General features: G+C 46.7%; 1 protein-coding gene across 1 annotated transcript; it reads left to right on the forward strand.

Moving 5' to 3' along the window:
* The first annotated feature begins 18,199 nt into the window (after nucleotides 1-18,199).
* On the forward strand, nucleotides 18,200-87,613 carry LOC138283037 (uncharacterized). Its single transcript, XM_069221169.1, has 2 exons — nucleotides 18,200-18,435; nucleotides 84,862-87,613. The coding sequence occupies exon 2, from the start codon at nucleotides 84,872-84,874 to the stop codon at nucleotides 86,033-86,035; it is 1,164 nt and encodes a 387-aa protein (XP_069077270.1). The 5' UTR covers nucleotides 18,200-18,435; nucleotides 84,862-84,871; the 3' UTR covers nucleotides 86,036-87,613.
* Nucleotides 87,614-144,179: the final 56,566 nt, after the last annotated feature.

The following is a 144,179-nucleotide window of genomic DNA, read 5'->3' on the forward strand; positions in this document are numbered from 1 at the left end:
AAAGCAGTCACGCCAACTTAGAGGCAACGTGTAAAGTATTTATGCAGCACACAAACAGTAATAAAGTGAAAACACAGCACAAGAAAATGGTATAATCTGATGTACTAAGGTGAAACACTTCCCCATGTAAAAGAAATGCACTTTTTGTATTTTCAAGAGGCTTTATCATATTTTTACATGATGATTCCTGTATGATTCACATGCCAAACATTTTCATGGCTTGACTTGTGCATGGGCTCTGAGAGCCACGTCAGACCCTTTGTTGGGCTCTAGCGCGGCTCTCAGTCTCAGCAGCGCTGTCTGTCATATGTTTCACAGGCAGGTCCAATATCCCCAATAGACTATTCATACTTTGAGTAGACAACGTCAACATTCCTCTGCAGGGCTTCCACATATGTATTGGACAGAACTAAAACTTATCTTCAGAAATGGCATCCTATTACTGGAAAGTACCTACAGTCCTAACGGTGGCTCAGTAGACCTGTGCACTTATTTTGAAGTGAGTAAGATCCACTCATCCTTTCATTCTATGAAGTTGAATACAGTGATTAGCAATGAATTGAATAACAGTAAACTTCTGCCAATAGCGCAAGAGACTCCTTGAGCTGAATGTGCACTTTACAGAGGCCACATTATACAACCCAATCAATCAATCAATCAATCATAGTATTTATAAAGCGCGCTATGTACCCGTCAGGGTTTCGAGGCGCTGAGGGGGGGGGGGGGCGAGCGCTGCTGGTTTAGCGGTCGAAGAGCCAGGTCTTGAGGAGCCTTCTGAATGCGAGGAGGTCCTGGGTCTGGCGAAGAGATGTGGGGAGAGAGTTCCAGGTCTTGGTGGCGAGGAAGGAGAAGGATCTGCCGCCGGATGTCTTGCGCTGGATTCGGGGTACGATGGCGAGGGCGAGGTTGGCGGATCGGAGTTGACGTGTTGGAGTGTAGAAGTTGAGTCTGGTGTTGAGGTAGGAGGGTCCGGTGTTGTGAAGTGCCTTGTGAGCGTGGGTCAGGAGTTTGAAGGTGATCCTCTTGTCTACCGGGAGCCAGTGGAGTTCCTTTAGGTGAGGGGAGATGTGACTTCGGCGGGGTATGTTGAGGATCAGTCGGGCGGAGGCATTTTGGATACGTTGGAGGCGTTTGATGTCTTTGGTTGGGATCCAATCCAATCCAATCTAATCCAATCTAATCCAACTCCATGCCTCAGTATAAGCGTCTTGATATCAGTGCCCCGATACCACCATTCCTGTTTCAGTGTCTCTTTTTACGCCTGGCGCTCTCTGTGCCTTGATGCCTACCTCACTGCTTCAGTATTCCAATGTCTTCATCCCTGTCTCACTGTTACAGAGGCAGTAGCCACAAGGCTGTTGTTCATGTCTCATTCTCTACACCACTGTCCCAGCGATAGGGTCACTATTGCAGTGTAAGTAATGCCCAAAACAATGTCATGCTAAAAGTGGTCCTGTGCCAACTTCGCTTGTGCCATGTCAATCCATGTGTCAGTACAGTGATAGAGTGCAAAACTGGGCCGGTGGTAAGGGGTGGTGAAACTCTATTCCATCAGCAGCCACAATCCTTGCCAGACTGAACCACAAAGAGTCACTAAATTATCCTGTGCTTAATCCCCTGGTATCTTGGAACAAAAGTGGTCAGGCTTAATTTAGAGGGAATCTGTAAAATATTTATGCAGCACTTAAACCATAATAAAATGATAACACAATGAAAGAAAAATACCGCACTGTGAGAAGGTAGCCTCTTTCTAGCCTTGTTACCCCCACTTTTGGCCTGTTTGTGAGTGTATGTCAGGGTGTTTGTCACTGTTTTCACTGTCTCACTGGGATCCTGATAGCCAGGCCTCAGTGCTCATAGTGAAAACACCATGTTTTCAGTATGGTTGTTATGTGTCACTGGGATCCTGCTAGTCAGGACCCCAGTGCTCATAGGTTTGTGGCCTATATGTATGTGTCACTGGGACCCTGTCACACAGGGCCCCAGTGCTCATAGGTGTGCATGTATATGTTCCCTGTGTGGTGCCTAACTGTCTCACTGAGGCTCTGCTAACCAGAACCTCAGTGGTTATGCTCTCTCATTACTTTTAAATTGTCACTAACAGGCTAGTGACCATTTTTACCAATTTACATTGGCTTACTGGAACACCCTTATAATTCCCTAGTATATGGTACTGAGGTACCCAGGGTATTGGGGTTCCAGGAGATCCCTATGGGCTGCAGCATTTCTTTTGCCACCCATAGGGAGCTCTGACAATTCTTACACAGGCCTGCCACTGCAGCCTGAGTGAAATAACGTCCACGTTATTTCACAGCCATTTTACACTGCACTTAAGTAACTTATAAGTCACCTATATGTCTAACCTTTACCTGGTAAAGGTTAGGTGCAAAGTTACTTAGTGTGAGGGCACCCTGGCACTAGCCAAGGTGCCCCCACATTGTTCAGAGCCAATTCACTGAACTTTGTGAGTGCGGGGACACCATTACACGCGTGCACTACATATAGGTCACTACCTATATGTAGCTTCACCATGGTAACTCCGAATATGGCCATGTAACATGTCTATGATCATGGAATTGCCCCCTCTATGCCATCCTGGCATTGTTGGTACAATTCCATGATCCCAGTGGTCTGTAGCACAGACCCTGGTACCGCCAGACTGCCCTTCCTGGGGTTTCTCTGCAGCTGCTGCTGCTGCCAACCCCTCAGACAGGCAGCTGCCCTCCTGGGGTCCAGCCAGGCCTGGCCCAGGATGGCAGAACAAAGAACTTCCTCTGAGAGAGGGTGTGACACCCTCTCCCTTTGGAAAATGGTGTGAAGGCAGGGGAGGAGTAGCCTCCCCCAGCCTCTGGAAATGCTTTGTTGGGCACAGATGTGCCCAATTCTGCATAAGCCAGTCTACACCGGTTCAGGGACCCCTTAGCCCCTGCTCTGGCGCGAAACTGGACAAAGGAAAGGGGAGTGACCACTCCCCTGACCTGCACCTCCCCTGGGAGGTGTCCAGAGCTCCTCCAGTGTGCTCCAGACCTCTGCCATCTTGGAAACAGAGGTGCTGCTGGCACACTGGACTGCTCTGAGTGGCCAGTGCCACCAGGTGACGTCAGAGACTCCTGCTGATAGGCTCCTTCAGGTGTTAGTAGCCTTTCCTCTCTCCTAGGTAGCCAAACCCTCTTTTTTGGCTATTTAGGGTCTCTGTCTCTGGGGAAACTTTAGATAACGAATGCATGAGCTCAGCCGAGTTCCTCTGCATCTCCCTCTTCACCTTCTGATAAGGAATCGACCGCTGACCGCGCTGGAAGGCTGCAAACCTGCAACATAGTAGCAAATACAACTACTGCAACTCTGTAACGCTGATCCTGCCGCCTTCTCGACTGTTTTCCTTCTTGTGCATGCTGTGGGGGTAGTCTGCCTCCTCTCTGCACCAGAAGCTCCGAAGAAATCTCCCGTGGGTCGACGGAATCTTCCCCCTGCAACCGCAGGCACCAAAAAGCTGCATTACCGGTCCCTTGGGTCTCCTCTCAGCACGACGAGCGAGGTCCCTCGAATCCAGCGACACCGTCCAAGTGACCCCCACAGTCCAGTGACTCTTCAGCCCAAGTTTGGTGGAGGTAAGTCCTTGCCTCACCTCGCTGGGCTGCATTGCTGGGAACCGCGACTTTGCAAGCTACTCCGGCCCCTGTGCACTTCCGGCGGAAATCCTTTGTGCACAGCCAAGCCTGGGTCCACGGCACTCTAACCTGCATTGCACGACTTTCTAAGTTGGTCTCCGGCGACGTGGGACTCCTTTGTGCAACTTCGGCGAGCACCGTTTCACGCATCCTCGTAGTGCCTGTTTCTGGCACTTCTCCGGGTGCTACCTGCTTCAGTGAGGGCTCTTTGTCTTGCTCGACGTCCCCTCTCTCTGCAGGTCCAATTTGCGACCTCCTGGTCCCTCCTGGGCCCCAGCAGCGTCCAAAAACACCAAATGCACGATTTGCGTGTAGCAAGGCTTGTTGGCGTCCATCCGGCGGGAAAACACTTCTGCACGACTCTCCAAGGCGTGGGGGATCCATCCTCCAAAGGGAAAGTCTCTAGCCCTTGTCGTTCCTGCAGTATTCACAGTTCTTCAGCCTAGTAAGAGCTTCTTTGCACCAACCGCTGGCATTTCTTGGGCATCTGCCCATCTCCGAGCTGCTTGTGACTTTTGGACTTGGTCCCCTTGTTCCACAGGTACCCTCAGTCAGGAATCCATCGTTGTTGCATTGCTGATTTGTGTTTTCCTTGCATTTTCCCTCTAACACGACTATTTTGTCCTTAGGGGAACTTTAGTGCACTTTGCACTCACTTTTCAGGGTCTTGGGGAGGGTTATTTTGCTAACTCTCACTATTTTCTAATAGTCCCAGCGACCCTCTACAAGGTCACATAGGTTTGGGGTCCATTCGTGGTTCGCATTCCACTTTTGGAGTATATGGTTTGTGTTGTCCCTATCCCTATGTTTCCCCATTGCATCCTATTGTAACTATACATTGTTTGCACTGTTTTCTAAGACTATACTGCATATTTTTGCTATTGTGTATATATATCTTGTGTATATTTCCTATCCTCTCACTGAGGGTACACTCTAAGATACTTTGGCATATTGTCATAAAAATAAAGTACCTTTATTTTTAGTATAACTGTGTATTGTGTTTTCTTATGATATTGTGCATATGACACTAAGTGGTACTGTAGTAGCTTCACACGTCTCCTAGTTCAGCCTGAGCTGCTTTGCTAAGCTACCATTATCTATCAGCCTAAGCTGCTAGACACCCTATACACTAATAAGGGATAACTGGGCCTGGTGCAAGGTGCAAGTACCCCTTGGTACTCACTACAAGCCAGTCCAGCCTCCTACATTGGTTGTGCAGCGGTGGGATAAGTGCTTTGAGACTACTTACCACTCTTGTCATTGTACTTTTCATAAGAGAAAAATATACAAAACAAGGTCAGTGTATATACACATAGCCAAAAAGTTTTGCATTTCCTCTTTTCACTCTTTTCTAAGTGCTGAAAAGTACTTCTAAACTTTCAAAAAGTTCTTAAAAGTTTAAAAAGTTTTTTTCTGTCTTTCCAAAAAGTTCTGAAAACTTTTTTCTCTTTATCTATCACTTTAACTCTCTCTAAAAAATGTCTGGCACAGGCCAAAAAGTTGAACTGTCCAAACTTGCATATGATCACCTTAGCTGGAAAGGAGCAAGGAGTCTCTGCATAGAGAGAGGTTTGAGTGTAGGGAAGAATCCTTCCTTAGAACTGTTAATTAATATGCTTAGAGTACAGGATAAGGCCATAAGTGCCCAATCTGTAGAAAAAGTAGCTAATGGTTCTCAATCTGATCCAGGGACTCCCCCAGGAAAAGGTTCAGGAAAGAAACTTCTCAGCCTGCCCATTACTAGACAGTCTAGCATAGTTGGTACAGAGGTTGAATCACATCATACTGATGATGTGCTCTCACATTATGCTGGTAGCCAAGCTGTTAGGGTGCCCTTTGTAAGGGACAGGTCTCCTTCTGTTCATTCCCATCATACCTCTGTATCTAGAAATGTCCCTCCCACCCACCCTGATGACAGCTTGTTAGAAAGGGAGCTCAATAGATTGAGAGTGGAACAAACCAGACTGAAGCTCAAGAAGCAACAGCTGGATTTGGATAGACAGTCTTTAGAAATAGAGAGGGAAAGACAGAAGATGGGTTTAGATACCCATGGTGGCAGCAGCAGTATTCCCCATAGTCATCCTGCAAAAGAGCATGATTCCAGGAATCTGCACAAGATAGTTCCCCCTTATAAGGAGGGGGATGACATTAACAAGTGGTTTGCTGCACTTGAGAGGGCCTGTGCTGTACAGGATGTCCCTCAAAAGCAGTGGGCTGCTATCCTATGGCTATCATTTAGTGGAAAAGGTAGGGATAGGCTCCTTACTGTGAAAGAAAATGATGCCAATAATTTCCAAGTTCTTAAGAATGCACTCCTGGATGGTTATGGCTTAACCACTGAACAGTACAGGATAAAGTTCAGAGAGACCAAAAAGGAGTCTTCACAAGACTGGGTTGATTTCATTGACCAGGCAGTGAAGGCCTTGGAGGGGTGGTTACATGGCAGTAAAGTTACTGATTATGACAGCCTGTATAACACAATCCTGAGAGAGCATATACTTAATAATTGTGTGTCTGATTTGTTGCACCAGTACCTGGTAGACTCTGATCTGACCTCTCCCCAAGAATTGGGAAAGAAGGCAGACAAATGGGTCAGAACAAGGGTGAACAGAAAAGTTCATACAGGGGGTGACAAAGATGGCATTAAGAAGAAAGATGGTGAAAAATCTCAAGATAAGCATGGGGATAAGGGTAAAACCAAAGATCCCACTTCAAATCTTAAACACTCTTCAGAGGGTGGGGATAAAACAAATTCTTCCTCTTCTTCCCAACCTGCACACATTAAAAAGCCTTGGTGCTTTGTGTGTAAAAACAGAGGCCATAGGCCAGGGGATAAGTCCTGTCCAGGTAAACCCCCTGAGCCTACCACCACTAATACATCAAGCTCTAGTGCCCCTAGCAGTAGTGGTACTAGTGGTGGGACTGCTGGCAACAGTCAAGCAAAGGGTGTAGTTGGGTTCACTTATGGGTCCATAGTGGAAACTGATGTAATCAGTCCCAAGACAGTTTCTGTCACACCTAGTGGCATTGGCCTTGCCACACTGGCTGCTTGTCCCCTTACAATGGATAAGTACAGGCAGACAGTTTCAATAAATGGTGTTGAGGCCTTGGCCTACAGGGACACAGGTGCCAGTTTCACTTTGGTGACTGAAAACCTAGTGCCCCCTGATCAACACATCATTGGACAACAGTATAAGATTATTGATGTCCATAACTCCACTAAGTTTCTTCCCTTAGCTATAATTCAGTTTAGTTGGGGTGGAGTTACTGGCCCTAAGCAGGTGGTGGTATCACCTAGCTTACCTGTAGACTGTCTCTTAGGTAATGACCTAGAGGCCTCAGGTTGGGCTGATGTAGAGTTTTATGCCCATGCAGCCATGCTGGGCATCCCTGAGGAATTGTTCCCTCTCATTTCAAGTGAAATGAAAAAGCAAAGGAGAGAAGGCCTGAAAACTCAGGATCCCTCTCCATCAACAGGTAAAAAGGGTATCACAGTATTCCCTAACCACCCTACCATTCAGGATACTATTCCTGTGGTGGGAGAAACCTCTCCTGGGGTGGCACCTGTTCCAAGGGAATCATCAGCTGGCAAAGCTAGACTCCCTGAGGTGGAAGTACCTCTCTGTGGGATAACTAACATTGGTGAGAAAAACAGCACCATTTTAGTTAACATGGAGCATCCCTCCAACCCTCCCAGAGAAACTTTAGTGCAGAAACCCTGCACTACCTCACAACAATTAGGACAGCATCCCTGCCCTAGTGTGGAGCTCATAGGACAGCATCCCTGCCCTGCTCCAACTCAAGAGAAACAGCATCCCTGTTCTCTCTTCCAGCCAGATGGACAAAGTTTTTGCCCAGCTATGGCTTTTCTGAGACAGCATCCCTGTCTGGCATTTCCATCACTACAAATAGGTTCAGTGGACAATTCCCACTGCTCTAAACTAAAACTTACTGATAGAAACTCTGAAAATACATCTTCACATTGTTGCTTAGCTAAAAAACTTCAAACAGGGTGGTTTACATCCCCACAGGGAAGTAACCATATAGTGGATGATAAAGGGAGTAACCAGTCTATTGCAGAGCTACTCTCTACTTATCACCACTTAGACAATAAAGTCTCAACTGGCCAAGGTTAGCCTTATTGTCCTTCGTTTGGGGGGGGGTTGTGTGAGAAGGTAGCCTCTTTCTAGCCTTGTTACCCCCACTTTTGGCCTGTTTGTGAGTGTATGTCAGGGTGTTTGTCACTGTTTTCACTGTCTCACTGGGATCCTGATAGCCAGGCCTCAGTGCTCATAGTGAAAACACCATGTTTTCAGTATGGTTGTTATGTGTCACTGGGATCCTGCTAGTCAGGACCCCAGTGCTCATAGGTTTGTGGCCTATATGTATGTGTCACTGGGACCCTGTCACACAGGGCCCCAGTGCTCATAGGTGTGCATGTATATGTTCCCTGTGTGGTGCCTAACTGTCTCACTGAGGCTCTGCTAACCAGAACCTCAGTGGTTATGCTCTCTCATTACTTTTAAATTGTCACTAACAGGCTAGTGACCATTTTTACCAATTTACATTGGCTTACTGGAACACCCTTATAATTCCCTAGTATATGGTACTGAGGTACCCAGGGTATTGGGGTTCCAGGAGATCCCTATGGGCTGCAGCATTTCTTTTGCCACCCATAGGGAGCTCTGACAATTCTTACACAGGCCTGCCACTGCAGCCTGAGTGAAATAACGTCCACGTTATTTCACAGCCATTTTACACTGCACTTAAGTAACTTATAAGTCACCTATATGTCTAACCTTTACCTGGTAAAGGTTAGGTGCAAAGTTACTTAGTGTGAGGGCACCCTGGCACTAGCCAAGGTGCCCCCACATTGTTCAGAGCCAATTCACTGAACTTTGTGAGTGCGGGGACACCATTACACGCGTGCACTACATATAGGTCACTACCTATATGTAGCTTCACCATGGTAACTCCAAATATGGCCATGTAACATGTCTATGATCATGGAATTGCCCCCTCTATGCCATCCTGGCATTGTTGGTACAATTCCATGATCCCAGTGGTCTGTAGCACAGACCCTGGTACTGCCAGACTGCCCTTCCTGGGGTTTCTCTGCAGCTGCTGCTGCTGCCAACCCCTCAGACAGGCAGCTGCCCTCCTGGGGTCCAGCCAGGCCTGGCCCAGGATGGCAGAACAAAGAACTTCCTCTGAGAGAGGGTGTGACACCCTCTCCCTTTGGAAAATGGTGTGAAGGCAGGGGAGGAGTAGCCTCCCCCAGCCTCTGGAAATGCTTTGTTGGGCACAGATGTGCCCAATTCTGCATAAGCCAGTCTACACCGGTTCAGGGACCCCTTAGCCCCTGCTCTGGCGCGAAACTGGACAAAGGAAAGGGGAGTGACCACTCCCCTGACCTGCACCTCCCCTGGGAGGTGTCCAGAGCTCCTCCAGTGTGCTCCAGACCTCTGCCATCTTGGAAACAGAGGTGCTGCTGGCACACTGGACTGCTCTGAGTGGCCAGTGCCACCAGGTGACGTCAGAGACTCCTGCTGATAGGCTCCTTCAGGTGTTAGTAGCCTTTCCTCTCTCCTAGGTAGCCAAACCCTCTTTTTTGGCTATTTAGGGTCTCTGTCTCTGGGGAAACTTTAGATAACGAATGCATGAGCTCAGCCGAGTTCCTCTGCATCTCCCTCTTCACCTTCTGATAAGGAATCGACCGCTGACCGCGCTGGAAGGCTGCAAACCTGCAACTTAGTAGCAAATACAACTACTGCAACTCTGTAACGCTGATCCTGTCGCCTTCTCGACTGTTTTCCTGCTTGTGCATGCTGTGGGGGTAGTCTGCCTCCTCTCTGCACCAGAAGCTCCGAAGAAATCTCCCGTGGGTCGACGGAATCTTCCCCCTGCAACCGCAGGCACCAAAAAGCTGCATTACCGGTCCATTGGGTCTCCTCTCAGCACGATGAGCGAGGTCCCTCGAATCCAGCGACACCGTCCAAGTGACCCCCACAGTCCAGTGACTCTTCAGCCCAAGTTTGGTGGAGGTAAGTCCTTGCCTCACCTCGCTGGGCTGCATTGCTGGGAACCGCGACTTTGCAAGCTACTCCGGCCCCTGTGCACTTCCGGTGGAAATCCTTTGTCCACAGCCAAGCCTGGGTCCACGGCACTCTAACCTGCATTGCACGACTTTCTAAGTTGGTCTCCGGCGACGTGGGACTCCTTTGTGCAACTTCGGCAAGCACCGTTTCACGCATCCTCGTAGTGCCTGTTTCTGGCACTTCTCCGGGTGCTACCTGCTTCAGTGAGGGCTCTTTGTCTTGCTCGACGTCCCCTCTCTCTGCAGGTCCAATTTGCGACCTCCTGGTCCCTCCTGGGCCCCAGCAGCGTCCAAAAACGCCAAACGCACGATTTGCGTGTAGCAAGGCTTGTTGGCGTCCATCCGGCGGGAAAACACTTCTGCACGACTCTCCAAGGCGTGTGGGATCCATCCTCCAAAGGGGAAGTCTCTAGCCCTTGTCGTTCCTGCAGTATTCACAGTTCTTCAGCCTAGTAAGAGCTTCTTTGCACCAACCGCTGGCATTTCTTGGGCATCTGCCCATCTCCGAGCTGCTTGTGACTTTTGGACTTGGTCCCCTTGTTCCACAGGTACCCTCAGTCAGGAATCCATCGTTGTTGCATTGCTGATTTGTGTTTTCCTTGCATTTTCCCTCTAACACGACTATCTTGTCCTTAGGGGAACTTTAGTGCACTTTGCACTCACTTTTCAGGGTCTTGGGGAGGGTTATTTTGCTAACTCTCACTATTTTCTAATAGTCCCAGCGACCCTCTACAAGGTCACATAGGTTTGGGGTCCATTCGTGGTTCGCATTCCACTTTTGGAGTATATGGTTTGTGTTGCCCCTATCCCCATGTTTCCCCATTGCATCCTATTGTAACTATACATTGTTTGCACTGTTTTCTAAGACTATACTGCATATTTTTGCTATTGTGTATATATATCTTGTGTATATTTCCTATCCTCTCACTGAGGGTACACTCTAAGATACTTTGGCATATTGTCATAAAAATAAAGTACCTTTATTTTTAGTATAACTGTGTATTGTGTTTTCTTATGATATTGTGCATATGACACTAAGTGGTACTGTAGTAGCTTCACACGTCTCCTAGTTCAGCCTGAGCTGCTTTGCTAAGCTACCATTATCTATCAGCCTAAGCTGCTAGACACCCTATACACTAATAAGGGATAACTGGGCCTGGTGCAAGGTGCAAGTACCCCTTGGTACTCACTACAAGCCAGTCCAGCCTCCTACATTGGTTGTGCAGCGGTGGGATAAGTGCTTTGAGACTACTTACCACTCTTGTCATTGTACTTTTCATAAGAGAAAAATATACAAAACAAGGTCAGTGTATATACACATAGCCAAAAAGTTTTGCATTTCCTCTTTTCACTCTTTTCTAAGTGCTGAAAAGTACTTCTAAACTTTCAAAAAGTTCTTAAAAGTTTAAAAAGTTTTTTTCTGTCTTTCCAAAAAGTTCTGAAAACTTTTTTCTCTTTATCTATCACTTTAACTCTCTCTAAAAAATGTCTGGCACAGGCCAAAAAGTTGAACTGTCCAAACTTGCATATGATCACCTTAGCTGGAAAGGAGCAAGGAGTCTCTGCATAGAGAGAGGTTTGAGTGTAGGGAAGAATCCTTCCTTAGAACTGTTAATTAATATGCTTAGAGTACAGGATAAGGCCATAAGTGCCCAATCTGTAGAAAAAGTAGCTAATGGTTCTCAATCTGATCCAGGGACTCCCCCAGGAAAAGGTTCAGGAAAGAAACTTCTCAGCCTGCCCATTACTAGACAGTCTAGCATAGTTGGTACAGAGGTTGAATCACATCATACTGATGATGTGCTCTCACATTATGCTGGTAGCCAAGCTGTTAGGGTGCCCTTTGTAAGGGACAGGTCTCCTTCTGTTCATTCCCATCATACCTCTGTATCTAGAAATGTCCCTCCCACCCACCCTGATGACAGCTTGTTAGAAAGGGAGCTCAATAGATTGAGAGTGGAACAAACCAGACTGAAGCTCAAGAAGCAACAGCTGGATTTGGATAGACAGTCTTTAGAAATAGAGAGGGAAAGACAGAAGATGGGTTTAGATACCCATGGTGGCAGCAGCAGTATTCCCCATAGTCATCCTGCAAAAGAGCATGATTCCAGGAATCTGCACAAGATAGTTCCCCCTTATAAGGAGGGGGATGACATTAACAAGTGGTTTGCTGCACTTGAGAGGGCCTGTGCTGTACAGGATGTCCCTCAAAAGCAGTGGGCTGCTATCCTATGGCTATCATTTAGTGGAAAAGGTAGGGATAGGCTCCTTACTGTGAAAGAAAATGATGCCAATAATTTCCAAGTTCTTAAGAATGCACTCCTGGATGGTTATGGCTTAACCACTGAACAGTACAGGATAAAGTTCAGAGAGACCAAAAAGGAGTCTTCACAAGACTGGGTTGATTTCATTGACCAGGCAGTGAAGGCCTTGGAGGGGTGGTTACATGGCAGTAAAGTTACTGATTATGACAGCCTGTATAACACAATCCTGAGAGAGCATATACTTAATAATTGTGTGTCTGATTTGTTGCACCAGTACCTGGTAGACTCTGATCTGACCTCTCCCCAAGAATTGGGAAAGAAGGCAGACAAATGGGTCAGAACAAGGGTGAACAGAAAAGTTCATACAGGGGGTGACAAAGATGGCATTAAGAAGAAAGATGGTGAAAAATCTCAAGATAAGCATGGGGATAAGGGTAAAACCAAAGATCCCACTTCAAATCTTAAACACTCTTCAGAGGGTGGGGATAAAACAAATTCTTCCTCTTCTTCCCAACCTGCACACATTAAAAAGCCTTGGTGCTTTGTGTGTAAAAACAGAGGCCATAGGCCAGGGGATAAGTCCTGTCCAGGTAAACCCCCTGAGCCTACCACCACTAATACATCAAGCTCTAGTGCCCCTAGCAGTAGTGGTACTAGTGGTGGGACTGCTGGCAACAGTCAAGCAAAGGGTGTAGTTGGGTTCACTTATGGGTCCATAGTGGAAACTGATGTAATCAGTCCCAAGACAGTTTCTGTCACACCTAGTGGCATTGGCCTTGCCACACTGGCTGCTTGTCCCCTTACAATGGATAAGTACAGGCAGACAGTTTCAATAAATGGTGTTGAGGCCTTGGCCTACAGGGACACAGGTGCCAGTTTCACTTTGGTGACTGAAAACCTAGTGCCCCCTGATCAACACATCATTGGACAACAGTATAAGATTATTGATGTCCATAACTCCACTAAGTTTCTTCCCTTAGCTATAATTCAGTTTAGTTGGGGCGGAGTTACTGGCCCTAAGCAGGTGGTGGTATCACCTAGCTTACCTGTAGACTGTCTCTTAGGTAATGACCTAGAGGCCTCAGGTTGGGCTGATGTAGAGTTTTATGCCCATGCAGCCATGCTGGGCATCCCTGAGGAATTGTTCCCTCTCATTTCAAGTGAAATGAAAAAGCAAAGGAGAGAAGGCCTGAAAACTCAGGATCCCTCTCCATCAACAGGTAAAAAGGGTATCACAGTATTCCCTAACCACCCTACCATTCAGGATACTATTCCTGTGGTGGGAGAAACCTCTCCTGGGGTGGCACCTGTTCCAAGGGAATCATCAGCTGGCAAAGCTAGACTCCCTGAGGTGGAAGTACCTCTCTGTGGGATAACTAACATTGGTGAGAAAAACAGCACCATTTTAGTTAACATGGAGCATCCCTCCAACCCTCCCAGAGAAACTTTAGTGCAGAAACCCTGCACTACCTCACAACACTTAGGACAGCATCCCTGCCCTAGTGTGGAGCTCATAGGACAGCATCCCTGCCCTGCTCCAACTCAAGAGAAACAGCATCCCTGTTCTCTCTTCCAGCCAGATGGACAAAGTTTTTGCCCAGCTATGGCTTTTCTGAGACAGCATCCCTGTCTGGCATTTCCATCACTACAAATAGGTTCAGTGGACAATTCCCACTGCTCTAAACTAAAACTTACTGATAGAAACTCTGAAAATACATCTTCACATTGTTGCTTAGCTAAAAAACTTCAAACAGGGTGGTTTACATCCCCACAGGGAAGTAACCATATAGTGGATGATAAAGGGAGTAACCAGTCTATTGCAGAGCTACTCTCTACTTATCACCACTTAGACAATAAAGTCTCAACTGGCCAAGGTTAGCCTTATTGTCCTTCGTTTGGGGGGGGGTTGTGTGAGAAGGTAGCCTCTTTCTAGCCTTGTTACCCCCACTTTTGGCCTGTTTGTGAGTGTATGTCAGGGTGTTTGTCACTGTTTTCACTGTCTCACTGGGATCCTGATAGCCAGGCCTCAGTGCTCATAGTGAAAACACCATGTTTTCAGTATGGTTGTTATGTGTCACTGGGATCCTGCTAGTCAGGACCCCAGTGCTCATAGGTTTGTGGCCTATATGTATGTGTCACTGGGACCCTGTCACACAGGGCCCCAGTGCTCATAGGTGTGCATGTATATGTTCCCTGTGTGGTGCCTAACTGTCTCACTGAGGCTCTGCTAACCAGAACCTCAGTGGTTATGCTCTCTCATTACTTTTAAATTGTCACTAACAGGCTAGTGACCATTTTTACCAATTTACATTGGCTTACTGGAACACCCTTATAATTCCCTAGTATATGGTACTGAGGTACCCAGGGTATTGGGGTTCCAGGAGATCCCTATGGGCTGCAGCATTTCTTTTGCCACCCATAGGGAGCTCTGACAATTCTTACACAGGCCTGCCACTGCAGCCTGAGTGAAATAACGTCCACGTTATTTCACAGCCATTTTACACTGCACTTAAGTAACTTATAAGTCACCTATATGTCTAACCTTTACCTGGTAAAGGTTAGGTGCAAAGTTACTTAGTGTGAGGGCACCCTGGCACTAGCCAAGGTGCCCCCACATTGTTCAGAGCCAATTCACTGAACTTTGTGAGTGCGGGGACACCATTACACGCGTGCACTACATATAGGTCACTACCTATATGTAGCTTCACCATGGTAACTCCGAATATGGCCATGTAACATGTCTTTGATCATGGAATTGCCCCCTCTATGCCATCCTGGCATTGTTGGTACAATTCCATGATCCCAGTGGTCTGTAGCACAGACCCTGGTACTGCCAGACTGCCCTTCCTGGGGTTTCTCTGCAGCTGCTGCTGCTGCCAACCCCTCAGACAGGCAGCTGCCCTCCTGGGGTCCAGCCAGGCCTGGCCCAGGATGGCAGAACAAAGAACTTCCTCTGAGAGAGGGTGTGACACCCTCTCCCTTTGGAAAATGGTGTGAAGGCAGGGGAGGAGTAGCCTCCCCCAGCCTCTGGAAATGCTTTGTTGGGCACAGATGTGCCCAATTCTGCATAAGCCAGTCTACACCGGTTCAGGGACCCCTTAGCCCCTGCTCTGGCGCGAAACTGGACAAAGGAAAGGGGAGTGACCACTCCCCTGACCTGCACCTCCCCTGGGAGGTGTCCAGAGCTCCTCCAGTGTGCTCCAGACCTCTGCCATCTTGGAAACAGAGGTGCTGCTGGCACACTGGACTGCTCTGAGTGGCCAGTGCCACCAGGTGACGTCAGAGACTCCTGCTGATAGGCTCCTTCAGGTGTTAGTAGCCTTTCCTCTCTCCTAGGTAGCCAAACCCTCTTTTTTGGCTATTTAGGGTCTCTGTCTCTGGGGAAACTTTAGATAACGAATGCATGAGCTCAGCCGAGTTCCTCTGCATCTCCCTCTTCACCTTCTGATAAGGAATCGACCGCTGACCGCGCTGGAAGGCTGCAAACCTGCAACATAGTAGCAAATACAACTACTGCAACTCTGTAACGCTGATCCTGCCGCCTTCTCGACTGTTTTCCTGCTTGTGCATGCTGTGGGGGTAGTCTGCCTCCTCTCTGCACCAGAAGCTCCGAAGAAATCTCCCGTGGGTCGACGGAATCTTCCCCCTGCAACCGCAGGCACCAAAAAGCTGCATTACCGGTCCCTTGGGTCTCCTCTCAGCACGACGAGCGAGGTCCCTCGAATCCAGCGACACCGTCCAAGTGACCCCCACAGTCCAGTGACTCTTCAGCCCAAGTTTGGTGGAGGTAAGTCCTTGCCTCACCTCGCTGGGCTGCATTGCTGGGAACCGCGACTTTGCAAGCTACTCCGGCCCCTGTGCACTTCCGGCGGAAATCCTTTGTGCACAGCCAAGCCTGGGTCCACGGCACTCTAACCTGCATTGCACGACTTTCTAAGTTGGTCTCCGGCGACGTGGGACTCCTTTGTGCAACTTCGGCGAGCACCGTTTCACGCATCTTTGTAGTGCCTGTTTCTGGCACTTCTCCGGGTGCTACCTGCTTCAGTGAGGGCTCTTTGTCTTGCTCGACGTCCCCTCTCTCTGCAGGTCCAATTTGCGACCTCCTGGTCCCTCCTGGGCCCCAGCAGCGTCCAAAAACGCCAAACGCACGATTTGCGTGTAGCAAGGATTGTTGGCGTCCATCCGGCGGGAAACACTTCTGCACGACTCTCCAAGGCGTGGGGGATCCATCCTCCAAAGGGGAAGTCTCTAGCCCTTGTCGTTCCTGCAGTATTCACAGTTCTTCAGCCTAGTAAGAGCTTCTTTGCACCAACCGCTGGCATTTCTTGGGCATCTGCCCATCTCCGAGCTGCTTGTGACTTTTGGACTTGGTCCCCTTGTTCCACATGTACCCTCAGTCAGGAATCCATCGTTGTTGCATTGCTGATTTGTGTTTTCCTTGCATTTTCCCTCTAACACGACTATTTTGTCCTTAGGGGAACTTTAGTGCACTTTGCACTCACTTTTCAGGGTCTTGGGGAGGGTTATTTTGCTAACTCTCACTATTTTCTAATAGTCCCAGCGACCCTCTACAAGGTCACATAGGTTTGGGGTCCATTCGTGGTTCGCATTCCACTTTTGGAGTATATGGTTTGTGTTGCCCCTATCCCTATGTTTCCCCATTGCATCCTATTGTAACTATACATTGTTTGCACTGTTTTCTAAGACTATACTGCATATTTTTGCTATTGTGTATATATATCTTGTGTATATTTCCTATCCTCTCACTGAGGGTACACTCTAAGATACTTTGGCATATTGTCATAAAAATAAAGTACCTTTATTTTTAGTATAACTGTGTATTGTGTTTTCTTATGATATTGTGCATATGACACTAAGTGGTACTGTAGTAGCTTCACACGTCTCCTAGTTCAGCCTGAGCTGCTTTGCTAAGCTACCATTATCTATCAGCCTAAGCTGCTAGACACCCTATACACTAATAAGGGATAACTGGGCCTGGTGCAAGGTGCAAGTACCCCTTGGTACTCACTACAAGCCAGTCCAGCCTCCTACACACACTACTGTAGAAAATTTGAGTAAATTGTAATAACCTATTTGACACCAACACAACAAAAATGAATAGAACAAGAGTTATGAATTTTCTAACTTTAAAGTGTAAAATAGCTCCTAAAATATCACAGCACCAACCATGGACATCTAGTCACGTGGGAGCAGAGCAGAGTCAAAAGTTAGGACTAACCATGATGGAGCATGGGTTGGACACACGAAGGACTTTAAAGACATTTTTAAAGAAAAAATGTCTGAGAAGGTAAAGTTCAGTGGGGCAAGGCAGCCAGTAGTGTTTGAGGAGGAGGTGGTGGTCTTGCCTGCGAGGAGTTGCTAAACAGGATGTGCTGCTTCAGAGAAGAATGTAGTGGGACCTGCTGCAAAGTCAGGCCGACTGGTGTTGCACTTTTCGTTCGAACAGGTAGGTCTCGGCTCTCAGAGCACTTTTGTCTGAAACGTTTCTAAGTCTCACGCTTTGAATTTGGGCTATCTGGGCACCTTTAGCACCATGTGGCGGCAATGCAAGGCGCCCTTGTGTCGTGGCACGAGCGCGCCTGCATTGGTGCCAGGAGGCCAGAAGTGCCAGAAGTGCACCATGCAGTTTGGTAAAAGTGGGGACCCAGCGCTGTAAGAGAGCAGAACTGTGTAATGTGGATAAGGTGCATGTCTGCCGTCTCCCTCCCATACAACGCCGTACAGCAGATGGCTTGCTGCGTTGCACTGCATGAAAGTTTAGCAAATCTGGGACCTGGTTACCCACAAAACAGAGCACACGGAAAAAAACAGGAAGGCCCTTCCCTGGAGTCGATAGAAGCCCACATTGCAGTCCACAGCATTAGTGTCCCCGTCCCAGCCCTGCTCACTGGGAGGGAAGCTGGAGGGTTTGAAGTGTTTGCTTCACAGAGCAGAATGCAGCAGGTCTGGCACTTTGACTGTTGCATGGTAATCATGCTTGAAATCGCTAAACGTGTATGTAATAAGGGGTTCACTTGGCCTTTCTGCCGCGCCTACTGTGAAGAGAGTTTAGGGGAACCAGAGTGCCTGGCCCTCGAGGGCTCCCGTAGCGGGCCCTGCTTCTGGACAGGCCGAGGCTCGCAGGGCCGGTGGGTTTGTGCAACAGTGAAAACGGAAGCCACTCCTTAGAGATTTCTGCTTTTTCTTGCCAAGTCAGGTGATATAGTTCACTAGAAGTTTGTTCAGCAGCTCCTAGCCCCAGACTACCCCAGGCCCCGCCGGAGAGAGACCTCTTCACACAGACCAGCTCTGCCCACTTCCACCCAGGCAGACCCCTCTCCACTCTGGGCCTGCCTCCACCCTGGGCCTGCCTCTCCCCCAGCTGTGGCCCTCCAGCTGCCTGCAGGTACCTTTTAAACTTTTCATTTTCTGCTGAGGAGCTTCTGCTAGTGTGAGCTTCAGGGCAGGGAGTTGGGTCGACATAGCTGCCAAGTGTTTGGATTGATTGTGTGTGGCATTTCCATGGCTTCAGTGTGCTATGATCAGGGCCACTAGAATTATGTGGCATGGGAGGGCCAAATAACGCGGCACCGTTAAGTAAATTATGCGGCAAGAAAAGCCAAATTATGCGGCACCATGCAGCAGATTTTGTGAAGCTATTACCTCATTATTTTGTCTTTTTGAAACTTGTTAGCGCTTTCTGGGGATTAGTTGCACTTTATTAGGACCATTTTAACACCTAACCATAAGAATAAGCTTCAGAAAGATGACCAGTCATCCTTTGCAAAGGGCCTTCCACTGTGCAGCAACCCATGTCGCTGCGTTTTCAGTAAGTTTTGAACCGTTTCAGCTAGAAACAAAAATATTTTGTTAAAATCTGCTGAATATGTGGCAAATGATGGAGTAGGTGGCAAATGCGTCAAATCTGCAATTATGCGAAAATCGCCGCACAATTGCACAATTCCAGTGGCCCTGGCTATGTTGCACCCCGCCACAGCGCATAGGTGGTTCTCATTTCAGTGCAAGATGCTACTGCGACGGACATTTGAAGTCGGGCTGCATCCCCTAGCTTTTGACACAGTATCCTGGGCATATTACCAACTATTTACGCAACACAACACAACTCTTGCTTGCAGTGTAACGTCCTGCTAGGTGTCACATGCATTCTCTTCACCTTGTGCACAGTGGTGTGAGGCCACGTGTTGTCAGTCTCGGCTCACTGGGACCTCCTGCCAGCCCCATCGAGTCTGTAGGACTGCGTATCTTCTGTCTTGGACCCCTTGCAGGTCCTGTCCTCTCGGTCGGACTGGGCATCTTCTTGCATGTGCGACATCCATCCTGTAGATGGCGCTGGAGGCAGGTCTGCTTTGATGGATCAGGTCAGCAGCCTCTTCCATACCTTTCTTCTTCTGCACAAGGCATTCAGGGTGCATCTCAGGATCGCTGTGAAAGACGGAAGCACAGGCCGACCTCCGGGAAGACCTCCGGGAAGAGTGCAGGAAGCACAGGCCGACCTCCGGGAAGAGTGCAGGAAGCACAGGCCGACCTCCGGGAAGACCTCCGGGAAGAGTGCAGGAAGCACAGGCCGACCTCCGGGAAGAGTGCAGGAAGCACAGGCCGACCTCCGGGAAGAGTGCAGGAAGCACAGGCCGACCTCTGGGAAGAGTGCAGGAACCACAGGCCGACCTCCGGGAAGAGTGCAGGAAGCACAGGCCGACCTCCGGGAAGAGTGCAGGAAGCACAGGCCGACCTCCGGGAAGAGTGCAGGAAGCACAGGCCGACCTCCGGGAAGAGTGCAGGAAGCACAGGCCGACCTCCGGGAAGAGTGCAGGAAGCACAGGCCGACCTCTGGGAAGAGTGCAGGAAGCACAGGCCGACCTCCGGGAAGAGTGCAGGAAGCACAGACCCACCGCTGGGAAGAGTGCAGGAAGCACAGGCCGACCTCCGGGAAGAGTGCAGGAAGCACAGGCCGACCTCCGGGAAGAGTGCAGGAAGCACAGGCCGACCTCCGGGAAGAGTGCAGGAAGCACAGGCCGACCTCCGGGAAGAGTGCAGGAAGCACAGGCCGACCTCCGGGAAGAGTGCAGGAAGCACAGGCCGACCTCCGGGAAGAGTGCAGGAAGCACAGGCCGACCTCCGGGAAGAGTGCAGGAAGCACAGGCCGACCTCTGGGAAGAGTGCAGGAAGCACAGGCCGACCTCCGGGAAGAGTGCAGGAAGCACAGGCCGACCTCCGGGAAGAGTGCAGGAAGCACAGGCCGACCTCTGGGAAGAGTGCAGGAAGCACAGGCCGACCTCCGGGAAGAGTGCAGGAAGCACAGACCCACCGCTGGGAAGAGTGCAGGAAGCACAGGCCGACCTCCGGGAAGAGTGCAGGAAGCACAGGCCGACCTCCGGGAAGACCTCCGTGAAGAGTGCAGGAAGCACAGGCCGACCTCTGGGAAGAGTGCAGGAAGCACAGGCCGACCTCCGGGAAGAGTGCAGGAAGCACAGGCCGACCTCCGGGAAGAGTGCAGGAAGCACAGGCCGACCTCCGGGAAGAGTGCAGGAAGCACAGGCCGACCTCCGGGAAGAGTGCAGGAAGCACAGGCCGACCTCCGGGAAGAGTGCAGGAAGCACAGGCCGACCTCCGGGAAGAGTGCAGGAAGCACAGGCCGACCTCTGGGAAGAGTGCAGGAAGCACAGGCCGACCTCCGGGAAGAGTGCAGGAAGCACAGACCCACCGCTGGGAAGAGTGCAGGAAGCACAGGCCGACCTCCGGGAAGAGTGCAGGAAGCACAGGCCGACCTCCGGGAAGACCTCCGTGAAGAGTGCAGGAAGCACAGGCCGACCTCTGGGAAGAGTGCAGGAAGCACAGGCCGACCTCCGGGAAGACCTCCGGGAAGAGTGCAGGAAGCACAGGCCGACCTCTGGGAAGAGTGCAGGAAGCACAGGCCGACCTCCGGGAAGAGTGCAGGAAGCACAGGCCGACCTCCGGGAAGAGTGCAGGAAGCACAGGCCGACCTCTGGGAAGAGTGCAGGAAGCACAGGCCGACCTCCGGGAAGAGTGCAGGAAGCACAGGCCGACCTCCGGGAAGAGTGCAGGAAGCACAGGCCGACCTCCGGGAAGAGTGCAGGAAGCACAGGCCGACCTCCGGGAAGAGTGCAGGAAGCACAGGCCGACCTCTGGGAAGAGTGCAGGAAGCACAGGCCGACCTCCGGGAAGAGTGCAGGAAGCACAGACCCACCGCTGGGAAGAGTGCAGGAAGCACAGGCCGACCTCCGGGAAGAGTGCAGGAAGCACAGGCCGACCTCCGGGAAGACCTCCGTGAAGAGTGCAGGAAGCACAGGCCGACCTCTGGGAAGAGTGCAGGAAGCACAGGCCGACCTCCGGGAAGAGTGCAGGAAGCACAGGCCGACCTCCGGGAAGAGTGCAGGAAGCACAGGCCGACCTCCGGGAAGAGTGCAGGAAGCACAGGCCGACCTCCGGGAAGAGTGCAGGAAGCACAGGCCGACCTCCGGGAAGAGTGCAGGAAGCACAGGCCGACCTCCGGGAAGAGTGCAGGAAGCACAGGCCGACCTCCGGGAAGAGTGCAGGAAGCACAGGCCGACCTCTGGGAAGAGTGCAGGAAGCACAGGCCGACCTCCGGGAAGAGTGCAGGAAGCACAGGCCGACCTCCGGGAAGAGTGCAGGAAGCACAGGCCGACCTCCGGGAAGAGTGCAGGAAGCACAGGCCGACCTCCGGGAAGAGTGCAGGAAGCACAAGCTGACCTCTGGGAAGAGTGCAGGAAGCACAGGCCGACCTCCGGGAAGAGTGCAGGAAGCACAGGCCGACCTCTGGGAAGTGGGCAGGAAGAACAGGCCGACCTGTGGGAAGTGCGCAGGAAGCACAGGCCGACCTGTGGGAAGTGCGCAGGAAGCACAGGCCGACCTGTGGGAAGTGCGCAGGAAGCACAGGCCGACCTGTGGGAAGTGCGCAGGAAACACAGGCTGACCTCCGGGAAGAGTGCAGGAAGCACAGGCCGACCTCTGGGAAGTGCGCAGGAAACACAGGCTGACCTCCGGGAAGAGTGCAGGAAGCACAAGCTGACCTCCGGGAAGAGTGCAGGAAGCACAAGCTGACCTCCGGGAAGAGTGCAGGAAGCACAAGCTGACCTCCGGGAAGAGTGCAGGAAGCACAGGCCAACCGGTGGGAAGAGTGCAGGAAGCACAAGCTGACCTCCGTGAAGAGTGCAGGAAGCACAAGCTGACCTCTGGGAAGAGTGCAGGAAGCACAGGCCGACCTCTGGGAAGTGCGCAGGAAACACAGGCTGACCTCCGGGAAGAGTGCAGGAAGCACAGGCCGACCTGTGGGAAGTGCGCAGGAAACACAGGCTGACCTCCGGGAAGAGTGCAGGAAGCACAGGCCAACCGCTGGGAAGAGTGCAGGAAGCACAGGCCTTTGTCTGGAGAGTACAGGGGGCACTGGCCGGCCTCTGGCGAGAATGTAGGAAGCACTGGCGGGCTCTGGGAGAGTACAGGAAACACCAGCCCGCCTCTGGAGAGTGTCAGGAGCTCAAGCTGGCCTCTGGGGAAAGTGCAGGAAGCACAGAACGGCCTCTCGTGAGAATGCAGGGTGCACAGGGTGGCCTCTAGAGAGGGAAGAAAGCACCCGCCAGCCTCTGGAGAGAGTACTGAAAGCACAGGCCAGCCTGAGGCAGGAGTCCAGGAAGGACAGGCTGGCCTCAGGCAGTAGTACAGGAAGGACAGGCTTGCCTCAGGCACGAGCCCAGGAAGGACAGGCTGGCCTCAGGCAGGGGTCCAGGAAGGACAGGCTGGCCTCAGGCACGAGCCCAGGAAGGACAGGCTGGCCTCAGGCACTAGCCCAGGAAGGACAGGTCGGCCTCAGGCAGGAGTACAGGAAGGACAGGCTGGCCTCAGACAGGAGTACAGGAAGGCCAGGCTGGCCTCAGACAGGAGTCCAGGAAGGACAGGCTGGCCTCAGGCACGAGCCCAGGAAGGTCAGGCTGGCCTCAGGCAGGGGTCCAGGAAGGACAGGCTGGCCTCAGGCACGAGCCCAGGAAGGACAGGCTGGCCTCAGGCACTAGCCCAGGAAGGACAGGTCGGCCTCAGGCAGGAGTACAGGAAGGACAGGCTGGCCTCATGCAGGGATCCAGGAAGGACAGGCTGGCCTCAGGCAGGGGTCCAGGAAGGACAGGCTGGCCTCAGGCACGAGCCCAGGAAGGACAGGCTGGCCTCAGGCACTAGCCCAGGAAGGACAGGCTGGCCTCATGCAGGGATCCAGGAAGGACAGGCTGGCCTCAGGCACGAGCCCAGGAAGGACAGGTCGGCCTCAGGCAGGAGTACAGGAAGGACAGGCTGGCCTCAGGCAGGAGTCCAGGAAGGACAGGCTGGCCTCAGGCACGAGCCCAGGAAGGACAGGCTGGCCTCAGGCACGAGCCCAGGAAGGACAGGCTGGCCTCATGCAGGGATCCAGGAAGGACAGGCTGGCCTCAGGCACGAGCCCAGGAAGGACAGGTCGGCCTCAGGCAGGAGTACAGGAAGGACAGGCTGGCCTCTTAGGAGAGTACTGGAAGCACAGGTCGGTGTCTATGGGGAGAGCACAGACTTGCTGCTGAGAATATAATAACCAGTACAGTGCGGCGGCGATGACGCCCTATTCACAGCTACAGACGTCCCACTACGTAAAGTGTGTGAAGTATTGTTGGCTTCTGATGATACTTCTAACCGCAGATGCTTCACCTTGTGAATACCCCCGGGCACCAGGCTGGAGCTGGAGATGTTTCTCATCCATTCGCTTGTGCCGGCAGGGGCTTTGTGTAGCTCCGGGTTGAGTCCGTCCAGCTCCGGAAGTGTAACCAGAGCCACAAACAGGCAAAACCCCTGCCCGCTGGTGTCAATCCTTTCTTTCTTTTGAAGCTCCCTTGATTTCTGTCACTAACACAAATTATTTCTTTCAAAATGTTTTCAGTGTGCAAGGGATATGTCTCCCTCTGAAATCATGCAATGACTGTGCCAGTATGAACCCTAATGTCATCTGCAACTACAAAGCCAAATGCAGTGTCATTGAACACTGTCACACAATGTGTAAGAACTGGTCTCCTTCAAAGGATGCGTTCCAGCTCTTGAGCTTGGTCTCAAGAGAGGTCTTCTTCCTACTCCAGATCTTCAGGTAAAACAAAGTCAAAGAAGCAGCACAAGGACTCAAAGCATGACTTCCTTTCTCGCCAGTCTCGTCAAGGAGTGTTGTGCAGAGATAAAGGTGCCTCCTGATCTGGGTCCCAGTGTGCCGCCGTGGAGGCAAGCCCTCAACTAATCCTGACCCAACCCAAATTCTTTGGTCAATCAGCTACACCACAGTAGGTCCAAGCCTTCAAATAGGCTAGTTTGCAGATCTTCAGAAGCTTAATGGTTCCCGTTGGTCCACCTCTGGCCCCCAAGGATCCCAAGAGGCCTCCAGTTGGTCTACTGCTTCCGGTGCCGTCCCCTATGCTGACTGTGCCTCTTGACCCTGCCTCTAGTTGGCCCCAACTTTTAAGCTTACACCCGTCCCGACTTGTCACCCGAAAACTAGATTCTTGAAGGTTTTTCACACTTTGATGCTGGCACCCACACCCCAGATGCCGGAGGAAGAACTGATTTTCCTTTCAGACTGGGAACCAAATCCACCACGACCTTGACCAAAGTCACCCCATCTGGATCTCAGATACAACCCAACCAGCCTCATCCAGAGTCGTATGGGAAACTACCACTGCACACAGGTTTTTCAGATGAACCACATAGCAATAAAGGGAACAATGATTTCCAATTTTTGTAGAAGAAAACCTTTTTCTGGACTAACATGATGCTAGTGGACCACACACATTTCCTGACACTGGTCTTAATTTGTCACCTGGACCATCTGCAGCTGATTGATTATCTTTTGCCATGGTTACTAGGAGGGCTGCGTAAGTCCTTGACCTCCAATTGCCATCATTCAAAGTGAAATCCAGTGTCTATATTCAGGGCCTGTACCCTGGCCAGAACTCATCAGAGCCACTCTACCTAGTCAATGAAGCTCTAACCTTAAAGGGTACTTGGGCAAAAGCCAAATCTTGTCTGCCTGTGAACAGGGAAATTGTTACAGGTCACAGACCCACTCCAGGGGATCCATCTGTTCTCCTCCAGCACCCCACCCCAGAGAGTCTTGTGGTGCAAGGTTCCACAAACAGACTGAACCCAAACTCCTTCCTAACTACACCCCTGAACAGAGAATCTATAGAGATCTGTGGCAAGTGGATAGTCTCCTCTGCTATTGTAGCCCACAGATCAGTGAATTTTAGTTTCCTCTCAGGATGTTACTTGCACAAGTTGTGGAACAAGGTAAGTGAGAGTTTACCTGCAGTCCCCGATGAGTTCTGTGCCAATCTGGCACGGATCGTATGAGATGGGTAAGATGCTGCAAAGTATGTCTCCAGGTCAGGGCTGGGCACAGCAGTCTTCTTTGGGCAGGGCAGTTAGTACCAGTGTGGTGCTTTAGCACCATGCTTTGAAGAAATCCACAGACTTTTTTGGGATGCCCAAGTGTTACTGATGGACATGCAGTTTGATGGAACCTGTCTTGTCGGAGGCAAAGTGGACTGGGCCCTTGCACACTTCAAAGGAAGCTCCCATGGCCTTTCCGTGCCCATGATGCAGCATCCCCAACAGTACCATCCACGTTGACACTTTGAAAGGGGCATCCAGCAGAGGCAACACAACACAGACCTCCCAGTCCTTTTAAAGTACAGGTCGGGTATCTGACCAACACAGTCCAGGCCCTCAGGGACAATGGATTACTCTTTCCTCATCCCCACAACTTTGTCCCCACTGCCACTACTAAACCCATTTAGTTTTACCTTGGTAGCACTTTGACACCCAGTTGGAGGCAGGACAACTTATTACCACCACAAGTGGCAAAGTATTTATCAAGGAGTTCAGCCTGGCCCATGTTCTGTCTGCCCTGGATCCAGGGGACTGGATGGTATCATTGAATTTGCTGGTAGTCTATTTTCACATCCCCGTCCTGCAGACAGCGTCATGTTAAGGATTTTGGGACCCGCGGCTAAGACATATTTTGGGGGTCCCTGTAAAGATGAAATGTAAACTTTATTACTCATTTCCTGCTAATTCAAACTGGCATCATGCCAAACAATACGTAATTATATGTTAAACTTTAACAGGGTCACACAAAACAGTTCAAATATGTCTTCCCTGAGACACCAAAAATACTCAAGATGACACTGGTTAGAGAGAGTGAGAGGTGCATATAGGCAAAGAGAGAGGTATAAAGGGTGACACAGAGCAGACAGAGGATTAATCAAGAGAATGTGGGGGCAGTTGCATCCTTGCACCCATGGCTTAAACCGTCTCTGCCGGTATTCCCACAGACACTACCTGCGGTTTCAGGTGGGCCACGAACATTGTCAGTTCTCTGTGCTTCACTTCGGCCTCACCAGTGCCCCTCGAGTAATCACAAAAGTGCAGATGGATCTGAAGTTAGACAATTATTACGATCAACAATTTGATAAATCCTATTAGCTGTCATTCGAGCTTCACTGTGCCAAGCTAAAAGTTTGCTCAAACTTGCACCTTCTTGGTATACTTGTTTACCTTAAACATGAATGAGAGTTTATTAATTATTTTTCCATAAAAAAAGTATAAGGCTTTATCTTAGCTTCTTCCCATTTTTGGAAATTACTGCAATTGTTTTCTAAATTTAGGTCATGTTCTGTTTGACAAGAGTGTTCTGCAGTAACTGGAATTTGTGTTATTGAGACTTTCTTCAGACATGAGGAAAAAGCAATAACTTCTCCACACATCATAGCCTTATATCTTTCCATATGTTCCCCCAAGAGGCAGTTCCTATATTCTCTAGAAATAAATGCTGTGTTCTGTCTTTCACTTTGTTTACAAATTGTATATGTGTAGTGAATATTCTATTCACTTTACAACCCCTAGAAAGATCAGGGCTTGGCTCCAAGGATACATTAATTTGAATAGCTGAATGATCAGAAACACTGTTTGGCATCATTTTGAGGGAGTGAAATTTAAGGTACAGCAGTTTAGGAAAGACCGCTAAGGCTGTAATCTGGACCACTGGAATTATGCGCAAGGGTGGGGCAAATTATGCAGCTGGGTTGAGTAAATTATGTGGTAAGAAAAGCCAAATTATGCGGCTCAATGCAGCACATTTTGTGATCATATTAATTCATTATTTTACCATTTTTAAACTTGTTAATAATGTCTGGGCATTGGTTGCACCCCATTAGGACCAGTTTGACACCCAAACATAGCAATAAGCAACAGAAAGGTGACCAGTCAAAGGGCCTTCGACTGAGCGGCAACACGTGTCGCTGTGTTTTTAGTAACTTTTGAACTGTTTCGGCTAGAAATTTGGTTAAAATCTGTAGATTATGTGGCGGATGATAAATTATGTCGCAAATGCAGAAAATGCATAAGTATGTGAAAAATGCTGCAGCCGCACAATTGTATAAGTCCAGTGGTCCTGCCTGTAGTTAAATCATGAATTGATTTTGGATCATCTTCTAGTGGACCACAGTATGCACCTTTGGTAACACCATCTTGCACTGTTTTAGTTTTTATAATGGTTCGCCCCAGTTATTTTTGATTTTAAAATTTCTACCCTTTTATGTGTTGCTGTAGCAGATGAGAAGGCTAATGGGACTGAAGGTTTTCAGAATTATTTTTTAGGTTGTGTTTTGGGGAAGGATGAATCTCTTGTAATAGAATAATCTAATTGTTCTGTTGAGAAAGCCATTTAAAAATGGATTTACTTTTCCTTGTATCATTCAGCCCATTTACATCTATTGATGTTAGTTTGAGATCAATCTTGCCATTTTAACAAGTTTGGCATTATGACAAAAAACGTATAAATTTGTCTTTAGACAAAAGGTTGATCCGGCAAATAAATACTGGTAACCTCCAAACCAAAGGTTTTCTCTCCCCAGCCCTGCTTTGTCATTCCCATCCACTGTGTGCCCCCACCAAGCCCCTTCCCAGTGAGTATCCGCCCTACCCTCACCAAAGAACACCCCCCCAATAGTGGTGTACTGACGTGCACCCAGAATTAAGCGGAGTGCGGTGTCCCTGCGATGCAGAGCCTAAGGGCCCCCATTAATTGTAACCAACAATATTACTAATGTATATTTCCTGTATAGAAATTCTTATTTACAGCTGGTGTGTAATGTGACCCTTCCATAATAAGAGCAGCTATGGTATGAAAACAAAAACATGATTATCCAAAAACAGACAGCTTATTTGATAATCAAACAATTGGCTGGCTGAAGCAGTATTGCCTGCGCTCCTGCAGATTTAAAAGCGCATATCATCTGTTTGAATGCTCTTTTTTCTTTCACCATCTTGTATGACTTTGTATTCATTTGGAATTTTAAACTCCTTCTGTTTTATAGAGGAGGTCAGTGTCTTTTTGTTTATTCTGTAATCGTCAAAGTTCACCAAAACATTCCTCGTTCTAGAGTCCATTGTTCTGGAAGAGAATAACACTCAAGGAGCTCTGTTAATCATTAAATCTTCTTGAGCCCCAGGTGTCACTTAGGTACGATTGAGACATTCTGTGGCTTCCAGAACTGAGGATTTCTTTCTCCCCCTGTTCTGGGATACTTACAAATCTCAGGTTATACCACCTTCACCTATTTTTATGATCTTCTGCTTGTACGGTAGGCAGAGCTATGTCTTTTGAGAAGAAGGGGGCCTGCTTTAGGATGCATCCCTGTGAATCCTCACCATCCAACACTCTCTTGTGTAGATCGACGACCTCGGTAGATAAGCCATCCATTTTCTTTCCCAGACCTTGTATCTGTGTTTCTGGTGTGGAGGCAAATGTTGGCTTTTCTTAAGTTCTTTAATCTCAGACATAATAGTCTGGAGCAGGTATTTCGTCCCTCCCACAGTTCTCAAATAGAGGGGGACCGACTCAGTTCTTGACCCTTAGCAGTTAACTGTACAAGGCCAGAGTTAGCAAAAATAGTGTTGTCCTTTGCATTTTTCAACAGTCTTGAGTTAAATCCAATACTTCCTGTTATATCAGCCGTTTTGGATCAAGATTAATTTACAATCAATCGTCATTACTGTAGCGGTCGTGGGTTCTAAAAGATTCTGCTGCTTGGCCGTGGCACCTTAAGTATAGTATCTATAGGTGAACATTGTTTATCTTTGATTGACCGGCCTGATGGTTCTGCTGCATCAACATTATGTAGTGAGGCAAGGGTCTCTTTGTGCTAGCCTCCATTTGAATGATCATTCTCTTTTGTCCCACTCTCTGAATCTGAAGGAGTAGTTATACCAGGAGTATAGGAAGTCATAACAGGGACTGAGTAACCCTCTTGCATCTGGATAGGATCTCCAGCTGGTGAGGTGATAGTTGTAGATGTTGTAAAACTCTCTCATCCCTTTGCTGCCTCTTGTCCAGTGGTGAGGATCATTTTAGATGTTTTATTCTTTTTAATTGGGTAGCCTGGCCTCTTCCTGGCTGTTCCTGGGCTCAATCTGACTTTGGCATTAGATGTTAACCTAGGGTTCAGTTTGTTTTGCTGGAACAAAGATCTGTCTGTAATTGTTTCCAGGCAATTCAGCAGATTGACCCACTCATGGCCCATTCAGAAGCTGAATTTTGCCCATTCATGTTTCTTTTTTAATGTTTGACATGTTCCTGCAGCGTGCCCTCTATGCCTACTGTCTTAATCGCATGAGAGCTGAAGGACAAGAACTTTGTTGCTGCAACAAATTCAAGGCTTTCTTTATTTCCTCACAAGGATGGTACACCCTCAATGCCAAATAAAAGGCTTGCCTCAGTTTAATGAGAAAAATGGCAGGAATTTCTTCCCTTAAGGAGATCCTTCAAAGAACCCAAGCGTGCATCTGCATATAACGTGTAAAATTCTCTACATTCTTTTTAGTTCAGGCAATTTGTTCCTGTTTGTTTTAAAGATTGTTTAGCAATAGTATAGACAGCTGTAAATCACTTTTAATGTCACTTGTTCACGTCTGTGCCCTTTTAACTTTGTCATGAAGTAGAAAAGCTATGGCCTGTTTTCATCATCCCATTTGCTTCCCCAGCTTAGACATGAAAATGCACGCTAGACCGGTAAAACACTGGCAAAGTGCAACTTACCCCTTGGTGATTGATGAAGAGTTAGCAGCAGATTTAGTAAAGGCTTGTGTTGCCTACGTCAAGCGAAGCAATGCAAGCCCTTGCATGGGATTTACTACGCCACCTTACGGGGCTTTGTGTGGTTAAATTGCTGCCTTGCATTACTCCACACTGAGAAGGCCTTCCAAGGATGGAGCCTGGGCGTTACCATGCACCCACACATGGATCCTAGATTTAGTATGGTCTGTAAACCTGGGATTGCATAAAAATTGCACAACTTACCAAGTGACGCGTAGTGAGGAGAAATATCTTTATTTCTTCTTTCCATGTGTGATGCATTTTGCAACACATATAGACATATAAAAATGCCTCTAAGGATTGTTTTTGTGCAGGAAAGTATGACTGTAATGCAAGTGCCCTCGCACGTATGGCACAAGGATGCCTGGGTTGGCTCTGTGCAGCAAAGAGTGCACCAGTGCAGTGAGAGAGCAGAAATGCTTCATATCTTATTCAATAGGCCAGAAATGTGTCAGATCTTAATAGATATGGCACATTTTTGTTCACACCCTGCCATGCAACACAGCTCAAGTTGTCTTGCTGATTTGTGTTGCATGACTTCTTAGTAAATGTGACCCAGTTTGTATCTCTGAAAGGTTGATAGGGCTGGGACAGAATCAATCATATGTCAAGGAATACTTAAATATATTTTTACGTAACGTTTCTTAGTCTGAGCCAGCCAACACCCCCCCTACAAAGGCAGCAAACTGTTATAAAACCTCTTTATTTTTATGTGCAATTTCAGATCATTCTCTTATGTGCTTCTTTCTATAACCCTATGAATCGCTGCTTACTTCTATTGCCTCAAATGCTTTAAATGAACCATGCCTTTTTGTAAATAATTCTTCGAAAGAAACTATAAGTCTCATGTATAATGGTGTTTTATTCCTATTGTTGTTGGCTATGTTGCTATCTCAGCATGCATTACAATGCACTGTATCCCCCAAACCTTCTTCAGGAAAAGCTATCTCCCTCCTAACTAGAAACCATCTTGTATTCTTCTTAGTGTTACTTGCCCACATTGTTTTAAAAAGCTCAATTGTTAGGCTTCCCTGATACCACGAAAGGTGAAAGATTGATCTTGTGAGAGTCAACCCTCAAGGTCACTAAATTAATCTGAACCCGACCCCCTGGTAGCTGTGGTTCAGAGCAGACAGGCTTAAATTCGGGAAAAGTGTGAACTATCATTCAATACCAAAACATTAAAAAAGTTAAAACTGTAAGCAATAAAAAACCCAAACTAAATAAAAAAAATAGAGTACATGTTAATAAATAATATGACAAGAAACCAACGAAAATTAAATATGGGAACCAGAGATATGAATTTGTAAAGATTTGAAGCAAAATAGCACCAAAAAGTGCCAGGCACTAATGAAAGTGGTAGACCGGGACCTAGGTGTAACTTAAGACCTGCTGCGATGGAGTGCAGGTCAGATACACCAACCGAATTGGATGGAAGTGTTATCTGGCGACTTAGTTTCAAAAGTGGAAGTCAAAATCCTTCAGGTGGTATCCAAAAATGTCTTCACAAAGTCAGATAAGCGTTGGTCAATGTTCCGCTGAAGCTGTTGGTTTTTGGCAGGAAAAGCTCAGAGCGGGAAAGTTCAAAATTTGTTCCCAAGGAGGTCCTCTCTCTGACTGATACTTCTGACACCTTTGCAGAGTCAAGATTTCTCTGTACGGACTTAGTGCCTTTTTCAGCCCTTGGAATCCTCCAGCGGGGCAAGATGCAGGCTGTATCTTATGGCGGTTTCCATGATGCCAGATGCCTTCTCACTGAGGACCGGCAAATCAGATTTATTCCTGCGGAGAACATCTGTCTGGGAGAAACCTTATTTCCTAGCTCAGCGATATTGCGCCTTAGGCAAACAGGCTGTAGTGATTTGTCCTGGTCGTTTAGAGGTGATGAAGTTCAATAATATTTTAAGCCTCAGATTTTCAGGGGTGGTAGGGGTAGTTCAGTGAGACACAACCAAAGTTCAAGACTCACTCCAGCAGCATCCACCATCAGGGTCCAATTAAAGTTCAGTTTGCATAGGCCATCTGGGCACCAGCGAAAAGGCCTGTTGCAGTGTCTTGTGTCTCTGCCACCACACAGGAAGTCAGCTAGCTGACCCTTGGAGTCCACTTCTTTGTCCTGAGTGCAAGAAGGAGCACTCTTGGTCACAGACAGAAGGTTTATTCCTCTTCTGTTCTTTCACAGGTCTAGAAAGTGTTCTGAAGTGGGCACCTGGGATGTCACATTTATGCCTCAAACTAGCTAATTGGTGATGATGACTTGTTGTCTCTCCCTAACCAATGGGGTAAAAGCTCCCAGGCTAATCCTACCCACTTTTGCAGCAGCTCCTGTTTACCCTACTGCAAAAAAGATGGGAAACCCTTCTCTCCGTGCACAGATCCTGTGTATCTACCCAGAGGTGTGACCAGGGTAATGGCAAGTCCTTTAATTTGTGGTCAAACTTAACCGGCTCTGGGGGCAGCTCTCCTCCCACTGGGTTTGGTGCCTGCCTGGCTGGGAGGGGAAATGCTGGGCCTTTTTTTCAGGTGTCAACATTTGCTTGCTACTGGGGAGACCCTTTGATGTAAATTATGGTGTGTCACGTTGGCTCTCATTGTACCAACTAGGCTGCTGGATTTGGGTGGGAGTATCCCCTGAATTGTGGGGAACTGAACTCGATCCCACCCCAAGTGACAACTGTTGGCCTAATCCGTTTCCAGCCAGCCAGCAACGCCACACCTATGCCCAAGAGCAGGGGTGGTTTGTGGCAGCCGGGCGGAGGGCATTGTGAACTCTCAGGGAAATGGTGGTGGATCAGATCTCTTCCTTTTCTCTCAGTTACATTCGTCTCACACATGCAAAGACAAACAGAAGCAGAGAATGGTTCAGTAAGATTATTGAATCAGCAGCGTCCTATATAAAACAACATGAACTGCAATAATTAGGATGATAAAACATACTTGAAGCAGAATGGTGACAATAAAAGTGTAACAAAAGAAAAGTCCCATCATAATGTCACTATACAAGATGTGTGATTCCTACCTACGCCACTAATGTTCTGTGTTAGAGCACAATAGGATAAGCCCTAATCTGCCCTTCAGGACCCCACGGGAAGACATCATCCCCCATACCTGAGTATGGCAGTAGTGGCAAAGCCTGTTGTCTATTGAGACACCCTCCCCATATAGGCCAGGGAACCGTCAGTCTCAGCAAGCAGCTGTAGAGAAGTCAGACATCATGTGATAGTGGTCATCTGGCTAGAACCTCCCTTTAAGGGGACGAAGAGATGTTTTTAAAATAAAACAGCTAGTGTTCTGAGAAAAGTGTCCCCATGTAAAAATTCATAAGTTTCTGTGAAATGTTAGAAATGCGGTGTACCACTCTGTGCCGGCAACCTTATCTTTTTGCAGCCTTGAACAAAGAACATAGTGAAAGAATGTTGTGCTAAGAAATGTAAATGCTTTCCTAAGTGAAAGAACAGCAAGATAATGGAAAATAAAACATCACCACAAATGTGATCGTTCTTAAAAGAATAAAATTGAATAAAATGAAATGTTACTAGGCTAAAGGACCAAGACAGCAGACCTAGTTGCTGAAATGACACGACCACAAACATCACTAAAATGGCTTCACTACTGGTGCTGGGTCCACACCAACTGGTCTTCCTGCCAGATGAACAAAACACATCCCTACACTGAAGCCTTTGTCTCTGCTCTGGAAGCAGTTTTCACAACTCATCAGTACCAATCCCTCATTGTGTTACTGCTAGATAGTTAATACAAATTAGCCTCCAGGAGCCTAAGACAGCGAAAAGCTAACTTTCTAAAAGTTACCTTTCATTGCTATTTATTAAAAATCCAACTTTACCATTGAATTGGGTTTTAAAAAAAATATTAAAAATAGTTGTTTAATCATTCTTCTAGCTGGTCCCTAACTGGAGAGAGCAAAATTAATATCTGGTATTGTTTCTCGGTGTTCCTGTATGGGCCAGGCAGGTTTCCTTCCAGTGAAAATAGGTTTTGGGTGCTAGTCACGCTAAAGAAGTTAACTTTTACATTTCTACATATCCTACTTTTAAATACTGTGTACCCTTCCTTGTGGGCTACAAGGCCTACATAGGAGTGACTTATTAAAATATACAAGGAAGGTTTTCTCCCGTCAAAAATGGTTATCTTGACATGTTGCATTGCAGGCTTTACACTGCAGCAGTCAAGCTACACCAGATAGGCCTGAAACCTCGTTTGCACTGCTCTGTAGCGGACACCACAATAAGTGCTGCAATTCACAAATGACATTTAACTTCCATGCTCTGTGTGCGCTTTATATGCCATAGGAAAAAAAAAAGTTTTTAACCATGTTTAGAGGGGAAGCACAGGCATTTTACTGCTGGTTAGTAGGAGTGCACAGAGCTCTAAAGCAAGCAAATTAGCAAAACAGATGCAGCAAATCTGGGGGCTATCATGCAAAAGATGGAGGTTTCCTACAATCATATCAATTGGCTCCCAACCCCTCATGTAATATATTGCACTGTGTTGCTTCCTAGCTAGGTTTGTGCTATATAACTATCAATACATACATAAATACCCACATGGGTTCCTGGCGAGATCACAACCAAGAAACGTGCAGAGCAACAATTGTGGAAACTGCCTCTATTGATGGTTTGTCACCATTAAAAACGTGTCTTTACTAGTTTTGTCAGAGAGACACAGGAGGAAAAACAGGACCTACAAGTGTATTGCTATCTTAGATTTCAATCACTACATTTCTCAAAAACACTTAATAGTTAAGGGTCTTGCCCACCTAAGCTAGGCATTACTGCAAAAGCATTGTTTTGTGTGTCCAGTCTTGTGAAGGGAGATTTTAGATACCTTATTCATTCTTGTAGGAGGCTGGACTGGCTTGTAGTGAGTACCAAGGGGTACTTGCACCTTGCACCAGGCCCAGTTATCCCTTATTAGTGTATAGGGTGTCTAGCAGCTTAGGCTGATAGATAATGGTAGCTTAGCAGAGCAGCTTAGGCTAAACTAGGAGACGTGTGAAGCTACTACAGTACCACTTAGTGTCATATGCACAATATCATAAGAAAACACAATACACAGTTATACTAAAAATAAAGGTACTTTATTTTTATGACAATATGCCAAAGTATCTTAGAGTGTACCCTCAGTGAGAGGATAGGAAATATACACAAGATATATATACACAATAGCAAAAATATGCAGTATAGTCTTAGAAAACAGTGCAAACAATGTATAGTTACAATAGGATGCAATGGGGACACATAGGGATAGGGGCAACACAAACCATATACTCCAAAAGTGGAATGCGAACCACGAATGGACCCCAAACCTATGTGACCTTGTAGAGGGTCGCTGGGACTATTAGAAAATAGTGAGAGTTAGAAAAATAACCCTCCCCAAGACCCTGAAAAGTGAGTGCAAAGTGCACTAAAGTTCCCCTAAGGACAAAATAGTCGTGTTAGAGGAATAATGCAGGAAAGACACAAACCAGCGATGCAACAACTGTGGATTTCCAATCTAGGGTACCTGTGGAACAAGGGGACCAAGTCCAAAAGTCACAAGCAAGTCGGAGATGGGCAGATGCCCAGGAAATGCCAGCTGCGGGTGCAAAGGAGCTTCGACTGGACAGAAGAAGCTGAGGTTTCTGCAGGAACGAAAAGGGCTAGAGACTTCCCCTTTGGTGGACGGATCCCTCTCACCTTGGAGAGTCGTGCAGAAGTATTTTCCCGCCGGAAGGACGCCAACAAGCCTTGCTACACGCAAATCGTGCGTTTGGCGTTTTTGGACGCTGCTGGGGCCCAGAAGGGACCAGGAGGTCGCAAATTGGACCTGAAGAGAGAGGGGACGTCGAGCAAGACAAAGAGCCCTCACTGAAGCAGGTCGCACCCGGAGAAGTGCCAGAAACAGGCACTACGAGGATGCGTGAAACGGTGCTCACCGAAGTTGCACAAAGGAGTCCCACGTCGCCGGAGACCAACTTAGAAAGTCGTGCAATGCAGGTTAGAGTGCCGTGGACCCAGGCTTGGCTGTGCACAAAGGATTTCCGCCGGAAGTGCACAGGGGCCGGAGTAGCTGCAAAGTCGCGGTTCCCAGCAATGCAGCCCAGCGAGGTGAGGCAAGGACTTACCTCCACCAAACTTGGGCTGAAGAGTCACTGGACTGTGGGGGTCACTTGGACAGCGTCGCTGGATTCGAGGGACCTCGCTCGTCGTGCTGAGAGGAGACCCAAGGGACCGGTAATGCAGCTTTTTGGTGCCTGCGGTTGCAGGGGGAAGATTCCGTCGACCCACGGGAGATTTCTTCGGAGCTTCTGGTGCAGAGAGGAGGCAGGCTACCCCCACAGCATGCACAAGCAGGAAAACAGTCGAGAAGGCGGCAGGATCAGCGTTACAGAGTTGCAGTAGTCGTCTTTGCTACTATGTTGCAGGTTTGCAGGCTTCCAGCGCGGTCAGCGGTCGTTTCCTTATCAGAAGGTGAAGAGAGAGATGCAGAGGAACTCGGCTGAGCTCATGCATTCGTTATCTAAAGTTTCCCCAGAGACAGAGACCCTAAATAGCCAGAAAAGAGGGTTTGGCTACCTAGGAGAGAGGAAAGGCTACTAACACCTGAAGGAGCCTATCAGCAGGAGTCTCTGACGTCACCTGGTGGCACTGGCCACTCAGAGCAGTCCAGTGTGCCAGCAGCGCCTCTGTTTCCAAGATGGCAGAGGTCTGGAGCACACTGGAGGAGCTCTGGACACCTCCCAGGGGAGGTGCAGGTCAGGGGAGTGGTCACTCCCCTTTCCTTTGTCCAGTTTCGCGCCAGAGCAGGGGCTAAGGGGTCCCTGAACCGGTGTAGACTGGCTTATGCAGAATTGGGCACATCTGTGCCCAACAAAGCATTTCCAGAGGCTGGGGGAGGCTACTCCTCCCCTGCCTTCACACCATTTTCCAAAGGGAGAGGGTGTCACACCCTCTCTCAGAGGAAGTTCTTTGTTCTGCCATCCTGGGCCAGGCCTGGCTGGACCCCAGGAGGGCAGCTGCCTGTCTGAGGGGTTGGCAGCAGCAGCAGCTGCAGTGAAACCCCAGGAAGGGCAGTCTGGCAGTACCAGGGTCTGTGCTACAGACCACTGGGATCATGGAATTGTACCAACAATGCCAGGATGGCCTAGAGGGGGCAATTCCATGATCATAGACATGTTACATGGCCATATTCGGAGTTACCATGGTGAAGCTACATATAGGTAGTGACCTATATGTAGTGCACGCGTGTAATGGTGTCCCCGCACTCACAAAGTTCAGTGAATTGGCTCTGAACAATGTGGGGGCACCTTGGCTAGTGCCAGGGTGCCCTCACACTAAGTAACTTTGCACCTAACCTTTACCAGGTAAAGGTTAGACATATAGGTGACTTATAAGTTACTTAAGTGCAGTGTAAAATGGCTGTGAAATAACGTGGACGTTATTTCACTCAGGCTGCAGTGGCAGGCCTGTGTAAGAATTGTCAGAGCTACCTATGGGTGGCAAAAGAAATGCTGCAGCCCATAGGGATCTCCTGGAATCCCAATACCCTGTGTACCTCAGTACCATATACTAGGGAATTATGAGGGTGTTCCAGTAAGCCAATGTAAATTGGTAAAAATGGTCACTAGCCTGTCAGTGACAATTTGAAAGTAATGAGAGAGCATAACCACTGAGGTTCTGGTTAGCAGAGCCTCAGTGAGACAGTTAGGCACCACACAGGGAACATATACATGCACACCTATGAGCACTGGGGCCCTGTGTGACAGGGTCCCAGTGACACATACATATAGGCCACAAACCTATGAGCACTGGGGTCCTGACCAGCAGGATCCCAGTGACACATAACAAACATACTGAAAACATAGTGTTTTCACTATGAGCACTGAGGCCTGGCTATCAGGATCCCAGTGAGACAGTGAAAACAGTGACAAACACCCTGACATACACTCACAAACAGGCCAAAAGTGGGGGTAACAAGGCTAGAAAGAGGCTACCTTCTCACACAACCCCCCCCCCAAACGAAGGACAATAAGGCTAACCTTGGCCAGTTGAGACTTTATTGTCTAAGTGGTGATAAGTAGAGAGTAGCTCTGCAATAGACTGGTTACTCCCTTTATCATCCACTATATGGTTACTTCCCTGTGGGGATGTAAACCACCCTGTTTGAAGTTTTTTAGCTAAGCAACAATGTGAAGATGTATTTTCAGAGTTTCTATCAGTAAGTTTTAGTTTAGAGCAGTGGGAATTGTCCACTGAACCTATTTGTAGTGATGGAAATGCCAGACAGGGATGCTGTCTCAGAAAAGCCATAGCTGGGCAAAAACTTTGTCCATCTGGCTGGAAGAGAGAACAGGGATGCTGTTTCTCTTGAGTTGGAGCAGGGCAGGGATGCTGTCCTATCAGCTCCACACTAGGGCAGGGATGCTGTCCTAAGTGTTGTGAGGCAGTGCAGAGTTTCTGCACTAAAGTTTCTCTGGGAGGGTTGGAGGGATGCTCCATGTTAACTAAAATTGTGCTCTTTTTCTCACCAATGTTAGTTATCCCACAGAGAGGTACTTCTACCTCAGGGAGTCCAGCTTTGCCAGCTGATGATTCCCTTGGAACAGGTGCCACCCCAGGAGAGGTTTCTCCCACCACAGGAATAGTATCCTGAATGGTAGGGTGGTTAGGGGATACTGTGATACCCTTTTTACCTGTTGATGGAGAGGGATCCTGAGTTTTCAGGCCTTCTCTCCTTTGCTTTTTCATTTCACTTGAAATGAGAGGGAACAATTCCTCAGGGATGCCCAGCATGGCTGCATGGGCATAAAACTCTACATCAGCCCAACCTGAGGCCTCTAGGTCATTACCTAAGAGACAGTCTACAGGTAAGCTAGGTGATACCACCACCTGCTTAGGGCCAGTAACTCCACCCCAACTAAACTGAATTATAGCTAAGGGAAGAAACTTAGTGGAGTTATGGACATCAATAATCTTATACTGTTGTCCAATGATGTGTTGTTCAGGAGGCACTAGGTTTTCAGTCACCAAAGTGAAACTGGCACCTGTGTCCCTGTAGGCCAAGGCCTCAACACCATTTATTGAAACTGTCTGCCTGTACTTATCCATTGTAAGGGGACAAGCAGCCAGTGTGGCAAGGCCAATGCCACTAGGTGTGACAGAAACTGTCTTGGGACTGATTACATCAGTTTCCACTATGGACCCATAAGTGAACCCAACTACACCCTTTGCTTGACTGTTGCCAGCAGTCCCACCACTAGTACCACTACTGCTAGGGGCACTAGAGCTTGATGTATTAGTGGTGGTAGGCTCAGGGGGTTTACCTGGACAGGACTTATCCCCTGGCCTATGGCCTCTATTTTTACACACAAAGCACCAAGGCTTTTTAATGTGTGCAGGTTGGGAAGAAGAGGAAGAATTTGTTTTATCCCCACCCTCTGAAGAGTGTTTAAGATTTGAAGTGGGATCTTTGGTTTTACCCTTATCCCCATGCTTATCTTGAGATTTTTCACCATCTTTCTTCTTATTGCCATCCTTGTCACCCCCTGTATGAACTTTGCTGTTCACCCTTGTTCTGACCCATTTGTCTGCCTTCTTTCCCAATTCTTGGGGAGAGGTCAGATCAGAGTCTACCAGGTACTGGTGCAACAAATCAGACACACAATTATTAAGTATATGCTCTCTCAGGATTGTGTTATACAGGCTTTCATAATCAGTAACTTTACTGCCATGTAACCACCCCTCCAAGGCCTTCACTGAATGGTCAATGAAATCAACCCAGTCTTGTGAAGACTCCTTTTTGGTCTCTCTGAACTTTATCCTGTATTGTTCAGTGGTTAAGCCATAACCATCCAGGAGTGCATTCTTAAGAACTGTAAAATTATTGGCATCATTTTCTTTCACAGTAAGGAGCCTATCCCTACCTTTTCCACTAAATGATAGCCGTAGGATAGCAGCCCACTGCCTTTGAGGGACATCCTGTACAACACAGGCCCTCTCAAGTGCAGCAAACCACTTGTTAATGTCATCCCCCTCCTTATAAGGGGGAACTATCTTGTGCAGATTCCTGGAATCATGCTCTTTTGCAGGATGACTATGGGGAATACTGCTGCTGCCACCATGGGTATCTAAACCCAACTTCTGTCTTTCCTTCTCTAATTCTAAAGACTGTCTATCCAAATCCAGCTGTTGCTTCTTGAGCTTCAGTCTGGTTTGTTCCACTCTCAATCTATTGAGCTCCCTTTCTAACAATCTGTCATCAGGGTGGGTGGGAGGGACATTTCTAGATACAGAGGTATGATGGGAATGAACAGAAGGAGACCTGTCCCTTACAGAGGGCACCCTAACAGCTTGGCTACCAGCATAATGTGAGAGCACACCATCAGTATGGTGTGATTCAACCTCTGTACCAACTATGCTAGACTGTCTAGTAATGGGCAGGCTGAGAAGTTTCTTTCCTGAACCTTTTCCTGGGGGAGTCCCTGGATCAGATTGAGAACCATTAGCTACTTTTTCACCAGATTGGGCACTTATGGCCTTATCCTGTACTCTAAGCATATTAATTAACAGTTCTAAGGAAGGATTCTTCCCTACACTCAAACCTTTCTCTATGCAGAGACTCCTTGCTCCTTTCCAGCTAAGGTGATCATATGCAATTTTGGACAGTTCAACATTTTGGCCTGTACCAGACATTTTTTAGAGAGAGTTAAAGTGATAGAAAAAGAGAAAAAAGTTTTCAGAACTTTTTGGAAAGACAGAAAAAAAACTTTTTAAACTTTTAAGAACTTTTTGAAAGTTTAGGAGTACTTTTCAGCACTTAGAAAAGAGTGAAAAGAGGAAATGCAAAACTTTTTGGCTATGTGTATATACACTGACCTTGTTTTGTATATTTTTCTCTCATGAAAAGTACAATGACAAGAGTGGTAAGTAGTCTCAAGCACTTATCCCACCACTGCACAACCAATGTAGGAGGCTGGACTGGCTTGTAATGAGTACCAAGGGGTACTTGCACCTTGCACCAGGCCCAGTTATCCCTTATTAGTGTATAGGGTGTCTAGCAGCTTAGGCTGATAGATAATGGTAGCTTAGCAGAGCAGCTTAGGCTGAACTAGGAGACGTGTGAAGCTACTACAGTACCACTTAGTGTCATATGCACAATATCATAAGAAAACACAATACACAGTTATACTAAAAATAAAGGTACTTTATTTTTATGACAATATGCCAAAGTATCTTAGAGTGTAGCCTCAGTGAGAGGGTAGGAAATATACACAAGATATATATACACAATAGCAAAAATATGCAGTATAGTCTTAGAAAACAGTGCAAACAATGTATAGTTACAATAGGATGCAATGGGGACACATAGGGATAGGGGCAACACAAACCATATACTCCAAAAGTGGAATGCGAACCACGAATGGACCCCAAACCTATGTGACCTTGTAGAGGGTCGCTGGGACTATTAGAAAATAGTGAGAGTTAGAAAAATAACCCTCCCCAAGACCCTGAAAAGTGAGTGCAAAGTGCACTAAAGTTCCCCTAAGGACAAAATAGTCGTGTTAGAGGAATAATGCAGGAAAGACACAAACCAGCGATGCAACAACTATGGATTTCCAATCTAGGGTACCTGTGGAACAAGGGGACCAAGTCCAAAAGTCACAAGCAAGTCGGAGATGGGCAGATGCCCAGGAAATGCCAGCTGCGGGTGCAAAGGAGCTTTGACTGGACAGAAGAAGCTGAGGTTTCTGCAGGAACGAAAAGGGCTAGAGACTTCCCCTTTGGTGGACGGATCCCACTTGCCGTGGAGAGTCGTGCAGAAGTGTTTTCCCGCCGGAAGGACGCCAACAAGCCTTGCTACATGCAAATCATGCGTTTGGCGTTTTTGGACGCTGCTGGGGCCCAGGAGGGACCAGGAGGTCGCAAATTGGACCTGAAGAGAGAGGGGACGTCGAGCAAGACAAACAGCCCTCACTGAATCAGGTCGCACCCGGAGAAGTGCCAGAAACAGGCACTACGAAGATGCCTGAAACGGTGCTCGCCGAAGTTGCACAAAGGAGTCCCACGTCGCCGGAGACCAACTTAGAAAGTCGTGCAATGCAGGTTAGAGTGCCGTGGACCCAGGCTTGGATGTGCACAAAGGATTTCCGCCGGAAGTGCACAGGGGCCGGAGTAGCTGCAAAGTCGCGGTTCCCAGCAATGCAGCCCAGCGAGGTGAGGCAAGAACTTACCTCCACCAAACTTGGGCTGAAGAGTCACTGAACTGTGGGGGTCACTTGAACAGCATCGCTGGATTCGAGGGACCTCGCTCGTTGTGCTGAGAGGAGACCCAAGGGACCGGTAATGCAGCTTTTTGGTGCCTGCGGTTGCAGGGGGAAGATTCCGTCGACCCACGGGAGACTTCTTCGGAGCTTCTGGTGCAGAGAGGAGGCAGGCTACCCCCACAGCATGCACAAGCAGGAAAACAGTCGAGAAGGCGGCAGGATCAGCGTTACAGAGTTGCAGTAGTCGTCTTTGCTACTATGTTGCAGGTTTGCAGGCTTCCAGCGCGGTCAGCGGTCGTTTCCTTATCAGAAGGTGAAGAGAGAGATGCAGAGGAACTCGGCTGACCTCATGCATTCGTTATCTAAAGTTTCCCCAGAGACAGAGACCCTAAATAGCCAGAAAAGAGGGTTTGGCTACCTAGGAGAGAGGAAAGGCTACTAACACCTGAAGGAGCCTATCAGCAGGAGTCTCTGACGTCACCTGGTGGCACTGGCCACTCAGAGCAGTCCAGTGTGCCAGCAGCGCCTCTGTTTCCAAGATGGCAGAGGTCTGGAGCACACTGGAGGAGCTCTGGACACCTCCCAGGGGAGGTGCAGGTCAGGGGAGTGGTCACTCCCCTTTCCTTTGTCCAGTTTCGCGCCAGAGCAGGGGCTAAGGGGTCCCTGAACCGGTGTAGACTGGCTTATGCAGAATTGGGCACATCTGTGCCCAACAAAGCATTTCCAGAGGCTGGGGGAGGCTACTCCTCCCCTGCCTTCACACCATTTTCCAAAGGGAGAGGGTGTCACACCCTCTCTCAGAGGAAGTTCTTTGTTCTGCCATCCTGGGCCAGGCCTGGCTGGACCCCAGGAGGGCAGCTGCCTGTCTGAGGGGTTGGCAGCAGCAGCAGCTGCAGTGAAACCCCAGGAAGGGCAGTCTGGCAGTACCAGGGTCTGTGCTACAGACCACTGGGATCATGGAATTGTACCAACAATGCCAGGATGGCATAGAGGGGGCAAATCCATGATCATAGACATGTTACATGGCCATATTCGGAGTTACCATGGTGAAGCTACATATAGGTAGTGACCTATATGTAGTGCACGCGTGTAAGGGTGTCCCCGCACTCACAAAGTTCAGTGAATTGGCTCTGAACAATGTGGAGGCACCTTGGCTAGTGCCAGGGTGCCCTCACACTAAGTAACTTTGCACCTAACCTTTACCAGGTAAAGGTTAGACATATAGGTGACTTATAAGTTACTTAAGTGCAGTGTAAAATGGCTGTGAAATAACGTGGACGTTATTTCACTCAGGCTGCAGTGGCAGGCCTGTGTAAGAATTGTCAGAGCTCCCTATGGGTGGCAAAAGAAATGCTGCAGCCCATAGGGATCTCCTGGAATCCCAATACCCTGGGTACCTCAGTACCATATACTAGGGAATTATAAGGGTGTTCCAGTAAGCCAATGTAAATTGGTAAAAATGGTCACTAGCCTGTCAGTGACAATTTGAAAGTAATGAGAGAGCATAACCACTGAGGTTCTGGTTAGCAGAGCCTCAGTGAGACAGTTAGGCACCACACAGGGAACATATACATGCACACCTATGAGCACTGGGGCCCTGTGTGACAGGGTCCCAGTGACACATACATATAGGCCACAAACCTATGAGCACTGGGGTCCTGACCAGCAGGATCCCAGTGACACATAACAAACATACTGAAAACATAGTGTTTTCACTATGAGCACTGAGGCCTGGCTATCAGGATCCCAGTGAGACAGTGAAAACAGTGACAAACACCCTGACATACACTCACAAACAGGCCAAAAGTGGGGGTAACAAGGCTAGAAAGAGGCTATCTTCTCACACAACCCCCCCCCAAACGAAGGACAATAAGGCTAACCTTGGCCAGTTGAGACTTTATTGTCTAAGTGGTGATAAGTAGAGAGTAGCTCTGCAATAGACTGGTTACTCCCTTTATCATCCACTATATGGTTACTTCCCTGTGGGGATGTAAACCACCCTGTTTGAAGTTTTTTAGCTAAGCAACAATGTGAAGATGTATTTTCAGAGTTTCTATCAGTAAGTTTTAGTTTAGAGCAGTGGGAATTGTCCACTGAACCTATCTGTAGTGATGGAAATGCCAGACGGGGATGCTGTCTCAGAAAAGCCATAGCTGGGCAAAAACTTTGTCCATTTGGCTGGAAGAGAGAACAGGGATGCTGTTTCTCTTGAGTTGGAGTAGGGCAGGGATGCTGTCCTATGAGCTCCACACTAGGGCAGGGATGCTGTCCTAAGTGTTGTGAGGTAGTGCAGGGTTTCTGCACTAAAGTTTCTCTGGGAGGGTTGGAGGGATGCTTCATGTTAACTAAAATGGTGCTGTTTTTCTCACCAATGTTAGTTATCCCACAGAGAGGTACTTCCACCTCAGGGAGTCCAGCTTTGCCAGCTGATGATTCCCTTGGAACAGGTGCCACCCCAGGAGAGGTTTCTCCCACCACAGGAATAGTATCCTGAATGGTAGGGTGGTTAGGGGATACTGTGATACCCTTTTTACCTGTTGATGGAGAGGGATCCTGAGTTTTCAGGCCTTCTCTCCTTTGCTTTTTCATTTCACTTGAAATGAGAGGGAACAATTCCTCAGGGATGCCCAGCATGGCTGCATGGGCATAAAACTCTACATCAGCCCAACCTGAGGCCTCTAGGTCATTACCTAAGAGACAGTCTACAGGTAAGCTAGGTGATACCACCACCTGCTTAGGGCCAGTAACTCCACCCCAACTAAACTGAATTATAGCTAAGGGAAGAAACTTAGTGGAGTTATGGACATCAATAATCTTATACTGTTGTCCAATGATGTGTTGTTCAGGAGGCACTAGGTTTTCAGTCACCAAAGTGAAACTGGCACCTGTGTCCCTGTAGGCCAAGGCCTCAGCACCATTTATTGAAACTGTCTGCCTGTACTTATCCATTGTAAGGGGACAAGCAGCCAGTGTGGCAAGGCCAATGCCACTAGGTGTGACAGAAACTGTCTTGGGACTGATTACATCAGTTTCCACTATGGACCCATAAGTGAACCCAACTACACCCTTTGCTTGACTGTTGCCAGCAGTCCCACCACTAGTACCACTACTGCTAGGGGCACTAGAGCTTGATGTATTAGTGGTGGTAGGCTCAGGGGGTTTACCTGGACAGGACTTATCCCCTGGCCTATGGCCTCTATTTTTACACACAAAGCACCAAGGCTTTTTAATGTGTGCAGGTTGGGAAGAAGAGGAAGAATTTGTTTTATCCCCACCCTCTGAAGAGTGTTTAAGATTTGAAGTGGGATCTTTGGTTTTACCCTTATCCCCATGCTTATCTTGAGATTTTTCACCATCTTTCTTCTTATTGCCATCCTTGTCACCCCCTGTATGAACTTTTCTGTTCACCCTTGTTCTGACCCATTTGTCTGCCTTCTTTCCCAATTCTTGGGGAGAGGTCAGATCAGAGTCTACCAGGTACTGGTGCAACAAATCAGACACACAATTATTAAGTATATGATCTCTCAGGATTGTGTTATACAGGCTTTCATAATCAGTAACTTTACTGCCATGTAACCACCCCTCCAAGGCCTTCACTGAATGGTCAATGAAATCAACCCAGTCTTGTGAAGACTCCTTTTTGGTCTCTCTGAACTTTATCCTGTACTGTTCAGTGGTTAAGCCATAACCATCCAGGAGTGCATTCTTCAGGACTTGGAAATTATTGGCATCATTTTCTTTCACTGTAAGGAGCCTATCCCTACCTTTTCCACTAAATGATAGCCATAGGATAGCAGCCCACTGCCTTTGAGGGACATCCTGTACAACACAGGCCCTCTCAAGTGCAGCAAACCACTTGTTAATGTCATCCCCCTCCTTATAAGGGGGAACTATCTTGTGCAGATTCCTGGAATCATGCTCTTTTGCAGGATGACTATGGGGAATACTGCTGCTGCCACCATGGGTATCTAAACCCAACTTCTGTCTTTCCTTCTCTAATTCAAAAGACTGTCTATCCAAATCCAGCTGTTGCTTTTTAAGCTTCAGTCTGGTTTGTTCCACCCTCAACTTATTGAGTTCCCTCTCTAACATTCTGTCATCAGGGTTGGTGGGAGGGACATTTCTAGAAACAGAGCTATGATGGGAATGAACAGAAGGAGACCTGTCCCTTACAGAAGCCAACTTAACAGCTTGGTTTACAGAAACATTACTACCAGTATGGTGAGAGTAAATGCTTTTGCTATGATGTGAGACAACACTATTTCTTTGGTGTGGCTCATCATCATTACCATCTATGCTAGATTGTCTAGTAATGGGCAGGCTAGAAAGTTTCTTTCCTGAATCTTTTCCTGGGGGAGTCCCTGAATCAGATTGGGAACTATTAGGTACTTTTTCAACAGATGGGCCACCTCTGGCCTTATCCTGTTCTCTAAGCATGTTAATTAACAGTTCCAAGGCAGGATTCTTCCCTACACTCAAACCTCTCTCTATACAGAGACTCCTTGCTCTTTTCCAGCTAAGGTTGTCATATGCAAGTTTGGACAGATCAACACTTTGGCCTGTGCCAGACATTTTTTAGAGAGAGTTAAAGTGATAGAGAAAGAGACAAAAGTTTTCAGAACTTTTTGGAAAGACAGAAAAAAAACTTTTTAAACTTTTAAGAACTTTTTGAAAGTTTAGGAGTACTTTTCAGCACTTAGAAAAGAGTGAAAAGAGGAAATGCAAAACTTTTTGGCTATGTGTATATACACTGACCTTGTTTTGTATATTTTTCTCTTATGAAAAGTACAATGACAAGAGTGGTAAGTAGTCTCAAGCACTTATCCCACCACTGCACAACCAATGTAGGAGGCTGGACTGGCTTGTAGTGAGTACCAAGGGGTACTTGCACCTTGCACCAGGCCCAGTTATCCCTTATTAGTGTATAGGGTGTCTAGCAGCTTAGGCTGATAGATAATGGTAGCTTAGCAGAGCAGCTCAGGCTGAACTAGGAGACGTGTGAAGCTACTACAGTACCACTTAGTGTCATATGCACAATATCATAAGAAAACACAATACACAGTTATACTAAAAATAAGGGTACTTTATTTTTATGACAATATGCCAAAGTATCTTAGAGTGTACCCTCAGTGAGAGGATAGGAAATATACACAAGATATATATACACAATAGCAAAAATATGCAGTATAGTCTTAGAAAACAGTGCAAACAATGTATAGTTACAATAGGATGCAATGGGGAAACATAGGGATAGGGGCAACACAAACCATATACTCCAGAAGTGGAATGCGAACCACGAATGGACCCCAAACCTATGTGACCTTGTAGAGGGTCGCTGGGACTATTAGAAAATAGTGAGAGTTAGAAAAATAACCCTCCCCAAGACCCTGAAAAGTGAGTGCAAAGTGCACTAAAGTTCCCCTAAGGACAAAATAGTCGTGTTAGAGGAATAATGCAGGAAAGACACAAACCAGCAATGCAACAACTGTGGATTTCCAATCTAGGGTACCTGTGGAACAAGGGGACCAAGTCCAAAAGTCACAAGCACGTCGGAGATGGGCAGATGCCCAGGAAATGCCAGCTGCGGGTGCAAAGAAGCTTCGACTGGACAGAAGAAGCTGAGATATCTGCAGGAACAAAAAGGGCTAGAGACTTCCCCTTTGGTGGAAAGATCCCTCTCGCCTTGGAGAGTCGTGCAGAAGTATTTTTCCGCCGGAAGGACGCCAACAAGCCTTGCTACACGCAAATCGTGCATTTGGTGTTTTTGGACGCTGCTGGGGCCCAGGAGGGACCAGGAGGTCGCAAATTGGACCTCAAGAGAGAAGGGACGTCGAGCAAGACAAAGAGCCCTCACTGAAGCAGGTAGCACCCGGAGAAGTGCCAGAAACAGGCACTACAAGGATGCGTGAAACGGTGCTCGCCGAAGTTGCACAAAGGAGTCCCACGTCGCCGGAGACCAACTTAGAAAGTCGTGCAATGCAGGTTAGAGTGCCGTGGACCCAGGCTTGGCTGTGCACAAAGGATTTCCGCCGGAAGTGCACAGGGGCCGGAGTAGCTGCAAAGTCGCGGTTCCCAGCAATGCAGCCCAGCGAGGTGAGGCAAGGACTTACCTCCACCAAACTTGGGCTGAAGAGTCACTGGACTGTGGGGGTCACTTGGACAGAGTCGCTGGATTCGAGGGACCTCGCTCGTCGTGCTGAGAGGAGACCCAAGGGACTGGTAATGCAGCTTTTTGGTGCCTGCGGTTGCAGGGGGAAGATTCCGTCGACCCACGGGAGATTTCTTCGGAGCTTCTGGTGCAGAGAGGAGGCAGGCTACCCCCACAGCATGCACAAGCAGGAAAACAGTCGAGAAGGCGGCAGGATCAGCGTTACAGAGTTGCAGTAGTCGTCTTTGCTACTATGTTGCAGGTTTGCAGGCTTCCAGCGCGGTCAGCGGTCGTTTCCTTATCAGAAGGTGAAGAGGGAGATGCAGAGGAACCCGGCTGAGCTCATGCATTCGTTATCTAAAGTTTCCCCAGAGACAGAGACCCTAAATAGCCAGAAAAGAGGGTTTGGCTACCCAGGAGAGAGGAAAGGCTACTAACACCTGAAGGAGCCTATCAGCAGGAGTCTCTGACGTCACCTGGTGGCACTGGCCACTCAGAGCAGTCCAGTGTGCCAGCAGCACCTCTGTTTCCAAGATGGCAGAGGTCTGGAGCACACTGGAGGAGCTCTGGACACCTCCCAGGGGAGGTGCAGGTCAGGGGAGTGGTCACTCCCCTTTCCTTTGTCCAGTTTCGCGCCAGAGCAGGGGCTAAGGGGTCCCTGAACCAGTGTAGACTGGCTTATGCAGAATTGGGCACATCTGTGCCCAAGAAAGCATTTCCAGAGGCTGGGGGAGGCTACTCCTCCCCTGCCTTCACACCATTTTCCAAAGGGAGAGGGTGTCACACCCTCTCTCAGAGGAAGTTCTTTGTTCTGCCATCCTGGGCCAGGCCTGGCTGGACCCCAGGAGGGCAGATGCCTGTCTGAGGGGTTGGCAGCAGCAGCAGCTGCAGTGAAACCCCAGGAAGGGCAGTTTGGCAGTACCAGGGTCTGTGCTACAGACCACTGGGATCATGGGATTGTGCCAACTATGCCAGGATGGCATAGAGGGGGCAATTCCATGATCATAGACATGTTACATGGCCATATTCGGAGTTACCATTGTGAAGCTACATATAGGTAGTGACCTATATGTAGTGCACGCGTGTAAGGGTGTCCCCGCACTCACAAAGTTCAGGGAATTGGCTCTGAACAATGTGGGGGCACCTTGGCTAGTGCCAGGGTGCCCTCACACTAAGTAACTTTGCACCTAACCTTTACCAGGTAAAGGTTAGACATATAGGTGACTTATAAGTTACTTAAGTGCAGTGTAAAATGGCTGTGAAATAACGTGGACGTTATTTCACTCAGGCTGCAGTGGCAGGCCTGTGTAAGAATTGTCAGAGCTCCCTATGGGTGGCAAAAGAAATGCTGCAGCCCATAGGGATCTCCTGGAACCCCAATACCCTGGGTACCTCAGTACCATATACTAGGGAATTATAAGGGTGTTCCAGTAAGCCAATGTAAATTGGTAAAATTGGTCACTAGCCTGTTAGTGACAATTTGAAAGTAATGAGAGAGCATAACCACTGAGGTTCTGGTTAGCAGAGCCTCAGTGAGACAGTTAGGCACCACACAGGGAACATATACATGCACACCTATGAGCACTGGGGCCCTGTGTGACAGGGTCGCAGTGACACATACATATAGGCCACAAACCTATGAGCACTGGGGTCCTGACCAGCAGGGTCCCAGTGACACATAACAACCATACTGAAAACATAGTGTTTTTACTATGAGCACTGGGGCCTAGCCATCAGGATCCCAGTGAGACAGTGAAAACAGTGACAAACATCCTGACATACACTCACAAACAGGCCAAAAGTGGGGGTAACAAGGCTAGAAAGAGGCTACCTTCTCACACTACTTATCACCACTTAGACAATAAAGTCTCAACTGGCCAAGGTTAGCCTTATTGTCCTTCGTTTGGGGGGGGGGGTGTTGTGTGAGAAAGTAGCCTCTTTCTAGCCTTGTTACCCCCACTTTTGGCCTGTTTGTGAGTGTATGTCAGGGTGTTTTCACTGTCTCACTGGGATCCTGCTAGCCAGGGCCCAGTGCTCATAGTGAAAACCCTATGTTTTCAGTATGTTTGTTATGTGTCACTGGGACCCTGCTAGTCAGGACCCCAGTGCTCATAAGTTTGTGGCCTATATGTGTGTGTTCCCTGTGTAGTGCCTAACTGTCTCACTGAGGCTCTGCTAACCAGAACCTCAGTGGTTATGCTCTCTCATTTCTTTCCAAATTGTCACTAACAGGCTAGTGACCATTTTTACCAATTTACATTGGCTTACTGGAACACCCTTATAATTCCCTAGTATATGGTACTGAGGTACCCAGGGTATTGGGGTTCCAGGAGATCCCTATGGGCTGCAGCATTTCTTTTGCCACCCATAGGGAGCTCTGACAATTCTTACACAGGCCTGCCACTGCAGCCTGAGTGAAATAACGTCCACGTTATTTCACAGCCATTTTACACTGCACTTAAGTAACTTATAAGTCACCTATATGTCTAACCTTTACCTGGTAAAGGTTAGGTGCAAAGTTACTTAGTGTGAGGGCACCCTGGCACTAGCCAAGGTGCCCCCACATTGTTCAGGGCCAATTCCCCGGACTTTGTGAGTGCAGGGACACCATTACACGCGTGCACTACATATATGTCACTACCTATATGTAGCTTCACCATGGTAACTCCGAATATGGCCATGTAACATGTCTATGATCTATAAATTGCCCCCTCTATACCATCCTGGCATAGTTGGCACAATCCCATGATCCCAGTGGTCTGTAGCACAGACCCTGGTACTGCCAAACTGCCTTTCCTGGGGTTTCACTGCAGCTGCTGCCAACCCCTCAGACAGGCATCTGCCCTCCTGGGGCCAGCCAGGCCTGGCCCAGGATGGCAGAACAAAGGACTTCCTCTGAGAGAGGGTGTTACACCCTCTCCCTTTGGAAAATGGGGTGAAGGCAGGGGAGGAGTAGCCTCCCCCAGCCTCTGGAAATGCTTTCTTGGGCACAGATGTGCCCAATTCTGCATAAGCCAGTCTACACCGGTTCAGGGGACCCCTTAGCCCTGCTCTGGTGCGAAACTGGACAAAGGAAAGGGGAGTGACCACTCCCCTGACCTGCACCTCCCCTGGGAGGTGTCCAGAGCTCCTCCAGTGTGCTCCAGACCTCTGCCATCTTGGAAACAGAGGTGCTGCTGGCACACTGGACTGCTCTGAGTGGCCAGTGCCACCAGGTGACGTCAGAGACTCCTTCTGATAGGCTCCTTCAGGTGTTAGTAGCCTATCCTCTCTCCTAGGTAGCCAAACCCTCTTTTCTGGCTATTTAGGGTCTCTGTCTCTGGGGAAACTTTAGATAACGAATGCAAGAGCTCATCCGAGTTCCTCTGCATCTCTCTCTTCACCTTCTGCCAAGGAATCGACTGCTGACCGCGCTGGAAGCCTGCAAAACTGCAACATAGTAGCAAAGACGACTACTGCAACTCTGTAACGCTGATCCTGCCACCTTCTCAACTGTTTTCCTGGTGGTGCATGCTGTGGGGGTAGCCTGCCTCCTCTCTGCACTAGAAGCTCCGAAGAAATCTCCCGTGGGTCGACGGAATCTTCCCCCTGCAACCGCAGGCACCAAAAAGCTGCATTACCGGTCCCTTGGGTCTCCTCTCAGCACGACGAGCGAGGTCCCTCGAATCCAGCAACTCTGTCCAAGTGACCCCCACAGTCCAGTGACTCTTCAGTCCAAGTTTGGTGGAGGTAAGTCCTTGCCTCACCTCGCTAGACTGCATTGCTGTGAACCGCGACTTTTGCAGCTACTCCGGCCTCCGTGCACTTCCGGCGGAAATCCTTTGTGCACAGTCCAGCCTGGGTCTACGGCACTCTAACCTGCATTGCACGACCTCCTAAGTTGTTCTCCGGCGACGTGGGACTTCTTTGTGCGACTTTGGGTGAGCACCGTTTCACGCATCCTTGTAGTGCCTGTTTCTGGCACTTCTCCGGGTGCTACCTGCTGCTAAGAGGGCTCCTTGTCTTGCTCGACGTCCCCTCTACTTCCTGGTCCAATTTGCGACCTCCTGGTCCCTCCTGGGCCACAGCAGCGTCCAAAAACGCTAACCGCACGATTTGCAGCTAGCAAGGCTTGTTGGCGTTCTTTCGGCAGCAAAGCACTTCTGCACGACTCTCCACGGCGAGAGGGATCCGTCCACCAAAGGGGAAGTCTCTAGCCCTTTTTGTTCCTGCAGAAACCTCAGCTTCTTCTGTCCAGTAGAAGCTTCTTTGCACCCACAGCTGGCATTTCCTGGGCATCTGCCCATCTCCGACTTGCTTGTGACTTTTGGACTTGGTCTCCTTGTTCCACAGGTACCCAAGATTGGAAATCCATCGTTGTTGCATTGTTGGTTTGTGTCTTTCCTGCATTATTCCTCTAACACAACTTCTTTGTCCTTAGGGGAACTTTAGTGCACTTTGCACTCACTTTTCAGGGTCTTGGGGAGGGTTATTTTTCTAACTCTCACTATTTTCTAATAGTCCCAGCGACCCTCTACAAGGTCACATAGGTTTGGGGTCCATTCGTGGTTCGCATTCCACTTTTGGAGTATATGGTTTGTGTTGCCCCTATCCCTATGTTTCCCCATTGCATCCTATTGTAACTATACATTGTTTGCACTGTTTTCTAAGACTATACTGCATATTTTTGCTATTGTGTACATATATCTTGTGTATATTTCCTATCCTCTCACTGAGGGTACACTCTAAGATACTTTGGCATATTGTCATAAAAATAAAGTACCTTTATTTTTAGTATAACTGTGTATTGTGTTTTCTTATGATATTGTGCATATGACACTAGGTGGTACTGTAGTAGCTTCACACGTCTCCTAGTTCAGCCTAAGCTGCTCTGCTAAGCTACCATTATCTATCAGCCTAAGCTGCTAGACACCCTATACACTAATAAGGGATGACTGGGCCTGGTGCAAGGTGCAAGTACCCCTTGGTACTCACTACAAGCCAGTCCAGCCTCCTACACCTAATGCTCCAATTTTTGAGGTAGCTGGTCGAGCAGTTAGGCTAATCCAGGGGATGTGTTTAGCATTTGATGTACTTACAATTTCAATCATGCACCACACACACTCAATGAATAACTCGAGACCAGAATTTATAAAAATAGTTCAGTTTATTATATAATTTGTAAGACCAAAATGGTTAGGATACGTTAAGTACTTTTTGAGTTATGATTTTTCAAAGTTTTAATAAAGTTAGTCTTTCTGTGCGTAATTACGCACCACAGGAATCAATGGAAGGGCACCTAGAAAAATGCATATTAAATTGCACAGGTGAGTTACCAGTCTCTTCTTTTGCAGGATGGTGGTGCTTCTGGGTCCTCTTGGACTGTTGAGGTTGCAAGGGGTTAGGGGCCCATGGCTCACAGCTGGTTCCATGATGCAGGGCTCAGGGCATCTGGATGCAGGGCGAGTTGTAGGTCTTGGAGGCTGTGTGCAATGGAACCCTTTGGAGCTGGAGGTAACTCTTCTTCCGGGGGCCTTGCAGGATGACGAGGGCGCTCTGGTGGGAGTTCCAGGGCGTTCCTGAAGTCCCTTGACTAGGGCTTTCTCCTGGTCCAGTTGCAGCTCTAGGTGAGCAGTTTTTGCTGTTGTCCAACGTGCACTGACCAGTACCTGGGGTATTGGTGCAGCTTGGCCACAGGAGGGCACAGTGCCACCAAAGTTTTCACACTTCTAGGGCTCATTGGAGGCCATCCTTGGAGTGCCATCGGGTCAGGCTGCAACTTCCAGTTGTGGAGATATCATCCGGTCAGTTAAGTGACCCTCACCGGTTTGCTGGTTCTTTGCAGGTTTCTTTGGTTTCTTGAGTGGTGCCTCCGCTCAGGAGTGAGATCTCGGGCTACTTGTGAAGCCTGGCGGTCCTCTAGGCCTTTTGAGGTCGGTCCAGTGGTCAGCTCCTTCGCAGTGGCGATTGTCAGGACTCTGGTGCAGCAAGCAGGGGTCTTGGAGCCTGTTCTGGTGCAGCAGTTCCTCTGTTCTTGTGCTGTCGGGTTCTTTGGAGCTGTCTTTTTTTCTTCCTGATGAATCTGATTTCTTGGCCAAGGGTAGCCCACTAAATACTGAATTTAGTGGGTGTTTTAGGGGGAACTTGGTAGTGTCAAATGGGACACTTACCCTTGGGTGGCTACACCCACTACAGTAACCACTTCCTGTGGGAGGGGTCACTTCCCTAAACCTCATTGACTATTTTCCTGCCATCCAACATGGAGGAATATCAAATGGAGGATTCACTTTGCCTGCAGGCCCCTAAGGGTAGTGCATGCTTGCTTACACCCCACCTCCTACCCTCTGTGTGTTTCCCACCTTTGCTCCCGCCAAAGGGGGTTGACAAGGGGGGAAGTCATCGGTTGCTAGGTGCAGGCCTGGGGGCTCAAGTTTCAAGAGCAGTAGCCCTGTGAAGCTCACTGCCAGGGGAATGCACATTCCTGAGGGAGGGAGTGTTAGCGTCTCCACCCAGGAAGGGCATTGTCTTACATACTGGAGAGCCAGGGCTCTCCCCCAAGGTTTGTGTATTGGCTGTCTGGAGGTGGCATGCTGGATGGAACCAGTCAGCAACCATGCCAGTTAGGTTAGCTTTTGCAGGGGGCACCTCTAAGGTGACACCTGGGTACATTTCGGGATAAATTCAAGACTGGTACCAGTTTGGATTTATCATCCTGAGTTGTTTGATACCAAACAACCCAGGGTGCAGAGCGGGCATCATCTAGCTGGGTAACTCGTGTTTGACCAGTGTCCAGTACATCTACTTAAAATGGTTACTCTGTTCACTCACTACATCCCAGGTTTGGCAAGGACACAGTGGGGACATATTGATCATGCAACTGTGCCCTCTCATATCGCATGGTGCACCCTGCCTTTGGGCTGAAAGGCCTGCCAGAGAGGCAACGTACCCATAACCTATGCAGTGTAGGGTAGAAAGGGCACACAGGGAGTGTGCCAAGTTGAATTGGTCTTTTTAGGTTTGCCGCAGAACACTCAGCCTCTAATGGCAGTGCTGGGTGCATCTGGGTGCAGGGCTCTATAGAGTGGCACAATTAGTGCTGCTGCCCTCAGGAGCCTACCCCTAATATCCCATGCCCTGGGTACAGGTGTACCCATTTACTTGAGACTTACAGAGATATGTAAGAGTGTATCAAATTGTGCCAGGCATCACAACAGATTTAGGGAAAGAGCTCTGGCCCAGGGAACCTGGATAGCAGGGGCCCTGGGCAGTACAACTTCTAGGACACATCAACATCAAACATAAAGTGGGGGGCTAACCATTCAAAAAGAGGCCTCCTTTCACAGGTACCTGGAGGGGACCCCCTCGGACTCTGTGAGTGGCCTGTTGCCAATGCTGAGCCTACTGTGGTGAGGGGGCCCCCTGGAGCTCGCTCCCCCCTGCATCACTGGGGCTGTGGGAGCCTTTGTTACACCAGTCCCCATAGCAATGAGTTCTGAAAACAGGGCACCACCGCCATGCTAATGAGGGCATGTGGCTGCATCCGTGGACATTCCGTGATAGCGCGACACACTGCATCCTCGCGGCTCCAGCAGTGGCACCTGGCTTGCGCAGGGGCGTAGCTGCATCTGCCGGAGTGCGCTAGCGGGGTGTCCTTTTGGCTCCAGTAGCGGGCACCTGGCTTGCGCAGGGGCGTAGCTGCATCTGCCGGAGTGCGCTAGTGGGGTGTCCTCTTGGCTCCAGTAGCGGGCCATCTGGCTTGCGCAGGGGTGTAGCTGCATCTGACGGAGTGCGCTAGCGGGGTGTCCTCTTGGCTCCAGTAGCGGGGCACCTGGCTTGCGCAGGGGCGTAGCTGCATCCGCCGGAGTGCGCTAGCGGGGTGTCCTTTTGGCTCCAGTAGCGGGCACCTGGCTTGCGCAGGGGCGTAGCTGCATCCGCCGGAGTGTGCTAGCGGGGTGTCCTCTTGGCTCCAGTAGCGGGGCACCTGGCTTGCGCAGGGGCGTAGCTGCATCCGCCGGAGTGCGCTAGCGGGGTGTCCTTTTGGCTCCAGTAGCGGGGCACCTGGCTTGCGCAGGGGCGTAGCTGCATCCGCCAAAGTGCGCTAGCGGGGTTTCCTTTTGGCCCCAGTAGCGGGGCATAATGCTAAGGAGTGCATCATGGCTGCATTCGGGGGAGCGCCAGTGGCATCCCCACAGCTCCAGCAGTGGGGCTTCATTCTAACGAGGTATGGCTGTATCTGCAGAACCTACAGGGGACCTGCCAAGCGGCACCCTCCTCATGGCTCCAGCAGCTGAGTGCTTTGCTTTCGCTGGGGCGTGGCTGAATCCGCAGGAGCGCGATCCTCCTATACAGAAAGCATTCAGGGAATTTTTGGAGCATCTTTACCTTGAACTGATGATTGACTCAGATGCAGATATAGTGGACGTAATCAGCTCTATAGTACTTGTGTAATGCAACACATGACACAGCACTGCTCTATTACAAACTCAAGGAGAAGTAGTCCCGACTATTAAAAATCTTTCTAAAGGAAAGCTCTCGCCAAAGACAAATTCCCATCCGAACGGTACCAAATGTGGTAGAATGGAAAGGTCCCTTCACATGCTTATTTAATTATGTACTAGCAGCGGCTAAGTTGCATCATCTTTTCTCAAAGAGATTTTAACATATTTTTCAAAAAGGAAAAGGTGTGTGTACAGCTCTAGTTACCACCCAAATGATTAATAAAGGCCAAAACTTTACGCTAACACTCACTTTAAAGTTGAAGCTATTGTACAGCATCCATTTTAGGACATCCTCACTCCTCATCCCTACTTCTCATCCCTGCTTCTCATCCATCATCCTTACTTATCATCCATCAAACATTATCCCTACTTCTCATCCATCATCCCTGCTTCTCTTCCATCATCCCTACTTCTCATCCATCATCCCTACTTCTCATCCATCATATATCCTCCCTACGTCTCATCCACCATCCCTACTTCTCTTCCATCATCTCTACTTCTCATCCCTGCGTCTCATCCCTGCTTCTCATCCATCATCCCTACTTCTCATCCATCATACATTATTCCTACGTCTCCTCCATCATCCCTACTTCTCATTTATCATGCATCATCTGTACTTCTCATCCATCATCCCTGCTTCTCTTCCATCATCCCTACTTCTCATCCATCATACATCATCCTTACTTCTCATCCATCATCCCTGCTTCTCATCCATCATCCCTGCTTCTCATCCATCATACATCATCCCTACTTCTCATTGATCATCCCTGCTTTTCTTCCATCATCCCTGCTTCTCATCCATCATATATCATCCCTACTTCTCTTCCATCATCCCTACTTTTTATCCATCATCCCTGCTTCTCTTCCATCATCCCTACTTCTCATCCATCATCCCTGCTTCTCATCCATCATCCATCATCCCTACTTCTCATCCATCATCCCTGCTTTGTGTTGGTACGACTGAGGGATGAGAAATGAGGAGTAGGGATGATGGATGAGGAGTAGGGATGATGGCTGAGGCATGAGAAGTAGGAATGATGGAAGATGGATGAGAAATAGGGATGTGAAGCAGGGATGAGGGATGAGAAGTAAGAATGATGTAAAATGGATGAGAAGTAGGGATGAGAAGCAGGGATGAGGGACGAGAAGTAGGAATGATGGAAGAGAAGTAGGAATGAGAAGCAGGGATGATGGAAGAAAAGCAGGGATGATGGATAAGTAGAGACGATGTATGATGGATGAGAAGTAGGGATGACGGATGAGAAGTAGGGATGATGGAAGAGAAGCAGGGTTGATGGGTGAGAAGCAGGGATGATGGAGGAGAAGAAGGGATGAAGGATGAGAAGGGATGATGGAAGAGAAGCAGGGTTGATGGATGAGAAGCAGGGATGATGGAGGAGAAGTAGGGATGATGGATGATGTATGAGAAGTAGGGATGATGGATGAGAAGTAGGGATGATGGATGAGAAGCAGGGATGATGGATGAGAAGCAGGGATGATGGAAGAGAAGCACGGATGATGGATGGAAAGTAGGGATGATGTATGATGGTTGAGAGGTAGGGATGATGGAAGAGAAGCAGGGATGATGGAAGAGAAGCAGGGCTGATGGATGAGAAGCAGGGCTGATGGATGAGAAGCAGGGATGATGGAGGAGATGTAGGGATGATGGATGATGGATGAGAAGTAGGGATGATGGATGAGAAGCAGGGATGATGGAAGAGAAGCAGGGATGATGGAAGAGAAGCACGGAGGATGGATGAAAAGTAGGGATGATGTATGATGGTTGAGAGGTAGGGATGATGGAAGAGAAGCAGGGATGATGGATGAGAAGTAGGGACGATATATGATGGATGAGAAGCAGGGATGATGGATGAGAAATAGGGATGAAGGATGAGAAGTAGGGATGATGGAAAAGAAGCAGGGTGGATAGATGAGAAGCAGGGATGATGGAGGAGAAGTAGGGATGATGGATGAGAAGTAGGGATGATGGATGAGAAGCAGGGACGATCGTAGAGAAGCAGGGATGATGGATGAGAAGTAGGGATGATGGATGAGAAGCAGCGATGATGGAAGAGAAGCACGGATGATGGATGAAAAGTAGGGATGATGTATGATGGTTGAGAAGTAGGGATGATGGATGAGAAGTAGGGACGATATATGATGGATGAGAAGCAGGGATGATGGATGAGAAATAGGGATGAAATATGAGAAGTAGGGATGATGGAAGAGAAGCAGGGTGGATGGATGAGAAGCAGGGATGATGGAGGAGAAGTAGGGATGATGGATGAGAAGTAGGGATCATGGATGAGAAACAGGGATGATGGAAGAGAAGCAGGGATGATGGATGAAAAGTAGGGATGATGTATGATGGATGAGAAGTAGGGATGATGGATGAGAAGCAGGGATGATGGATGAGAAGCAGGGATGATGGATGAGAAGCAGGGATGAGAAGTAGGGATGATGGATGAGAAGCAGGGATGAGACGAAGGGATGAGGAGTAGGTATGATGGAAGAGAAGTAGGGATGATGGATGAAATGTAGGGATGGTGTATGATGGATGAGAAGTAGGGATGATGGATGTGAAGTAGGGATGATGTATGATGGATGAGAAGTAGGGATGATGGATGAGAAGCAGGGATGATGGATGAGAAGCAGGGATGAGAAGTAGGGATGATGGATGAGAAGCAGGGATGATGGATGAAAAGTAGGGATGATGTATGATGGATGAGAAGTAGGGATGATGGATGAGAAGCAGGGATGATGGATGAGAAGCAGGGATGAGAAGTAGGGATGATGGATGAGAAGCAGGGATGAGACGCAGGGATGAGGAGTAGGGATGATGGAAGAGAAGTAGGGATGATGGATGAAATGTAGGGATGGTGTATAATGGATGAGAAGTAGAGATGATGGAAGAGAAGCAGGGATAATGAATGAGAAGTAGATGATGGATGAGAAGCAGGGATGAGAAGTAGGGATGATGGATGAGAAGCAGGGATGAGATGCAGGGATGAGGAGTAGGGATGATGGAAGAGAAGTAGGGATGATGGATGAAATGTAGGGATGGTGTATGATGGATGAGAAGTAGGGATGATGGATGTGAAGTAGGGATGATGTTTGATGGATGATAAGTAGGGATAGGTGCCAGAACTGATTCTGCTCTGACTAGGACAGTTCTCGTTCAAGCTGCTGCTAGTTCTTGCATTTACGACCTTCCCTGAAACAAGTCTTCAGTCTGCTCTTCTTCTCTCAAGTAGTTCAAGTTTTGAATGTCTTCAGGTCAGTATGTTTTGATGACTGTTGCTAAGTTTATCTGCATCTTCCAGCCTATTTGACTAAAGCTTATTCAGAATTATACAGCTAGGCTGAGCCTTGGCCCTGAGATACATTGAGCGGGTCACTCCCCAGCCAGTCTTCTCTTGGACAATGGTTCAATTAGTACAACCCAACTCGGTTACAGAGATCCAATGGCCAGTTCCTTCTTGTGGTCCCACAGACTGAGTGGACGTTCTTTGGTGGCCGGGCCTCTTCTGTAGACGCAGCAGTTAAACGGAGTTCTGTGCCTTGCCACCTGCATCATGAAACAGGTTTCAGAAAGGCCTTGAAAACATAACTGTTCCCCAGTTTTAGAAATGGGGTCTTTGGTTGGCAGTCAGGTTACCCCTGTCCAAGAAAGGACCCTCACTCTAGCCCGGGTAGGTCACACACAATCCAAATTATCCTGCGCCCACCCTCTGGTAGCTTGGCACTGAGCAGTCAGGCTTAACTTAGAAGGCAATGTGTAAAGTATTTGTGCAATAAATCATGCAATAACACAGTAGAACACTACAAAAATACACCACGCAGTGTTTAGAAAAATATATAATATTTATCTGATAAGATGAAGGTCAAAACGATTAAAATGCAATAAGTATATTTGGAAATATCACTGTAATAATGATATAAAGTGTCTTTAGTCTCTCAAAAGTAACAAATGTCTCTTGCAAGCACAGAGTCCCTGGTTTGCATTCAAAATCTCTGCAAAGAACCGCAGAGGAGGAGATGCGTTGAAAACAGGGAGGTGTGTGTTGATTTCTCAGGCTGCACACAGCAATGCGTCGTTTATTTTCCACGCAGGGACGGCTGTGCATCAATTTCCGGCACTCGGTCATGGATCCTCTTCGGGTTGCGGGGTTTTCGGACACCCCGGGGACGATGCGTTGGAATTCGGCACTGACAGGACAAAGTCACAGGGTCTGCATCGATCCGGTGGGCGTTGCGTGGAAAATTCTACCGCACGGAAGGCGCTGCGTCTATTCCTCTCTGGAAGTCAGGCTGCGTCGTTCCAGCTCGACTGTGCATCGATCCAGTGGGCCGGGCCGTGCGTCGAATTTCCGGTCGCTACGCTGGTGCTGCTTTGATCTTCTTGTTGCGAAGTCAGGTGGCATCGTTCCAGTTCGGCATACAGTGAATTTTTTTACTGCAATGCAGGCTGTGTATCTTTTCTGGCAGGCTGTGTGTCGATTTTTGCCGCACAGGGAGTTCTTCTTGCAGGAATGAAGTCTTTTTGGTCCTGAGACTTCAGGGAACAGGAGGCAAGCTCTATCCAAGCCCTTGGAGAGCACTTCTCAGCACAGCCAGAGAGCAGCAAGGCAGCAGGGCAACAGCAAGGCAGCAGTCTTTCACAGAAAGCAGTCTGGTGAGTCCTTTGGGCAGCCAGGCAGTTCTTCTGGGCAGGTTGCAGATTCTGGTTCAGGTTCTCTTCTCCAGGAAGTGTCTGTGACAAGAGTGTCTTGTCAAGAAGTGTCTGAGTTGGTAGGGTCAGAGACCCTGTGTGAGAGAATAAGGCTGATTGCAGAGGCCCCTTAACTTTCCACTTTTTGTCGGTGTTTTCCTGACTCTGATGGTGCCCTGGGTACTGCTAACCAGCCCCAGGGCCTGTGCTTCGTGTAAAATCAGTATGCAAATTAGGCTAATTATAATTGGTTAAGTCAACCTACCTATAAATCCCTAGTATATGGTAGGGCATGTAGATTTAGGGACCCCAGCATAGGCAGTGAGGTGCCCAGTGTCATTTTAAAGGCAGGCCTGCCTTGCTGGCTGCTTTTAAATTAAAGTTACATGCAAATTCGACTTTGGAATTCAAAGTAGTTCCAAAGCCTTAAACTACCTTATTTTTACATATAAGTCACCCCTAAGGTATGCCCCTAGGGTTGGGTGCCATGTAACTATAAGCAGGTACCTTATAAAAATAGTTTAATAAGCCCTGGTGAGGTAAAACAGCCAAATTCGTTTTTCCCTCATTGCAGTGAATGGCCTCCATATGCTAGAATGGAGAGACTTTATTTTAATTTTAAAAATCCCCTTAAGTAACAGATACTACAAGTTTGGTATCAAATTAATTGTTATAATAAATCCCACAACTTCCAGTTGTGGGATTTAATATAACTTGTTCAGGTAAAGAGTTTTAAACTTTACCTGAAAAGTTGCCAACTTCAGCCCTGCAGTGTTTTTGCTGCTTTGCTCTGATTGGCCACCCTCTGGCAGCCTGGCCAGGCTGCCTTGATGAGGTGTAAAGTGGCCTGGCTCCACACAAAGAGATGTGCCTGGGGGAGGAGATCTCCCCTCAGCAGATGGGGAAGCAGGAAGGGAGAGGGCTGCCAAACTGGTCTTCAGAGGCAGAGAAAGACATTTGGAGCAACCCAGCAACACCCTCACATCCTGCAAACACAGACAATTAGGTGCCCCCTTGATTAGATTAGAAGAGGGGTGAGTTTAGGATTTTAGCCACAGCAGTGGGTGGGCTCAGCCAGATGTAACCTCCAAAAATCACTTTCAGCCATGATGGATTTTTGAGGAATGTTGCTCCCTGGGATTGATTTTTGCCACACTTCCCAGGAAGCGGTCATCACAGGCGGAAGGACCCTGCCCCTTATTGGAGAACCAGGACACCCCTGTTTTTCACCCAGGAACAAGGATAAAACTGGCAGACCTGCACCCACACCTCAGATCCCTACCAGATACCTACCAGGAAGAACTACAGAAGAAGGACTGCCCTGCTGGACCCCTGACCTGCACCTGGACACTGCACTCTAAAGGACTGCACCAGCTGCACACTTGGGCTTCACCACAAGAAGGACTTTGCCTGGCTTCAACTGGTTCATGGAGGGACTCCCTGTTTACTACAGGTGAAAAATTGCTAACCAGAGTCCCCTGCACCAACTCCTGAACAAACCAACCAGCTGACCACTGCCCAGTGGCCAAAAAGGAGTTTGCGCCAGGTGCATTCTGGGAGTTGTAGTCCACACCCTCAAGGAGCATCTCAGAGCTCCTGGAACCTCGGGGTGAAAAGTGGACCTCAAAAGGACCTTAAAAGAACATCTGAAGAGGATCCAGAAGTTTTGAGAACTGTGGAGAACTTTTGGAAAAAAGCTCCATAGAGGGACTGACCAGACGCAGCAACTCTAGCTGGCTTGCCTCAATCGCGACCTGGCCTGACTTGCAGGTTCGTGACGGTGAAGAAAATCTCAAAAAAAGAGACTAAGTCCATACGTAGGAAGTTGACCGGGACCTCCCACCCAGCGTATCCGAGGAGGGCTCCAAGGACGTCGGATCGTGATTCAGGTTTGCCCCGATCGAAGTTTTTGACCTCGAAAAAACATCTAAGTCCGAAGGTAAAAATCTCCACCGAGGGCTCCTGCAACGTGTATCCGAGGAAGAATTCCAGGAGGTCAGATTGGACTGGCAGGTTCGTCCCACTGAAGAAAATCTCCAGAAAAACGACTAAGTCCTAAGGTAAACTTTTGACCGAGGCCTCCTGCGGGCTGTAGCCGAACCGGGCTCCATCGCGGTCAGACTTAAACTTTGACTTTGCCCCGGTCGAGGTGCGACCAGATGACCAGATTGGCGCTTTTTGTTTCTATGTGCTAGAAAGCAATAATTCTTTAAAAATTCATATCTCCGGTTCCCCTTACCCGATTTTATTCGTTTTGGTGTCATTTTAAAGCTAAAAATATTTCCTATTTTGATAAATTGATTTTAGATTTTTAAACTGTTTCCTGAGTTTTATTTAATTACTGACATTGGAATGCTTTACGCTTTGTCTCCTAAGTTAAGCTTTGTCGCTCGTTTGCAAGCTACCAAGGGATGAGCTATGTTTAATTTACTGAGATCTGACTGGACCTAAGTGGAGGTTAGTGGCCTATTGCTAAGTGTAGGTACTTACCTGCCCTTACCAATAACCAATTTTCCAACTCCTTGCTTAAATACCCAAATGTTCCTTTGAAGTGGGGGAGACTTCAAAGAGTGGCTTAGAAGTGCACAAGGCCCTCTTTCAGTTCCATCCTGTCTGCCAGGGTCCCAGTAGGGGGTGTGGCAGTCCTTTGTGTGAGGGCAAGCTACTGTCCTTTGACATGTAAGTGTCAAGCCATCTACACTCCCAGCCCAGGAAGACCCATTTAATATGCAGATGTGAGCAAGTATGACTGAGCATCCTGTGTTCGGGGTTGTCTGAGTGAATGCACAAGGGAGCTGTCAACTAAACCTAGCCAGACGTCGATTGGAAGGCACAGAAGGATTTAAGTGTAGAGAAATGCTCACTTTCTAAAAGTAGCATTTCTAAAATAGTAATATAAAATCCAACTTCACCATTAAGCAGGATTTTGTATCACCATTCTGGCCATACTAACTATGACCTGGCTACTCCTTTCAGATCAGGATCTATCACTCAAACAGTATATGAGGGTAGCCCTAATGCTATCCTATGAAAGGAGCAGGACTCACAGCAGTGTAAAACGAATTTAGGAGTTTCACACTACCAGGACATATAGAACACACATGTTCATGTCCTTCCTTTTACCTACATAGCACCCTGCCCTATGGGCTACCTAGGGCCTACCTTAGGGGTGACTTATATGTAGAAAAAAGGGGAGTTTAAGGCTTGGCAAGTACTTTTAAATGCCAAGTCGAATTGGCAGTTTAAAACTGCACAGACAGACACTGCAGTGGCAGGTCCGAGACATGATTACAGAGCTACGCATGTGGGGAGCACAACCAGTGCTGCAGGCCCACTAGTAGCATTTGATTTACAGGCCCTGGGCACCTCTAGTGCACTGTACTAGGGACTTACCAGTAAATCAAATATGCCAATCATGGATAAACCAATCAACAATACAATTTACACAGAGGGCATATGCACTTTAGCACTGGTTAGCAGTGGTAAAGTGCTCAGAGTACAAAAGCCAACAACAACAGGTCAGAAAAAATAGGAGGCAGGAGGCAAAAGATTGGGGATGACCCTACATAAGGAAAGAAGTCCAACACTCTGGTTAGCTACTGCCCATTCCCCCCGTTTTAGTGAATATTTGTGGGAAATAACAGTTAGACACCATGGAGGCTTTTGGTGCTGGAGGTGGGCTTGTAAACAAATTATGTCCCCTGGGATCTCAAAACTTGAATCACCCTTTGGTGGATGTGTTGGATGGAAGGGATAAGGACATTTCAAGATAACCTTTTCTCTTCAACAGGCAAGCCTACTAGGCAAGCAGGCCATTATTATGAGAGCCAAGATGTTCTGTTTTAGCCAAAGCCAAAATACAGGTTTTGTGGTATTACCACCCTATGTATTCCTGGGTGTGGTAATAGCGTATGGATTGCAGAAACATATAAAAGTGTTAAATGCAGGTAGAATATGTAGCTGTAAATAGGCCTGGAATTTGGAAACCACATAGTGTGGTAATACCTCTGATTTCTGCTTGTTATTTACCATTCCAGCTGGGACACTTGTAGTGGCCCATAAATTGTACTGTAGTACCACAGGTTCAGAAACACCAAGTGCAGTATTACCATACCATTTAACCACGAAGCAAAGACCTTTGGAAATGAAAAAACAGGAGATGTTTAGAGGGTTGGTCATCACGATAGGCGGTTTTACCCTGAGAACCATCATTTCTCCTCAACAGAGAGAATCCTCACTGGAGGCTAGCTCCAGAATTTGGAAGATGAATGAGTGTTTCTCATGGGGATTTTGGGGTGCTACCAATGTCACATTTGATTTAATAAAGTGAATTGGACAACAAAACATATCAACTTTTTATATCCAGACAGCCACACGCCTATGTCTTGACACCTGAGTAGGGTTTTAGTTGTTGAGGGAGCCTCCTAAGTGACCACACCAACAGTTGGGACTAGGGAACTGGGGTTTGTTGTCAGGGTCGAAGCGCATATTCTGCCATGAAATATGTGGAATCATAAGATCAGGGAGAATCACACATATGGTTCTGAGCGTAGAGCGATTGGCCTTCACTAATTGGGCTCCTCAACATCATAAAAATTCACTTTGTGGCTATAAAAGCAGAATACAATTAAATAAAAACATGTACAAAATCATTACGAAAGAATAAAACAGAACATGAAATTACGGCATTACTGAGGTCCCGTAGCGTTTCCTTATGATAAGTTCAGCTGTGATAAAGTTTAAAGCAGGATAATGTAAATATGGGGTTTTGTGGAGGAATTTGGCTAGAGGAACTCAAGCCAAGACCTTTTCAGGCTGGAACAGGGCAGATACTAACTCCCCAAAAAGTCAGGGATGGAGTGAAGTAGAATATGGAAAATACAGGCTTGCTGGAAAACTTTCTGAAGGACCCCCATCTTCTGGACTATGAAGGTATTGGGTTGATTTTGGCCAGCATAGCTGCATGGTGTAGGAAAGTACCATCTTGCCTGGCATGTTACCCCCATTTTTCACTGTATATATGTTGTTTTAGTTGTATGTGTCACTGGGACCCTGGTAACCCAGGGCCCCAGTGCTCATAAGTGTGCCTGAATGTGTTACCTGTGTAGTGACTAACTGTCTCACTGAGGCTCTGCTAATCAGAACCTCAGTGGTTATGCTCTCTCATTTCTTTCCAAATTGTCACTAACAGGCTAGTGACCATTTTTACCAATTTACATTGGCTTACTGGAACACCCTTATAATTCCCTAGTATATGGTACTGAGTTACCCAGGGTATTGGGGTTCCAGGAGATCCCTATGGGCTGCAGCATTTCTTTTGCCACCCATAGGGAGCTCTGACAATTCTTACACAGGCCTGCCACTGCAGCCTGAGTGAAATAACGTCCACGTTATTTCACAGCCATTTTACATTGCACTTAAGTAACTTATAAGTCACCTATATGTCTAACCTTTACCTGGTAAAGGTTAGGTGCAAAGTTACTTAGTGTGAGGGCACCCTGGCACTAGCCAAGGTGCCCCCACATTGTTCAGAGCCAATTCCCTGAACTTTGTGAGTGCGGGGACACCATTACACGCGTGCACTACATATAGGTCACTACCTATATGTAGCTTCACAATGGTAACTCCGAATATGGCCATGTAACATGTCTATGATCATGGAATTGCCCCCTCTATGCCATCCTGGCATTGTTGGTACAATTCCATGATCCCAGTGGTCTGTAGCACAGACCCTGGTACTGCCAAACTGCCCTTCCTGGGGTTTCACTGCAGCTGCTGCTGCTGCCAACCCCTCAGACAGGCATCTGCCCTCCTGGGGTCCAGCCAGGCCTGGCCCAGGATGGCAGAACAAAGAACTTCCTCTGAGAGAGGGTGTGACACCCTCTCCCTTTGGAAAATGGTGTGAAGGCAGGGGAGGAGTAGCCTCCCGCAGCCTCTGGAAATGCTTTGTTGGGCACAGATGTGCCCAATTCTGCATAAGCCAGTCTACACCGGTTCAGGGACCCCTTAGCACCTGCTCTGGCGCGAAACTGGACAAAGGAAAGGGGAGTGACCACTCCCCTGACCTGCACCTCCCCTGGGAGGTGTCCAGAGCTCCTCCAGTGTGCTCCAGACCTCTGCCATTTTGGAAACAGAGGTGCTGCTGGCACACTGGACTGCTCTGAGTGGCCAGTGCCACCAGGTGACGTCAGAGACTCCTTGTGATAGGCTCCTTCAGGTGTTGCTAGCCTATCCTCTCTCCTAAGTAGCCAAACCCTCTTTTCTGGCTATTTAGGGTCTCTGTCTCTGGGGAAACTTTAGATAACGAATGCAAGAGCTCATCCGAGTTCCTCTGCATCTCTCTCTTCACCTTCTGCCAAGGAATCGACTGCTGACCGCGCTGGAAGCCTGCAAACCTGCAACATAGTAGCAAAGACGACTACTGCAACTCTGTAACGCTGATCCTGCCGCCTTCTCGACTGTTTTCCTGCTTGTGCATGCTGTGGGGGTAGCCTGCCTCCTCTCTGCACCAGAAGCTCCGAAGAAATCTCCCGTGGGTCGACGGAATCTTCCCCCTGCAACCGCAGGCACCAAAAAGCTGCATTACCGGTCCCTTGGGTCTCCTCTCAGCACGACGAGCGAGGTCCCTCGAATCCAGCAACTCTGTCCAAGTGACCCCCACAGTCCAGTGACTCTTCAGTCCAAGTTTGGTGGAGGTAAGTCCTTGCCTCACCTCGCTGGGCTGCATTGCTGGGAACCGCGACTTTGCAGCTACTCCGGCCCCTGTGCACTTCCGGCGGAAATCCTTTGTGCAGAGCCAAGCCTGGGTCCACGGCACTCTAACCTGCATTGCACGACTTTCTAAGTTGGTCTCCGGCGACGTGGGACTCCTTTGTGCAACTTCGGCAAGCACCGTTTCACGCATCCTCGTAGTGCCTGTTTCTGGCACTTCTCCGGGAGCTACCGGCTTTAGAGAGGGCTCCTTGTCTTGCTCGATGTCCCGTCTCTCTGCTGGTCCAATTTGCGACCTCCTGGTCCCTCCTGGGCCTCAGCAGTGTCCAAAAACGCTAACCGCACAATTTGCAGCTAGCAAGTCTTGTTGGCGTTCTTTCGGCAGGAAAACACTTCTGCACGACTCTCCACGGCGAGAGGGATCTGTCCACCAAAGGGGAAGTCTCTAGCCCTTTTCGTTCCTGCAGAAACCTCAGCTTCTTCTGTACAGTAGAAGCTTCTTTGCACCCGCAGCTGGCATTTCCTGGGCATTTGCCCATCTCCGACTTGCTTGTGACTTTTGGACTTGGTCCCCTTGTTTCACAGGTACCCTAGATTGGAAATCCACAGTTGTTGCATTGCTGGTTTGTGTCTTTCCTGCATTTTTCCTCTAACACGACTTCTTTGTCCTTAGGGGAACTTTAGTGCACTTTGCACTCACTTTTCAGGGTCTTGGGGAGGGTTATTTTTCTAACTCTCACTATTTTCTAATAGTCCCAGCGACCCTCTACAAGGTCACATAGGTTTGGGGTCCATTCGTGGTTCGCATTCCACTTTTGGAGTATATGGTTTGTGTTGCCCCTATCCCTATGTTTCCCCATTGCATCCTATTGTAACTATACATTGTTTGCACTGTTTTCTAAGACTATACTGCATATTTTTGCTATTGTGTATATATATCTTGTGTATATTTCCCATCCTCTCACTGAGGGTACACTCTAAGATACTTTGGCATATTGTCATAAAAATAAAGTACCTTTATTTTTAATATAACTGTGTATTGTGTTTTCTTATGATATTGTGCATATGACACTAGGTGGTACTGTAGTAGCTTCACACGTCTCCTAGTTCAGCCTAAGCTGCTCTGCTAAGCTACCATTATCTATCAGCCTAAGCTGCTAGACACCCTGTACACTAATAAGGGATAACTGGGCCTGGTGGAAGGTGCAAGTACCCCTTGGTACTCACTACAAGCCAGTCCAGCCTCCTACATTGGTTGTGCAGCGGTGGGATAAGTGCTTTGAGACTACTTACCACTCTTGTCATTGTACTTTTCATAAGAGAAAAATATACAAAACAAGGTCAGTGTATATACACATAGCCAAAACGTTTTGCATTTCCTCTTTTCACTCTTTTCTAAGTGCTGAAAAGTACTTCTAACTTTCTAAAAAGTTCTAAAAAGTTTAAAAAGTTTTTTTTCTCTGTCTTTCTAAAAGCTCTGACAAACTTTTTATCTTTTACTATCACTTTAACTCTCTCTAAAAAATGTCTGGCACAGGCCAAAATGTTGATCTGTCCAAACTTGCATATGATCACCTTAGCTGGAAAGGAGCAAGGAATCTCTGCATAGAGAGAGGTTTGAGTGTAGGGAAGAATCCTTCCTTAGAACTGTTAATTAACATGCTTAGAGTACAGGATAAGGCCATAAGTGCCCAATCTGTTGAAAAAGTAGCTAATGGTTCTCAATCAGATCCAGGGACTCCCCCAGGAAAAGATTCAGGAAAGAAACTTCCTAGCCTGCCCATTACTAGACAGTCTAGCATAGTTGGTAATGATGATGAGCCACACCATATAAATAGTGTTGTCTCACATCATAGCAAAAGCATTTATTCTCACCATACTGGTAGTGATGTTTCAGTTAGCCAAGCTGTTAGGGTGGCTTCTGTAAGGGACAGGTCTCCTTCTGTCTATTCTCACCATACTTCTGTTTCAAGGCATGTCCCTCCCACCCACCCTGATGACAGATTGTTAGAAAGGGAGCTCAATTGATTGAGAGTGGAACAAACCAGACTGAAGCTCAAGAAGCAACAGCTGGATTTGGATAGACAGACTTTAGAAGTAGAGAAGGAGAGACAGAAACTGGGTTTAGAAACCCATGGTGGCAGCAGCAGTATTCCCCATAGTCATCCTGCAAAAGAGCATGATTCCAGGAATCTGCATAAGATAGTTCCCCCTTATAAGGAGGGGGATGACATTAACAAGTGGTTTGCTGCACTTGAGAGGGCCTGTGTTGTACAGGATGTCCCTCAAAGGCAGTGGGCTGCTATCCTATGGCTTTCATATAGTGGAAAAGGTAGGGATAGGCTCCTTACTGTGAAAGAAAATGATGCTAAAAATTTCCAAGTTCTTAAGAATGCACTCCTGGATGGTTATGGCTTAACCACTGAACAATACAGGATAAAGTTCAGAGAGACCAAAAAGGAGTCTTCACAAGACTGGGTTGATTTCATTGACCATTCAGTGAAGGCCTTGGAGGGGTGGTTACATGGCAGTAAAGTTACTGATTATGACAGCCTGTATAACTTGATCCTGAGAGAGCATATTCTTAATAATTGTGTGTCTGATTTGTTGCACCAGTACTTGGTGGACTCTGATCTGACCTCTCCCCAAGAATTGGGAAAGAAGGCAGACAAATGGGTCAGAACAAGAATGAACAGAAAAGTTCATACAGGGGGTGACAAAGATGGCAACAAAAAGAAGGATGGTAAGTCTTCTGACAAGGGTGGGGACAAATCTAAAAATGAGTCTTCATCAGGCCCACAAAAACACTCTGGTGGGGGTGGTGGGCCCAAATCCTCTTTTAATCAGAACAAGGAAAATAAACCATGGTGCTATTTATGTAAAATAAAAGGCCATTGGACAACAGATCCCAGTTGCCCAAAGAAAGGCACCACGCCTCCTACCACTACAACCCCTACTGCTACACCTAGTGTCCCTACTAATAGCAGTGGTGGTGGGAGCAAACCTACTAATAGCCAATCCAAGGGAGTAGCTGGGCTCACTATTGGTAACTTAGTTGGGGTTGGCCTTGTTAGGGAGGCCACAGAGGCTGTGTTAGTCTCTGAGGGGGCTATTGATTTAGCCACCTTAGTTGCTTGTCCCCTTAATATGGATAAGTACAAGCAGCTACCCCTAATAAATGGTGTTGAGGTTCAGGCCTACAGGGACACTGGTGCCAGTGTGACTATGGTCATAGAGAAACTGGTCCACCCTGAACAACACCTACTTGGTCACCAGTACCAAGTAACCGATGCTCACAACAACACACTTAGCCACCCCATGGCTGTTGTTAATCTCAACTGGGGGGGGGGTTACTGGTCCAAAGAAAGTTGTGGTAGCTTCAGATTTACCTGTAGACTGTCTATTAGGGAATGATTTGGAGACATCAGCTTGGTCAGATGTGGAGTTGGAGGCCCATGCAGCAATGCTGGGCATCCCAGGGCATATTTTTGCTTTGACAAGGGCTCAGGCCAAAAAGCAAAAAGGACAGGGAAGCTTGGATCCTGGAACAATGGACCAAGTGCTCCCTAAAGCTAGGGCTAGTAGAAGCAAACCACTTCCTACTATCCCTCCCTCTACAGTGGATTCAACTTCTGAGGAAGAAGAATTCCCTCCCTGTGCAGAACCTACACCAGAGGAGCTGGAAGCAGACACTGCTGAGCTTTTGGGTGAAGGGGGGCCTGCCAGAGAGGAGCTGAGTGTGGCACAGCAAACCTGTCCCACATTAGAGGGTCTCAGACAGCAAGCTGTCAAACAGGCTAATGGGGATGTCAGTGACTCTCACAGAGTTTACTGGGAGGACAACCTCTTGTACACTGAGCATAGGGATCCTAAACCTGGAGCTGCCAGGAGATTAGTGATTCCTCAGGAGTACAGAAAGTTCCTCCTAACCCTGGCACATGACATTCCCCTAGCTGGGCACCTGGGTCAAATGAAAACTTGGGACAGATTGGTTCCATTGTTTCATTGGCCTAGGATGTCTGAGGACACAAAGGAATTTTGTAAGTCCTGTGAAACCTGTCAAGCCAGTGGCAAGACAGGTGGCACCCCAAAGGCACCCCTTATTCCACTGCCTGTGGTTGGGGTTCCCTTTGAAAGGGTAGGGGTTGACCTAGTTGGCCCCCTTGACCCTCCTACTGCTTCAGGCAATAGATTTATCTTGGTGGTAGTGGACCATGCCACAAGATATCCTGAAGCTATTCCTTTAACGACCACTACAGCACCTGCAGTGGCAAAGGCCCTCCTGGGAATATTTTCCAGGGTGGGCTTCCCAAAGGAAGTGGTATCAGACAGAGGAAGCAATTTCATGTCTGTATACTTAAAGGCCATGTGGAAGGAGTGTGGTGTAACGTACAAGTTCACAACACCCTATCATCCACAAACAAATGGACTGGTGGAGAGATTTAATAAAACTCTCAAAGGCATGATTATGGGTCTCCCTGAAAAACTCCGCAGGAGATGGGATATCCTTCTACCATGCCTCCTTTTTGCCTACAGGGAGGTACCCCAGAAAGGAGTGGGCTTCAGCCCCTTTGAACTTCTTTTTGGACACCCTGTTAGGGGTCCACTCACACTTGTAAAGGAGGGTTGGGAACAACCTTTAAAAGCTCCTAAGCAGGATATTGTGGATTATGTACTTGGCCTCAGATCAAGGATGGCTGAGTACATGAAAAAGGCCAGTAAAAACCTTCAGGCCAGCCAAGAGCTACAGAAGCAATGGCATGATCAGAAGGCTGTTTTGGTTCAGTACCAACCAGGGCAGAAAGTGTGGGTCTTGGAGCCTGTGGCCCCAAGAGCACTCCAAGATAAATGGAGTGGTCCCCACACAATTGTTGAAAAGAAGGGAGAAGTCACCTATTTAGTTGACTTAGGCACTGCCAGGAGTCCCCTTAGGGTGCTCCATGTCAACCGCCTGAAACCCTACTATGACAGGGCTGATCTCACCCTGCTCATGGCAACTGATGAGGGACAGGAAGAAGACAGTGATCCTCTACCTGATCTCTTCTCTTCCACAGAACAAGATGCTCTTGTGGAAGGTGTAGTTTTGGCTGATTGTCTTACTGCTGAGCAGAAAGATAATTGCATAAATCTCCTAGATCAATTCTCTGAACTCTTCTCTACTGTGCCAGGTACCACTTCTTGGTGTGAGCACACTATAGATACCGGAGACAGTTTACCTGTCAAAAGTAAGATCTATAGGCAGCCTGACCATGTCAGGGACTGCATAAAGCAAGAGGTCCAGAAAATGTTAGAACTAGGAGTGGTTGAGCACTCTGACAGTCCATGGGCTTCTCCTGTGGTACTGGTACCAAAACCCCATTCCAAAGATGGAAAGAAGGAAATGCGGTTTTGTGTAGACTATAGAGGTCTCAACTTGGTAACCAAAACTGATGCTCACCCTATACCCAGGGCAGATGAGCTCATAGATACACTGGCATCTGCCAAGTATCTAAGCACTTTTGATTTGACTGCAGGGTATTGGCAGATCAAATTGTCAGAAGATGCTAAACCTAAGACTGCATTTTCTACCATTGGAGGACATTACCAGTTTACTGTAATGCCTTTTGGTTTGAAAAATGCACCTGCCACTTTTCAGAGGTTGGTGAACACAGTCCTGCAAGGGCTGGAAGCTTTCAGTGCAGCATATTTGGACGATATAGCTGTCTTTAGCTCCAGCTGGGATGATCACCTGGTCCACCTATGGAAAGTTTTGGAGGCCCTGCAAAAGGCAGGCCTCACTATCAAGGCTTCAAAGTGCCAGATAGGGCAGGGAAAGGTGGTTTATCTGGGACACCTTGTTGGTGGGGAACAGATTGCACCACTTCAGGGGAAAATCCAAACAATTATTGATTGGGTTCCCCCTACCACACAGACTCAGGTGAGAGCCTTCCTAGGCCTCACTGGGTATTACAGGAGGTTCATTAAGAACTATGGCTCCATTGCAGCCCCTCTTAATGACCTCACATCCAAGAAAATGCCTAAAAAGGTATTATGGACAGCAAACTGTCAGAAAGCTTTTGAGGAGCTGAAGCAGGCCATGTGCTCTGCACCTGTCCTGAAAAGCCCTTGTTACTCTAAAAAATTCTATGTCCAAACTGATGCATCTGAATTAGGAGTAGGGGCAGTCCTATCACAACTTAATTCTGAGGGCCAGGATCAACCTGTTGCTTTTATTAGTAGGAGGTTGACCCCTAGAGAAAAGCGTTGGTCTGCCATTGAGAGGGAGGCCTTTGCTGTGGTCTGGGCTCTGAAGAAGTTGAGGCCATACCTGTTTGGCACTCACTTCATTGTTCAGACAGACCACAAACCTCTACTTTGGCTAAAACAAATGAAAGGTGAAAATCCTAAATTGTTGAGGTGGTCCATATCCCTACAGGGAATGGACTATACAGTGGAACATAGACCTGGGAGTAGCCACTCCAATGCAGATGGACTCTCCAGATATTTCCACTTAGACAATGAAGACTCATCAGGTCATGGCTCGTCTTATTGTCCTTCGTTTGGGGGGGGGTTGTGTAGGAAAGTACCATCTTGCCTGGCATGTTACCCCCATTTTTCACTGTATATATGTTGTTTTAGTTGTATGTGTCACTGGGACCCTGGTAACCCAGGGCCCCAGTGCTCATAAGTGTGCCTGAATGTGTTACCTGTGTAGTGACTAACTGTCTCACTGAGGCTCTGCTAATCAGAACCTCAGTGGTTATGCTCTCTCATTTCTTTCCAAATTGTCACTAACAGGCTAGTGACCATTTTTACCAATTTACATTGGCTTACTGGAACACCCTTATAATTCCCTAGTATATGGTACTGAGGTACCCAGGGTATTGGGGTTCCAGGAGATCCCTATGGGCTGCAGCATTTCTTTTGCCACCCATAGGGAGCTCTGACAATTCTTACACAGGCCTGCCACTGCAGCCTGAGTGAAATAACGTCCACGTTATTTCACAGCCATTTTACATTGCACTTAAGTAACTTATAAGTCACCTATATGTCTAACCTTTACCTGGTAAAGGTTAGGTGCAAAGTTACTTAGTGTGAGGGCACCCTGGCACTAGCCAAGGTGCCCCCACATTGTTCAGAGCCAATTCCCTGAACTTTGTGAGTGCGGGGACACCATTACACGCGTGCACTACATATAGGTCACTACCTATATGTAGCTTCACAATGGTAACTCCGAATATGGCCATGTAACATGTCTATGATCATGGAATTGCCCCCTCTATGCCATCCTGGCATTGTTGGTACAATTCCATGATCCCAGTGGTCTGTAGCACAGACCCTGGTACTGCCAAACTGCCCTTCCTGGGGTTTCACTGCAGCTGCTGCTGCTGCCAACCCCTCAGACAGGCATCTGCCCTCCTGGGGTCCAGCCAGGCCTGGCCCAGGATGGCAGAACAAAGAACTTCCTCTGAGAGAGGGTGTGACACCCTCTCCCTTTGGAAAATGGTGTGAAGGCAGGGGAGGAGTAGCCTCCCCCAGCCTCTGGAAATGCTTTGTTGGGCACAGATGTGCCCAATTCTGCATAAGCCAGTCTACACCGGTTCAGGGACCCCTTAGCCCCTGCTCTGGCGCGAAACTGGACAAAGGAAAGGGGAGTGACCACTCCCCTGACCTGCACCTCCCCTGGGAGGTGTCCAGAGCTCCTCCAGTGTGCTCCAGACCTCTGCCATCTTGGAAACAGAGGTGCTGCTGGCACACTGGACTGCTCTGAGTGGCCAGTGCCACCAGGTGACGTCAGAGACTCCTTGTGATAGGCTCCTTCAGGTGTTGCTAGCCTATCCTCTCTCCTAAGTAGCCAAACCCTCTTTTCTGGCTATTTAGGGTCTCTGTCTCTGGGGAAACTTTAGATAACGAATGCAAGAGCTCATCCGAGTTCCTCTGCATCTCTCTCTTCACCTTCTGCCAAGGAATCGACTGCTGACCGCGCTGGAAGCCTGCAAACCTGCAAGATAGTAGCAAAGACGACTACTGCAACTCTGTAACGCTGATCCTGCCGCCTTCTCGACTGTTTTCCTGCTTGTGCATGCTGTGGGGGTAGCCTGCCTCCTCTCTGCACCAGAAGCTCCGAAGAAATCTCCCGTGGGTCGACGGAATCTTCCCCCTGCAACCACAGGCACCAAAAAGCTGCATTACCGGTCCCTTGGGTCTCCTCTCAGCACGACGAGCGAGGTCCCTCGAATCCAGCAACTCTGTCCAAGTGACCCCCACAGTCCAGTGACTCTTCAGTCCAAGTTTGGTGGAGGTAAGTCCTTGCCTCACCTCGCTGGGCTGCATTGCTGGGAACCGCGACTTTGCAGCTACTCCGGCCCCTGTGCACTTCCGGCGGAAATCCTTTGTACACAGCCAAGCCTGGGTCCACAGCACTCTAACCTGCATTGCACGACTTTCTAAGTTGGTCTCCGGCGACGTGGGACTCCTTTGTGCAACTTCGGCGAGCACCGTTTCACACATCCTCGTAGTGCCTGTTTCTGGCACTTCTCCGGGTGCTACCGGCTTCAGAGAGGGCTCCTTGTCTTGCTCGACGTCCCCTCTCTCTGCTGGTCCAATATGCGACCTCCTGGTCCTTCCTGGGCCTCAGCAGCGTCCAAAAACGCTAACCGCACGATTTGCAGCTAGCAAGGCTTATTGGCGTTTTTTCGGCGGGAAAACACTTCTGCACGACTCTCCACGGCGAGAGGGATCCGTCCACCAAAGGGGAAGTCTCTAGCCCTTTTCTTTCCTGCAGAAACCTCAGCTTCTTCTGTACAGTAGAAGCTTCTGTGCACCCGCAGCTGGCATTTCCTGGGCATTTGCCCATCTCTGACTTGCTTGTGACTTTTGGACTTGGTCCCCTTGTTTCACAGGTACCCTAGATTGGAAATCCACAGTTGTTGCATTGCTGGTTTGTGTCTTTCCTGCATTATTCCTCTAACACAACTTCTTTGTCCTTAGGGGAACTTTAGTGCACTTTGCACTCACTTTTCAGGGTCTTGGGGAGGGTTATTTTTCTAACTCTCACTATTTTCTAATAGTCCCAGCGACCCTCTACAAGGTCACATAGGTTTGGGGTCCATTCGTGGTTCGCATTCCACTTTTGGAGTATATGGTTTGTGTTGCCCCTATCCCTATGTTTCCCCATTGCATCCTATTGTAACTATACATTGTTTGCACTGTTTTCTAAGACTATACTGCATATTTTTGCTATTGTGTATATATATCTTGTGTATATTTCCCATCCTCTCACTGAGGGTACACTCTAAGATACTTTGGCATATTGTCATAAAAATAAAGTACCTTTATTTTTAGTATAACTGTGTATTGTGTTTTCTTATGATATTGTGCATAGGTGGTACTGTAGTAGCTTCACACGTCTCCTAGTTCAGCCTAAGCTGCTCTGCTAAGCTACCATTATCTATCAGCCTAAGCTGCTAGACACCCTATACACTAATAAGGGATAACTGGGCCTGGTGCAAGGTGCAAGTACCCCTTGGTACTCACTACAAGCCAGTCCAGCCTCCTACACATGGTCCTTTTGACCCTTGAATGACTGACTCACTTCCTCAATAGAAATTCTGGATTTTTCTGGTCAGAAGCCTAATCCTATCCACACTAGTCACACTAGTCAGGACAGCCTCCTCTTCTTCAAGATGTAGGAGGCTGGTCTGGTTTTTAGTGGGTAGCTTGGGTACTTACACCTTATACCAGGTCCAGTTATCTCTTATTAGTGAAGTAGTAGTGTTCTAGCAGCTTAGGCTGATAGAGGTAGCTATAGCAGTGCAGCTTAGGCTGAACTAGGAGACCTGCAACGCTCATGCAATACCACTTATAGTTACACAGTACTTATACACAAGTAAAGACAATACTCAGTGTTACCAAAAATAAAGGTATTTATTTGGGTGACACAGTACCAAAAATATCTTAGAGACAATGCTCTTTCTGGAGGTAAGTGTTATGCACAATATATACACTAGACACCAAAATTAGACAAGTAAATACTCATAGAACAATTCAAACAGTAGGAAATCCTATAAAATGCAATGGGAGAAAATAGGTCTAGGGGCAACACAAACCATATACTAAAAAAGTGGAATGTGAATCACAAATTCCCCCCTAGACAGAAGTAGTGTGTGCAGAATCGCTAGGAGAGTAAAGCAGGAGTAAAGTACTGCAAGTTTCCTTACGACACACTACACCTCGTTTTTGGGATTTTGCAGCAGCCAACCAAGTCTGCAAAGAACAACTGCTGGATTATTGGACCTGACGACCTGCAAAGGAAGGGGACCAAGTCCAGAAGTCGAAAGAAGTTCCAGGAAGGACAGGAGCCCCTGCCAACCCAGAAGAGGGTGCAAAAGAAGAGTCCCTGGTTAGTAGAAGACTGCAGAAATGCACCCTAGAAGATGCCAGCGGGTTCCTGCGTGATGCAAAAGATGTCCCACGGTGTGAAGATCATTACAGATGAGATTTCGTGATGGAAGGCACCAACAAGCCTTGGCTACGACAATAGACCGTTTTTCATCAAAATGGCGCTGGGTGGACCCAGGAGGGATCTGGGGGCCTCAACTCTGTGTGAGGAGGAAGAGGGGGCTCTCAGCACTTTAGAGAGCCCTCAGGATGCCAGTCAGCACCCCCAGAAGCCAAAGGATCCGGGTTCAAAGGGGGTGCAAAATGCGGTTGATGCAGCACAACAAAAGAAGGTCCCACGCCGCCGGATGACAACTCAGCGAGTTGAGCGTCACAGGGTGGAGTGCTGGGGACCTGGGCCAGGCTGTGCATGAAGGAATTTTGAAAAGACTGCACAGAGGCCTCAGGAGGCGAAGAAGACACAAAACACAGGGGTACCGTCGTTCTCGGGGAAGGCAAGATCTTACCTCCTCCAAATTGTGTCAGCAGGTCCTCAGGACAGTCTATCTCTATAATGTCCACCCTACGTGTCTTAAGGAGCACGCTCGTCACCATGAGAGGAGTCCCAGGGTACCGGTCGTTGCCTTGGAAGGTGCCTGCTTGGAGCAGGGGAGTGACTCCGTCACTCCATGTGAGATTTCGTCGGTCCTTATGGTGCAGGATGAAGACAGGGAGTCCCCAGACCATGCACACTGTGGAAACTGTTGCAGTTGCTGACTTGGAGCTGAGGTTGCTGAAGAAAAGTGTCTCTTGTAGACACTTTGTTGCAGTTACAGCGTTTCTTGGAGAAGGTTGCGGTTGATCCGAGGTCAGAAAGTCTTAAGTTGTTGCAGAGGATTCCTAAAGGAAACATGCAAGCAGAATCTGAAGAGAACCCACAGGAGAGACCCTAAATAGCCCTGAGAGGGGGATTGGCTACCTTATTAGGTATGGACCTATCAGGAGGGGTCTCTGACGTCATCTGCTGGCACTGGCCACTCAGAGCCCTCCAGAGTGCCCCCACACCTTACAAAGTAAGATGGCTGAAGTCTGGGACATACTGGAGAGGAGCTCTGGGCACCACCCCTGGGGTGGTGATTGACAGGGGGGTGGTCACTCCCCTTTCCTTTGTCGAGTTTGCCGCCATAGCAGTGGAGAAAGGGTCCCTGAACTGGTGTAGACTGGTTTATGCAAGGAAGGCACGATCTGTGCTCTTCAAAGCATTTCCAGAGGCTGGGGGAGGCTACCCCTCCCCAGCCTGTAACACCTATTTCCAAAGGGAGAGGGTGTAACACCCTGCTCTCAGAGGAAATGCTTTGTTCTGCCTTCCTGGGACTGGGCTGCCCAGACCCCAGGAGGGCAGAACCCTGCCTATGAGGTGGCAGCAGCTGTAGCTGCAGTGCAAGCCTCAGAGAGCAGGTTTGGCAGTACTGGGGGTCCATTGTGGAGCCCCCAGAATGCAAGGAATTGGCTCCAGATTTGGAATGGGGGGACAATCCCATGATCTTAGACATGTTACATGGCCATATTCGGAGTTACCATTGTGAAGCTACATATATGTATTGACCTATATGTAGAGCACGTGTGTAATGGTGTCCCCGCACTCACAAAGTCCTGGGAAATGGCCCTGAACTATGTGGGGGCACCTTTGCTAGTGCAAGGTTGCCCTCACACTTAGTAACTTTGCACCTAATCTTCAGCAAGTGAAGGTGAGACATATAGGTGACTTATCAGTTACGTAAGTGCAGTGAAAATGGCTGTAAAATAGTGTGTGCACTATTTCACGCAGGCTGCAGTCCTGTGTAAGGGTTGGTCTGGGCTCCCTATGGGTGGCAAAAGAAATGCTGCAGTCCATATGGATCTCCTGGAATCCCAATGCCCTGGGTACGTAGGTACCATATACTAGGGACTTATAAGGGGGTTCAGTATGCCAATTGTAATTGGTAAATGAAGACACCGGCCTACAGTGACAAATGTAAAAGCAGAGAGAGCATAAGCACTGAGGTTCTGGTTAGCAGAGCCTCAGTGACACAGTTAGGCACTACAGAGGCATACACATTAGGCCACAACTATGAGCACTGGGGTCCTGGCTGGCAGGATCCCAGTGACACAGTAAAAACACACTGACACACACTCACAAACAGGCCAAAAGTGGGGGTAACCATGCTAGAAAGAGGCTACTTTCCTACACAAGATCACAATTGTAGGGCTTCCCTCCAGGTCCCACTAGTCCCAAACCTTGATCAAGAACCCTTGCACACACAGTGCTGTTCCTTTAGGCTCTGGTGCACCAGAATCACCTTTCCAATCCAGTGGCCAAAAAGGGGCCAGAACTAGTCCTGATTTGGGGCCATGGCTGGAAGATAGTGGTACACAGACCCAAGCATTGTTTAAGATCTATTCTCTCATGTCCTTGATGCATGCAATTTCCCAGTTCTTCTGGAAGGAAGATGATTAACAAGTATCCATACTTTAGGGTACGCCTGTTGGTCTTACCTTGGCAAATGGCTCTGATTTTTTTTTAAGGAACTTAGCAGCACACAAAGGGGCGAAAGGATGAGCAGGAGCTGTTCACTGGCAAACGTTCTTCCTGACATATTTGACATCAACAGAGACCTCAAATGAGCTACCTGTGTAGACATTATGTTGGTCATCAATTCCGCCATGTAGACAAAACAATCATGTATGTAGCATCATGTATGTTACATGCTATACCATTGGGGAAAGTAATAATTCCGGACTGAAGTAATTTTCCAGGGGATTATCTGGGATGCCTTCTCCCTTCCGTAGATGAAGGTGAAAGAGTTGGGATGCCTTCTATGCTCCTGGGGTACAGGTAAAGGAGCTAGGGTTCCTTCATAAAATGGGTTGCCCAACTTTTATAAAACTTTTGAGCACATTCTGCTTTCCCTTGAAATGCTGCTTAATCACTTTACCTCTCTGGGTTGGTTATCGGTACAGCGGCTGAAGCTACCATTATCATTAATCCTAAGGGAGGAAAAGACCATTAAAATCTTTAAAAGTTTCAGGTCGATTTCGCTAATAAATGTGGAAGCAAAAATATATGCAAAAATGCTAGCCAGAAGCCATCAACCCTTTATTACCAAATTAGTACATGCGTCCCAGTCAGGATTTATCAAAGGCAGACTAGCTGGCAATAGCACTTGACTGTTTGCCCATAAAATCAGGAACATCGCTCTTCCCCAAACGCCAGCTACTGTGGCTATAGTTTTGGATGCTGAGAAGACTTTTGACATAGTATTTTGGCCTTATTTGGAAGGTACCATCCATAAATACAATTTGAGCGATCTGTGCTCCCAGGTGGGAATGCCTTATATGCAGCTCCTTCTGCATGGATTCAAATTAACGGCACCACCTCTGAGCTTTTCTCGGTAACAAAAGGCACTCATCAAGGATGCCAACTCTCCCTTCTTTTGTTTGTCCTTGCAATTGACCACTTGTGATCATTAATATTTCTTCTGATATCAAAGGGGTCCACTGTGGCCTTTATGTATTAACAACTGCTGCGTATGCAGATGACAGAAGACAAACCATATAGTCCCTTCTCTCTCATGAGAATCCACCCAGCAGAACTGTATTCATTCAGAGTCATCACTGTCACCACTGTTCGATTCAGGGTTAGGAGCCAGAAACATATCGCCGACTCCCGACACACCAGGATATCGTCCCCCACTTTGTTGCCTCTCCCTCTAAGTTTAACTTCTTCAGCAAGCATCCATTCTTCCACATCCCTATGCCAACTGTTTAACTCCGGAGCACATTGTCTCATTCAAGTGATGGCTGGCCAATCTCTGTCTAGCAAGTACCAGCGCCATCTCATTGCCTTTTGGCCTCTTGATGTCCACCAACAAGTAGCACTGAGGAGTTAGCGTGATGTGCAAAGAGGTAGAGCCTACAAGTTCATTCATGACCCGAGCCCAAAAATCCTGTACTGTACAGCAACCCACAGGCCAAATGGAGGAACTTGGCCCTCTGAATTCCACATCAGGGGCAATTGTCAGATCGGGGACTGAGATATTCATTTAAGAGTCAAAGTGGTCAGGTGCAATTCAAGTGTTATAATGGACTAGTTCAAAGTGTGCATTGCATGATACAGACTGCAAGAGAGCACAGATACGGGCCCAGTCTGCATCCTCAAAAGACGTCCCCAGGTCCTCTTCCTAAGCCTCTTGGGCATGAACCTGGCCTCCAGCTGCTTCAGCTCTCAGAGCTTTAAATATAAATATAAATGAAATCAGATGCCATGAAAACTAGATTGTCAAAGTGTCCGAAGTAGCTGAGGCTGTGGGAAAAGTGGTCCAAGTCTGTCTGGCCAGTTCTGCTAAGCCGGCATAGTGCAGGAAGTCACCTGGCCCCACAGAAAACTTAGGCTGTGCATCTTCAAATTAAATTTTAGGGACACCTTATATCATCTCTGCCCCATCTTCTCCCCCTTGCCATTCTTTTAATAGACACATCCTAAATCGCTATTTCATTGGTATCACCAGGTACACATATTGAATTCTTATTTGAATACTTTTTGTTATATTTTGAATGTGATTTTACAATGCTTTCACTCTCCCGCACAAGATCTACTCACCACAACCCTCATGAGGCTCACAGTTACACAGAAGATCACTGAAATTAGCAGTAGCCACCTGACCGGCACCCCATTACCACTACTTTCGGACTATGTCGCCGACACACCTTATGGCTCTAGGACCTTAGCTGTGCTACTATTGGTGCTAACCAGACACGGTATAGTGAGAGCATGTCGGAAGGGCCTCAGTCCCAAGCTGCAACGCTGGCTTAAAGATGCTATATACTGCAATGATAAAGTGGAGGTGTATATGTCCCTCCAACACCTGCAGACTAGGCCAAAAGGACATTTGGGGGGCCCTTCAGAAAACACATGGTACAAACATTGGCTGAGATTGCATATTCTGATGTAAGTTGATCTTGTAGGTGTGCCCCCTGAATATTGAAATCAGAATATCGATAGCACAGAATATCAAGGACAAAATAACAAAACTGAAATATTGACAGGTAGGTCAGTCTAGATATTCTATACCTAACTCCCTGCCTATGTACCTTGGCAATATAAATATTTTCAAGGTATGCAGATGGGGAGTTAGGAATAGTAGATCTATACTTCTCTATGAGCACTTACCTTCCGATATTTTGTCCCTTGATATTCTGTCTTCGATTTTCTTGTAACATGATATTCTGGGGTGGGGTTCTATATTAAGTTATACAACCATCTCACATTATGGCTTAACTCGTACTGACCGTGTGCTGTATACGAATGCAGGGAGCTTGTGAGCACATTATGCCAAGAAGATAAATTATTAGTTAAATAATATGTGTATGGGTTTGCTATATTTGTAGGATGACCAGGCGTCACGGATTTGCCGGGACAGTTCAGTTTTTTCACCAGCTGTCCCGGGAGATATTGGGAAATTTAGCTTATGTCCCGGTTTTTAGAGAAGGTCGCCTGAAAGCGGTGGGAGATTAATTTTTTTGTTACCCAAAGTAGAGATAGTTAGCAGGTGTTCTCAGAAAGCAATTTAATTAACAGGTATTATAATGGCTTTAAAAATTGCATTTTAATTATGTTCTTAGTACCTCTGCTGTAATTCTGTGCTGAAGAGCGATGCCATTCTGTGGGCTCGGTTGAAGTAAAATTGTAGTCCTTCTATTTTCTGTGAAATGTCCCGGTTTTTGGCTTTAAAAATCTGGTCACCCTATATATTTGTTAACTATGGAATAATGATGCATGTTATGCCTGATTCTGTGCATTTAATGCAGTTTGGTCATGTCCATGAGTCATATGTTATCTTATATTGTATCCCGCTGACATAAAATGAATATAAAGGATTTACAATAAATAAGTCTTTCTTCTCTATCTCTGTTACAGACTCTACAGGATGTGGTGGCGACTCAATGGCGTGCTCGGCCTGTCATTGGCTGCAGTGATTTGCCTCAAACTTCCAGAAGCCGGAGTAGATGGAGTTGACTATAACCATTTTTCCTCCTATTATGATGTACAATGCCAGGACTGTGGCCAAGGAGGTTCCTACTACTATTGCCATACACGAGATGGGTGGGATTACTGCTCACCCGCATCCAACCGGGATTATTACGGCAGGCCTTGCAAAGCGGATCATCCCTGCGGACGCCATGGCTACTCCTACTCCTGGTGTAACACACAAGATGGAAGCTGGGGCTACTGTGGGCGAGTTGAGATGAAAGTGGTGACCCACCTTACTTCTATGTATAAGAGTCAGACTAACAGCATCTGTCAGGATGAGTGCGGCAGAGAAGGGGACACTGATTATTTCTGGTGCCACACCTTATCAGGGTGGGACTACTGCTCCCCGCTGTCTGGAGTCACATACAAGAACATATTGTGCAATGCAGACCACCCCTGCAGCACGTACGGGTATAACTATTACTGGTGCTACAGTGGGGGCTCCTGGGACTACTGCGGACCGCTAAGAGACAGCGAATGCAGGTTGGAGCCTGAGGGACGGCAATTAATGGTGAATCAATTTAATGAAATTGTTTGTGAGAAAGTTGATAGAGGCAACAAGGTTCAGACTCAGTTTCAAGCTGAACCCACCACTGATTTGGCTGATGGAGGATATTCATATGATGAGGTAGCGTACCAGGTGGTCGCACTTTGGGACAATGGTTGCCTACAAACCCAGCCAACATCCAGTATCATACGGACGCCTAACCTGCGCCTGGACCTGCAGGGCTTTGTCAACTCTGGTGGCATCCGCTATTACAACTACCAGATTCAGATCAATGGGCATCGGCGGCCGGGCCAGAGAACGTCCATCGCGCAGGTGCTGTTCCCAGTGGAGGAGTGTGTTCCAGAGAGATACATTCGCAGAGCATTCATGGAAAGCCTTGTACGTAGAGCTAGGATCCGGGTAACAGTCACCCGATATTGTCTGATCAGAAATGAGTATAGGTGGCATGAGGATTCTCAAAGTGAAGAGAAACTTAGCCTTTGTGATGACATCCACTCCTTTGGAAGCTTCCAGAATCTAAGTGAGATGCACTCCCAAAGTATCTCCTCATAGCACAGCAGCATAGTTTTATGACTCTTCCATAAGTGGAATGTCCTACCTTGAAGTGTATGCGTCATACCATACAGCCACAGCTCAGCCATCATCTAACATAGAAAAATCAACAAACAACTCCCAAAAAGTCCACAGACAAACTACAACTAATTATACAGCCAGGGGCTTATTTACAAGCTGCTTGTGTCACCGGTGCATCACTTTTTGTGACGCACTGGCGGTGCGGACTGCTGACCCATAACTACAAGGCCACGCAAAGACCCTTTGTTTGACTTTTCTTGGCCTTCTAGGTGTGGAGTGAGGCTATGCAGCCCAAGTCGCTGCGTTGCCTTACTTGGCGCAGGGAGGCATTTCCATGGGTGTTGCATGGATTTTCTGTGCAACATACATGGATTTTTGTGCATTCCCACATTTACAAGGTTTTGTAAAACTGGGAATGTGTCAAAAGCCTATGCCACGCCAGGGGTGGTGTAAGGGTGACGCAACAGGGATAAATATCTTTATTTCTTCCAGTTTTTTCCTCTTTCTGTGTGTGCTGCATTTTGCAGCACCAATAGAAAGAGGAAATTGCCTCTCTTGATTGTTGTACAGGAAGGTGTCCCCTCCTGCACAAAACAACCATCCCCGCAACGCAGGCACCCTTGCTCCATGGTGCAAGGGTACCTGCATTGACGCATGGCAGCAATTTGTGTAACAGCGCAGGGAAAAAGGACAGGATTGTGCTGTATCTTGCAGATACAGCGCATTTTTGCCCTTTTGTTTTGACACAGAGCAGTGCAGCAAGAAGGCTTGCAGCACTGCCCTGTGTCAAAACACTGTAAATGAGGTACCAGTTTTCCCATCTACTCCTCTGACTGTTTGCCACCCTGTTTAGATCTTTGCTCATGACAAATGTGCGATCTCCACCACTGGATCCGCCAAGCCGCAATGCTCAGTCCTCAAAGGATGTTGATGGTTCATCCACCTGATCTATAGTAACCAAGCCAAGGACAGATGATGAAAAGCCAGCAGTGTCCTGGCTACTCTGGGACATCGGGGCACCCTATTTCCATCTAAAGCTGATCTAAAATTGGCCACTGAAAGCTATGGCTATTTTTAAAATTGTCTTTGGAAGTGCACGCACTGGTCTTCACAAATTAATTAGTGGCCCTCTCAAAGCTGTCCTTCACTCTGATGCTCGACATGTCTTCAATTCCAAAAAGTTCCACTGCAAACTCCTGTTCTCGTTTCTCTCAAATGCCTTCCTTTTGAATCCTCATGCACTTCTGAGACGGATTGTCTTACCTATCAAGCCCTTGACATAGACAATCCCAAACATCAAATGCAGAAATTCTATGGTTGTGATAAATGTTCCAGGAGCAAATCACTTCTACAAAAGGAATGGAATTATACTTCTCTGCCAACACCCCCAAAATATGGCTTGCTTGTTTCTGGTCCAGGGAGGACCTGGCCTGGCAGTTTGGGCTGGACTGTTCTCATGCGAAGCAGGGTCAAGACTGATTTGGATATGGTTGGGTACAAACTGGGGTGGCGTGGTGGGCAAAAAAGATAATGGATTAAACCCAGATCTGTGACTCAGGGTGAATGTTTGATTGGTTCCGCATTCCATCATCAATTGTGTTTGTTTGTTTTTGTTGCCCTAAGTGCGCCGGATATGGCCAGACGTGTGTCCTGGGCTCACTTTGTCACTGGATTCAACTTGGCCTGGCTGATGAAGGGTGATACCCTTAAACCAGTCCCAGGATGCTTGTTTCCTGGCTTGGCAGTTTGGACTGGACTGTTCTCATGAGGACTGACTTGCATTTGGCGGGGTCCAAACTGGGGTGGCATGGTGGGCAAAAAAGATGATGGATTAGGATGTGGCCCAAGCGATTGCCAGTGGCTGAGATTAATTCAAGCAATTCCATCCATCACCTTGTTTTTACAGTTGCCTGACCAACTCACATCAATCTTACTTTTTCACTTACACTCTTTCATTAGATTATGTTTTAGTTATGAGTCACTGCCACTTCATCAGTTTCACTCTTTATAGTCACCATGGCTGTTTCTCCATGCTTGTGCCTGCCTCTTTTTAGATTGTTTTAATCTAACTGTATTTTCATTACCATGTGAAGCACCTTGAAACTTTTACTGTGGCAAAGTTTTGCACTATATTCAAAACTAGGGACCTGATTTAGAGTTTGGGGGATGGGTTTACTGCGTCACATACTTGAGGGAAGATCCCATTACATCCTATTTGAATCGTAATACGGCGGATGGAATATCAGTCACGTTTGTGACTGAGTAACCCGTCTGCCAAACTCTAAATCAGGCCCTAAACAAATAAACCAGGAGAAGTACCTCCTTCTTAGGGATTTCCTCAAAGCTAAAGATCTCAATGGAGCTTTCAATTTAGCAAAGAAATAGGATGATAGGGGAAGTCCTGATATCTAGACTGATATCTATATTCCTACAACCCAGGTGAACATAGTCTAGTTCACCAATACTTGACCATGGCCAGACTCAACACGCAGTCTCATACTCCGCAGTACATATCAATCCAATGATGCTGCTCACAGAAGTAACCTGACAGCTGGACCAGACTTTAACTGCCCACTACTCATAGCATCCAGACTTCCATCCCTCCACGCACACCCGCACTGGTCCGCCTACCTCTGCCACTCATCAGGGACATCCTATCTATAGTTCTAAAAGCTTACTAACTAGATTAGCACTTTAGGAAGTCTCTTTGTAGTGACAGCGAGGAAACATGCTATTGTAAGGAAACAAATGCAAGAGTAAATGATTCCTTAAACTGCACCAGACTACAGTTGCATTTCTGCCTTCAGATCATCTTTGAAGCTTTAAACGCCTATCAGTGGCCTACCAGTGATCGTGTAATGAGAAATTTATGGAAATTCCTTATAATTAACAATACATTTGTGGTACGTAACACTCAGGTGATTTATTTGGGATCTGACTAGTTCACAACACATTCATTCACTTACGCACCAGCAGATCTCCATGGAAGGTATTCCCAAAAATATTGGGTTTGGAGATCTGGGCCCTCATGTACAAAACTATTTTATGGTTGAGTCATAGAATCCAAGCCTTACCATCTGAAAAATGGCTTTTTTTATTCACCAAGCCCATTTTTTTATTCAGTGAGATGTTACTAAATCTTACCGAAATGCTAATTGGGTTTGGGAATATATAACATTTTGGTATTTGGAAGGGGCGTGTAAAGGCCGCCCCTTCCAGATTCCGAATCTTTATGGTATGTATTAATGTTCTGCCTCCTCATAAAATAGGTTAGTGTAATTTTTTTTTTTTTAAACACACCCCTTTTTCCTTTAAGGAAACAGGCTACATTTAAAAAAAAAAAAGGTTGTTTTTCTAAAGGCAATTAAGGACGTGGTGCCTGCTGACCCCAGCAGGTCGCCATGCCTGTGAATGTAGCCAATCATAGTGGGTCACACTGTAGGACCTACCTCATGCATATATTTATGAGGTAGGTCGAATGGAGACCCATCACGAATTGGTGTTTTTAGAACTAACCTATTAATACGTAGGTTGGTTCTTACAACACCAATGGATTCACTAAATGACGCTGCGCAAATTGCACCCACTTTTAACAAATCCGTTTGGTACATTCCATTTAAGGAATCGCACATAGTGAATTTGGAATCATCTATTCAAATGCTCAGAAAAGTCTGTAAAAGACTCAAATGTAGAATATTTCCACACATACTGCCCCAATCAATGTAGAATACAACATAGATGTTCATTTAAATGATTAATAGTCTAACAATTCCAATTTTTCTCTTCTATGACGTATGTGATGAATTAAACTTTTACAAAGATTATATACTGAGTACAATAACAGCTGGGCTCATTACATATAGAACACATATTGGCATTTGTATATGTAGTTATTCTTGCAAATGCACCAGTGCACATGTCTCATGATATATAACTTATCTGTACAATACTTATACATATATATTTTTATGTCAAGGCAATGGTAATATTTGTCATTTTATGAAGACAGTCTATTGTTGACATGGATTTGTCAAGCGTTTCTCAATGTACCATCCATAATGTATAAGATGTATAATTCAATATTACGGCTGTTGAATTGTACTCTTAAGACAATGTGTTACTGTATCGCATGTAGGTGGGATGGGCCTAAGTATGCACCAGAGATGGCAACAGCATACTCAAAAGGGGGTCATATACATGACCAAAGTGGAGATGGCATAGCTTTGAAAAACAAAGGCATGATTTAGAGTTTGATGGATGGGGTTACTCTGTCACAAACATAACCCATATTCCGTCCACCATTTTACAATTCCATTATATCCTATAGAAAGTGTAGTACGGGAGAAGGAATTTCCGTCACGTTTGTGACAGAGTAACCCGTCTGCTAAATTCTAAATCAGGCTCAAAGTCATTTTCTGGATTTGGAATATGCAGAAATGTAAATCAGTAATCTACTCAGGCATTGCAAGGACTGTGCACCATCCAGTTTGGAGGAATAGACAATTTTATTGAGTTTGTATTAACATCCCAAGACTTGGTCGATGGTCTGAAAGCTGTGAGGATTCGGTCCGCAACTCCTGCAGCATCACAGACTGGTTTGAAGTACAAGCCTCCCTTACCAGAAGAAGGCAGACCAAGGATTGATAGTGCTTCCTGCCCAAAACCATCGGAAGAACTAGCATCTGTTTTAGAGAAAGTGGTCGGACTCTCCATACAACAGGACTATCCCTGCGTTCCGGGTCCAGAACTAAAGCTCATGCTGGTGGGATGCGCCTTCAGACCCTCACGGGTGATTTGCCCTGCTTTACAAATCGTGGATTTATTACTTATTAATTTACTGTCATGGGACATTGCTGGCTTAAAATCTAAATTGCATGATCCTCGGTCGGGGGCTTGATACCTTAGACTTATGTCTATTGCAAGAAATCTGGACTGTGGGTCCAGCGCACACATTGGGTTTCCCTAACTCTTATATTGAAGCCTTCTCTCTGGCCAGAGGGACCTCATCTGATCGCCTACCGACTTGGGTAAAGATGCCATGCAACTGTACAATTAAGAGATTGACTATAAACCTCATGATATTCTGGGTTTAGAAGTCAGCTTGTTTGAGGACAGTAAATTATGTGTTTACAACATTTACCTGCCATGTCTTGGTGCAATGCTGAGATCCTACCAATATACAAGAAGGGTAGCCGTGAGGTTCCTTACAACTATAGGCCCATTAGTTTAATCAACAGCCTTCAAAAAATCTTTTGCTGTCAAATACTGGGGAAATCTGTAGAGTGGACCTCTGAAAATAGGAAAGTGACTGATCTACAAGCCGGGTTCCGTTCGAAAGTCAGCACTGTTGACCAAAGTTTTTGACTATGTCCGATACATTGGAAAACCCCTGTAATAACATTTGGGAGGTCATGAGCAGTATAGGTCTGCTCAAGATTATATGAACGATAATAATAAGACTTCATGAGTCCAGCTATGCTCAGGTAAGATGGGTCAATGGGGGCAAAGTGACCAATCGAATTAGGATTGGTAAGGGAGTCAGACAGGAAAGGGCCCTTACAATGACTCGATTCTTACATGTAAACGGTATAATAGATTATCTAGACTTCTCTTCTAACGATGCACCAAAAATGGGAGATAAGAAGATCCCAGCACTATTGCTTGCTGATGATGCGCTTTTAATTTAAAAAACTCCTGCTGGGCTTCAACCAATGGTTGATCAATTCTTCATGTTTTGAGCAGATCACGGGCTGGATTTGAGTACATCCAAGATTATATTCATGTCCTTTAACCCTTATAAAACCAGGAAGGCCCACATTCACGCACATAGCGAAATGATTGAGCATGTTACAGTTTTTGACTATCTTGGAGTGAAATTAGCAAGCAAGTTGTCTTGGGAGCAACAGATTAGTAGAAGTGTATTAAGATTGTGGCATGAATCCTGTGCCATTCTGAAAATATTTAAGAACACAGATGCAAAAATGGTTCCACCCGCAAATGAAATGTATAATGCTGATATAAAGGGAATGGTTCTGTATGGTTTAGAACTATGAGGAACTTTTAACAATACTATATTAGCAGTGGTTGAAAATATTTTTTTTATGATCACTTATAAATCTCCCATATTCAATTTTTAATGGATTGCGACATATACCCTACCGCATCCACCGTTAAGCTGAATACTTTCATGGTATTGGCATAGGCTTTGGCATACTGTCTAGCTTGGCCCTTATAGAGCAGCTATTGAAGAACCACTGCAGCTATCCATATCAAAGAATACCTTGGCTAGAACATGTTAAGGACATGCTTTATAATTTAGGTCGAGCTGCCCTTTAAAAATCATCCTTCGATGCTCGATGGGTGACCAAGGGCTTGATTTAGAGTTTGGCGGGTGGTGTTTCTCTTTCACAATTGTCCCCCGTATTACGGTTCCATTATATCCTATGGGAATTATAATACAGCGGAGGAGATACCCGTCACATTTGTGACAGAGTAACCCGTCCACCAAGCTCTAAATCAGCCCCAAATCTGTCATCAAACAAAAACTTAAACAATATTTGTCGGCAGCAGAAATGAGAAAATGCAAACCTGATAATGTAACAGACAGATTTCTGGACCTTAAATGTAAGCCATTTTTGTAGTCCTTCTTTGACAGCGTATGGTGCCATATGGCCAGGTAATTCTATGCCAAGTTTAGACATGAAATATTGCTCTTAAACACCTTTTGCATTAAACGGGGCAAGAAATATTCCTCCACTGACAGATGTCCAGGCTGTAAACTGAGATTGAAACAACTACACAGTTGTTTTTGTCTGCAATTCAGAATTGTAATTCTGCCTGTATGTTGGCAGCCAGGGGTCAGGCAGTGTACTAAAGCATTAAGGCCCAGATTTAAGAGGGCATAGCGCCTCCTTCTGCCACATTAGCGTCATTTTTTTATGTTAATGGGGCCCAACAAGGCCAAAATCGCTGCACCAGATTTACAAAGTGGCGTAATGCATGCATGCATAACCCCTTGCACCACATTATGACTGTGCCAGGCATAATGTATGCAAAGGGGGGCATTCACCCCTAAGGGGCAGCAAAAATGGCACTAAGAAATCTAAGAGATTACAATACAGAACAGTTATTAAAAGGAGGCACACCATTATTTACAATGGGCCTCAATGTGCTTTGCAGGATTAGCGTCAATTTTTTTTACGCTAATCCTGCAAAGCGCCAAGCTAGTATCAAAATGTTGACACTAGTCCCTAACTACCGCCATGGCGCGCCGTATCTTAAATGCAGGGCACACATGGTGGCGTTAGGGGGGGGGCGCAAGAAAAGTGGCGCTGCATTGGGTGTAGTGCCACTTTTCTTAAATAAGCCCCTAAGAATTTTAAGAACCTGTACTGCAGCAGTAATTGTTTTTTAGTGTAGCAAAGTTTTTAACTTCTGCAGGGGTGATAAGGAGGACATTCTGCCTACTTCAAGAATATAATTTGGAAGGAAAGCACTGAATTGAAAGTATACTGTATTGCACTGCAAAATGTAGAATAAGGGTGAGAGAAAAATCTTGTTAATCAAAATAAAATTATAAATATGATGTATTGTTAAATTGTTGATTTTAAATTTTCATTGGATGTTATGAATTTCAGCCAACATTGTTTTATCCAATTTTAACCAAACTATATTTGTCTTGAGAGATTGATTGCTTTAAGGTGATGTGTTTTAGGGATATTTCAGCCAAAATAAACAATCTGATGATGATGATGGGGTATTCCTGCCACTGATACCTCCTGGATACCCTTGCACGGTTGGTACACCCTCAGGACCATGACCTTCAAGGTTTTCACAAGGAGGTTGTAGTCCCAGGCACTTTTCTGTTCCGACTAACACTGATCAATCTCCCTTCCGTCCTAACATGGTAGTCGACCAGCACCTTATATTACTCGATCAAGAAAGGGGCAAGACCTAGGGGGGGCGGGGTTGTGTGCTGCGCACAACCCGAGGCACTTAAACCATTATCAATCAATCAATCAGGATTTATAAAGTGCGGCAAATCACCTGTAAGGGTCTCAAGGCGCTGGAGATCCTAGTTGCTTCGTGGTGCTCTGTTCATTCAAACAGACATGTCTTGACTCCTTTTGAGCCCTAGACACTTCTTGAGTTGGAAAGTCTGCAAACATTAGCAAATTTGCTGATTTCCTTACACACTGTTTAAAGAATTCCTTTTCATTCTGTTAAACACCACAGACTACCTTACTGGTGTTACAGATTTTTATGCATTTTTGTTTTTATGTAACATTTACAACATGCAAAATGTGATGTCATACTCAACAATGCATAACAATGTAATGCTGTTGTTTTTTAATGGAGTTTCTAAAAATGCATAGAGGTGGGTTTTCTGGGCTAATATTAAATAGGCCTCAATTGGAAGCTGGAATCTTGTCCAAAATAGATGTCACCCTTGTTTCCCCCCCTGTGCACTATCCTGCTTTGTCTTTCTGAAGCACACAGTCAAGCAGGTCTGTTCTTGTTAATTTCCATTGTTTTAATCATGCTGTTTTCAATGAACTTTCCGTGCTCAGTCACAAAACTTCAACTATTTCTTCAATGACATTCCCCAAATTCACTGTGCCCTATTAATTCATATCATTTTCTGTTGTTCATGTAATTCGTTTCTTCAGTCGTCTCCGGATGACATTAGCATAGAGTGGACAGAACAATTATTCATGCGGTGGGATAGTGCTTAGGTGCTGAGGCAATGTGATGCTGAATTTAGTTGTGCTCTGATTTTCTAAAGAAACTATACTTTTGCTCACACCACAATTATTTTATAGTTTTGTTAACTTAATATGCGAAAATAATGTATAAAAACCTCAATTTTGGGGGTAAGCGAGAGGAGACTGATTTGTTAAAATCCAAGATCCTGAGATATTGTTGTTGAACTTGTCTGCATAAAGGTAGTGTTTCCAGGCGCTATACACACACAGATGGGAATTCTGAAATAACGAGTTGTCTAATTTCGGTTGATGTGTTTTGCTCCTTTTAACTTTCAGATTTTCTCCTATTGAGACTGAGTAGACAAGATTTGTTTTGTGTGTTTATTGAGAAAGGCTGTGCAATTCTTTCCCAATTCACAGAAAAATTGGGCTGTGATTGGTCAGTCAGCTGAGTCGTGCTGGGATTGGTGAGATGCCACCACAGAATCACACTGTTATTGGTTGGTTGTTGCCAAATTTTGTTATGATTGGTTGACCTTTGTCATAGCCACCCTGGGATTGTTTTTTCTTCAATAGTTTGCTCTGTGCAGTTTTTTGATTATTTTAAGTAAAGATAATAGGTGCTCTGTTGAATAAGCCTAAAGCTTCTAGCTTACTTGCTGTAGATGGATAGAAAATACCTACAGAGGGTTTGCCGGAGTATGAGCCAATGATGGATATTGGGTTGTACATATGTGCCTGGATTTGCGACTGTGAATACACCATGTGTAAAGAATTTGCAGTTTCCTTTACAGGATACCGTTAACCTTAGAAATTTAGATTTCCTGATATAGGGCCTGATTACAACTTTGGCGGAGGGGGTTAATCTGCCCCAAATGTGATGGATATCCCGCCCGCTGTATTACGAGTTCCATAGGATATAATGGACTCGTAATACGGCGGGCGGGATATCTGTCACATTTGGGATGGATTAACCCCCTCCGCCAAAGTTGTAATCAGGCCCATAGACTATGAATGTTTGGCTTTGCGTGGTTTATAGTAAATCAAAGTAACACAATGCAGCACATAGCTTCTCCTTGTGTTACTTTGTATCAGGGAGGCTTTTTTATAAGTGGAGCACGGGTGTTCCCATGCATCCACTCATGGATTTTTATATAATCCCAGGTTTACTGTGTGGAGTAAACATGGGATTGAGCTAATATGCTACACCCCCCTGAACCAGACTAACAAGGAGAAATATCTGTATTCCTTCTTGTTGCTCCCTCTTTTTTATCTACGCTGCATTGAGCAGCATGCACAGAAAGAGGAAAATGCCTTTAAGGATTGTTTGTGTGCAGGAAGCTGTCCCTTCCTGCACAAAAATAAACCTGCCTGTAACGCAGGCATCCTTGCACAATGGGGCAAGGGTGCCTACATTGGTGCTAGGCAGCATGCAGTCCAACAGCACTAGGAGACAGTAGAAATGCGCCATATCTAAATAGATATTGTAGGAAGCTGGCCTAGTGTGTGGTGGGTATCAAGGGGTCCAGGTATCCCCTCTCAGTGAAATGTAGTCAGTGTTTAGAAGCCAGGCTCTCTAGAGGTAGCTGTGGATGAGCAGCCAAGGTTTATCTAGGAGACATGCAAAGCTCATGCAATACCACTGTAGTCACACAACACTTACACACATGAAAGAAAACACTCAGTTATACAAATTTAAATGTTCTTTATTTTTGGAACACAATACCACAAATTACTAGAAGGGCAACCCTCCAATAGGAGGTAAGTATTACACTAAATATGCACACAAGTATTCAGAAAAAGTCATAGAAAATGTTAGAACACAGTGCAAATAGCAATAACCAATAGTGACCCTAGGGGGAGCACAAACCATATACTAAAAAAGTGGAATGCAAACACAGTACCTCCACCTAGGTAAGAGGAATGTGTAGAGGGGAGCTGGGAGTATCAGAAAGCCACAGAGGCAAGTAACACAGTGACCCCCAGCGACCAGGAAAGTAGGAGTAAATCACTGGATTTTCCCCAAACCACCCAAAAAGAGGAAAAGAAGAAACCCAGGGAAGACTGCAAGGAAACCAGCTGTGGATTCCTGAAGAAAGAAGACCTGTGGAGAGAGGGGACCAAGTCCAAGAGTCCAGGAGGAGGAGCAACTACCCACCCAGCTGTACTTGCAGGAACTGGTTGCCGATGATGAAGAATAGGTCAGCACTGCAGCCCTGGAGCCGGAGAACAGATCCTGATTCATGCAGATGATGTCCAACGCTGGAGTGAAGATTGCAAACAGGTGTCGGTGCAGGAATCCCACCAACAAGTCTTGGCAAAGGCAAACTTGCGGTTATTGGAAAAGCGGTGCTGCCAGGGACAAGCAAGTCCAAGGAGGACTTAACCCAGGAGGGGGAGTCACAGGGGACCCTCAGTGTTGCAGAGAGTCCACTGGAGCAGAGGCAGCACCCACAGGAGTCCAACAGGACGGGGACACAGGAGTGGCAGAAGGAGCCCATGCAACACTACAAAAAAGGATCCCACACTGTCTGAGAACCACGCAGGAAGCTGTGCTTTGCAGAAAGGAGTGCTGGGGGCTGGGGCTGCATGTCGCCTGAAGATCCCTTGGAGGTGATGAAAACAAGCCTTCGCAGCTTCAAAAGACATAGTGCTTGGGGGTACTGTCCTGCGTGGGAAGTAAAAGCCTTACCTCCGCCAAAGTTGGACAGTTGGTACAGGGGACCAAGAGGACTACTCCAGACCACCACCTGTGATGCAGGATCCACGCAGCTCAAGATGAGGGGAGATCTACGCAGCCTGTGTCATTTGCTGTAGGTGCCTGCGGTTGCAGGGGAGTGACTCCTTCACTCCAAGGGAGATTCCTTCTTTTTCTTGTGCAGGCTGAAGAGTTGCTGTCTTCTGAGGATGCACGGCCGGGTAAATGTTGCAAAGCTGGCAGGAGTTGTGGAAACAAAGTTGCAGAAGATTCTTCTTCATTGATCGCAGTGTTGTTGGTTCCTGGAAGGTCCAGTCGCAGTTCCAGTGGCCAGAAGTCGAAGCGGAGGTTGCAGAGGAATCCTGCTGGAGTCTTGCAAGCCGAATCTGAGGACCCACCCAAGAGAGAGACCCTAAATAGCCCTGAAAGGGGAATTGGCCACCTAACCAGGTAAGCACCTATCAGGAGGAGGCTCTGATATCACCTGCCTGGCCTGGCCACACAGATGCTTCCAGAGCTCCCTGCCAACCATGGAAACAAGATGGCAGAACCCGGGGACCCTCTGGCGGAGCTCTGAGTACCACCCTTGGGGTGGTGATGGACAGGGGAGTGGTCACTCCTCTTTCCGTTGTCCAGTTTCGTGCTAGAGCAGGGACGAACCGGAGTGGACTGGTTTATGCATGGAGGGCACCAAATGTGCCCTTCAAAGCAAACCAGTGGCTTGGGGAGGCTACCCCTCCTAAGCCAGTCACACCTATTTCCAAAAGGAGAGGGTGTTACCTCCCTCTCCCAAAGGAAATCCTTTGTTCTCCCTTCCTGGGCTTGATCGGATCAAGCAGCAGGAGGACAGAATCATGTCTGAGGGGTAGCAGCAGCTGAGCTGCCCGGAAAACCCTGTAAGACTGTGATAGCAATGCTGGGGGTCCTCTACGGAGCCCCCAGAGTGCACGGAATCATACTTCCAATACTGGCAACAGTATTGGGGTATGATTCCAACATGTTTGATACCAAACATGCCTAGGTTCGGAGTTACCATTATGTAGCTGGATATAGGTAGTGACCTATGTCCAGTACACACATAAAATGGCGTCCATGCACTCACGAAGTCCAGGAGAATGGAGCTAGAGTTTGTGAGGGCACCTCTTCTAGTGTAGGGTTGCCCTCACACAGGTACTTGCACACTGCCCTCTGGGCTAGGAGGGCCTGCCATGCAGTGACCTGGTGCAGTGAGCTGTGGTGGTGGAAGGGTTCATACACCCTTTCATGCAGGCTGCAATGGCAGGCCTGCAGAACACATTGCATGGACACCCTGTGGGTGGCATAATACATGCTGAATCCCATAGGGATCCTCTGGTACCCCAATGCCATGGGTACCTTGGTACCATATACTAGGGACTTACATGGGGATACCAGTATGCCAAATGTGGGGTGACAAAAGGTTCCGGCAACCAAGTTTAAAGGAGAGAGCATAATCACTGGGGTCCTTTTTAGCAGGATCCCAGTGAACACAGTTAAACACACTGACAAAAAGGCCAATAGGTGGGGTCACCATGCTAGAAAGAGGCTACTTTCCTACAGATGTGGCATATTTCTGTTGTTTTCCTTTCACACAATGCATCAGAGCAACTTTGCTTGCTGCCCTTCGTTGCTTCTGGATTTAAGGCATACGGTCAAAGAAGAGGTATGGAATTTCACAGGAAAAAAGATGGGATTGATAAAAAGTGCAAAGCCTGTTAAATGTGAAACCAAATGCAATTTTCACTAGATTTAAACAATGCAAACTCTCAAGTGAAGCAGGAGAAGGAATGAAGCCTGTAATTGAAAAAATGACTGAGCAAGGTAGTTACCTGGCAGTCCTTGCAATTCTCCCTTGATGGGGGTTTAAAAATGGAGTGGTAAGTGCAGAATAATGCAAAACCTGCAATAAATAAATAAGATAGTGAACTTTTCCATGCTCAGCCATAAAACTGCAACTATTTCTTCAAGGGCATTCTGCTAGTTACTGTGCCCCATTTATTCGTATACTTTTCTGTTGTTCATGTATCTAGTGTGTTCTGTCATCTCTGGATGACATTAGCATAAAGTGGGCAGAATAAATATTCATGTAGTGAGATAGTGATTAAGTGCTAAGTCAATATAAGGTTGAATCTCCAGGCGACCAGGGATATAGACGTTGCCCACTTTGAAAACCTCAGGATATCCATTTACCCTGATTATACTAATAATGTCCTGGGGTCCCGCAAGGGCTTCTTAGAGGTCAAGGCCATGTTACGATCAATGGGTCTCCACTACATGTTACTGCATCTAGCCTACCTGAAGGTCCTTTCTGAGGGCAAGTCCCACTTCTTTGATACCTCGAGGATGTCTGGAGGTGGCTAGAGGTACGGGAAAAGTGCCCAGACCCGATGAGGGTGGTGATCCAGGGAGATTGCACCATATCATTGGCTCCCCAGGACAGTAAGACGGATACTGGGGAGGGCCCGCCGGCCCCGAACACTGGCCTGGACTCGGGGGACACCACTGCCTGATCCACATTCCTGATCCACATTATGCTGTCCTCTGTTTGCTCACTCTCTTGTCACTCTGCTATCCTTCTTTCCTTTGGGGGGTGATGGGTGCTGGACACAAGGTGCATCTGGGGCTATGTATATTGGCTGTGCTGAATGCATGCTTAGCTGGTATATGCTATGCTCCTGATGCAGCATTCCCTGCTGATCGGGGTTTGAGGTGCCTTCCCACAGTTAGTGGTAGGCCATGGGTGTGAGTTTTGGGTTTAGGCTGTGGGTCCTGACAGCAGGAGACATGATGGACATACGGTTTGATTTGTTTAGTCTTACTGACTATCCTAGGTGGGGAGAGTTGAGGGAGTTGAAATTCCCATGCCACGATTCACTTGCGCAGTGATTGGTTCAGTGCATTGATAATCTTCATGATTACTTGAATCAGCTGAACGAGGTCTCATGGAATATAGCATGTTTGCAGATCAAAATGTTTAACTTAGATTGAGCAGCCTTTGTTAAAAAAACAATCACCTTCTCATATTACAAAAAAGATGGGGTGAGCAAAGAATCTATTTCAGCGCAAGTAGTAGCCGCCTGTCCCTCCTTGTCAGGCAGAGGTTTACTTATTGTTTTGGCCACCTCACTTAAATTCATGGCCAACATTTAGGGATCACCAGGGGTTGCAGGGTGTGCATGGCAAGACAGACTGGTGGGTGATTGCGGAGCCGCGAGGAGTAGGCAATGGTAAGGTGGGAAGCAGTCCTAGTATGTTTCAGAGGACGATTTGTGTCAATCACAGTGGTAGAAATTCCATGGACTAGCACCAGGAAGAGATGAATGCCGCTGGAGCTTTGGTATTTCAAGGAATGAGGGTTTTGGAACTGACTGAAAATTTACTAGCATCGTTGACTAGGAGGGGTTGTCGGGGAGCTTGGTTGGATCTTTGCCTAATAGAACTTGGAAGAGAGGGACTGTGGTTACAGAACTGCAAACAACAAAGGCAGATGTGTTGCATTTTATTGTTGCTTCATTCAAGGGGAATTGATCGGATGTGAGGATTGCTTGGAAATCAGCAGGTCCTGAATTCTTCTCCCATCTGGCATGGGAGTGTTAGATGCCAGATGGGCAACTGGGCAACTAGGCAGCTGGGCAACGGGGCAGGAGCCTACTGTCAGGATGAGGAATGGGAAGGTAATGATGAGCAGAGGTAGGCGATCCATTACAGATGTGTTAATACAGGAAATATTGGGGGTCTGGAGGAGTCTCATCTCTCAGGTTTTGAGATGCTGGTGTTTTGGATATGTATGGTTTAATTATTTCTGGGAGCTTTTAGCATTTCTGAATTGCCAGGTACAAGACGCAGGACAAGTGTTTTTGAGTATTTGATCGGAGAAGTCTGAAACTCATCAGATTAGTTGTGATTGGTGGCTTGACAGAGGAGTGACAGACTAGAGGTGAATTCTAGGATGAGACATTTTGGGGGTCATTCTAACCCTGGCGGCCGGTGGCCGCCAGGGCCACCGACCACGGGAGCACCGCCAACAGGCTGGCGGTGCTCCCGAGGGCATTCTGACCGCGGCGGTTCAGCCGCGGTCAGAAAGGGTAAACCGGCGGTCCCCCGCCGGTTTACCACTGCCCGTTGGAATCCTCCAAGATTCTGACACCCCCTACCGCCATCCTGTTCCTGGCGGTACGCCCGGGTGTGCTTAGCAGACAGTGAAATATGCGACGGGTGCAGTAGCACCCGTCGCACCTTCCTACTCCGCCGGCTCGATTACGAGCCGGCTTCATCGTGGGAAGGACGTTTTCCCCTGGGCTGGCGGGCGGCCTTTTGGAGGCCGCCCGCCAGCCCAGGGGAAACCTCAAAATACCCACTGCGGTCTTCCGACCGCGGTACGGTATTTTGGCGGCTCCCGCCGGGCGCGCGGTGACCGCGCCCGGCGGGAGTCAGAATGACCCCCTTTGTCTTAAAGGTGGGAGTAAGTTGTTGGTGTTTCAGGTTTTGAGTATTTTACGGAGAGGTTTGAAGAAGTTATTTCATGCTCCTTCAGAAAAGCTGGTAGCATATAAGCTATTTTTTTATTTTGATATGCTTAAGCGGTCCAAAACCCTTACATGCAGTCCTCGTTTGGAAAGATGGTGAATGTAAAACAATACGAAGCAAAGAAACCGAGTAGAAGGCGTGAATATACATGGTTTACCCAGAGTAACCTATAGATGCCCAAACTTGCAACACACCCGTGAATACGGGTGGTTGCACAATATAAAAAAGTAGTAGAAACTATCTGCTACCGTGCACGAAGAATAACTCATCTACTATTTAACCCTTTGAAATGTTTTTATACGTTTTATGGACGTCTTTGTGAGTGTATTTCAGTAGGAATTTTTTCAAGGTGAAAAGGTTACTGAGATCTGCCGGGGGGGGGGGCACACAGACCCCCCCAAAATTAAATATTTATGCTGGACCCTGGGGTCCCTGGGGCTGATATTGGCCTGAGAAGGTGATGGCAGGCGGAGTTGGGTTGTTATATGGGTTGGCCGCAGGGTCTGACCACAGGCCAGGCCCTGTGGCTAACCCTCGCTGCACACGGCTGAAGGCTGTGTGTAACACCGGGTTGGGTGGTTATAAGGGTTGGCCACAGGGACTGGCTGCTGGCCAGGCCCTGCGGCCAAAGTCAGCTGTGCATGGTCGAAGGCCATGCGTGGCGGTGGTTGGATTAACGTATAGTAATGAAAATAAACATAGATTTAAAAAAAACAAAGGTAACAGGGACGTTAAAATTAGGAAATAGAATAAAAAAAAACATAGAAATTCACTGAAAAAACAAAAGGTTACAGGGACGTTATAGTTAGCCTCACATTTTAAATGTACAAAACCATGGAAATTCACCTGTAATAGGTATCTCAAGTGACTATAACTCGTGCTCTAAAGTAACTACAGCTCACGCCCCCGCCATGCACTGGTAATTACCCCACAAATAACGGTACTCATGACATCTTTGATAACATCACTGATTATATCAATGTAACAGTTGCAGTACATTTTGTTTATGCTAAAACTGTGCATGGTGGAGCGTGTGCTATAGTTACCTCAGGGCGCGAGTTATAGTTACTTGAGATAACTCTAACTATAACAGGTGAATTTTTATGGTTTTGTACGTTTAAAATGTGAATCTGACTATAATGTCCCTGTAAACTTAGTTTTTTCAGTAATATATATATATATATATATATATATATATATATATATATATATATAAGCTAAGCAGCCTGGGATTATTTGAATTCGAGGATATGCGGTCAATAGACCTAATTTCCTGCAATATTAAGCTGAAACTCTTTCCTGCGGATGGCGAGGGGAATTGGAGGATTCATAATATCATTATTGGAAGTAGACACACAGACCGGTAACAGGCATGTCGAATTGAAAGAGGCGCCTGTATGTGGGCGAGAACTTTCTTAAAAATGACAGTCCACTTTTGGGGAAGGGCTGCATAATTTCAATCAATTTGCGGATAATAGCAGCAAGCATTATGTTTTATCAGACATTCTTATAAGTAGCAAGATTGATAAAATCGACGTAAGTGTCTTTAACATCTATTGACTAACGTTGATGCTGCTGTTTGGCGCTATGGGACATCAACAGATTAATGTGCTAACTGAGTGGAAAGCATTTGCAGCACTTCATATGTGTCTGTATGTGACTGACCAATGGGAGAACAGTCTGTTGGATTTAAGAGACAGTACTGATATGCTGTGTTTGATAGCAGTGAGCACTGATAAAGGCAACTTGGCTGAAAAGCAACTGCTAACGCAATAAATAACTTCCTTATATTTGACTCTGTGAGTGCCCGTATTTCTCTTTGGAGGAATAGTTGTAAAGGTACATATATATATATATATATATATATATATATATATATATATATATACATATTTATATATATATATATATATATATATATATATATATATATATATATATATATATATATAAATAAAATCTATTAGCAGTAGGACCTAGTTTCTATAGAAAAAAGTTTTTTTACTTGCCTTTATCTTTGGCTCTGGTTGAACAATCTTCACAAAATGTTCCCCAAAAAATTGCTAGTCAGGTCAGCTGCTGTCTGGAAAGTTTCAGAGTGATCTGTTAAGCAGGGGCTGAGAAAAACAAAGGGAACCAAAATGCTTTTCGCCATTCATTTTTCCATAGGGATTTTGAAAAGCGATAGCGCTGAAACTACTGTATGGAATTACACCAAATTTGGCAGAAATGTAGGTCCTGGTCCAGAAAGTGACCTTTTTGTGACTTGGTGTGAATCCATTCAGTGGTTTTCTATGTATACAGTGCCTAATTTGTAAATAAAAAGGTGCCGGTGCCCAAAGCCCTCCTCTTAAATACGCAGCTGCTGCAATTAAATGTGCGAACACAGAGGCAGCGTAATCCTGAAGCCACCTCGGGCATCTTCAACCCGTTTACAGCCACTCCCTGCCCCTTCACCTCACTCATGCAGCTTTCTGCTTTCTCCCATTGTGGCGCTTTTTCATTTTTCTCATCCTCCGTCATTCCCATATGTGTTTTTTGTTCTCAGTAAATGCTTGAGACAGAAAAATATCTGCTGGCCTTCAAGGTGCCCGCACCAGAAACAACAAGCACAAGTTAAGCACTGCATATATAGGCATGCGGATCGTAGAAAAGCAAGGCCCTGATTGGCTGGCTGCAACCTGACAGAAAAGTTGCAGCCGCCATTTTTCTTCTCGCATTGCCTTGGAGGTGGGACAAAAACAGTGTAAAAACATATAGAGGTCAGGATACCGGTATCCTGACCCGATAGGACACATGGAGGGGTTCCTTAGCCCTTTATTTTTTTGGCTATCTGTGGATTTGCAGATACTCCTCGGATCCTTGGCAAAAGCAAGGACCTGATTGGATTGCCACAACCTGACACAAATATTAACGTGTGTGTTAAAAAACTATGAAATTCACTGAAAAACACACAAAGGTTACAGGGACGTTATAGTTAGGATCTGAATTTACTCGTACAAAACCATAGAAATTCAGCAATTATAGTTAGAGTTCTTTCAAGTAACTATAACTTGCGCCCTAAGGTAACTATAACTCGTGCTCCTGCATGCACTGCTAATTACCCCAAATTACTCTAAATTATTGGAGAAAAAACTGTGGAGTTATAGTTCCTTACATTGCTGGATGCGAGTTCAATAGTTCGTGAGTTTAGCGCCACAGATGCGTCAGAATTTCATATGCATTTGTGAACAAGTGTGTCATTGAGCTCTTTATTGTAAATACAGCGCATTCATGGCATTGTTAGAGGGTTGTAGGGCAGCACAAGAAATCTGACACATCGAGGCCGACGCATCCAATTCTTGTAAATGAGGCCCATAGTATCACTTGACTTGTGTGCAGCACTTGCTTTGGCTAATGTTGTCATTTTTTAGAGCTACAATAGCAAATTTCAGTGAACTCCGAGATACCTATTTCATCAGTTTCAGGACCAAAGTTTGAGATGCCCATCCTGGGATTCAGACCCATTGGCAGGCGACAAATAAATCGCTGCATTTGGCAGAAAAAATAGCACACACATTTTGTATGCAGTATGTCTTAAAAACATTGACACAGCCAATAGATTTTGCAAGGGCAAAATCTATTGGCTGTGCCAAAGTTTGTTCAAATTTAAGGCTACTGCTAGTTCCTTTCAACAGTACCTTATGATGGGCATAGCTGAGAAAGTGGGGAACTGCACTTCATTAGAGCAGCATGCAGGATGCCAAACTTTGGGTGACCTGGCAGCCATTTTGTGAGGGTAAAGTAGCCTTGACACTTCTCCTCTTCCAGGCCTTTTGATATGATGGCAGTCCATCCCTGAAATCCAGTATCTTGCTACTTAAATTAAAACATTCTAAAAAAAAACATTTTCCCTACAATTGTTCTCTGTGTGAGGGCATGGGTACAAGCAGCCTCCAAGCAAATACCCTCTTTCTGCTATCTCTCAATGTGGCAGGTACCTCATACACAGATTCTTCCTTAGTGCCTTAGGTGTTTATGCTCCAGGTAAATATATTTTAAGCTATTCTTGGTTTGCTATTTCTGTCACAGAAAGTCTCCCCTGTGAGAGTGCTGTGCTTTCTGTCCATGGGAATGGATATGGGGCCACCTTGCTGTGCAGTAGTCTGGCCAGATGCCCTCCTTTGTGTTCACATCTCAGCTACTTATGGTAAACGGAACCTGGTGTAAAGAGACAGATCATGGGAGCATCATTCACATGTGTCACATCTCTTGGGGGAGGATCCCTGAGTTACAGTTCATCTCATCTAACAGGTGGACTAAGTACCAAAGTATCTCAAGTGTGACTGTGAAGATGGCACAGGCAGTCTTGGAATAGGGAGATAATGGCAGAGCAGTTTGTCAGCCTGTAAGGAAAGCAGTGGTTCAACCATGGACTTCTAGAACTCTTCAAGGCTATCAGACCTCTATGTAGGACATAGTTTTGAGGGAAAGCTCTCTTCTTAACGCAGCCATCTTCAGTGCGCTGGGCTGCAGCCCGTCCATAGCTTCATCATTTAGCTTCAAGAGGTGTGGAACAGAGATTTCCCAACCATCACTGCCATTGAAATGCTAAAATATATAGAAATAGTATTAAGTGAAAAGGTCTCCCTGCACCATATAAGAGTCATCCAGCCCTTTGTTTATTCTTGGTCTGTTTTGGGAGAGAGGGAAGCTCTGGGAACGTTTTATAGAGTTGTCTGTCTGTACTATGAGGGCTGCTAATCTGAGTGGAAACCTGACCACAGACACTTTTAGCCCGACTGGAGGGACATTATAGTTAGGAAATAGGATTAGAAAAACCATAGAAATTCACTTAAAAAAACAAAGGTTACAAGGATATTATAGTTAGGAAATAGAATTAGAAAACCATAGAATTTCACTGAAAAAAAACCAAAGGTTACAAGGATGTTATAGTAGGGAAATAGAATAAAAAAACATAGAATTTGCTTAAAAAAACAAAGGTATAAGGAACGTTATAGTTAGGCTCCCTTTTTAAATGCACAAACCCAAAGAAATTCACCAGTTATAGTTAGAGTTACCTCAAGTAACTATAACTCGTGCCCTAAGGGTTTTGTACATTTAAAATGTGAGCCTAACTATAACGTCCCTGTAACCTCCGTTTAAGTGCTGACGACATGGTCGTGGGCAGTGCAGGGGCCCCCCAATGGCCCCCAGCACTTCCTTTCCATCAGCCTTTTCATGGAGGGGACCCCACCATGAAAATGCTGGCGGAAAGTGAATTTGTGATCAGTATGGCGGTGCCGAACTTGACACCGCTGTGGCTGACCATGATTCCATTGCCGCCAACCTGTCGAGATCCCTGATCCCAGCAGAGGTATCCTGGTGGGCCGACCGCCAGGATCATAACCTGGCAGTCAGACCACCAGGAGTGTGGCGATCTGACCGCCAATTCGAATTAGGCCCCTACCTCCCCTATTTTATTTTAGGAGGAACTGAACGTTTTGCAGCATTTGGTCAAGGGGGTGCAAAGAAAAATTATGGTCCAAAAATAAGCTTCAAATCCAATGCATTTCCCATTATTTTTTTAATTCTGCATAGTGCACAAATCTTCAGCTGGACTTGTATTAAATTTGTCAGTATTACATATTAGGGGGCGGAGATATTTCTGTGGGGTACTGCAGATGAGTATAGTAAGTATAAGTCAAGTTATAAGGTTTTTCAACTTAGCAATATCTTTTAGAACAATACTACCAAAAGTAACAAGGAAGCCAAAAAAATAAACTAGACTGCATATGTAAAGTTCCAGATTTACTACAAGATCAACTGAAAGACCCATTTTTGGTCACATGTTATTGGAAACCTATAAACAAATACATCACAAATAGAATACAGCTTAATCATATGTTTTCTTCACATGCTGTCTGGGTCACAAAAGACAATTGTCCAGCAAGCCAAAAAAAAAACATGACCCTTATGTACTCCTGTGCAACAAAATGGAAAGTAACCTAGCAGTGAGCTGCACAAACTACTATATGGAGGACATGATAATTGTTCAATAGGAGAGACAAAAATCTTAATTTTTTAACAACAATGATTGGCTTTCATTCACTTTGGTTTTCATATATAGCACATTACTACTAAAACTAGCAAGGAAGTAAAAAAAAAAAAACTAGACTGCATACGCAAAATTTCAGAATTAGTACATGAACAACTAAAAGACACATTTAAGGTCACATGATTATGCAAACACATAAACAAATACATACCTAGGACAATAGATAGAAAGATACTCTATTCCACTGTGCCATTTTACTGTACGCCACTCCACTCTACTGCATTCCACTGTATGCCACTCCACTGTACACTACTCTATTCTACACCACTCCAGGGTGTGACACTCCACTCTACACCACTTAATTCTACGTCATTTGATCTGATCCCACTCCCATGTACAGTACTTCACTGTATGCTATTACACTATATCCCACGCCACTGTACACCACACCAGTCTACACCACTCCATTTTTTGCCATTTCACCATCGGCTACTCCATCATACACTATACACTCTGTGGCACTTCTCTGTACAACACTCTGCTCTACACTACTTTAAGTGATTACACTTTATACAACTCCATTCTACGCCAGTCCACTCTACGCTTTTTCACTGTATGTAACTCCACTATATGCCTTTTCAGTGGACGCCACTTCACTATATGCCACTCTGCTATACAGTACTCCAGTATTTGCTATTCCACTCTAAGCCTTTCCACTGTATGCCACGCCACTGTATGCCACTCCACTCTATGCTATTTCACTCTATGCCACTCCAGTGTATGCCACTCCACTCTACCCCAATCCAATTGACGCTATTTCATTGGATTCCACCCCACTGTATGCTTCTACACTCTACCCCATTCCAGTGTGTGCCACTCAGTCTACACCACTTCACTGCACGCCACTCTACTCTATGCTATTCTACTCTACACTATTCCATTATACACTTTTCTATTCTACACCACTCCATTGTACTCCACTGTATGCCACTCCATTCTAGACTTTTACACCATACGCAACTTCAATCTTTGCCCTTCTACTGTATGGTATTCCACTCTACCCAACTCCACTGTATGCTACTACACTGCACTGCAAAACACCACTCCAATCCAAATCACTTCACTGTACCACACTCCACTGTACTCTATACTATATGAGATTACACTTTAACCCACTACACTGTACGCTACTACACTATATGCTATTATATTCTACACCTCTCTACTGTGTGCCACTCCTGTCTAGGCTGCTCCACTCTTACTCTATTCCACCTTTTGCCACTTCACTGTAAGCTGCTCCACTCTACGCCACTCCAGTGTACTCTCCTCCACTCCATATAACTCCACCCTACAAAACTCTACTGCACTCTGAGGTACTGGGTTTTTCAGAACCGGTACTGATCCGGTAACCCAGCGGTGCCAGGGTACACCCAAAGACCTCGGGTACTTTCCTGATTCAGACCACAGAAACTCAGAGTCTTCTAGGTGAAGTCAAAGATCGAATTTATTGGCTGCAACCAAGTAACAAGCGTCCTAGAAGTACAACAGCACGGTTTGTATGTTCTCAGGAGACTGTTTTCCAATGCAAAGTCAGGTTTCCTTATATACAGTTTTTTAAGCTTCAGGCAAACATTCTTGACATTTTGGTTGGTCATTCACATGTTTTCACTACAAAGGAAAAAACAGTGTCATGATGAAACCTCATATTTCATGTCATCCAACCCATAATAAATTACCCGGCAAGGCCTAGTATTTTACATCAGATAAGTGTGGATCCCCAATAAAAACGGGCACCTCCCCCTCGTAAAGTAAGAAGAAGAAAAGAGCAGGTGCAGGTGTGAGCAAGATTAGGCAGGGTGTGTGAGCGATAATAAGGGTTTTATGGCATGGTGTGCCTTGATGCTATCTGATTCGGCCACTGGGAGAGGGACTGACCAAACAGGTTTGACCTGAGGCAATGGTTCCAGCTTGCCCAGGTCAGAGAAAAGTCAATCAAGGTGTACGTGTCCTTGGAATCAAATCTGACTGTATTATAAGCCTATGTGAGGGCAACTTTTAAAAATGGCTGGCGTGTATAAAATGGGAGCCACGAGTGCAGGATGAAAATGGCGATTTCGAGGTGAAAACGCCGCTGGAATTGAGCGAAAATGCTCATGCTTAGTGTACTAGTCATTATCGGTCTTTTGATACTAAAATCGTACTGCTGTGGCAAAGTAAATTACATGAGTCCAGAATTTTTAGAACCACAAACCCTCCTTTTGCCCTTACATAGGCAATAAACCTATTCTCATGCTAATCTGAGTCCAGGTCTATGTTTTTAAAGTCGTTGAGATGTTGCTGTAACATCATCCTAGTATTTAGCTCGTCTCTTGGTGCACGTTTCCTTATGCATGATGTAACACAGAGGCCACATATCGCAGGAGCACACTGCACGCATAGACAGAACAGGAAAAGAATGGCCAAGATCATCACAATGACCATGAGAATCTTCCATCCCCATGCTGATATCAGTTCCCAGAACCATCCCATTAATGACCAATCTCCTCTATCTAAATGAATAGATTCGGAAATTCTATGCAGTTTGGAGATGGCCTGGTATACTGTTGGAGCGTTATCTGGGACAAAAACACAGCAACTCGATTGGATCAATGTACATACTCCACCCCGGTCTGCAAGTATGACATCTAATGCAACCCTGTTCTGAAGGGTCATAAGACGATCCGACTGGAGCTCAGCAGTCAAGTTACCAAGGGCACCAGCGGTTTCAGCAACGGTGGATTCAACCACTCTTATCAATTGCCTTATGCTCCTGCTGTTACCTATTTGTCCCCAGAACGGCAGAAAACCCTTTACGAAGTCCCCAAATTCTTGTCCTGCAGTGTCTTCTTCACTGAAGACGCCTCTAACTATCCTTGTCTTGTGGTAATCTGCCACTGCTGTGTAGGTAGGGGGCAACAGGAACGAAACGAAGCATGTGCCCGAAAAGTCTGGGGGCAACCATGTAAAGGCTCTATCATGGCAGATGAAATAGGTACCCTTAGCTGCCAAGAGCGGAGGGGAGGTCTGAGATGCGAAGACATATGTCTCAGTGCAGACGCTTTCCCCTAGCTGAGCTCTGGGATTCTTGCCAGTACCTTGCAGACACAGGTGACCCTGATGGGGTACAACCCAAATAGGGGAAGATATCTTAGCTTGCTGTTTCTCACTCATTGTGGCTTCATATCCGGTCATGTTCCATCCTATATATACTATTGTCTCATCTCTGGGGATAGTCTCGTTGAAGATATTGTCCTTCATCATGTCTATGATACCTTTAACTAAAGCATTTTTCTTAGGGTTGTCTTCCGCAAAACGTAGGGGGTAGTGTGCATAGATGAATATCGTTCTGAATGCCCACACAGAACCATTGTGGCTAAAAGGCAGGATCAGATAAGGGATACCTTTATCTGCTGTGTGAGGCATAAGGCCACACACCCAACAGTTAGTTGTATTTACCACTAGTTGGTGTTGGTGCAAAAGCTGGATGAAGGAGTTATTAATGAACTCTAGTCTCCTAGCAGATTCATGTTTAGGGAGGAGTTGAAAAGAATGTGGGGAAACAGTGGAAGGAGGAGGTGTAGACGAGGTAGTGGGTGCCAATATCACGTTAAAACAGAATAAAACATATCCTATAAAAAACATAAGTATACTAAATAACATAAAAATGCACAGCAGCAAAAAACGTTTCCTGGTTATCGTTTCACATATTCTCTTCTTGAAACTCAGTCTTTCAACATGTTCTCCATTTTGGAAAGATTCCATCCTCTAACCGTTGCCATTCGTGGCGGTTGGTTTACTTCACTTAGGAGTGTTCTGAATGTTCCAGGCCGCCCTAGAACAAACCAGACCTGTAGACCTTGTGTCCACAGGCTACCCCCCTAAGTCTTTTCAGCCACGACCCTACAGCTGAACCCGGATGGAGGTTTGAAAAACACAAAAAACAAAAAGTCATTAAAAAATAATTTGCCATATTGGAGAACTTTGCTAAAGGGAAGAAAAGTAAACTGTTTTATTTGTCCTTTATTCTTGGTCGTAGATTATAACGGTTAGTCCCAGGTATCGTGTGGTCCTGAAAAAGGAGTTCAGGTTCTGTAGTATCCAATCGAACTGACAGTGATACTGCTGAATGTAAAATGTCATCACTTTCTTTCTCAGTGAGTGTTCCTTTTATTCGTGCATCGCTGAAAGGCAGAAAACGTGGCACAGTTTCAGTCTCTGAGTCGGCGACACCTTCCTGGACCCACCGGTCATATGGCAGAGGTAGGGGTACCCTTTTGCAATGGGTCCCATGGATCCAGTGTTTCTTCCCTTCCACTCGAACAGCTGATCTTGTGGTTCGCTGAAAGTTCTTTATTAAAACCCAGGATCCAGGCTCAATGGGATGACCTGGAGATTCAGAGACCGGAGGCAGGGTGTCGTGGACCTGTTGATGTAAAACACGCAATTTAGCCGTCAATTCATACAGATAGTCAAGCAAAACAGGATGCTCTATCTCGCTAAACTTCTTGGGCCTGGGCACTCCCCATATATTGGCCGGGCGGCCAAAGACTATTTCATAAGGACTAAGTTTCACTCGTGAATGCACAGTCATTCTGGTTGATAGGAGTGCTAAGGGTAGAGCGTCAGGCCATTTAAGACCAGAGCTCGCTTGTATCTTGGCCAATTTTAGCTTTAGAGTGCCATTATAGCACTCCACTGTAGGAGGCTGGACTGGCTTGTAGTGAGTACCAAGGGGTACTTACACCTTGCACCAGGCCCAGGTATCCCTTATTAGTGTATAGGGTGTCTAGCAGCTTAGGCTGATAGATAATGGTAGCTTAGCAGAGCAGCTTAGGCTGACTAGGAGACGTGTGAAGCTACTACAGTACCACAAGTGTCACTTGCACAATACCATAAGAAAACACAATACACAGTTATACTAAAAATAAAGGTACTTTATTTTTATGACAATATGTCACAGTATCTCAGAGTGTACCCTCAGAGTGAGGATAACAAATATACACAAGTTATATGTACACAGTACTAAAAATATGCAGTATAGTCTTAGAAAACAGTGCAAACAATGTATAGTTACAATAGGATGCAATGGAGACACATAGGGATAGGGGCAACACAAACCATATACTCCAAAAGTGGAATGCGAACCACGAATGGACCCCAAACCTATGTGACCTTGTAGAGGGTCGCTGGGACTATTAGAAAATAGTGAGAGTTAGAAAATTAGCCCTCCTCAAGACCCTGAAAAGTGAGTGCAAAGTGCACTAAAGTTCCCCCAAAGACAAAGAAGTCGTGATAGAGGAATAATGCAGGAAAGACACAAACCAACAATGCAACAACTGTGGATTTCCAATCTAGGGTACCTGTGGAACAAGGGGACCAAGTCCAAAAGTCACAAGCAAGTCGGAGATGGGCATATGCCCAGGAAATGCCAGCTGTGGATGCAAAGAAGCTTCTACTGGACAGAAGAAGCTGAGGTTTCTGCAAGAACGAAAAGGGCTAGAGACTTCCCCTTTGGTGGACGGATCCCTCTCGCCGTGGAGAGTCGTGCAGAAGTGTTTTCCCGCCGAAAGAATGCCAACAAGCCTTGCTAGCTGCAAATCGTGCAGTTAACGTTTTTGGACGCTGCTGTGGCCCAGGAGGGACCAGGAGGTCGCAAATTGGACCAGCAGAGAGAAGGGACGTCGAGCAAGACAATGAGCCCTCTCTGAAGCAGGTAGCACCCGGAGAAGTGCCAGAAACAGGCACTACAAGGATGCGTGAAACGGTGCTCACCCGAAGTTACACAAAGGAGTCCCACGTCGCCGGAGACCAACTTAGAAAGTCGTGCAATGCAGGTTAGAGTGCCGTGGACCCAGGCTTGGCTGTGCACAAAGGATTTCCGCCGGAAGTGCACAGAGGCCGGAGTAGCTGCAAAAGTCGCGGTTCCCAGCAATGCAGCCCAGCGAGGTGAGGCAAGGACTTACCTCCACCAAACTTGGACTGAAGAGTCACTGGACTGTGGGGGTCACTTGGACAGAGTTGCTGGATTCGAGGGACCTCGCTCGTCGTGCTGAGAGGAGACCCAAGGGACCGGTAATGCAGCTTTTTGGTGCCTGCGGTTGCAGGGGGAAGATTCCGTCGACCCACGGGAGAATTCTTCGGAGCTTCTGGTGCAGAGAGGAGGCAGACTACCCCCACAGCATGCACAAGCAGGAAAACAGTCGAGAAGGCGGCAGGATCAGGGTAACAGAGTTGCAGTAGTCGTCTTAGCTACTTTGTTGCAGTTTTGCAGGCTTCCAGCGCGGTCAGCAGTCGATTCCTTATCAGAAGGTGAAGAGAGAGATGCAGAGGAACTCTGATGAGCTCTTGCATTCGTTATCTAAAGTTTCCCCAGAGACAGAGACCCTAAATAGCCAGAAAAGAGGGTTTGGCTACTTAGGAGAGAGGATAGGCTACTAACACCTGAAGGAGCCTATCAGAAGGAGTCTCTGACGTCACCTGGTGGCACTGGCCACTCAGAGCAGTCCAGTGTGCCAGCAGCACCTCTGTTTCCAAGATGGCAGAGGTCTGGAGCACACTGGAGGAGCTCTGGACACCTCCCAGGGGAGGTGCAGGTCAGGGGAGTGGTCACTCCCCTTTCCTTTGTCCAGTTTCGCGCCAGAGCAGGGGCTAAGGGGTCCCTGAACCGGTGTAGACTGGCTTATGCAGAATTGGGCACATCTGTGCCCAACAAAGCATTTCCAGAGGCTGGGGGAGGCTACTCCTCCCCTGCCTTCACACCATTTTCCAAAGGGAGAGGGTGTGACACCCTCTCTCAGAGGAAGTCCTTTGTTCTGCCATCCTGGGACAAGCCTGGCTTGACCCCAGGGGGGCAGAAGCCTGTCTGAGGGGTTGGCAGCAGCAGCAGCAGCTGCAGTGAAACCCCAGGAAAGGCAGTCTGGCAGTACCAGGGTCTGTGCTACAGACCACTGGGATCATCAAATTGTGCCAACAATGCCAGGATGGCATAGAGGGGGCAATTCCATGATCTTAGACATGTTACATGGCCATATTCGGAGTTACCATTGTGAAGCTACATATAGGTATTGACCTATATGTAGTGCACGCGTGTAATGGTGTCCCCGCACTCACAAAGTTCAGGGAATTGGCTCTGAACAATGTGGGGGCACCTTGGCTAGTGCCAGGGTGCCCTCACACTAAGTAACTTTGCACCTAACCTTTACCAGGTAAAGGTTAGACATATAGGTGACTTATAAGTTACTTAAGTGCAGTGTAAAATGGCTGTGAAATAACGTGGACGTTATTTCACTCAGGCTGCAGTGGAAGGCCTGTGTAAGAATTGTCAGAGCTCCCTATGGGTGGCAAAATAAATGCTGCAGCCCATAGGGATCTCCTGGAACCCCAATACCCTGGGTACCTCAGTACCATATACTAGGGAATTATAAGGGTGTTCCAGTAAGCCAATGTAAATTGGTAAAAATTGGTCACTAGCCTGTTAGTGACAATTTAGAAAGAAATGAGAGAGCATAACCACTGAGGTTCTGATTAGAAGAGCCTCAGTGAGACAGTTAGTCACTACACAGGTAACACATTCAGGCACACTTATGAGCACTGGGGCCCTGGTGAACAGGGTCCCAGTGACACATACAACTAAAACAACATATATACAGTGAAAAATGGGGGTAACATGCCAGGCAAGATGGTACTTTCCTACACAACCCCCACCCCCAAACGAAGGACAATAAGACTAGCCATGACCTGATGAGTCTTCATTGTCTAAGTGGAAATATCTGGAGAGTCCATCTGCATTGGAGTGGCTACTCCCAGGTCTATGTTCCACTGTATAGTCCATTCCCTGTAGGGATATGGACCACCTCAACAATTTAGGATTTTCACCTTTCATTTGTTTTAGCCAAAGTAGAGGTTTGTGGTCTGTCTGAACAATGAAGTGAGTGCCAAACAGGTATGGCCTCAACTTCTTCAGAGCCCAGACCACAGCAAAGGCCTCCCTCTCTATGGCAGACCAACGCTTTTCTCTAGGGGTCAACCTCCTACTAATAAAAGCAACAGGTTGATCCTGGCCCTCAGAATTAAGTTGTGATAGGACTGCCCCTACTCCTAATTCAGATGCATCAGTTTGGACATAGAATTTTTTAGAGTAACAAGGGCTTTTCAGGACAGGTTCAGAGCACATGGCCTGCTTCAACTCCTCAAAAGCTTTCTGACAGTTTGCTGTCCATAATACCTTTTTAGGCATCTTCTTGGAAGTGAGGTCATTAAGAGGGGCTGCAATGGAGCCATAGTTCTTAATGAACCTCCTGTAATACCCAGTGAGGCCTAGGAAGGCTCTCACCTGAGTCTGAGTTGTAGGGGGAACCCAATCAATAATTGTTTGGATTTTCCCCTGAAGTGGTGCAATCTGTTCCCCACCAACAAGGTGTCCCAGATAAACCACCTTACCCTGCCCTATCTGGCACTTTGAAGCCTTGATAGTGAGGCCTGCCTTTTTCAGGGCCTCCAAAACTTTCCATAGGTGGACCAGGTGATCATCCCAGCTGGAGCTAAAGACAGCTATATCGTCCAAATATGCTGCACTGAAAGCTTCCAGCCCTTGCAGGACTGTATTCACCAACCTCTGAAAAGTGGCAGGTGCATTTTTCAAACCAAAAGGCATTACAGTAAACTGGTAATGTCCTCCAATGGTCGAAAATGCAGTCTTAGGTTTAGCATCTTCTGACAATTTGATCTGCCAATACCCTGCAGTCAAGTCAAAAGTGCTTAGATACTTGGCAGATGCCAGTGTATCTATGAGCTCATCTGCCCTGGGTATAGGGTGAGCATCTGTTTTGGTTACCAAGTTGAGACCTCTATAGTCTACACAAAACCGCATTTCCTTCTTTCCATCTTTGGAATGGGGTTTTGGTACAAGTACCACAGGAGAAGCCCATGGACTTTCAGAGTGCTCAACTACTCCTAGTTCCAACATTTTCTGAACCTCTTGCTTTATGCAGTCCCTGACATGGTCAGGCTGCCTATAGATCTTACTTTTGACAGGCAGGCTGTCTCCAGTATCTATAGTGTGCTCACACCAAGAAGTGGTACCTGGCACAGTAGAGAAGAGTTCAGAGAATTGATCTAGGAGGTTTATGCAATTATCTTTCTGCTCAGCAGTAAGACAATCAGCCAAAACTACACCTTCCACAAGAGCATCTTGTTCTGTGGAAGAGAAGAGATCAGGTAGAGGATCACTGTCTTCTTCCTGTCCCTCATCAGTTGCCATGAGCAGGGTGAGATCAGCCCTGTCATAGTAGGGTTTCAGGCGGTTTACATGGAGTACCCTAAGGGGACTCCTTGCAGTGCCTAAGTCAACTAAATAGGTGACTTCACCCTTTTTCTCAACAATTGTGTGGGGACCACTCCATTTATCTTGGAGTGCTCTTGGGGCCACAGGCTCCAAGACCCACACTTTCTGCCCTGGTTGGTACTGAACCAAAACAGCCTTCTGATCATGCCATTGCTTCTGGAGCTCTTGGCTGGCCTGAAGGTTTTTACTGGCCTTTTTCATGTACTCAGCCATCCTTGATCTGAGGCCAAGTACATAATCCACAATATCTTGCTTAGGAGCTTTTAAAGGTTGTTCCCAACCCTATTTAACAAGTGTGAGTGGACCCCTAACAGGGTGTCCAAAAAGAAGTTCAAAGGGGCTGAAGCCCACTCCTTTCTGGGGTACCTCCCTGTAGGCAAAAAGGAGGCATGGTAGAAGGATATCCCATCTCCTGCGGAGTTTTTCAGGGAGACCCATAATCATGCCTTTGAGAGTTTTGTTAAATCTCTCCACCAGTCCATTTGTTTGTGGATGATAGGGTGTTGTGAACTTATAAGTTACACCACACTCCTTCCACATGGCCTTTAAGTATGCAGACATGAAATTGCTTCCCCTGTCTGATACTACTTCCTTTGGGAAGCCCACCCTGGAAAATATTCCCAAGATGGCCTTTGCCACTGCAGGAGCTGTAGTGGTCCTTAAAGGAATAGCTTCAGGATATCTTGTGGCATGGTCCACTACCACCAAGATGAATCTATTGCCTGAAGCAGTAGGAGGGTCAAGGGGGCCAACTATGTCAACCCCTACCCTTTCAAAGGGAACCCCAACCACAGGCAGTGGAATAAGGGGTGCCTTTGGAGTGCCACCTGTCTTGCCACTGGCTTGACAGGTTTCACAGGACTTACAAAAATCTTTTGTGTCCTCAGACGTCCTAGGCCAATGAAACAAGGGAACAAGCCTGTCCCAAGTTTTCATTTGTCCTAGGTGCCCAGCTAGGGGAATGTCATGTGCCAGTGTTAGGAGGAACTTTCTGTATTCCTGAGGAATCACTAATCTCCTGGCAGCTACAGGTTTAGGATCCCTATGCTCAGTGTACAAGAGGTTGTCCTCCCAGTAAACTCTGTGAGAGTCACTGACATCCCCATTAGCCTGTTTGACAGCTTGCTGTCTTAGACCCTCTAATGTGGGACAGGTTTGCTGTGCCACACTCAGCTCCTCTCTGGCAGGCCCCCATTCACCCAAAAGCTCAGCAGTATCTGCTTCAAGCTCCTCTGGTGTAGGTTCTGCACAGGGAGGGAATTCTTCTTCCTCTGAAGTAGAATCCACTGTAGAGGGAGGGATAGTAGGAAGTGGTTTGCTTCTACTAGCCCTAGCTTTAGGGAGCACTTGGTCCATTGTTCCAGGATCCAAGCTTCCCTGTCCTTTTTGCTTTTTGGCCTGAGCCCTGGTTAAAGCAAAAACATGCCCTGGGATGCCCAGCATTGCTGCATGGGCCTCCAACTCCACATCTGACCAAGCTGATGTCTCCAAATCATTTCCTAGTAGACAGTCTACAGGTAAATCTGTGGCTACCACAACTTTCTTTGGACCAGTAACCCCCCCCCAGTTGAGATTAACAACAGCCATGGGGTGGCTAAGTGTGTTGTTGTGAGCATCGGTTACTTGGTACTGGTGACCAAGTAGGTGTTGTTCAGGGTGGACCAGTTTCTCTATGACCATAGTCACACTGGCACCAGTGTCCCTGTAGGCCTGAACCTCAACACCATTTATTAGGGGTAGCTGCTTGTACTTATCAATATTAAGGGGACAAGCAGCTAAGGTGGCTAAATCAATAGCCCCCTCAGAGACTAACACAGCCTCTGTGGCCTCCCTAACAAGGCCAACCCCAACTAAATTACCAAAAGTGAGCCCAGCTACTCCCTTGGATTGGCTATTAGTAGGTTTGCTCCCACCACCACTGCTATTAGTAGGGACACTAGGTGTAGCAGTAGGGGTTGTAGTGGTAGGAGGCTTGGTGCTTTTCTTGGGACAACTGGAATCTGTTGCCCAATGGCCTTTTATTTTACAAAAATAGCACCATGGTTTCTTTTCCTTGTTCTGATTAAAGGAGGATTTGGACCCACCACCCCCACCAGAGTGTTTTTGTGGGCCTGATGAAGACTCATTTTTAGATTTGTCCCCACCCTTGTCTGAAGACTTACCATCCTTCTTTTTGTTGCCATCTTTGTCACCCCCTGTATGAACTTTTCTGTTCACTCTTGTTCTGACCCATTTGTCTGCCTTCTTTCCCAATTCTTGGGGAGAGGTCAGATCAGAGTCCACCAAGTACTGGTGCAACAAATCAGACACACAATTATTAAGAATATGCTCTCTCAGGATTAAGTTATACAGGCTTTCAAAGTCAGTCACTTTACTGCCATTTAACCACCCCTCCAAGGCCTTCACTGAATGGTCAATGAAATCAACCCAGTCTTGTGAAGACTCCTTTTTGGTCTCTCTGAACTTTATCCTGTATTGTTCAGTGGTTAAGCCATAACCATCCAGGAGTGCATTCTTAAGAACTTGGAAATTATTGGCATTACTTTCTTTCACAGTAAGGAGCCTATCCCTACCTTTTCCACTAAATGATAGCCATAGGATAGCAGCCCACTGCCTTTGAGGGACATCCTGTACAACACAGGCCCTCTCAAGTGCAGCAAACCACTTGTTAATGTCATCCCCCTCCTTATAAGGGGGAACTATCTTGTGCAGATTCCTGGAATCATGCTCTTTTACAGGATGACTATGGGGAATACTGCTGCTGCCACCATGGGTTTCAAAACCCAATTTCTGTCTTTCCCTCTCTAATTCAAAAGACTGTCTATCCAAATCCAGCTGTTGCTTTTTAAGTTTCAGTCTGGTTTGTTCCACCCTCAACTTATTGAGTTCCCTCTCTAACATTCTGTCATCAGGGTTGGTGGGAGGGACATTCCTAGATACAGAGGTATGATGGGAATGCACAGAAGGAGACCTGTCCCTTACAGAAGCCACCCTAACAGCTTGGCTTACAGAAACATCACTACCAGTATGGTGAGAATACATGCTTTTGCTATGATGTGAGACTACACTATTTGTATGGTGTGGCTCATCATCATGACCAACTATGCTAGACTGTCTAGTAATGGGCAGGCTATGGAGTTTCTTCCCTGCATCTTTTCCTGGGGTAGTCCCTGGATCAGATTGAGAACCATTAGCTACTTTTTCAACAGATGGGGCACTTATGGCCTTGTCCTGTTCTCTAAGCATGTTAATTAACAGTTCTAAGGAAGGATTCTTCCCTACACTCAAACCTCTCTCTATGCAGAGACTCCTTGCTCCTTTCCAGCTAAGGTGATCATATGCAAGTTTGGACAGATCAACATTTTGGCCTGTGCCAGACATTTTTAGAGAGAGTTAAAGTGATAGAAAAAGAGAAAAAAGTTTTCAGAACTTTTTAGAAAGACAGAAAAAAACTTTTTAAACTTTTAAGAACTTTTTGAAAGTTTAGAAGTACTTTTCAGCACTTTAGAACAGAGTTTTTTAGCTATGTGTACACACACTGAACTTGTTTTGTATATTTTTCTCTTATGAAAAGTACAATGACAAGAGTGGTAAGTAGTCTCAAAGCACTTATCCCACCGCTGCACAACCAATGTAGGAGGCTGGACTGGCTTGTAGTGAGTACCAAGGGGTACTTACACCTTGCAGCAGGCCCAGGTATCCCTTATTAGTGTATAGGGTGTCTAGCAGCTTAGGCTGATAGATAATGGTAGCTTAGCAGAGCAGCTTAGGCTGACTAGGAGACGTGTGAAGCTACTACAGTACCACAAGTGTCACTTGCACAATACCATAAGAAAACACAATACACAGTTATACTAAAAATAAAGGTACTTTATTTTTATGACAATATGTCACAGTATCTCAGAGTGTACCCTCAGAGTGAGGATAACAAATATACACAAGTTATATGTACACAGTACTAAAAATATGCAGTATAGTCTTAGAAAACAGTGCAAACAATGTATAGTTACAACAGGATGCAATGGAGACACATAGGGATAGGGGCAACACGAACCATATACTCCAAAAGTGGAATGCGAACCACGAATGGACCCCAAACCTATGTGACCTTGTAGAGGGTCGCTGGGACTATTAGAAAATAGTGAGAGTTAGAAAATTAGCCCTCCCCAAGACCCTGAAAAGTGAGTGCAAAGTGCACTAAAGTTCCCCTAAGGACAAAGTAGTCGTGTTAGAGGAATAATGCAGGAAAGACACAAACCAGCAATGCAACCACTGTGGATTTCCAATCTAGGGTACCTGTGGAACAAGGGGACCAAGTCCAAAAGTCACAAGCAAGTCGGAGATGGGCATATGCCCAGGAAATGCCAGCTGTGGATGCAAAGAAGCTTCTACTGGACAGAAGAAGCTGAGGTTTCTGCAAGAACGAAAAGGGCTAGAGACTTCCCCTTTGGTGGACGGATCCCTCTCGCCGTGGAGAGTCGTGCAGAAGTGTTTTCCCACCAAAAGAACGCCAATAAGCCTTGCTAGCTGCAAATCGTGCGGTTAGCGTTTTTGGACGCTGCTGTGGCCCAGGAGGAACCAGGAGGTCGCAAATTGGAACAGCAGAGAGAGGGAACGTCGAGCAAGACAAGAAGCCCTCTCTGAAGCAGGTAGCACCCAGAGAAGTGCCAGAAACAGGCACTACAAGGATGCATGAAATGGTGCTCACCCAAAGTTACACAAAGGAGTCCCACGTCGCCGGAGACCAACTTAGAAAGTCGTGCAATGCAGGTTAGAGTGCCGTGGACCCAGGCTTGGCTGTGCACAAAGGATTTCCGCCGGAAGTGCACAGAGGCCGGAGTAGCTGCAAAAGTCGCGGTTCCCAGCAATGCAGCCCAGCGAGGTGAGGAAAGGACTTACCTCCACCAAAGTTGGACTGAAGAGTCACTGGACTGTGGGGGTCACTTGGACAGAGTTGCTGGATTCAAGGGACCTCGCTCGTCGTGCTGAGAGGAGACCAAAGGGACCGGTAATGCAGCTTTTTGGTGCCTGCGGTTGCAGGGGGAAGATTCCGTCGACCCACAGGAGATTTCTTCGGAGCTTCTGGTGCAGAGAGGAGGCAGACTACCCCCACAGCATGCACAAGCAGGAAAACAGTCGAGAAGGCGGCAGGATCAGCGTTACAGAGTTGCAGTAGTCGTCTTAGCTACTTTGTTGCAGTTTTGCAGGCTTCCAGCGCGGTCAGCAGTCGATTCCTTATCAGAAGGTGAAGAGAGAGATGCAGAGGAACTCTGATGAGCTCTTGCATTCGTTATCTAAAGTTTCCCCACAGACAGAGACCCTAAATAGCCAGAAAAGAGGGTTTGGCTACTTAGGAGAGAGGATAGGCTACTAACACCTGAAGGAGCCTATCAGAAGGAGTCTCTGACGTCACCTGGTGGCACTGGCCACTCAGAGCAGTCCAGTGTGCCAGCAGCACCTCTGTTTCCAAGATGGCAGAGGTCTGGAGCACACTGGAGGAGCTCTGGACACCTCCCAGGGGAGGTGCAGGTCAGGGGAGTGGTCACTCCCCTTTCCTTTGTCCAGTTTCGCGCCAGAGCAGGGGCTAAGGGGTTCCTGAACCGGTGTAGACTGGCTTATGCAGAATTGGGCACATCTGTGCCCAAGAAAGCATTTCCAGAGGCTGGGGGAGGCTACTCCTCCCCTGCCTTCACACCATTTTCCAAAGGGAGAGGGTGTGACACCCTCTCTCAGAGGAAGTCCTTTGTTCTGCCATCCTGGGACAAGCCTGGCTTGACCCCAGGGGGGCAGAAGCCTGTCTGAGCGGTTGGCAGCAGCAGCAGCTGCAGTGAAACCCCAGGAAAGGCAGTCTGGCAGTACCAGGGTCTGTGCTACAGACCACTGGGATCATCGAATTGTGCCAACAATGCCAGGATGGCATAGAGGGGGCAATTCCATGATCTTAGACATGTTACATGGCCATATTCGGAGTTACCATTGTGAAGCTACATATAGGTATTGACCTATATGTAGTGCACGCGTGTAATGGTGTCCCCGCACTCACAAAGTACAGGGAATTGGCTCTGAACAATGTGGGGGCACCTTGGCTAGTGCCAGGGTGCCCTCACACTAAGTAACTTTGCACCTAACCTTTACCAGGTAAAGGTTAGACATATAGGTGACTTATAAGTTACTTAAGTGCAGTGTAAAATGGCTGTGAAATAACGTGGACGTTATTTCACTCAGGCTGCAGTGGCAGGCCTGTGTAAGAATTGTCAGAGCTCCCTATGGGTGGCAAAAGAAATGCTGCAGCCCATAGGGATCTCCTGGAACCCCAATACCCTGGGTACCTCAGTACCATATACTAGGGAATTATAAGGGTGTTCCAGTAAGCCAATGTAAATTGGTAAAAATTGGTCACTAGCCTGTTAGTGACAATTTAGAAAGAAATGAGAGAGCATAACCACTGAGGTTCTGATTAGCAGAGCCTCAGTGAGACAGTTAGTCACTACACAGGTAACACATTCAGGCACACTTATGAGCACTGGGGCCCTGGTGAACAGGGTCCCAGTGACACATACAACTAAAACAACATATATACAGTGAAAAATGGGGGTAACATGCCAGGCAAGATGGTACTTTCCTACATCCACTAATCCAGCTGATTGGAGGTGATTTGCAGCGTGAAACGTTTGGTTTATGCCTAGCCCTTCGCATACTTTCTTCATCACTTGACCCACAAATTCACTTCCATTGTCACTCCAGATCATTCTCGGCATTCCGAATCTAGGGAAGAACTCTTTCACAAGGGCTTTGGCTGTGGATAGCGCAGTATTGTCTTTTAGGCTTCCACCCATCTTGAAAAGGCACAAACAACAACGAGTACGTATTTTAAGTTGTTGCACCTCTCCATGTGGATGAAATCTAGCTGCAAAACCTCAAAAGGATACGTAGGAGGTGCAAAATGACCAGCCGGAGTTGGGGTTCCTCTACCAGGGTTGTGTTTCAGACATACCATGCAATTTTTAACCACATTTTCTGCGCACTTGGAAATTCCTGCATTTTGCCATACTGGGGCCAACAACTTACAAATCCCTTTCACACTGATGTGAGCCATTCCATGAGCCATTGTAACCACTGCAAGCACATACGCATCAGGTAGCAACCATCTCTGATGTTCTGACAACTCGACCCAACAACCATTCGCATCCAATTTACCCGTACTTTCTCTCCACACACTCAATTCTCTCTCTGTGGCTTCAGCTTGAATCGATTTCACGCTTTCTATCGTGTCTTCACACATTCCAACATCACCAATCCATCTTGCAGGGCCCGCAACATACATTCGGCTAATCACATTCCTTGCCGTCTCTCTTCAATAGGGATGCTGAAGAAAGCATTTTTCAGGTCTATCACTGAAAACCAAGTGGCTAAAGCTGGAATCATTGTCAACAATGCAGTGATATCGGGGACGACTGGAAACTGTGGCACAACTATTTTGTTCACCTCTCTAAGATCAATTACAAACCTATAAACAGGTGGCTGAGTAGGGTCAGTATGCTTCAAGACAGGCAAAACAGGACTATTGCAAACGTTGCCTCTTGTCTTTTCAATTACATCCTTCTCAATCAGATCACAAATAATTGCTAACAACGCTTTTTCCCCTTCACTAGAGATCTTGTATTGGGGAATAGGTGGCATTTTAACATTGGCTTTTAATGTTATCACATATGGCTGAATTTCCAAAAGACCTACATCATTAGGTCCAGTAGCCCAAAGAGTATTAGGAAGAGATGAAAATTCTGGTGGAAGTCTGTCCTTTGACAAATACATTGGTGAAACCACTTTCTTACCCAATGTGAGTTGCACTCCAGAAGGAGAGCAATACAATGTTGCATACAATCTCTTTAACAGATCTAATCCTAACAAGTTCTCGCCACAACCTGTCGTCAAAATAAGGGGTGTTTCAAATTTACAAGGTCCAACAGAAAGAGATATAGGGTTAGAAATCGGATTTCTAACTGGGGCGCCGGAAAAACCTACTGATACATTTGTTTCGCCAGACAAAGGTGCGCCAGGGAGTTTTGAGTGCATAATAGAATTCTTGGTAGCACCAGTATCCAACAGAAAAGGTTCTGACACACCTGATGCAATCACCTTAACATAAGGCCCACTCTGATCTACTGGAACTGAAACAACTCCCTCTCTTTGTCTATGGCTGTCCTAGCAATCATTACTGTCCAAATGCTCATCCTCTGTATAGTAATCATCAGTATAGTACTGAGCCGTCCTACCAGATGCATTAACCTGCTGATCAAATCTGTTCATTGAGTTTTGAGGGGGGAATGGGCGCGCGCTCTGGGGAACATATCCACGTCCTCTTCCTCTAGGTGCTTGTGGAACACCTCGACCTCTTAAACCAGAAGTACCATTTGCGCGCTGTAGCAAAGCAGGGCAACTATACTTGAAATGACCCTCTTCCTTGCAGTATGAACATTGATTGGGACCTACTGGGATACGTGGTTGAGCATACTCGGCTCTTTGCGAGTTTCTCTGAAACGGTTGGGGCTGATAGTTATTCTGATAGTTGTTCTGATAGTTACTCTGTGCACCACTATTTTGACCACCACGTGGTGGGTACGCTTGTTGTAACAGAACCTTCGTTTTCAATTCTTTAGTTTTCTTCTCTACTCTATCTCTCTCATCTTTATCTCTATTTTCGTAGTACTGTGCAGTAGCCAATATCTGCGCTGAAGAGGAAACTGCCCAAGAACTTTCTGAATCTTTTAACTTTTTACACAACTCAGGAAGGAGATTATGCACAAATTTATCGACGAACAAACGTTGACCACCTTCCGTGCTCATATCTTGACCACTGTGGTCCACAAACGTTTCTTCAAACCTGGTGAAGAAATCTGATACCGTTTCTTCTTTCTTTTGCTTACATGCAGACAATTTATCCCAGTTTACACGCATCGCAGGCATTATAGTTTTCATGTAATCAATAATCCTACCAGGAAGCTCTGTCACTAAAGGCTCAGGTTTAGCACCACCAATTTGTCGGGCATCTGCAGCAGCAATATTAGCCCATGTGTCACCTAACTCTTGAGCATGGTCTGTATGGCGAATCTTTCCCCATAAAGGCTGTGGAACAACATTCCCAAACAACATGTCTATGTCAGCTAAATTCATAATGCAAGACCCCGCAGTCTGTGACAATTCCTTGTAATACCCTGTAGGATTCTTACGGGGATCAGGCAATGTCTGCTTAAGGGCTAAAACTTCAGCTCGCTTCCATGGAACGTGTACCCATACACGCTGGAAACGAGGCAGGACAGGTGGATTAGCATTTGGGTCCCCTTCCCTCCATTGTGGGGGAACTTCTCTCATGGGGTACTGTTTCCCTTTCTTTTTAGCAGAAGAATCATATTTAAACAATAACCTGGAAACACCTTCAGTCCTAAACGACAATAACATCGCAACTGCTTTCTCGACATCTGAACCCACAATCAAACCTGTCGCAAAATCAAACCGTACACGACACAACTTAGGCGGATTGGGCTCCAAACCATTTTCCTCTAAATCCTCAGAAAGAAAAGTACACATTTTCTCAAAAACGTATCTCTGTTTCGGTTCTTCCCACTGATGGAAGACATCCATAACAGACTCTAGTTCATATCTCGCTGGTTCAGTAACCCATTTGTGCGCCAAATAATTCAGTGTCTCTTTCTCCCTACCATCAGGCAATTGGCTACGCAATTGTTTACGCTCTGAAACTGGGGTCGTAGCCAATGACCCAAAGAGAGGGGATAAAAGACTAGTCACAGTGTTTGTCATTCTCTGACGGACAGAGGGAGAGGTTGACAAATGAACAGGAGGAAAAACAGAATGAGACAAGGCAGAGACAGAAGCAGTGTCAGAAACAATACCAGGAGTGGTAGTCGCTATAGTAGTCAAAGTTGTAGGAAGTAAAGGCAGAGCAGATGTCAAAGCCGGTGGCCCTTGAGGAGGCTGCACCGGAGGAATAGGAACCAACTGAAGAATAGCTGGTGGGTGCTGTGGAGGAGCAGGAGGCAATGCAACCACTGGTTGAGCAACTAGAGGTTGCGGAGGTGCCGTGGCATTCTGCGCATAGGGTGGTGGCGAACTTAGCAAATGCGACATTAGGGGATCTTTTTCAGAGTCTTTTGCTGCATCTTGCTGAAGAGGCGGCAAAACTGGATAGCATTTATCTACTGTCATTTTATGTCGCCTATGCAACTGCTCATTCAACTGTTATACTTTGTTATCTTTAAACTGTATAGCAGCTTGCATAATCGAAATACCTTTTTCTCTCTTATTTTTCTTAGCTAATTTAATTTCCTTTTGCTTGGCTTCCTTACGCCATAAGCGGAAAGAATCAAACATTGCCGGCCAGGCTTTCTTCTTAAAAAGTCTAACTTCGAGGTTATCTAAGATTTCTGCGTCAAAGCTACCATTTTGGGGCCATTTTAAAACACCATCTTTTCTGGTGTAATGGATCCATACTTCATTATATGTGATGGGGCCTACTCCGTGATTCACATATAGTTCATAGGTTGGAGTTCCAATCGGAGGAACCGGACATGAGTCCTCCAACCGGGAGTCCCTTTTACAACCAAGACAAAACAAATTTCCAAGTCTGCTAAGACCAGGCATCTTCGCTCACTAGTCTAGCTTCAAACTTCAAAGGATTAGCGTTTACGATAGTCTCGTGAATACACAAGTCCTTCGGCTTTGGTACTTGCAAGTTCCAAATCAAAGTGATCCCGAAGGGATACCAAACCAAATGTCCAACTAAGGACTGGGAGACGCTCCACTTATACTTAACTGAAAATATCGATGACGTCACCAGAAGACTCGTCTTATCGTTTCGCTCTACCAAACATCAAGGGTCAAAATCAGGGCGATAGCCAGGGCAGCAGTCCTTCGTAGCCGTCGGGAAGCGGGGAACCTCGCAGCAAAGACTTTTGGACCACGTCGACATGCAGGGGTCGATGAAGTGGCGGCCTTCCTCCAGAATTTTCACACGAAGCTCCTCACGGACCTCAGGCTTGGACCGGTACCGCTGGTATCGCCCCACGTTGGGCGCCAACTGAGGTACTGGGTTTTTCAGAACCGGTACTGATCCGGTAACCCAGCGTTGCCATGGTACACCCAAAGACCTCGGGTACTTTCCTGATTCAGACCACAGAAACTCAGAGTCTTCTAGGTGAAGTCAAAGATCGAATTTATTGGCTGCAACCAAGTAACAAGCGTCCTAGAAGTACAACAGCACGGTTTGTATGTTCTCAGGAGACTGTTTTCCAATGCAAAGTCAGGTTTCCTTATATACAGTTTTTTAAGCTTCAGGCAAACATTCTTGACATTTTGGTTGGTCATTCACATGTTTTCACTACAAAGGAAAAAACAGTGTCATGATGAAACCTCATATTTCATGTCAGCCAACCCATAATAAATTACCTGGCAAGGCCTAGTATTTTACATCAGATAAGTGTGGATCCCCAATAAAAACGGGCACCTCCCCCTCGTAAAGTAAGAAGAAGAAAAGAGCAGGTGCAGGTGTGAGCAAGATTAGGCAGGGTGTGTGAGCGATAATAAGGGTTTTATGGCCTGGTGTGCCTTGATGCTATCTGATTCGGCCACTGGGAGAGGGACTGACCAAACAGGTTTGGCCTGAGGCAATGGTTCCAGCTTGCCCAGGTCAGAGAAAAGTCAATCAAGGTGTATGTGTCCTTGGAATCAAATCTGACTGTATTATAAGCCTATGTGAGGGCAACTTTTAAAAATGGCTGCCGTGTATAAAATGGGAGCCACGAGTGCAGGACGAAAATGGCGATTTCGAGGTGAAAACGCCGCTGGAATTGAGCGAAAATGCTCATGCTTAGTGTACTAGTCATTATTGGTCTTTTGATACTAAAATCGTACTGCTGTGGCAAAGTAAATTACATGGGTCCAGAATTTTTAGAACCACAACTCTCTGCCACTCTATTAGACTTCACTCTACTCTGTCCCCATACTCTCCACTGTTCAAATCTGTACCCAACTCTATGCCTGTACACTCTATTGTACAACACTCTTCTCCACTCTATGACAGTTTCCAACACTGTACGACACAGCACTCAACTCTACAGTCTAAGGCGCCACTCCAATTTATAACAGTTTACTACCTACACTATGCCAGTGAACTCCACTCCATGAGTATTTGCCCCACGTATATGTGCATCGATATAGGTAAGTAACAACATGCTTGTGCAATTAACATCACCTGCAGTGATAAAGGCCATTCTGTGAACAAATTTAGAGTTAAAAGTGACATTCTGGGTCAAGCCGCAAGAACTAGTCTCCCTATGGACAATGCTTCTGTTATTTTGCTCTGCTATATGAAATTGTTTTATGTTGTGAGAACCCAAGCCTCCCAAGAACAGATTATCTATTCCAAGTGGGTGCTGTACCCTAGTACCAATTTGTTTGTGGCATAGCACCACCTTATAAATATGGCCCCTTCACAAGCAGCACTTTGCGTGGAAGGGGCGTGCAATGGGTGTTACTGTGGGCCTGCCACAGCAACACCCATTGCATTTTGATGCTGCCTCAGACTTACGAGTTTTCATAAACCTGAGGCAGCGCTAAAATCTAACACCTCCCCAGGGGTGTCGTTAGAGTGGCGAAACGAGGAGAGATGCTTTTATTCTTCCTCGTTTTTTGCTATTTCTATGTGTGCTGCATTCTGCAACACACATAGAAACAGCAAATCGCCATTTAAGATTGTTTTTGTGCAAGATAGTGTTCCTTCCTGCACAAAAACAATCTCCCCGTCAATGCAGCCCTGCTTGCACTATGGTGCAAGGGTAGCTGCGTTGGCGCATGGCAGCAAATTTAGCGCCGGCACAGGGGAAACACAGGGGTGCGCTGTATTCATGCCTTGACAGAGCTAGACCCTAACCATTTAGCTGGCCCTCCAAGCCCACAACTTCAATGCCCAAAGACTGAAAAGAACGAGTGCTCCATTGTCACATAGCGAAGCAGAGGAACTTGCCCAATCGTACAACCTAATCCCGTCCATACTTAACCCCCCATCCAAAATCCAGGTCATCATGGGTCTAGGTTGAAACCACGCACCTCCGAGATCAACCAGACCTCGTTCACACCTCATCAATGTCCCCCTGACCCCAATCAATCACTCTGACCCCAAGAATAGATGTCAACCCAATTGCATGCTCGTTAGCTGCAGATCCGCAGTCAAACATGCTATGGAGCTAGCAGATGCGATCCTGAACCACAACATTGACATTGCCTTCATCACAGAAACTTGGCTGAATGAATACTCACAATCGATCATGGACACTCTAGTACCGCCGAGGTTCTCATTAACCAGAAAGATAGAAAAGACCACCACGGCCGAGGCATTGCCATCATTCACAAGAACAACATCAACGTAGAGATAAAAGACACTTCAGCTACAACTCATTTGAACATCTCAACGCTTCCATAAGAATGAAAGACAACACCAATATTACTTGCCAGCTACTCTACCACCCTCCTGGCAACACCCTCCCTTTTGGGGAACACCTAGCTGACCTAATTACACACTGCGCACTCTCATGCACCAACTTCATCATCCTAGGAGACCTCAATCTCCAATGGAACGACAAAAGCAATACTCTAATCCAATCCCTAAATGATCTCCTACACAGCAAAGATCTCTCCCAGCTCTGCAAGGGTCGAACCCACAACAAAGGAGCTACACTGGATGCTATAATAGCTCACAAAGAAACACTCATGATCGACGACATGCTCCCTGTCGACTGGTCAGATCTTCACATTATTCTATTCCATCTCAATAAAACACCCCAACACCCAAACCACACGCAAAAATCTCTCCAATGGAAAAGAAACATAAGTCAAATTCCAGTAGCAACCCTAGAAGACAGAATCAGTTCCCTACTACCGTCCCATCCGATAACCTCTCAACAACTGAGCTCACCACCCAGTACAACTCAACACTATCCTCCATACTAGACCAATTAGCCCCTATGAAACTGAAAAGCGTGAGAAACACACCCTCAAGAGCCTGGTTTAATAAAGATCTAAACACCGAAAGAAGACAACTGAGAGCAGCTGAAAGACTTTGGAGATCTGACCCATCCACAGTGCACCTCGAACAACTCAGAAGAGAACGCAGAAACTACAAAAAACACATAGGGGGTCATTCTGACCATGGCGGTCTTCGACCGCCAGGGCCACAAACGACTGAAGCACCACCAACAGGCTGGCGGTGCTTCATTGCCCATTCCGACCACCATGGGGATTCCGACCCCATTCCCGCCAGCCTGTTTCTGGCGGTTTTCACTGCCAGAAACAGGATGGCGGGAACGGGTGTCCTGGGGCCCCCTAACAGGGCCCCAGTATGCTTTTCACTGTCTGCTTAGCAGACAGTGAAAAGCGCGACGGGTGCAACTGCACCCGTTTCACACCTGCAACACCGCCGGCTCCATTCGGAGCCGGCTTCAGTGTTGCAGGCCCTTTCCTGCTGGGCTGGCGGGTGCTCCCTTGGCGGGCGCCCGCCGGCCCAGCAGGAAAGTCAGAATGGTCCCCGCGGTCTTCTGACCGCGGAGCGGCCAATTGGCGGTTCCCGCTTGGCGGGTGGCAACCGCCGCCCGCCAAACTCGGAATGACCCCCATAATGAATGAAAAAAATACATTCTTCTGCAATGCACTAGATAGAGCCAAAAACCGCCCAAAGGAGCTTTTCAACATCATCAAACAACAGACTTCCAAACCACCCCAAAACAACCCGCTAACAACCAAAGAACGTTGTGACAACTTTGCTAACTTATTAAATGACAAAATCACTAGAATTGAGCCCTCCCTAGAAACTGACATTCTGCCAGCTACGGAGATTATATCTCCCAGAAAAGACAACAATAAACACCACTCACTTTCCACTCACTTTCCACCTTCTATCCCTCCAAAAATAAATGATGGGTATCATCCTACCCAAAAACATACGACAACTCCCCGAAGCTGGAAGACCTTCAACCCACTCTTGGAGGCAGATATCTCCAAACTACTGGCCACAACCAAACCATCCTCTCACCTGGCAGACACCCTCCCAGCCTCCCTGGCAAAAAAACTCAACCAGACTCTTACCCCAATCTGACCCAAAGTCATCAACAGCTCCCTGCAAACCTGCATGATACCAGACTGCCTCAGGCTGGGTCAAGTCACGCCAATGCTAAAGAAACCAGGAGCAGACCCAAACGATCTCAACATCTTCAGACGAGTCTCCAATCTACCCTTCCTCGCCAAAGCTCTAGAGAGATGTGTTCTCTCTCAGCTAAACCAACACATAGACAACAACAACCTTCTTAACCCTCTCCAATCTGGATTTAGAAAAGGATGCAGCACAGACACAGCTATTCTGAACATAGTAGATGACTTTCGCAATCCCCTTGACTGACCGATGCTGCCTGCTGATTCTCCTAGACCTATCAGCGCCCTTTGACGCGGTGGACCACAAGCTGCTACTGGACTCCCTCCAAAAAAGAATTGGCATGGAAGGAGCGGTCCTACGCTGGTTCTTATCCTTTCTACGGAACCGCTCTCAACAAGAAAAATAAATAACAGGACCTCTGTAACAACTACAATCACCAAAAGGGTTCCCCAAGGATCTGTCCTCTCACCCTCACTCTTCAACATCTACATGGACCCCCCTCCGTCATTCTCAACCAAGCTAACATCCCCTTCCACCTATACGCTGACAACACCCAACTTTACATGGAAATATCCTCAATAGAGGACGTACACCGACTAAATGCCACCCTTAAAGAAGTACAACTTTGGATATCCTTCAACCACCTGAAACTCAACGAAGATAAGACTGAAATACTTCTCTTATCAACAACGAATCAGCTCCCCCAGATGCAAGAATGGCTAAAATCCATAGACGCTCTCAAATGCAATCTTTCCCCAACAAACTCTGTCAAGTTGCTAGGAATCCCTCTGGACACCAGTTTGACTATGCAAGACCACATAAAGAATAACGTGAAAAATGCTTTCCACAGCCTGAAACTACTGAACAAAATCAAACCGTTCATACCACCAGATGCCCTAAAAAATGCCACGTAAGCACTGGTGCTTTCCAGATTAGATTACAGGATCTCAATCCTCACACCGGCACTGTTAAAACCCGACTTGCGCCCATGAGATCCACTCTCCATGCAGCGGCCAGAATGGTAACAGGAATAACAAATTATGACCACATCTCCCCTGCCCTGAAAGGACTAAAATGGCTCCCAATCGAAGCCCGCTGCAACTTCAGAACTGCCTGTCTAACTCACAAAGCACTACACACTGGGAAACCAGAACACAACGCCACTAAACTCATTAAAGCAGGACAGACAAGAACATTAAGAAGCTCAGACACCTTTCTCCTCATCCCGCCCAAAACTCATAAAGAAAAAACCCATGCATGCTCCTTTACAAGCCACGCCCCCAAAATCTGGAACTCCATCCCAGTTCACATAAGATCAAACCCCTCCCTCCAGATCTTCAAGAAGCAACTAAGGGAATTCCTCCTCAACCAACCAACATCTCAGCCAAAGAGTCACCGTTGAATCTAATTCCCATCCCTCCCCACCACTGCCCTCACCCCATCTTACATGCCCATGTGAAACCATCCCTTTGTAAAATTAATATGTTTTGATTGCTCGTACTGTTGTAAAGGGCTCTGATACCCTCGGATCTTGCCAGCGCTATAGAAAACTCTCTAGATAAGTAAATTAATAAATATTCTAGTAAATACGGCGCATCCCTGCGTTTTGAAAATGACGGTGCGCGACGCTGCCAAATTTGGTGCACCATCATTTTCTATTAAATCTGGCCCTTACTTTCTAGTGTTTAGACATCCCCATCTTCTAAAAAAACATACTTTCCATAGTAGTGACATGTTAACTATCCAGGCCTGTCTACCAATGGAAGGACGAGTGTCCTCATTGTAAAATATTTTTCCCTAAGTAACATCTTCCTTCGCCAAGTAATTGCGAGGGTAACCATGGCAGCAGCGTCTCTCTTGGTTCTAGTGCTTGCTCATCCAAGTTCTACATGTCTATGTGCTTTATGAGCCTATTCCCTATGAAAAGTCCAATAACATTCAATGCTCTGGTGCTTCCAGGGAGCTCTTTAAAATCCCCTGCTGCGCTGTTGTGTAGAAAGGCTCAAAGAAACATTGGCAATACCAATAGCTTGGATAGGCGAGACCTATTGGCTTTGGAAATACATGTTTTACATTGTAACATTCATTGACACTAAAAAGATTCCCGTGTCATAGAAAATATATGAGGCTCAAAAAAGCAAATTATATATGTGAAGCAAATCCAGCCTGAATTAATGTTAACTTTGTTTTACATAGCGCTTCAAACCGCACCATTGCCGTTTCTAAGCCCTGTATATAATATAACATAACAGGTGTCTATGACCCACAGATCACTGCGCCTTTGAGTGGCAAGAATTTATCGACGAGCCACCCTGATGGGTGTTGTTCGCCATAAGGAATAACTGGTTCACCCTCTTTTAATAGTATATTTGGAATTTTGCTGCATTTGGTTGATAAAATCCCCAGCCTCATTCACCCAACTGAGGTTGCTTGAGGGGAACCTCAAAGGAGGACTTCAGGATCACCTGCCTTAAAGATGCAGATGCCCACTCACAATTAGCAAAATGCCGATTCGGGTAACGAAAGACCTGACAAACCCTGAAGTCGGCTGAGCTCTGAGTGGGGGCGGGGCTTGTTGCTTAGGACATACTTCTTACACTAAGAAGCGGCCTTGGGTGAGGCAGGCTGTATTCCTGTCGTGATGGCAGCCGGCTCAGGGCTGAAATAATGTCCACGGAAATGTGCGCTGCCTCCCGAACTCGCACCCACAGATACAGAGAGGTTTGCACTTGTAAAAAGTTTATTTTAGAAGCTCTTCTCAAAAATGTTAAGCACACATTGTTTTAATCCCGTGCTTAATTTGTGCTCGGTGTTTCCGGTGCTCAGCACCGGCATTTTTTGTCTCAAGCATTTATTGCGAGCAGAAGACGCATTTGGAAGACAGAGGAAGAGAAAAACGAAAAAGCGTTACAAAGGAAGACAGCACAAAGCTGCAAGAGTGAGCTAAAGGGGCAGGGAGTGGCTATAAATGGATTAAAGAGGCCCGAGATGGCTTCAGAATTGTGCTGCCTCAGTATTCTGTGCTCGCACATTTAATTGCAGCAGCCGCGTATTTAAGAGGAGGGCTTTGGGCACCGGCCAGGGGCGTAGGAGACAGTAAATTTCTGGGGGGGGACAGGGACAACCTTGAGGACTTTCAAGTGACCCTATACAAATCGCCCATTGTGTGAGATCACCCAGGTAAACAAATACAGTTGCATAGTTTTTAAGTGAAATATTGAGAAAGGCATGCTTGTAGTCACAGTTTGCAAGTATGCTTTATTGTTATTTACATTCACAAAGTAATTGGACCAAATGCACAAAAAAAAGTTTATAAATCTCGCATCTTCATGCACCAAGCAAACAAAGGTGGGACAAAAAAAGGACGAATAAACGAAATGTTCTTGGTGACATTCCTAAACCTCAACATGCAATTGGCCTAATTAGAAATGATTATTTCTTGCTGTAGGTATCTATAATAAAATTATGAACTTGAATTTGAAAAGCCAAATAATTTCTTGCGCCGTTCACTGCGGAGGACAAATTGTTTTGCTATTGTCTGTAGGTCAATTGATTCCATTATCTCTTTATGTATATTGCATATGGTAACATGATTCAGTCTTTTCTGGGACATAGTTGATCTTAGCCAAGTTTTCAGGCGGCGGAGACCACTGAAGCTTCTCTCAGCCTCACAAGAAGATACTGGAATAATTAAAAGAATCTGCAGTAGCTTTTCAACCTGTGAAAAGAAAGCTCCCTCTCTTGGAAGCATTTTTCGGAGTATGTCTGCCAGTTCTGGGACTGAAGAGTACTTGAACATACTTGATAATATAGTTAATTGAGCTTTGAGCAGCAAAGGGTCAATTTCTTTGTACTGAGCAATAGAGTCCATGCCACTGCCTGTTAAAAGCACCTGTTCAAGTTTTTCATATCTTTGGATGCCTTCCTGGTCAAAACGCTGAGTGAGATGAACAGAAACTGTATCCAAAAGTTCAAAGTACTGAGGTCGATAGTAGTCCCCCACGGTTGCAGGATGAAAACTTTCTGCTGCTCCATCATCTATTCTTTTAGGGATTCGCCGCAGTCGTGACACTTCAATGACATTGAGATGGTACTTAGAAGTCATGTGGTTAGTGGAATGGATCAGACTGTTGAATGACTCATCATTACGAAGCTTTAGTATGGCACTTTTTGCTACATTCACAGCAGCCAGTAGCCCAGATATAGGGGGTCATTCCAACCCGCCATTTGGCCGCCATGCGTGCAAAATTCTGCGGCCCCCATACTGACATTCCCGCTGGGCCGGCGGGCGCTCCAAATGGAGCCGGCGGTGTTGCGGCCGTGCGACGGGTGCAGTTGCACCCGTCGCGCTTTTCACTGTCTGCTAGGCAGACAGTGAAAAGCTGGCCTGGGCCCTGTTAGGGGGCCCCAGGACACCCCTTACCGCCAGCCTCTTCCTGGCGGTGAAAACCGCCAGAAACAGGCTGGCGGTACGGGGTCAGATGCAGCGCTGCCCTGGAGGATTCTCCCAGCCGGGGCAAAAACGGCGGAAAACCGCCGGCCCCGGCGGGGCGACTGTGGCTTTACCGCCGCGGTCAGAATGGCATTTGAAGCACCGCCAGCCTGTTGGCGGTGCTTCCGTCATTCGTGACCCCCATAGTTTGCTGGCGGCCTTGCATGGCAATATTCAAACATTCCAGAAGCTGCAGTATTTGGAGAACAATCTGAAGACCTAGGACAGTTGTTCCTCTCTGAAAGTGTGCAAGCAAACCACGAGCACGAGCAGGCACATCACCACTGGACTTGGATGTTGATAATTGTTCTAGGGTTTCCAGAATAGGTTCATAATTATCCATTACTTTTTGTACAGCTTTTACACGGACCGTCCAACGTGTTGGACACAGTGGCTTTATTTTTAACACATTTGTAGGCCCTTCAATGCTGTGCTGGATGAGGTGTGAAAATATTGTACAACATGTCAAAGACTGCCCAAACAGATTTCCAAGTTCTTGGACATAAAGCAGTGCATCTTCCATTATGGAACATGTATGTGCTGCAGCCTGCATAACCAGATTTGTGCAATGTGCTCCACAGTGAACATAAAGAGCAAGAGGTTGTTCTTGGCGTATTAATGCTTGTGCACCATGGTATTTCCCTGTCATATTTGCTGCACCATCATATGTTTGTGCTCTCAACTTTGACAGAGAAAGACCATGGCGGCATAAAACATCTTTAACAATTGTAGCAATTGCAGTACCAGTGGTATTATCAGCCTGATACAGTCCAATAAAATGCTCATGAGGGTACAGATTTTGGTCAGTGTAACGGATACAAAAGCTTTCTTGTTCCTGACCAGATATATCCTGTGTGCCATCAACAATTACTGCATATGGATTGTCACCAATATTCTTACGAATCTGGTGCAAAACTGCATGGGATAATAACTGAAGGACTTCGTTTTGGATGTCTGGGCTGAGATATTCTGCTCGATTTGCTGTAATCCACTGTTTCAAAGAAGGTACATCCTCTGCTCGTGCACTAAGAAACTGACGGAGATTCCCATTGCTGTCATCATGACCTCGAAGTGCAAGGCCTTGCTTTGCCAGAAAAGCAATAGTATGAATGATTTTGTTAAGACAAAGCCAGGCTTTGTTTTGTTGTTGTTGGATTTGCTGTGATAACTGTTGATTGATTGGTTGGCACCCTCTATAATGTGCTAATTGATTCAGTGCATAAGAATGAGCATAACTGCTCTGGTGCTTTTTGAACCTTTCTATGGCCTTCTTCCAGTTGGTATAACCAGTGCTGCAGAATGCTTCCTCTGCGTTCTTGGAAAGCTCTGTTAATTTCAGCAACTTCGCTTTTGCACAGTGAAAGCACAATACTCCTGCCACTCTGTCGCTGTAATGTAGAATACGTTTGTTCTTAGTCTGTGACTGAGTTTCAATGATTTGAACAGGCATGGTGCTCTCAGACGGTTGGTTTGGTGTCACTGTGCTTCCAAGTGTTTCCTCATTATCCTGAAGACTGGTTGCTGTTGTAGAAGAACTGTTGCTTGATTCATTTGAGGAAGTGACAGCTTCACTAAATGTTCCTGGGACTGGGGTGTAATCACTTGATATTTCGAAATCAGCCACCCTAACTCCATATTGAATTGCAGACTGCAGATCCGGCATATCATTGCAATGAATTGTATTAGTTTCTGAGTTGTCTGAAAATAGGGTCACTTCACTTGGCCGTTTCTTTACAAAGAATTTCCGGATATCCATTCTTGGAAAAAAACAGAAAAGATAAGTTTGTAGCAGTTGCAATTTTGGAACATACAGATTAATTAACTGCAGTTTAAAAGTTGCAAACAGACTTTTGTGTGTATCCGCATATGTAATTAACATAGGAAGTGTTAGAAGCAAAACCTGCCTCCAGCATAAGGATCCTCTCCCACTGTTGTGCAACAGTGAGTGGAAGTGATGCTAGCATGTGCAAAGGCTTCCTAGAAGGTCTATCCAGCGGCTTTAAAACACCGTTAGGTTTCCACAGCAACTCTACTTGGCAATTTACCTGACTAGAATGTTTCAGCAATACATATAACACTCCAGCATATACTTAACAGTGGCAGGTAACTTACCTGAAAAAGGTCCTTAAGCTGAAGATGACAGAAAATGCGATCAAGCAGGTCTCCAAAAGTGAAGTATTTTTATACTTGTGGCAAAAAGGAATGTATTGGGGAACATCATATGACATTGTAAGGCGTTTGATTTTGGTCACAGTAATACAAGTATAGTGCTACAGAATTGTTCTGTACACAGCATACAAAGAGAAAATGCACAAATGTTGAGATGCTGAAAAAGGAAGCGCATTATCATAATTTGACTAAAAAAGTATCCAAACAGGTTGGGTACAAATTATTCATGTTTTACACTAGACAACTCAATAGTGCACTTACTTATTGGAAGCGGTAGTAGTAGCAGTGGCCCTTTTTGCAATTATCTTGATCCACTCACTGACTGTAGGTTGTTGGTCTGGCTGAATGCTGCGTTCTGGTGGCGTGCGGTGCTGAGTTTCCTTCTGCTCAGGGACTCTGGAGACTTACCACCCGGTAATAGCTCAGGTGAGCCAGAGCTGAGTGTGTGGACTTGGAGTTGGAAGAGGCGCTGGTTACTCAAGGGAGGCACAAAGACGGTCCTGCTCAGATATTAAATTGTGGCACATTTCAGAAAAGAAGGCCAACCACAGGCGCATGCGCAGTGGGCATAAAGCTAGCATTTGCCCTTGGGTGGTGGGAGCCTGAGTGGTGGAGGGGGCACCCAAGGTAAGTATCCTGGCGGGCAGGCAGGCCCCCTGCACAAAGTTTGCACCTAAAAGGGCTGCAGGGGGAGCTCTCCCATATGGAGGGACCTACCTCATGGCCACATAGCCAGAGGGGTGGATCCCAGCCAGGAACTCACCCTTGGGGCCAGTCATTATCTCCTCCAAAGTCACTGAGGTGACTGCAGATGAGATTTTGAAAGTATGCTTTGTGTCATATTTTTATGTATTTTAAGATGGGGTGCAGGGATGTGGAATTCCTATCACCCAATGCTGAGGACATCTTGTTTGGGGTCAAGGGCAACAAGTTTTCATATTTATTTTGGCCTTGGGACAAGTAGGCCCAAACCCCTGCAGCACAAATGCTTTGACTGCCAGTTTACAAAGATGGGAACTGTCTGCAGTGGATGTAATATTTGTATCCATAAGTTAATGCTGTTCACACTTGTATTTATGGTTCATTTATGAAAAGCCTTCATTATAAGGGTGAGTGCTGTAAATAAACGTTTTAAGGTCACGTTGCACTAATGACAGTGGTTCCAGTAAAAAACATGAGTGTACACACATGTTTGAAAAGCTTAATAATATGAGGCTAAGTATAATGCTCCCAGAATGCTCTGTGATTATATGCAAAATGTTGGCAGACGTTTGTAAGCAAGAGTGATGATTTTTTGCTTTCAAAATAAAATGTTCGGAAAAAATGCAAGTAGGGGAAAAAATGCTTCGCTACAATGATATTTTAGGTGTTATTTCTTTGAAGCGTCACTGAGTAAAATGTGTTGATGCATGCTAGTATTTAAAAAAATATATTCCTAATAGAAAATGCGTGTAACAATTTTCAACAACATTTTGGGAAGCATGAAAATCAACAAGCACTGGCAAAGCCAACTGATCTGACACTTTTTGTGAGTCTTTTGGTTTTGTCAATGCATGGCTTTTTTTGACATACCTTTTGTAACACTTTATTGTTGTAGGAGCTGCTAGGCCCTCACCATTGTAAAAAACAGTGGCAAACAGAAAGAAAAAAGGTTTTGGTCTCAAAAAGCATACACTGTCACCAATTATTAATAGTCTCAAAAGTGCACCCATGGTATACGTCTTTGAATTTGTGGCTTTCATGAATTCACAAGAGCTGACAGAAGTAGACCAAGAAATCGTACTCCTAGAAAATATTTGTGAACTGTATTTCAGCACGAGCAAATATACATGTTTAGATTTGCTCATGTGAAAATCTATTGAGCATTTACAAGTTCACTTTCCCTCCATCTATTTTTTCCCAAACCTGGAAGAATTTCTACTATTGCCATTGTCAGGAGTAAATTTCCAACCTTTCTCATTATGGGAAAAGATTAGAGAAGAGCTGGTGAAAATACTTAAAAACATGCAAGTTAGTAGGTTTGCAGACTACATGGCACCAAAGGGACAAGTAGATTTTTTTACAGGGCAAGTAGATTTAAGAAGCAACCTGTCCCATGGACAAGTAGATATTTTATTTAATTCCACACCCCTGGGGTGAGATCATGATTGGTGGGGCAATTCAGCTTACCTTTCTTGCCTGAGCAGGACACCAAGGTCACAGAACCCTCCAAAGTGTGCTGGCAGGGATCGGTGGCAACATCCAGGATCGCAGGAGTTGCAAATGATCACTGGCATCTGGTCCCTAGGGCCAACCACTAGCGCATGCACAGTGGGCACAAAGCTAGCATTTGCCTTTGATGAAGGGTAGGTTTTAGGGTACAGGACGGGGAGGTCACGTAATTTTTAGGACAGGGCCAGGTAGGTTTTAGAGTTCAGGGTGGGGGCGAGGTAATTTTTAGAACAGGCCTGGGTAGGTTTTAGAGTACGATGGGGCGCCGGGAAGTTTTTAGGACAGGGTGGGTTAGATTTTAGGGTTCAGGGCAGGGGGTCAGGGTAGTTTTTAGGGCAGTGCAGGGTAGGTTTTTGGGTACAGGACGGGGAGGTCAGGTCGTTTTTAGGGCAGAGCTGGGTAGGTTTTAGGGTTCAGGGTGTGGGGTCGGGGTAAGTATTAGAACAGGGCGGGGTAGGTTTTACGATACAGGGTGGGGGCGGGTAGTTTTAGGGTACAGGACGGGGAGATCAGGTAGTTTATAGGACAGGGCGGGCTAGGTTTTAGGGTTCAGGGCAAGGGCAGGGGGTCAGGTAGTTTTTAGGACAGGGCGGGTAGGTTTTAGGGTTCAGAGTGGGGCGGGGCTCAGGGTAGTTTTTAGGAAAGGGTAGAGTAGGTTTTAGGATTCAGGGTGGGGTCGGGGGTTTGGGTAGTTTTTAGGACGGGCAGAGTTTTTTAGGACAGGCAGAGCAGGTTTTAGAATTCAGGGCAGGGGCGTCTGGTAGTTTTTAGGACAGTGCAGGGTAGGTTTTAGGGTTCAGGGCAGGGGTGGGGTCAGGGAAGTTTTTAGGACAGTGCAGGGTTCGTTTTAAGGTACAGGACGGGGAGGTCGGGTAGTTTTTAGGACAGGGTGGGGTAGGTTTTAGGGTTTAGGGCATGGGCGGGGGGTAAGGTAGTTTTTTGGACAGGGTAGGGTAGGTTTTGGGATTTAGGGTGGGGATGGGATCGGGGTAGTTTTTAGGACAGGGCAGGGTTACTTTTAGGGCTCAGGTCGGGGGGCTTTAGAGCTCAGGGTAGGGGGGAAGGGGGAGTTTTAAGTGCTTGGGCGGGGTGGAGTATGGTATCAGGTGTAAGAGGGGAGGGCAGGAAGAATTTACCATGCATGTTCCTTTACCAAACATGCTTTTACAACGAAATTCACTGTTAAGGCTTGCATGGTAATGGTGTGCATGGTAAAGGCATGCATGATAAAGACGTGGCCGTTGTTGAGAACACGTTGTTAAGGCATGCGTGATGTACACATGTGTTGTTCCTTCATACATCCCTCATACCAGTGTAGGGTGTCAAAGCACTTTACATCACACAGACATTACACAGAGACAATCATCATATGTGTGTAACTCAGTCTATAGGACATGTTACATAAGACAGAGGACTACAAGGTGTGGGAGTCACAGGCCATCCATACTGGTAGCAGGTATAGTTTAAGAGTACCCTGTCTGGAGAAGCGCAGGCTCAGAATTTAAAACATAACGCCATGGTTGGGGGTTCTCTTTAATAATAAGAACTGATTTTCACTGAAATTAACCCCTTTTGCAACATTAAGTTAATGAAAAAATGGGGAACAACCATAACGTTCTAATCTATACCTCGCAGTTTGTATGCATCTCTTTGCGCTAGTACAATTTTATGATGACTCAAAACTTTCACTAGACAAAACTTCAATCTCTCTCCAGGAAGACCATTAATCACCGGATTGAGATTTTTATTGTTGCCTGAAAACTGTCCGGGGCAAGGAACACCCAGCAGGTGCTTTCGAAGCCACTTTCAAGCACCGAGTCACCTCAGGGGACAATAATTAGCACTGTGGCAGTCGGAGACCCTGGTGAAAGGGAGACAGAGGGCGACAGAAACAGGGCCCTAACAGACATTGTCACACAAGCGCGCTAAAACCTGCCCTGCTCATATCTTACAGCGAACCAACAATACTGTATAAAAAAGGGAGATGCTCGGCAACACAGCACTTTATTTAAAAAGTAAGGGAAATACTTTATTTAATTACCCAAACCTCCTTACCATATTTAAATCTTGCGGCTATCTTCAGGCTAGAGGGCGGCAGGAACGGATTTCAGACAGCAATCAACAAAGGGCCTCTCTCTCCCTTTGTTTTTAGAAGTGCAGGCTCCAGGCAGCTGTGGGCTGTTGGGGGCAAGGTGTGAAAGAACTCCTCCTGTGCTTGCAGCACAACAAAAGGGCAGAGAGAGAGAGTGGCCTTTGTGACGTCACCCTCATGATCAGATTGGTTGCAGGTAGCTGGAAGCAGGTCACAGGTCAAGTGCAGGGCCAGTATAGGTCACGCTTTCGCGCGCTCATGGGCCTGCAAATCAGATCATAGAAGGGGAAATCCTTTGTCCCCTCGTCCCCCCCACCCTTGTCCCCCGTGTCCCCCCCACTCCAAAATCTGGGGGGGATATATCCCCCGCGTCTCCCACACTTCCTACGCCCATGGCACCGGCATATTTTTATTTACAAATTAAGCACTGCTTTAATCACGTCACAATTAAGAGAGTATTGCTCTTGTCCCGACTGCAGTTGTTTTAGAAGCTTGCACCTGTTTAAATGGGTAAATAATTCTCAGAGCTTTTCACACCCTGGCGCTAGGAGCTTTTTGATGTGTTTTTTCATCTGTAT

Source organism: Pleurodeles waltl, chromosome 2_2, assembly GCF_031143425.1.
Source record: "Pleurodeles waltl isolate 20211129_DDA chromosome 2_2, aPleWal1.hap1.20221129, whole genome shotgun sequence".
NCBI classification, from domain to species: domain Eukaryota; kingdom Metazoa; phylum Chordata; class Amphibia; order Caudata; family Salamandridae; genus Pleurodeles; species Pleurodeles waltl.

Coding starts and splice junctions, on each gene's coding strand:
- LOC138283037 (XM_069221169.1), top strand. CDS start 84,872: ATGTGGTGGCGACTCAATGGCGTGCTCGGCCTGTCATTGGCTGCAGTG.